We start from the raw sequence: 110,998 nt of genomic DNA on the forward strand, positions 1-110,998 counted from the left end.
CTAAGGACATCACACACATCCATGCCCGAGGCAGGATTCGAACCTACGACCGTAGCGGTCACGCAGTTCCAAACTGACGCAATTAGAACCGCACGGCCACACCGGCCGGCCCAGCTCCGAGGGTGGCAGCTTGTGTGCAGGTTATGAATGTGGGAGGAAGGGGTGGCAGGTATATGGGCTGACATGATTGTAGTGGCTGATGAGAAACGACACACACAGAAGACAATGTGGGAATATGAATTGGGAGGGGATAACAGAATTGAAGAAGGGGAAACTGGTGGGTGGAGGCAAAGTGCATAGAATTAAATAGAATGGTGTTTGAGCCACATGAGGTGTGTCAGGTTTCCCCCTCATTCTGGGTACCAACAAGTGAAATTTCAAGTCATCTGATTTGCTTCGAAAAATTGTTTTGTGTAGATGAAGCAAAGCTACAGCCATCAGTGTAGTTAGCTTCTTAGTAAAATTTTACTTTTTGCATAAAAAAATGAATACCACTGTTTTGAAATTCATATGTGTTCTCCACTATGCAATCTTTCTCATTCGATTTCGAGGAAACTACTACTTTTCTGCACCTTATAGCTATGTATTGCAGCTTAACGATGAGCTTTTGTATTTTTCATTATGGTCCATAGTTCTTGTGATACTTTGTGGTAAAGTAGAACATTGTGCTAATTTTGGAAAGATTTCAGTGAAAAATGTACTTGCTGGCCAGTTTATATTTGGTTCACTTTATGCCAACCGTTACTGCATACGAAATATACTTAACATATCGATATTATTTTTAACAGTAGAAGGAGAGTCCTATCTCTTTCCATACTCGAGAAAATTTGGGAGATGCACTGCACATTCTCCATGATGACTTTGGCAGCTGCATGCCATTCGCTTGGCTATTGCTGCCTGCTATGTCAAGTGCAGAGCTGCTTTATCTTCCTTGTCTTCATATACTGCCGGTACAAACCGAAGCTGGAAATGAAAGAAAAACCCAACGCATGAAGCTGTCTGTATGTTTTTTCAGTCTATGCTACCCTGTTTTCATAAACAATGTTACCTATATTACCGGTATTATTTTGCTCAGAATGTACATTATTTTATATTTTGGGTCATTAATGTCTGAATTGTGCACCTTACAATTGCCATTTTAGCTGAGCTCGCTGCAACTGTTGACGTGCTCCATTACTGGTTGTTTCAAATGATGCAAGAGCAGTATAACCATAACATGGCTCCAGAACTGTACTTGATATATGCGAAGCAAGTAAAACAAACGTACATTCTGTTAACACATGTCTACAGAAAAGCCATCTGAAATAGACAACAGGAAAATAAAGCTTTTTTGCGTTCGAACAATGCGATTGTGTGTATAGGAGATAACGATACGTTCACTTTTAATATGTTCTTCTACAGGAAAGCATAGGAATGAAAAAAAAAACGTTTGTTACATTTTTGATAACTGAAGGACATTGTAATACATTTACTATTGATACATTCTTCATGAGAGAAGTGTATGAAATTAAAAGAAACTATTGTTTTACGATCTAATAACTGGCACTGGGCTTCTGATCACAGTTGTTGGTTTCTTTGCACCTTTCTCGTTTTCTCTGATTGTTCTAAGAAAGTGTGCACACCTCGCTACAATTCCCTCTCTCTCAAACAGAAAAGACCTACTTTTACATTTTTAACATGAAGCTTACCTTTCTGTTTTTCTTCTCGAAAGAACTGAACTGAGTTATTTATCAACTCTTTTCCATCCAAGCATACTCTTCGATAACGTATATTTGCACAATGATTATCCATTTCGGCAGACGCTAAGAATACACAGAAGTAGTAGCACACTATGACTACAATGTGACAGTTAATTGTCAAGCCATGAGTGTCAATCATGCACTGTTGAATATTGTCTGATGCCTTTGGACCTATCTGTATGTTAATTGAGTTTAGTTCCGTTTGCTGATGTCGGATACTCTACAATAATAGGTTATCGTTAACTTGAAAACTAACAGCAGCGAGATTGCAGCTGTAGTAAAAGCAGTATACACTCAAGAGGTGGAGAGCATGGGCATACGCCATATGGTGCTTCGCCATGGAAAAGGCTCCTCTATTTACTTCTATGCTTTGTGGGTGGAGGGTGCAGATACAGTGGGTTACCTGAGATTGAGTCCAGGGCACTTACAGGAGCCTAGCCACCTTAGACAACGTATCTGGAGTGACAAGAACCCTCATTGCTTAGCATACTGAAGGTCTTGCAGAGCCCTTCACAAGCACTCATCCCAGTCCTACCACCACCCAAAAAAAACCAGCTACAAAGTGGCACCCAGTCGTCACGTAATATCACCCTGGACTAGAAAAACTGAATCGTATCCTTCGCCAGGGCTTTAATTATCTCTCATTCTGCTCTCAAATGAGGGTATTACATCGCCCACCCAACCTACAGAACTCCTAGCCCATCCCCATTCCCAACCAGTTGCCACAGGGATCATATCCCTGTGAAAACCAAGTTGCAAGACCTCCTCAATCCACCCACCTAGCACTTCCTACTCCAGTCCTGTCACAGGCTTATCCTACCTCATGAGGTCAGGCTACCTGTGAAAGTAGCCAAGTCATATAGCAGTTCTGTTAAATCATTGCACAGTTTTTTTTATATTGATATGACTACCAACCAGCTGTCCACCAAGATGAATGGCTACCAGAAAACTGTTGTCAAGAGTAAAATTGTCCACCTGATTGCACAACGTGCAGCTGAGCACAACACTCTCAATTTCAGTGGTTGCTTCAAAGGCTGAGCCATCTGGATCCTTCCCTGCACCACCAGCTCCTCTGAACTGTACTGATGGGAGTCGTCCTTGCAACAAATCTTCCACTCCTGTAATTGTCGTGGTCACAATCTCAGGTAACCTACTGCCATCGGATCCTCCACCCATCAGTTTACCCTTCCCGTTTCCTGTCAACACATCCCAATTCATGTCCCCATATCTACTTCAGCAAGTGCTGCTTCCCATTGGCTGCTACGTTTGTGCCAGCCTATATACCTGCCACCCCTTCCTCCTGCATTCATAACTTGCAAACTGGCCGCCTCCCTCCGAGCTGCTAGCCACCCACCTCCAATCCCTATCCCTGCCTCCCGCTCCCATTTCCCTCTACCTGCCCCGCCCGACACTACCCCCACAGCTCCCAGTCCACCTGCCGAAAAATAACTTTGGTGGTGTCGGTCGAAATGGGAGCATGCAGGGACAAAGGCGTGTGTATGTGTGTATTCAATTTTCTCCAGCTCGTCAAAGTATAACTCTGAAAGCTACCAAGTTTTGTTTCTTTTGTGTGTGCCTGTTGACAACTCAATGTTTCTGATTTTTGGTGAGTGGTGTCCTTTATTCTTGAAGCATTTACATATCATTGTTTCAAATCTTTCTAAAAATTTCTTAGTGAGCATCGGCAGACAACGCCTTTGTAGAACATTTCTGCTGGGTAGAAGCACCATTGGTTGGTATTTCTTTAAGTATAACACTTTAGTAATGTATAAACTACCTGACAGATTTTCCTAATGATTTCACTCATTATGATATTACGATGCATGAAAGAACGGATCAAATAACTGGAAAATATACTAATTATACGTAAAAATTGTTATCGTTGAAACTTATGAATGATTACGTTTATCTTTGGTAGTTGGTTGGTAGCTTTGTAACATCTGTGAATGTTGTGTTTTTAAGTTTTCTGCTAACCTGTAGTTGTCAAAACAAGAAAATGTGTGATTGCCATATGTGAATGGTGATTTTTCCATTGCGAGATTTTTATGACGTATCAACAACTTGAAATAGTAACTGATTTGAAGACTTATGGCCTTATATACATTAACGCTCGTCCTCACGTGACAAACACTTGCTGTGGCTAGCGATAGGGTGTCTGATATGTCTGCATTTGTGACAGCCAAGTAGTTTGATGTGTGAAGGTCTCGATGGCGCTGCAGTGTGCAGAGATACATAACTACCCTGTAATGACAACTGAAATTTGTATATTTACTATTTGGTAAGAACAATATTATGTAGTTTCCTGCTACTTAGTATTTAGCGTTTTCATATTCTCACATATCAGTCAGTACCGACACTGACAATACGTTAATTTTGGTAAAAGGTGATCGAAGGGCAACTAACGCTACCACTGTATTTATTTTTTGATCTGCTGAAAATACTTAAGTTCGCTGTTTACTGCACCCAATGTGAATACCGCAGTGGTTGCATGAGATACGGGAATATCAGAAAGTAACTACAGTGAAAGTAAACGATTATGATGATATAGTCGTTGCCCAGCAGTGAAAAGGAAGGACTCCATAATTTGTAGTGCCCGTCGGGCTTTATTCTATAAAATATCAGCCATTTGAGCGGTACGGTGCTGTGGCGGGTGGGGGGAGGGCAGGGGAGGAAAGGAAATCGTTATTACGATATTTTGTGCTGTACGTCCAAACTACTAACTCCCCAATTCCAACTTTCGTAATTGCTGCCCAGAACAGCTGAAATTTTACTAACGACTGCTTACTGTATTTGCATGAAAAAAATACCATTTTTCATAATTATTTACCCACCGTTGGTAGTTTATTTCATTTGTCTATTGCAGTTTAGATTTCTGAAAATGCAGTTTAGTTTATGAGGTAACAGGAAGTTATAATAGTCAAAAAGTTTTCGTCCACTTCATGTCACCATCAGTTAGCCTCATAACACCAACCACTGATTAAATTGATATCTGATATTTGCAACCAAATAGGTACCCAAAATAAACCTGCCATAAATCCAGATGCTGACCTTAACCATAACAGAACTCTAATGACTGTAACTGTAACTCAGTTTGAGATAGTATACTGTTCACGCCACCCAGTTGTTTATAGGATGATCTAAACAAATACATAACAAGATATGGTTTGGCAGAAAGTAATTTCCTATTTTGTGGATTTATTAGTGATGCTTGTGTGTATTTTGATTCATGAACTATTAACAACAATGCAATGTTTCTGAGAAGCTACATCCACACTCGGCAAACCGCTGCAAATTTAGTGCAGAATGGACTTCTCATTGTATTGGATTTTCTTCGTGTTCCACATACGTAAGGAGCATGGGGAGAATGACTGCTTAAATACTTCTGCTTGCACTGTAATTAGTCTAATTTTGTCTTTGCCATGTGTGTGGGGGACACTGCATAGGAAGCTGTTGTATATTCCTAAATTTCTTACTTTAATATGAGTTCTTGAAACTTTGCAAGCAGATTTTACCAGGACAGTGGGGCTCTACCTTCAAGCAACTGCCAGTTCAGGCTTTTCAGCATTTCTTTGACTTAAAAAACTTGTGACCATTAATGCTGCCCATCATTATATACAGGCAGAACCCCCTTTAGCTCTATTTGGTATGGCTCTTGCAATTTGACCAATATCCTAGGACGGGTTGCACAAGTGTTCGAGGAACCTCCTTTGTAGATTGACTGTGTTTTCCCAGTATTCTGCAAATTAACTAATGTCTGCCACTGGCTTCACCTATTACAGTGTCTCTGGGATTATTCCAGTTTGTATCCCCACAAATTGTTACATCCCAATATTTGCCTGAATCAGCTGATTCCAGTTATGACTCATTGATACTGCATTAATCAGGTACTCTGTTTTTATGAAGTGCACAGTTTTACATGTATGAATGTTTAAAGCAAGCCTCCAGTCTTTGCACCTCAGCTTCAGTTGGTGACTCTCCATCCAAGACAATATGTTGCAGACCCAGAACCACCAGTCCAGTCACAAATTTTGATACACTAAATGATCGCATTTTGTTAATAAAAGTTGATGCCATCAGATACTTTTCAGGAGTCAAGAAATACAGTAGGAACTGGTTTGCTTCTTCCATGGTTTTCAGGATGTCATTTGAGGAAAGCAAGTGTGAGTTTGGCATGACTGATGTGTTTGGAAGCTGTGCCATTTGTCACATAAGAGTTCATATTGTTAGAGGTACCTCACTGTGTTTGGACTCAGAATACTTTCTCAGATTCTACAGTGTGGTGATATTGAGCAGTTGTTTTGTGACTCACTTCTACCATTGTTGTAGATAGTTGTGTTCTGTGCTTTTTACCAACTTGTGGGCACAGTGTTTTTGTTTGATCTATGGTAGGCTATATTGTGCGTAAGAGGGTATAAACTTTCAGCAGTAAATGAACCAAGTTTTGATTCTTCTCCATGTGTTTGCAAGCAAATGGTTTGTAATATGTGAATATTACCGTTTACTTCCACATTACTTCACTTCTTCTTATCTCAGTATTTCTCAAATTAAGTACCCTAGGTACTGAAAGTCAAGATTCATTGGGTATTGTGGTAGATGACTCTTATTTGATCCCACAGCTACTATATTTGACCCGAGACTGTCTCTTGAAAGCCACAGTTGTAGTAGAGCATTGGGAAACAGAAAAAAAAGATACAAACCTGTAACATCAAAGTGTCTACTTATATGATGACTGTCAACTGGTGATCAAAAGGCTCATTGCCATCTATCGGCCAAAGTTTACTTATGGTGATGGCTGCTTTCGCATTGTGTGCAAACGTTAGCTATTAGTTGATGTTTGCTCATAGGCAACCTGGCGACAGTATACAATAGCTAATGAGAACTGCTGTATCTAATGATTTCTTTCGGCAAGTAGGAATTGATTACATTTGTTTTTGATATGTAGAATGCCAGAATAATTTTTACAGATCTGATTATTATGAATTTTAAGGTTGCTGGCTGATTTTTCTTATTTGTTTGGTTGTTGGTAAAACAAAGATGTGCTGACAGACTGACCACTAGCAAAACCTGAGCTTAGTTAGGTTGGAGTGTGACAGTTTGGTTGTGAGTTGGGAAAGCCAATGAATGTGTGTGTGTGTGTGTGTGTGTGTGTGTGTGTGTGTGTGTGTGCGTGTGCGTGTGCGTGTGTGTGATCTGTAGCATAGCCTGAAGTCTAAGTTAGGTTGGAATGTGATAATCTGCTTGTGAATTGGTGAAAGCAGTCTCACCCCAAAAATTAGACTGCTGTAGTAGACCAATGTGTAATGTAGCATTAAACTTAATTTTGTCATTGGAATAACAGACTTGTATGTGCTATTACCAATTTTGCCAAAAATATCAATCATTCGGCTAAACTCTAGCCTTATATAACAAAATACCAGCTAATTTTATTTACAAACCATAGGCAAATTATGAATGAGGATCTCATTGACTACGTACATCTCACCCACGATTCAGTGTGCCAACTTCTCAGAATTCTTCACACGAACTGTCACCCACAGCAGCACACAACGGAAAAGCAGAAGACAACATAACTGCATGTTTACCCATCTATTTCAGCTAACGATACTATTAAAATTGTTTTAGCACTTCTGATGTGTTTAGTTTTTGTCAAAGCTTTATGTGAGTTTTAAAAGTTCCGAAATTTGTTGTAGTTGTAATTCCCTGTTAAACTCTAGATAGTATAAAACTAGATGAATGAGCCATTTGGAGAAGAGGAGGCAAAATCTTCATGTAAGACCATGCATATGTTAACGGTTCAGTGTTATATGCCAACATTTGGACTGACATCTTTTTTAACTATCAAATTCTCTTCTTATTTATTCCTCCACTCATCTAGGACAAAATAATAATCCAGTTCATATGTGTCTCCTTACCAAATAGAGACCTTCCTTCCTTTTGTGATGAAAAGTAAGTTTTTAATGTTTTACTTTTAGATTTGTCATTTTACTTATTTTAATACAATGTAGGCCTATTCCAAATTTTATAGGTGTGATGCACAGTTGCGCAGTTAAGGGATGGGCTGAAAGATGCAGAAGCAGAATGAGGCGATGGCACATCAGCGCTCAGCTCCGCGATGGAAAGAATGGATACCTCTTGTCACTCAGCAGGTGTGTCAGATTCAAGTTTAATGTGACAATTTCTTGAGAAATCAATATTCAGGATCTTATGAACTTCTCATTATAAATCATATGTTGGGTATCTTGTGAACCAGAGTATCTGTACTAGTACTTGTTGGAAACACACATTACATCTGCGTGATCTGGAAGTAATGGCCACTGTTTATCTTTCCAGTAACACATTGCTATGTAAAATATCAAGTAGCTCATCCATCTGTTTGAATTTCTTCCACGCCTTCATCTTACATTTAAATATGAGTATATACTTGAGGGTATATGGGGGCGTAGGGGGACGGGGGTGCCCTCGACTGGGAACCAACATGCTCATTCCTAGAAAATGTACGCTTTGGGTCTGTGAGGTACAGAACTTTGTGAACACACAGTAATCTACCTTCATGAGTTTATTCCCTAATAACAGTTTACAGTGACACACACACACACACACACACACACACACACACACACACACACACACACTACATTGACCTGTCGTTGCTGTGTCTGTCACCCTAGCACCGGATAATTATGGACTTTTTGGGGTCTTGTGAGATGAAAAGACACCTACTCAACATCCAGGCCATGCTAGTTAACACAGCAGCCAGCAACTCACTGCGGAGGGACTGTGCAGCAGGTGTCCACTTGTACTGACACAAGTAGTTCATCAATATTCCAAGATAGTGGCAGCTTGTGTGCGTGTATGCAGATTCCACTATGTGCAAGCCTTGAACCCTTACTTTACCCCCCCCCCCCCCCCTTTCTCCAAGAAAAAGAGCTACAGAAGGGTGCTCACAGCGACCACCTTAGCGTTGTAAATTTGCTTCATCAGTTACGGCATTGCAACATTTATTTCATTTGCAGACACAGTAACAGTTCGTACCGATGAGCAGGCTTTTAAAATAACAACTTGGTATGTGACTTATGCTGTATATGCAAGACAAATTAATAAATGGAATAAGAACACAAAACTGACAATTAAATATGAAACTGAGCAATGGAAAATCCAGGTTGGAATATCAACAGTTATGAAAAGGATAGATGGCTACTCACTATAAAGATGACACATAAGTTGGAGACAGGTGCAACAAAAAGACAGTTACACACAAAGCTTTTGGCCTAAGCCTTCTTCATAAAGGAAAGGAATACACACACATAGCTGGAGGTCCGGCTAAAGCAGCTGGGGACAGCGGTCATGTGTGCATGAAATGTCTGCTTGTGTAAATGTGTTTTCCTTTCTTTTCTGAAGAAGGCTTTGGCTGAAAGCTTAGTGTGTAACAGTCTTTTCGTTGTGCCTGTCTACAACTTGTGATGACAGTTGCATTCCACAGTTCTTTATTTTCGCTGTTCACAAGCCCCCCCCCCCCCCCCCCCCCCTGTCCCCCGCCTTCCCCAAAATTAAACAGTTAATATGGCCAGTTCACTATTGGTTAACTTTTGATAAGCCTCACTAATAGTTTGCAGGCAAACATCAGCATACTGCTACAATAGCTTACCATTGAACATTTATGAGCAGTAAAAACCTAGCCACACAGTTCTTGCAGAATAATATGGTACATGTGACACTATTGAACAGCCTGTCATTATTTTAACACAGCCTATTTGTGTTACACTTATTTCACGGTTAAGTTGATGCATTGTTGTTGATCTAACCAACACAGGTTTCTCGTCTGAAAATCGGCCATGGACTGACTGTCTAGAGACCAAAATCAGGCCTTTATATATCCTCACTATAGTAGGTACTGAAACTATACGTTGTTCGATGTTTAATTTACAGAAATTACAATTAAACATAACTCATTCCATTAACTGAATATATAGAGAAATTCCTTCTTTTTTAATAGTTTCTTCTACTACAAGGGTTAGGCTGAATTATTTGTTTAAATGATGAAATTAAAAGATAGTGCTATACAAACAATACTTTTGACAAATCTGGTAATTATTTTGGAATTAATTAAGGGCTGGCTTTGCTAACATGTTTTGGAATAGAGCCAAATAAATACTTAAAGACTGCTAGTGGTTTGTCTTCCAAATATGTATAATCAGTGTAGAATTTATATTTGTTTATAAGTCAACAATAGAATCTAAGTCATGGAACAATTACTGATTTCACCCTGTAACAAAATATATTAACTAGGAATAATCAAAATAAATTAGGAAATTGATGACACACACAAAATTAGATCTGGTGGTATAGTCCTTAAGATTGAGGGCCAGCCTTTCTATTTTATGAAAATGCAGATTATACTCATAAGTGTTAATGGTAATTAGTCAAAAACTGAAAATAAAATGAATTTAAGGAGGCAGATGGCAAAACAAGAGAGGAAGTAAAAAGATCCCAGCTTGCTTTGTCACAAACTCAACGTGTCATCTTTATGATGAAAAGCACTCTATCCTTTTCATAGTTGTTGACAGTTAATCTGTATTTAACAGTACTGGAAGACATGGAAGACTTAATTTAGTTGCTGCTTGGAAGAAATTTTAACTTGTTGGTAGTAATTACATTTTTCCGTATAATCAGGATTAAATCATTATCCTCGGTTAAATTGAACAGGCAGCAATTTACATTTGTTAGTATGTGTCATTCATTATGAAACATCACATGATAGAGTTTTTTTTTACTATTTTTTTGAGTGTGAAAGATAGTTCAGCTGCACTAAAATTTTTACATGTAAATATGGCATTTAGAGTTGAATTGAAAGAGTAAATTATACCTTCAGAACATTGTTTAAGAAATGGCAGCTAAAGATGCATTAAAATTCTAGTGCAATCACCTCTCAGAGAATTAGTCATAAACAATTCTTTGTCACAACTGTACACCCTAAGAACACTGCTGCTTCTGGGCAAATTAACCAGTCCAACGAGGATCACAGAGGTACATATTCTCTTTTCTGCTCATCTCTAGGAATGTTGCAATCTCTTCTCACAAAGTAAGGAACCTCTTCAGAGATTATCCACAGCTTAACTATTGAACTTTGGAGTGGTATTGAACATTGACATATTTGGCTTCAAAATCATCCACGAATTCCTTAAATATACAATGTTTCAATCCAGAGAACTTACGTGAAGTTTGCAAAGTATGAGAGAGGTACTGGAAGATTTGGAAAGTATGAGAAAGGTACTGGAAGATTTGGAAAGTATGAGAAAGGTACTGAAAGAACTGACATTGTGAGTGCTGGTTGTGATTATTGTGGTCCAGCATACAGTTTGAATCTGTCAAAGTTTCAAATAAGGAGTGAGAAATGTATCTTAGAGAGAATGTGCAGAAGTAGAGTGATCCTTATGATAGAGGCTTAATATCTTGGTGACATTGAGTTCATTTGAAACTGAGTGCTAACTTAGGTACAGGAAATGTAGAACAAATCAGCCATAGCATGTTGAAATAGTCAACCCGACTTTCAGTTGAAGTGATGCAAGTCAACTATAGGAAATCAGTCAGAACATTATGACCACCAACCCACTGTTGATATAAACCTGTCCAGGTGATCCACGTTCAGATGGCGTGGGGCTGGGCAGCCACCCCCATTTACAGATGTCAGATGTCATTGGCTGGGCAGACTGGTAAAACAGGACCATTGGCAAACTGTGGTGAACTAACATCAGACCTTAATGTTAAGCAGAGAGCAAGTGTGTCTGAACACACAGTGGAGCAAACACTTTTAAAGATTGGCCTCCACAGCCAATGACCCATGTATGATGTAAACATCACAACATTGACAAATACAACTGAAATGGGCATATGGCCGTTGGCACTGCACGTTGGCGCGGTGGCAGAGCATTGCATGGTCTGATGAATCCTGATAGCTTCTTTGTCATGCTTATGGGAATGCGAAAATCTGTCTTCTTCCAGGGTAAGAGCTCCTTGATACAAATACTGCTGGACAGAGACAAGCTGGCAGTGGCTCCATTATGCTATGGGGAACATTCATGTGGGCATCTGTGGGTCCAGTGGAGCTTGTGCAAGGCACCATGATGGCCAAGGAGTATCATACACTGATTGCAGAACACGTACATCCCTTCATGATGATCATGTTTCTCGATGGCAGTTGCATTTTTCAACAAGATAATGCGCTATGTCACAAGACCAGGAGTGTGATGGAGGGGTTCAAGGAACACAGCGGCGAGTTCCAATAGATTTCCTGGCCCCTCAACTCACCAGATCTGAAACTGGCTGAACACATCTATGATGTGATTGAACTTGGTGTCAGAGCTCATCGTCCCCCACTGGAATTTACAGGAATTAGGTGACTTGTGTACGCTGATGTGGAGCAAACTTCTCCCAGTGACCTAACAAGGCCTCGTTGCTTCCATGGCACTATGTGTTGCTGCTGTGTCCATGCCAAAGGTGGCTATACCTACCACCTATTAGGTAGGTGGTCATAATGTGGTCAGTGTAAATCAGATGACTAGATGGAGTTAAGAAAATGCACCCATGGAATACAAATCCAGTGCCTCAACCACATCACTCCCTTCCAAATTAACACTGTGCCATGCTCTGTTCTTGCCATCTCAACTCAGGTTCAGACAGTTATTAAAATAATCTTCGGAAAGTACTTTCATGTTTTTCAAACACCACCATTGGAAATAGACCTCCAACTTACTATCAGCAGCTGATCAACTGGCACAGTAGTTAAGATACTGGAGCAGTGCCACCAACCATACCAGAATTTGTGTAAATGTACCTGGGGATGTATTGAAGAATATAATACAACCAATGTGCTTTGAACCTTTATGTTATTGGCCAGTATGGTGACTGTAATGTCATGCAAGCACATGTATTTTAACTAACAAAGTATAGGGACCACTGCAGAAATGGGGATTTTGGGCAAGCATGTTCTTGTTTTTCTGTGAAACATTTTAAAAAAGTTTAAAATATAGACCACAGTGAGGAAATAGTGGTTTTAATGAAGGGCGTAAATGTAACTATTGAATGTACAAGCAAAAGAGCAGTATTTTGGACTTCTTGCGCCTTGTATAAATGAAAAAAACTAATTACTTCTTCTAACTTGTTTCTGATGTGACCATTATAGAAAAGTTCCATAAATTAAGTACACTCATGGTGCCAACATATTACTTCATGCTCCCCATCCTTTTTTTGGGGAGGGGAATGATGCTGGTACAACATGTACAATCTTCTACTAGCTGTACAGTGGCTTGTGGAGTAAAGATATAGACAGGGATGTGGATGTACACTTGCCTAAATGCATTTTGTGGAGATTGTAACTGCTGAACAGTTGAATAATGTTGCTGTGTGAATGATGTTGGTGGTGGTTTCCTATGGCAGCCAGTGGCTCACAGTACATGGCTGGTGATGTTATCATAAACGGTAGTACATTCCTAATCTGTGTCGCCATCTGCATGAATGATATTTGTATTCATAATATTTTGAGTTATGAAAAGAATAGTTGCTACTCACCAAATAGCTGAGATGCTGAGTCACAGATAGGCACAACAAAAAGGCTGTCGGAAAGTGACCTTTTGACCAAAAAGGCCTTTGTTAAAATTAGATAACACACACACACACACACACACGGACAACCACAGTCTCTGGCAGCTGAAGCCAGACTGTGAGCAGCAGTGCAGGATTGGAGAGACAACTGGGTGGTGGGAGTAAGGTGGAGGCTAGGGTGGGGAGGGATAGCAGAGTAGGGGTAAGGGGTAGGAGCAGTAAGGTGCTGCTTGTGGGAGTGTACAGGGACGAGTTGGAGACAGAGTAGGGCAGCTAGGTGCAGTCAGGAGGTTAGACAGAAGGTAGGGGGAAGAGGGGGGTAGTGGAAAAGGAGAACATTAAAAAGACTGTGAGTGCATTGGTGGAATAGAGGGCTGTGTAGAGCTGGAATGGGAAAAGGAAAGGGACGAATGAGTAAGGGTGATGACTAAAAAAGTTTGAGGCCATGAGGGTTACTGGAACATAGGATATATTGCAGGGAGAGTTCTCACAGGTGCAGTTTAGAAAAGCTGGTGTTGGTGGGAAGGATCCAGTTGGCACAAGCTGTGAAGCAGTCATTAAAATGAAGAACGTCGTGCTGGGTGAGGGGTGCTCAGCAATGGGGTGATCCATCATTTCTTGGCCACAGTTCGTTGGTGGCCATTCATGCCAACAGACAGCTTGTTGATTGTCATGCCCATGTAGAAGGAAGCACAGTGCTTGCAGCTTAGCTTGTAGATCATATGACTAGTTTTGCAGGTGCCCCGCCTTTGACGGGATAGGTGATTTTAGTGACTGGACTACTTCATTGTACGTGGGCATGACAACCAACAAGCTGTCTGTGTGCTTGAGTGGCCACTGGTAAACTGTGGCCAAGAAACAGCTGGACAACCCCATTGCTGAGCACATCTCCCAACACTAAGTTCTTCATTTCAGTCACAATTTCAGAGCCTGTGCCACCTGTATCATTCCGACCAACACCAGCTTTTCAGAATTGCGCAGGTGGGAACTCTCCCTGCAATATATCCCACATTTCCATAATCCTCCTGACCTCAACCATCGTTAGTCATTGTCCTTACTCATCTAGCTCCTTCCCTGTTCCCATTCCAGCACTACACAGCCCTCTATTCCACCAACACATCCTTAGTCTTTTTACTTATCTCCTTTTCCACAAGCCCCCAAGGAGTCCACAGCTCTTTTGTGGGTATGTGTGTGGTACACATGGGGCCCTGAGGTATTGCAACCTCTCGTTTCTCCCAGGCTGCACTCCCTTTGCCATATCCACTCCTTCCCATACTAACTCCTTTGCCTCCTGTCCTGGCTCCTTGCTCTTTTCTAGTACCTGAGCTGTCACCGCCTTGTGTGTACCTAGTAGTAGTTTGCTCATCTTTTTGTGGCATTGGAACTCCCGCCACACCAGGCAGCCATTGCAACAGCTGCATCGTACCCATGGAGTGAGCACCTTATTGGAATGGGTGGACACTCTGCACATGAAATGTGCTAAGTTCTGCGTTCCTAGTGGCTCTTCTACGGCCATCTCTTCCGATAGGAACACTACTCTTTGTACTCCTGCTTTTGCTCTTCCGGCCTTCCCCTGCCTGAGCACTCCCCAGGAATAGGGCCTGGCCTGATGGCTTGGGGCGAAACCCTTTCCCTGTTACTTGGTTTGTTCCAGGACATGCAGGGAAACTTTCGCTGCTACCAGATCATTATTTTTTGTAGAACACATCAAAGATAAATTTGGTGAAGTTGACTCCCTTAGTGAGGTGTGATCAGATTCTGTAATGATTAAAACCTCTTCTGCCAGTCAGTTGGCATCCCTTTGTGTGTGTGAGCACTTAGGAGACGTCCCAGTGAGTGTTATTCCTCACTAATCCTTAAATATGACCCAGAGCATTATTTCCCACTGAGACCTGCTCCTTCAATCTGATGAGGAACTTGGGACTTATCTGGCACGATGCCAGTATACATTTCATTGAGTGAGTCTGGAGAGGTCACAAGAATAATCGCATTGATACCAGCACTTTCATCCTGGATTTTGAGGGGGTACCCTTCTGGAAAAGTGAAAGTTACGGTTTGCCATTGCAATGTGAAGCCCTGTGCCCCATCTCCCAAGCACTGTTTCTGGTGTCTCCATTTGGTCACACATCTTCACAATGTGAGGCAAGTCCTATTTGTGGTGACTGCAACTGCCCTCTCCATGTTGGGAGTCCTTGCACTCCACTGTCCAAGTGTATGAACTGTTCCAGACCACATTCTTATTGCTCACCAGACTGCCTGATCTACAAAAGGGAAAGGAAGATTCAGGAACAAAACTCTTGAACGTCTGTTACTCTGAGGCCTGACAGAAATTTGACTGTCTCCGCCTGGTATCTTTAAAATTTAACTTTTCTTCTGTTGTGTCCCTTCCTTCTCTTCCTTCCTTCATACCTCCATTCTGTCCCCTTCTCTTTCCTCCTCTGTGGCAGTTACCATTTCCTTCCCTCGACTTGCCCTCTTCCTGACCACACCTCCTCTTGCCCTCCGTCATTAATGATGATGGACACTGACTCGACACAATGATTGATTCTTGTACTACTCTCCTCCAATGGAACTGTAATGGTTACTACTGTCACCTTCCAGAATTGCAGTCTCTTCTTTGTCTCTACTCAGTAGCTCGTGTTGCATTGCAAGAATCTCGTTTCGTGGATAGTCATTTACCGACTCTTCATGGTTTCCAAACCATCTGTCGGAACGAGGCCAACCTTTTGGGAGCCTCTGGTAGTGTCTATAACTTGGTCTGCTTGGACATTTAGTCCCTGGCTGCCTCTTCAAACCACACTAGAAGCAGTGGCCATCGGAACCATTTAGACTCTGTGGTAATGATTTGCAATCTTTATCTTCACCTGACTGGCCTCCTATGCTTCCTGCTCTTTTTGACCTCCTTACACAGCTCCTTCCTTCGTTCCTTCCCCTTGGGGATTTTGAGGCCCATAACCCTCTGTGAGGTGGTACTGTGACCACTCACCACAGCAGGATTGTTGAAGACCTGCTGGCAGGGCTTGATTTCTGCCTCCTCAACACTGGGGCTCCCATACACTTTCATGCGGTACATGGCTCTATCTCAGCCATTGATCTACAGCCCTGGATTCCTCCCCTCCATTCTATGGGGCATTCACAACTATTTGTGCAACAGCTATCATTTTGTGGTTGTCTTATCTTCAGCGTCACTCACCTGGGCACGCTTCCATGTAGGCTTGTAGTAATGTGGATTGGGATGCCCTTTCCTTGGCTGCCATCCCAACCGCTTCATCACATGACAGCACTGATGAGTCTGTGCGGAGTTTGACCAATGCCATCCTTCCACTAGCTGTTTCAGTGATTCAGTCTTTGTTGGGGTCTCCTTGGCGGAAGACTGCCCCTTGGTGGGGCCTTGAAATTTCTGCAGATATTAAAGACCACAGCTGTGTCCTCCGATGCTACAAACAGCATCCATCTCCCAACCACCTCCTGGCCTTTGAACAGCTTTGTGCCACGGCCCTTTATCTTCTTAAACAGTAGAAACAGATTTGTTGGGGACGATATGTTGCCGCTATAGGGCTGCCCACTCCATCTTCACATGTGTCAGCATAGATCAGGCATATTTTTGGTCGCTGCACTCCTGAGGGTGTCCCAGGAATTTCCCTGGATGGTGTTGTCCTTACCAGCTCGGACTCTATCACTGAGCATTTTGCTCGGCATTTCATCCAGGCCTCAGAGTTCCAGCTTATCAAACACTGTGTGGAACCACTCCCTTTATCTTTCATTCCCCTTTGCCTGTAGCCTCCTTGTGCCCTGTTTAGTGAATGAGAATTCACAGCAACCTTGCTCTCTGCCCTGACATGGCTTGTGGACAGGATCAGGATCAGATGCACAACCAATGCTTCAACACATACTGGTGGCCAGCCAATGTTATGTACATGCCCTTTGTAACTATTTCTGAAGTGAGGGGGAATTCCCTTCCCAGTGGCAGGAAAGTGTCATTATTCCAGTTTTCAAATTGGGAAAACCACCCCTTCAGATGGACAGCTAGTATCCGATCAGTTTAACCCATAACCTCTGCAAGTTATTTGAACTTATGGTGAGTCAGAGGCTGTATTGGATCTTTGAATCTTGGGATCTTTTGGCTTTGATGCAGGGTGGTTTTCGACAAGGCCGTTCTGCTGCAGATAATTTAGTCCACCTGTATTCTGCTGTTTGAATGGCTTTTGCCCGCATCAACACCTTTTTGCAATCTTCTTCAATCTGTATAAAGTTTATGATACCACATTGTGCCACCACATCCTTGGTACCTTATATGAGTGGGGCCTCTGTAGCCCGTTTCCAGTTTTTATCCAGAACTTTCATGTAACGCTTTTCAGGTACAGGTTGGCACCTCCCATAGCACCTTCCATCTGTAGGAGAAAAAGGCTACACAGGATTTTGTTTTGCTTGTCCCTCTCCTTGTAATGGCTATCAATGGTCTGGTGGCGGCTGTGATTTTTGATCGTCCATGATGAGCGTTGCTGAATGCGGACCAGAGGGAGCAATACACTGACTGCAGTGCTGGGTTCTCACTCATGCCTTCCAAATCTGGCTGCCAAGACCTGCACTATGCATTTCTGTCATTTCTGTACAGTCCACCCCCATTTGGATCTATACCTTAATGGCCATTCCCTCAATTTGGTGGGCTCCCATCATTTTTTGGGACTGGTCTTTGATGCCCCATTGACATGACCTCCCCATCTTTGTCAACTGTGGCATATGTTGGTCGCACCTCAACGCTCTTTGATGCTTCAGCAGTACCAACTGAGATGTGGGCCTCTCTGGTCAACTACAACTTCACAAAGCATTGGTCCAGTTCCATCTGGATCACAGGAGTCTCGCATATGGCATGGCATGCTTGACCCGATGCACCATTGTGGGGTGTGGCTGGCAGGTGGTGCCTAGGGGACTATTCCTTGATCAGCCTCCCAGCCAAGGCAGGGGTTCCACTGTTTTGGGTTCTGCATCAACTGCAGTTTATTGCTTAAGTGTTATGCATCTGCAGCTCCTCAGAGCACCTGACCTACAATCTCCTCTTTCCAGATACAGAGATCCCCCTCCTACAACAGCAGCCCAGGTCCGGGGTTTCAATCACCATCCACATCTGGCCCATTTTTTCAGAATTACAGCTTTCCCCTTTACTACCTCTTCTCCGGGCCTTTTCATGTATTCCTCAGTGGTGCATTCCCTATCCACAACTCTGCCATGACCTATCACAAGGTCCAAAAGACTTGACTCCACCTGAGGCTCTCTGCTGCCAATTCTTCTCCATTCTCATCATGTTTCGAGGTTCAGTAGTAGTCTATACTGATGGCTTGATGGTTGCCAGTCGCACTGGCTTTGCTTACATGAATTCCATTCCTTGCCAAATGGCTACAGTGTTTTCACTGTGGACCTGGTAGCCATTCTCATGCTCTTGAGCATATCCTTTCCTACACTGGTGAGTCCTTCTTATTTGTAGCAGTTCTTTGACTGGTTTACAAGCTCTTAACCAGTTTTACCCTCATCATCCCTTGGTCCTGACTATCCAGGATTCCCTTTTTTGCCCTCAAACAATGTGGACACCGGACTCTGGGTCAGATTGGGATCCTGGGGAATGAACTTCCTGATAGTCAAATAGGCTATCAGCAAGCCACCTCTTGATATTGTTATTCCTAAACTGGTTCTTTTATCGTTATTATGCTGTTAAGTTCTAAGGATCTGGAATATGGAATGACACTCTGACTTCACCAAACTAACTATGGGTGATAAATGAGACTACGGATATGTGGAGGTCCTCTGTGCGGGCCTCTCGCAAGGTCTCCATTGTCCTTTTCCGGCTCTGCATCAGCCATACTTGGCTGACTCGTGGTTATCTCCTCCATCACGAGGGTCCACACCACAGTTGTTGTGGTGTACGTTTGGTGATGGTCCACATTTTGCTGGACTGTCCGAAATCTACCCTGTGCTGCACTCTTTAATATTCCTCAGTCTCTACCCGTGGTGTTAGTGGATGATGCCTCAGTGGCTGACGTGGTTTTACAGTTTATTCATGAAAGAGCTTTTATCACTCTTACAGTGCCTCAGCCTTGTTGTTCCATTGAGGAATTGTCAGGACGCCCTGTTGGCTTCTCTGCTGCAACAGGACAATGGCTGTGTGGGCTTGGCCTGCAGCAGCATTTGTCCTTCCCGTTCTTTTTCTCTTCTTCCCACTTATCGTGTGTTCTGTTTGATGTGGTGCTTTTCCTGTTTTTCTCCCGCTCTGTCCATGTTGCTAGTCTTTTTTGTGTATTATTGGGTGGGATGCCTGTGTTAAGTGGCTGTGGGTATGTCCCCCCAGTCGCACTTTCTACCTGTGAGGGCCTCCAGCTGCACCCAGGATGGGCCAACTCACCCCTCTTTCTTCCTTTACCCCTTTTCTTCTTCCAGGTTCCTGTCTGTAGGCTTTGTTGACCTGTGGGAGATCTTGTGGTTTTCTTTCCTTGGCTTTTGTACACTAGGACCTTCTTTGGTGTATAGTTTTGTTGACTTGCCTGCTCTAGGTAGAAGGGACTGATGACCACGTAGTTTGGTTCCTTCAGTCTTTAAACCAACCAACCAACCAGAATAAGTAAACACTCCTGCTGTCAGGTCAGCACAATGAGATATGCTTATATGGGCAATAGATACTGATCTGTACTGCTTGAATAGTTTTGGTATGTTTTACCTCAATTTTAACTTGTCGAGCTTTACACCAAGGAATTTTACACAGGATGTTCCATTTAATGTCTAACCATTAATGTGTACTTCTGGTGCTAACATGTCACTTTGGCTTGTGTATTGTGAGTAGTGAGATCAAGAATTAAGCTGTCAGCTGTGAACCACCTAAAAGTTTGTTCAGCAATCATAGAGTTTGGACTCGTGCTTACTGTGCCTGTCATTATCAAACAGAACCATTTTTAATTACCTTTAAAATCATTGGAAGATCATTTATGTAGATTAAGAACAAGTGGGCTCAGTATTAATACTTGGGGTACCCCATAACTTATGCTCCCCTATTCTGAGATTAGTTTTAAGTCTGTGACACCATTTGTCAATGAAGCACTCTGTTGTGAATGGAATGTAAATGCCATTAATGCCACAACACTCTAGTTTAGCATGGAGAATTTTGTTATCCACACATTCAGAAGGCTCTGACAGGTTCATAAATATACCATCTGGATAATTTTTATTGTTAAGCTTTGCTAGGACTTAATTTGTGAGGTACTGTGTTGCACCTTTGCGAAGAATCTAAACCGAAACTTAGGGGCCCTTATCTAGTTCAGCTCAGTTAAATGAATTGATAATCTATAATTGGCCACTTTCTCAAACGTTTATGGAAAGAGCGGAGAGAAATATGTGTGTAGTTAGGTGGTCGCCATACCTCCAGTTTATAGATCGGTGTTACTACAGCATATTTAAATCTGTCAAGAAATGTGACCTAAGTCATTGATTGATTACAAAGGCATCTTAAGGGTAATCTTATCAAGTTTGCACAAAATTTTAATATTCTGCTATATACTTTTTAATGATCTGATGGATTTCTTTTAATCTCCATAGGGGTAGTATTTTTGACACTAGGAATGCAATTTCCTTTTGGTCACCATTATTGTGTGTTTCTTGTTTGTTAATGTTCCAAATGGGCTATACTTTATTCTAGCAGTGTTTTATTTTTGAGCATAGTGCATGTTTCCATTACTTAATGACAGACTGAAGAATTTGCAATATTGGTGGTAATGGAATTTAAACTCTTTACTACAGCTTGCACTCTGAATTAGGCAAAGCTCTCTCTTCACAGCATAAGACACTTGTCCTTTTCTGTACCTATATCCTTATCTTTGGTTTTGTTTGAAGTTAATGTTGTTTGTTTTAGGGGAAAACAAGACTCATAGTGTTGTAGACATGTATTTGAAAAAGTGTTCAATTGTCCACCAGTGGTGTCTGCTTTAAAAATTTCTCCCCAGTGTTCTTCACATAATTTCTCTCTCAACACTGTGATAGTCATTTTTTATGATTCTACAAGATAGTACCTTTATTCCACGATCTGTACTTAACTGGTCAGTATATTTTGTTATTAACATTTGGCCATAATGCTCAGAAAAACCATTGGCAGTTGTTTTTGCATCTACATTTCTACAGGTTGCTTTGTCTAAAAAGAAACTGCCAGTGCCTGTTAAACAATGATTCTCCAGTTAAATCTGCAGAACTTTTAATAACTGTCTGTAGTGCAGTATGAATCTTAAGATACATCCTGCAGAACAAATTTGCTGACATTCCATCTATCCTTTCATTTTGTTGTATGGATATGAGAAGTTCACTCTATTTAGTAGACTTCTGATGTTCTGATGGGAGATATTAAATGCATTTTCTTTGACTTTGATGAATTTGTCCTACTGCTGTATGTTGTTTTGCTTGTAACTGTTTGAGCTGTTATCTACTATATTCTGAAGCTCTATCTTTTGGATTAATTTACCCTAAAAGGCTTAGGAAACATATAGGAAATTATTAGGATATGATAGATACTGCTTTCGTCAAACTGAGTGCTTCTGACAATTTGCCGTACAATTAGGTTCTCACAAAAAGCATTCAAGTGCTAACCACACCATACAGAAAGCGCATATTGAGGAACAACGAAACTATCACGCCCATATGTAAACGTCATCCCCCTTTCCTGAGCAATTTTTCCAAACTGTGCAGTGACATGATCATACATTGTTTATCATACTGTTCAAAGAGTGACACAGTCCTCACATTGTTTGATGTTCTCAGTTGTGTAATTAAAGTTGTGGTGCAAACTGTTCCCTGCACCTCCTACTGCTATGACACATCTTTTCCAAAATTCTCCTCCGCAGGATGTAAATCGTAGGTGACATTTCTGAAGTGTGTACTATGTTTAAAAATATTAGTTACCTGGTAATTACTTCATAAAGGTTTATATATCGGTTCTATATTCCCCTCCTGTGACTACTACCAGCAATAAGACTTTCTTGTTCATCTTAAAATGTTTCTTTCTAGGCTTAGCTTGCACCTTAGGCCTTGTTCTGCCATACTGCTTCTGAACTCCCTGGGTATTCTGAATGTGTTTGCCCAGTTATATAACATTGAACCTGTTAGAGACAGGTAACTGGAGCTATCAAACTCCCAGCATCACCTGGATGTTTTCACCAATTTGAAAGGCTTGTCTAATCTAGCCATAACAGTAGTAATACTGCAGACTGCAGTTCACAAACCTGCTAACTGTTCTTGCACTACGTCTGAATACCCTCAGTGTTTCAAGATTAGCTGCTCTTTCTGCTTTATTGTGTAGTGACAGTGACAATCACTGGATCTCCAGAAAGGACCAGCGTCTTTCCTCACATAGGCTGTATTACAAGATCTCACAAAGAAACAACACTGACGTTACTCTCACTGATTGCCATTCTTGACAGTTCTGCAGAATTTTGCAAACTTCTCCATTTTGACAGTCGATTTTTGCATAAGGTAATCAGTTAAAAAGCTTTATGCAATGAAATGCAACACTTAAGGGATTTATAAATTTAATTTTCGATAAAATATGGAAATGGGAGGTTGTTGATAGACTGTACTGTTTAGCGAGCAAAGGTAGCAATTCGTTGCATAGTTAAGGCACTGAGCCATCGACAGGCACATAAATAGAACATTATTAGCTTTTGGACAAATACTGTGTGTGTGTGTGTGTGTGTGTGTGTGTGTGTGTGTGTGTGTGTGTGTTCACTTCACTTCACTTTATAGCTCTGAGAATGGTTTTTCCCACAACATTATCAATTTTGTTTATGTACCTATAAAAAAGCTCAGGTATTTGAGTAGTTATCCTTACTCCTAAAATCATTTTTTTATTAAAATAATTTATAAATGAGAATTATTAAGTATAAACTGCATTGTATTTAAATGTACTTTATAAGTGTAAGTATTTTACATAATGAAATTTACTTGTGAGAGGAAATGAAAATTGTTCATCAAAGATAATTTTACTTATGAAGTAGAATTAATATCATTTAGAAAAGATAATTAAAATTATTGACAAAAGATCATTTATACAGTTTTTAAGAACAGTTTATTTTATTATATTCATTAGTGACATTTATCCAGTATACCGGATAGTTATAATTAAATTTTCCCTGTTATAACATGGAAACTAATTACCGTACAATTATCAAACTTGGTAGCATTAATGTCCAGAGTATTGGGTGCATGATTTCCATGTGTCACAGTGCCACCATCCAGTTCCAACTATGACCACCAGGTGCTGTGATCAGACATCGTGATTCATAGTCTCACACACTTGACCAGTCACAGCGCACTTGTTGATGTGTCAACATGAGCTTGGAAAAAAGGAGCAGGGCATTATTGGTGAAGCTCTATTATCAAAACAACAGTAGTGCTGCATCTGCACTTCAGAAATATCACTGGCTGAAAGGATTGAGGAAGGGTCTGTTTTCTCCACCTGCTGTGGGGAGCACGATGAAGAAATTTGAATCAATCGGAGAACTGGGCATCGCTTTGGGAAGAGGCCGATGACTGGTTGCATCTGAGGTGGTTGATAAAATTGCTATTGCTTTGGCAGACAACACTGCACACAATTCCCGATCATCAGGCAGTGGCATGCTGTGTCATGACAGTTGAACATCCCATGGTCCACTGTATGTAAGGTGCTTCAAACCATTCTCAAATGGTATCCGTGCAAGATCCAGATTGCACAGCAGCTTGCACCACAGGACATATGATGCTATGTTGACTTTGGTCTCCACTTTCCCACTAGAATTTAAGTTGATGAGGGCTGGCCCACGACCATCCTATGGACAGACAAAGCTCATTTTTCTCTGACTGGTAAAATGAACACACAGATTTTCCGAGTGTGGGGATCTTCACCTCCAGTCACTGTGCATAAAGTTCCCCTGTGAGGTGAATGTGTCACCATATGGTGTGCATTCACAGCTACATTCATCATTGGCATTTTTTTGTAAAAGAGGTTGGTGCTCAAGGACCAAGGATGTGCAGTCTGGCTGTCCAGCATTACTGTGATATGCTTTGCCACCATGTCATACCCGCCCTGCAGGAGAGAGACACATTGAACTCAACAGATTTCGTGCACCTATTACTTGTGAAGTTCACCTGCTTCTCAGAGACACATTTGGAAACGATCGAATTATCAGCCGATCATTTCCAAATGCTTGGTCAGCATGATCACCTGATCTACGTGGTATTTCTGGTTGTGCGGCTGCCTGAAGGACAGTGTTTTCCAGGGGAACATTCACACACATGCTGATCTGAAGTGCAGCATATCAAGAGATGTAGTCAGCATACCTACGGACATGCTTTGTTCTGCTGTGAAGAATGCAATCCTGTATGTTCAGGCTCTTCTGGACACTGATGGGCACCATAATGAGCCTCTTTTGTAGCAGTAATGATACCAGTATGTAAGGGTATGATGTATTGTAGCAGCACATTAAAAGTGTTTCAGTTGAATTAATTCTGTATTATTTCTCTTCCCCATGTCCTTGAGATAAATGCTACCAAGTTTGGTTCTCGTATGGTGATTAGTTTCTGTGTTATGACATGTTAAAATAGAGAAAGTTTAATTATACACACCTGGTATATGTGATGTTTTGAAGTTACTTGGTTTTCAGTTTTGATTGATATTCTAACGTTTCTTTCTGAGCCCATCAGATGTATTTTTGTAGTTAATGTGCTTTATACAAAGATTGTGAACTTATGTTCCAAATTACCTTTTTTTTTCAGTTACGTTTGCGAAATTTAATCCAAGTTATTGCCTACAATGTTGGTATTAATGGAGAAGATAGTCATGATGGGAAAATAGATTGGGCACACCAACAGAAACCAGCCAGGACGTGCTGTTCTCCAGATTACATTCTCCAGAAGCAGAAATCTGACAACAAAAAATTTTCTTTCTACTACACTTTACACTTGACAACAATGTCATCACCATTTTATACCAGTGAAAAGCTGGAGAGTGAAAATCCAAAGTGGGAAGAAATTGAAGTGAATGATTTTGTGGGCAATGTAAATACTGCAGTAAACGGTAAGAAATAGAGCAATATATGTTCGTATGTCTTTTATAGTATGTATGGATATGACTTGCATGTATCTAAGGGACGAAGGCCATGATAATTTATTGGAGAAATTTGCAGAATTGATCTCACTGAGGAGAAGTACTATTCCTTCATATAAAAAATAATTATGAGAATCAACTTTACCAGCAATTGCAGGTAATGGAACAAATGTTTTGGGCTGACAGTAATGCTCTTTGATGCTCCTGTTATAAGTATATAAAACTCACTACATTTTGGTTTCAATATCTGGTCAACATTTATGTAGAAATCATGTATAATTTGTGTTTGATAACAAATGTAATGTAACAACAAAAACAATGTATAATTTGTGTTTGATAACAAATGTAATGTAACAACAAAAACAATCAATTATTGACAAAATTATTTAATTAGATAGATAAAAAAATCTACTCAACAAGTGGCGCCAGAACATACACATAGAAGGCTGTTGCAATTGGCAAACTTTCAGAGCCAGTGGCTCCTTCTTCAGGCAGAAGGGTTGAAGGTGAAGGAAGAAGGGTGAAGGAAAAGGGCTGGAGAGGTCTTGGAAAAGGGGTACATTTTGGGAAAGTCACCCGGAACCGTGGTCAAGGGAGACTTGCCATACGGGATGAGAGGGCCAGACAGTATATGACCCATTATGACAGTCCTATGTATTACTTTAAGTGCAAAATTTATGATTTTTTGAAGCAACAGTTTATACACAACTATCTATACTGAAAAGAATGGGATTACCATGAATCAGGAGAATTCTGTTGCTATCTGTGCGGATCTGTGCGATCTCATTGCACCAAAAAGTGCAGCACAGAAACTTTCAAGTTATTGATAATTAGCCGTTATGTTTCTATAAGACTGCTTCAAGACTTGTTGCTCCATTGTTGTCCACAACTACTTGTTGATAGTGAACTATTTGTCTGCTCAAATCATTTGCCATTCCCCATGTCATAGAACCTGTCAGGTAATACCAACAATTCACCAAATTTATAAGCAAAAGACAACACTTTTTGTACATAAATTGCTTCCACATTTTCTCATATATATCAGGCTTCAGTATGTGCAGTAAGTGTGGTAAGCCTCCCCTGACCACACTTCTGGGTGACTTTCCTGAAATCTACCCCTTTTCCTAGACCTCTGCAGTCCTTTTCCTTCATCCTTCTTCCTTTGCCTTCAACCCTTCCGCCTGAAGAAGGAGCCACTGGGCCCGAAAGCTTGCAAATTACAACAGTCTTTTATGTGTGTGTGTGTTTTGCAGCCACTTTGTGAATAAAAGTAATGTGTATGTTTATGGCATTTAACCCATGTCATTCTAATTTTTTGTGAATTTCTGGCTTATCTGGATTTTCAATAATTTGCATGATTTAGGAGCACCTAGTCGATATAAACCAGATTCCATTGTGATTCAGAATATCTAACAAAATCTTCCACATTTGAGATCTCTTATGAATCTCTTTATTTCACAACAGCATCTTATGAACGTATTTAGTAAATTTGCAAACAATTTAACATGACAAGCTGCAAAGTACAGGCTGACCGAAAGAGTAGGGCAGGAAGACCGCATCAAATGAAGAAATTTGAGTACAGGAACGAGGGGTCATAGTTCTATATTTACAGCATTATGGCAGTGTGAAAATGATGGTCAGTTGGGATATTTGTTATGATATGCTTATGTTAACTAGTATTGGCAAGTCTGTGTACAAGAGCATACTAATTTTTCATGTACTTTTACCTTTTTATGACATGTTGAAACATGAAACCAGGATATGTGATTGTTTTCTTTTCTAAAGAAGTGCTGTATGGCACATCAGCTAAGTACAATACATATGTGTGTGAAGCTTTAAGTTTTTCTTGTTCTCATTGTGATGATTGATTAGTCCAAATGTTTTGTTTATGTATACATTTTCAGTGGATTACATGTAATTTTGAGTAAAGACTTCCATAGGTCAGATTCCAATTACATTCCTGTAGCCTTGAATACCTGCAACTGTGGCACCTAGTTCCTGTACTCAAATTTCTCTTTTTAATGCTGTCTTTCTACTTTACAATTTTTGTCAGTTGTTTTTCTGCACCCCGTGTATTAGCAAAACCCAATATATATCAGTCCTGTGTATTACTTTAAGTGCAAAATTTATGATTATTTTGAAGCAACAGTTTATGCACAACTATCCATACTAAAAATAATGGGATTACTGTGAATCAGGAGAATTCTGTTGCTATCTGTGTGGATCTGTGGGATCTCGTTGCACCAGAAAATGCAGAACAGAAACTTTCAAGTCACTGGCAATCAACTGTGATGTTTTTATAAGACTGCGTCAAGGCTTGTTGCTCCATTGTTGTCCACAACTACTTGTTGATAGTGAAGTATTTGTCTGCTCGAATTATTTGCCATTCTCCATGTCATGGAACTTGTCAGGTAATACCACTAGTTCAGCAAATTTATACCGAGCGAGGTGGCACAGTGGTTAGCACACTGGACTCGCATTCGGGAGGACGACGGTTCAATCCCATCTCCGGCCATCCTGATTTAGGTTTTCCGTGATTTCCCTAAATCGTTTCAGGCAAATGCCGGGATGGTTCCTCTGAAAGGGCACGGACAATTTCCTTCCACTTCCCTCCGTACCCCGAGCTTGCGCTCCGTCTCTAATGACCTCGTTGTCGATTGGGCCGTTAAACACTAATCTCCTCCTCCTCCTCCAGCAAATTTATAAGCAAAAGACAGCACGTTTTTGTACAAAAATTGTTTCCACATTTTCTCATATGTGTTCTCTTCAGTATGTGCAGTAGAATGAACACTGATTATCTAATTAATGCTACTGCTTCCCAGTTGGCAAATTAAAACTCATGTGCACACCATGTAGTAGTTCTGCTGGTACTGGGCTGGCCAATTCAGCAGTTTCTCCCTCCCTGTCAGTCTATTGTCACTGTTCAGTGTGACCACTGAATGTTTTCTTGAGACAGATCATACTGTTGTTATGCCATTCGTAATTGCAACTAAATGTGTCCATTGTTCTTAGTAGTTTTGATAAACTTAAAATAATAGTACAGTTGAAAAGAAATCTCTAGTTGATTAAGCTTAGTCTGGGTATGAAGTTACAAAAGCAACACAGTATCAGCCATGTAAAAGATCAGTGATGCCATTACAAAATATGTGAGTGTGTTTGACGATGATGATGGAAGCTTGTACCAGAAAATGATGAAAATGGCAGAAAACCAGGATTTAGACACTGCATTTTACACATTGTTCATGAAGTACATAGCCAAAGGTAAGTGATAAATGGTCTTTTGAATTGTGAAACTGCCCTCTAAATGGACAAGAAACATGGGTATTACACTGATTTTAAAGTAACTATTGGCTGGCTTGTATGTTTCAAATTGAGACATGCAAAATAGGGAATTAGACAGTCAGAGTGGAAAACTGTTAGCCAATACCGAAGCTGCTAAACTTCTTACGGTGTCTTTTAAAAACATTATTAATCAGTAAGGCTACAAAAAAGTCTACAGTGAGAAAAGTTGCTTATATTGGAAGAAAATGCCAAGTAAGTCCCATGGTTTTCAAGAAGAAAATATCAGTGCCTGGTTTTAAGGCAACTAAATCACACACAACAGCTGAGGTATGTGAAAACGTAGCTGGAGCACACACATGCAATTCTTGCTAATTGTTGGAAAGTCCTAAAATCTGTGGTACATTAAGGGAATACAAATGCAGCTAGAAATCTAAAAGTCCAACAGAATTCACAGATGGATGTAAACATTTTTGTAGAATGTTATAAAACTCTACTTATCCCTCAAGTCAAAAAGCATCAGCTTGCAACTGGAAATTCTAGAAATCTTTTGTTGCTGATTCATCCTTCAAACCTTTTACTTGTAAGAGAAAATGGAAAGTTTAAAGTTGTTGTTTTGTCTTCCAGCATTACTTTAGTCCTCCAATCTATGGAGCGGGGTATCATTATGAGCTTCAAGTCTTATTACAGAAAGGCATTACAGCATAAGGTATTGGATCAGGAAAAAGTAGGAAAAAAATTACTCTGTAAGTGTACAAATAAACTGACTTGAATGATGCCATGTATGCAGCAGCAAAAGCTTGTGTTGCTGTTAAAGACACTGTAATAGCAAGAGCTGGGATCAACTCCTTCCTTCAGGTATGTCCATCAGTACATTTGAAGAGCCATCAAACAGCTGATTTGTGTCCAGATTGGTTGGGCTGACTGAATGAAAAATCTTCAGGATTTGAAGAACGCTACCAGGAAAAAATATCAAAGTCAGATCAAATGAAAGTATATGAGCCCAGAGATGCTTTCAGGTCTCAGACATCATTGATATATACACTCCTGGAAATGGAAAAAAGAACACATTGACACCAGTGTGTCAGACCCACCATACTTGCTCCGGACACTGCGAGAGGGCTGTACAAGCAATGATCACACGCACGGCACAGCGGACACACCAGGAACCGCGGTGTTGGCCGTCGAATGGCGCTAGCTGCGCAGCATTTGTGCACCGCCGCCGTCAGTGTCAGCCAGTTTGCCGTGGCATACGGAGCTCCATCGCAGTCTTTAACACTGGTAGCATGCCGCGACAGCGTGGACGTGAACCGTATGTGCAGTTGACGGACTTTGAGCGAGGGCGTATAGTGGGCATGCGGGAGGCCGGGTGGACGTACCGCCGAATTGCTCAACACGTGGGGCGTGAGGTCTCTACAGTACATCGATGTTGTCGCCAGTGGTCGGCGGAAGGTGCACGTGCCCGTCGACCTGGGACCGGACCGCAGCGACGCACGGATGCACGCCAAGACCGTAGGATCCTACGCAGTGCCGTAGGGGACCGCACCGCCACTTCCCAGCAAATTAGGGACACTGTTGCTCCTGGGGTATTGGCGAGGACCATTCGCAACCGTCTCCATGAAGCTGGGCTACGGTCCCGCACACCGTTAGGCCGTCTTCCGCTCACGCCCCAACATCGTGCAGCCCGCCTCCAGTGGTGTCGCGACAGGCGTGAATGGAGGGACGAATGGAGACGTGTCGTCTTCAGCGATGAGAGTCGCTTCTGCCTTGGTGTCAATGATGGTCGTATGCGTGTTTGGCGCCGTGCAGGTGAGCGCCACAATCAGGACTGCATACGACCGAGGCACACAGGGCCAACACCCGGCATCATGGTGTGGGGAGCGATCTCCTACACTGGCCGTACACCACTGGTGATCGTCGAGGGGACACTGAATAGTGCACGGTACATCCAAACCGTCATCGAACCCATCGTTCTACCATTCCTAGACCGGCAAGGGAACTTGCTGTTCCAACAGGACAATGCACGTCCGCATGTATCCCGTGCCACCCAACGTGCTCTAGAAGGTGTAAGTCAACTACCCTGGCCAGCAAGATCTCCGGATCTGTCCCCCATTGAGCATGCTTGGGACTGGATGAAGCGTCGTCTCACGCGGTCTGCACGTCCAGCACGAACGCTGGTCCAACTGAGGCGCCAGGTGGAAATGGCATGGCAAGCCGTTCCACAGGACTACATCCAGCATCTCTACGATCGTCTCCATGGGAGAATTGCAGCCTGCATTGCTGCGAAAGGTGGATATACACTGTACTAGTGCCGACATTGTGCATGCTCTGTTGCCTGTGTCTATGTACCTGTGGTTCTGTCAGTGTGATCATGTGATGTATCTGACCCCAGGAATGTGTCAATAAAGTTTCCCCTTCCTGGGACAATGAATTCACGGTGTTCTTATTTCAATTTCCAGGAGTGTATATACAGACTGAAGCTATGAATGAAAATTTGTATGAAGACCAGGATCCAGACCCGGGCCTCCTGCTCACTAGGCAGATGCTCTAACCACAGTGCTACCCTGTCACAGTGACTTTGCACAATTGCATTCACATTAATGTAGTGATGGGACAACCAACTGTTTTTAACAACCTATTGGTTAGTCTCTGCGGCCTTGTCATCTGTATGAATGTGTTCACTCACTCACCTTGTTTAAATGGTTTCACTCAATGCAAGACAACTGACTGAAACACCTCTCCAATGGTTGTAGCAATTATATGAATGTTTTCAGTCTCTGGGTTTGAGTGATTTTATTTACTTACTTTTTCAGCCTTTTTGTTTATAAATGAACCATGACTAGAGTTGACATCTTTTTAGAGACAAATGAAATATCTTATTTCAAGGAAGTGGGAATAAAAAGAATCTTCCTAAAAAGTAAAATATTTTCAAAATGTATGTACTTATTTAAATATGAATGGTATTAAATATCAGTTCTTGGTTTGCTTTAAAAGTTTAATATCTGGTGCTGCACAGTAAATTTATATGTCTGTGTAATTGAACAATAACCTTTTAGAACATTTTTATTAGGTCAGTTTCTTGTAAGTTGTTCAGTGCAGATTATGCAGTTGATTTTAAACTAACTTTCTGATAAGCTAAACGCTTTGAACTTTCAGCTTAGCTCAGAAATGGATGGGAATGCAATATTGCGGTTCATGGTAGAGAGATTGCTTGCTGTATCACTTCTATTCTCTGTTTCCCTGTTCCCTCACAAATGTTTCACTGTTAAGAATGACTGCTGTTAAGCTTCTGTGTGAACTCTTTTCTCCCTAATTTTTACATTTGCAGCCTTTTCGTGAGATATATTTAGGAAGAAGCAATATATTGGTTGATTCAGTTGAAAAGAAGCCGAAATAAACCTGAATTTACCACATAACTTTTTTGTAATTTCATCAAAATGTGTGAAATCAATTGAAAAATTTCACACACACACACACACACACACACACACACACACACACACACACACACACACAATACAAGAAAGCAGAAAATAACCATTTAATTAAAATCTTTTTAATATAACACATTTTTAAAATGAACAAAAAAGTATTTAATTCTCTCTCCTAGCCCCATACAGATTCCTAATGCCATATAGATAATCCTGAAAATTAGCGCTTATGGATTTTTAATAGTTATGACAATACCTGTAAAACTGAAAACAGAAAACACGAGCGCAAGGCACAGATAATAGTAAGCAGTGTAGAGAGTAGCTATCATGGAGAAAAGTCACACAATAATTCATATTGTTTGAAGTGCAACAAAATTGTTTGTGACGTAGCATTTATGCATCTATTATCTATTGCATGCATCTCACATTTACTGAAGCTCTGTCTCTTTCTTCCTGTCAGTTAGCACCCATCACTGATAATTCTTTTTTGCTAAATGCTGAGGTAACATTAAAATGAACCACATATGAAACAATTTTTATTACTGGTGAGTTGATCAGTTGCATTTTAAAAATATATTCCCACTTGTGGAAAGTATTTTTTCATGAAAAAATGCATCGTCCATTAATTTCCTTTAAATTTTTGTAATTAATATAGTTTTTTCATCATCTTCTTCTTCTTTTTCTTCCTCTTCTTGCATTTCACCATCTTCTACTTGAGTCACCATACTGTCAACAACAACTCTGCCATTGCGTGTAGTTTGCCTAATCTCTGGTGTGAGCTCATTTATGATGTTTTCAGCTCTTTCAGCAACTCCAAAACCACACTTTTTTAGCTGTCACTTTGAAACACTTGCTAATGCTGTCTTCTTTGTAAGGCATCATCCTTTTCAAGAGGGATAGAAGAGGTTTTCTCAAAGCGGTGCCTACCTTAGTCTTTGGGGTTGCCTCTGTCACTGCTCTTAGGCATCCTTGAGCTAATGGCACTACAGAGGAGGCTGTTGTGAACTGTTCCGTAGACATTCCGTTAACTCAAAGGTTCCGGTAGAGGAAGGCAGCCTTGCTCGTCTGCCATGAAAACTTCAATTAACATGTGAAAATGTCTCTATGAGGGCATCTTTGACCGGCACTAGGTGCAACATCATATGAAACAAGAGTTCCACCTGTTGGGTGTCTCCTGTTTCAGCTTTAACTGTTTTTTGTTCAGCCAAACTTGGCAGTCTACTAGTTTTGTAGTGGCTATCATACCGCTATCAGAAAAACCCAGTGATTTTGTAACCTTTCTGTTTCAAGAAGCTTAGTGCTGTTGATTTAGTATGGTTGGAAACATCTGACACTGCTAAACTAAGTGTGTGAGCAGTGCTTGCCAAATGAACAACATTCATTATCCTTGCTACATCCATCATAACACTTGTGCTGTCAGTGACAATAGATAACACTTTGGCACCTATTCCCCAGTCAGATACAATTGTTTTAATGCTTTTGGCAATGTTTTCAGAAATTTGCCAATTAGCGATGTGCAAAGAGACCAGAACACCACACTGCATTGTGTTCTGCTCAATAAAGTGCACTGCCGATGTCAAAAATTCTTGTGTATTTATGTTGGTCTGCATGTCCATAGTTAGTGTGACATACTTTATTTCAGTCATTATATTGCCAATAACTTCCCTAATTTTGAGACAACGATCATTTAACAGGTTGTTTGTCAGGCTCTTCCTGGAAGGCCATGAATATTATGGTACTATTGTCTTAATTAGTTTCATAAATTTGGCATTATCCACCAAACAAAATGGAAGGTAACACTCAGCCACAATATCAATGAGGAGATTGTCAATCTCTTTAATTTTACTACTAGATAGTTCTTTTACCCCTCATGGTACCAAAAATTGTCCCCTACCTTGGTATTTTTCTCAACGCTTGTGATACTGCAGTACTTGGTCAATTAGATGGTTGGTTTATTATGTTTGTTTCAGTCTTAATACTTTTTGTGAAATCGGGTTGCATACTTGATGTATCTGCTACATCCGTGACCGTAGCAGTACTAAATGAGGACGAGGCAGTGCGTGTTGTGGAGCCAGAGACAGAAGAGGTTGGCATGGTATCATCAGTGGATGGGGCGAGCTGACTGCCTGTTGCATCTTCTAACAAATTATCACGAGACACAATGTTTAAAAACTGATGGTGTTTCCTTTTGAAGGTGTCCGTAACACTACTGGATGAACTGTGAAAATGTATTTTCTTTTTACAGATCATACAGACCACAATGTCTTTCATTTTGTGTCTAAAATTCCCACATAACTGAGCAGTTCGGAATTTTGATCCAGATGGTAAACACAAAGCTAATTCATTGTAATATGAATACACTATTAACCAACATGGATTAAAGACTGAACTAAAAGCTCCTGCAAAAGTCAAAATGAAAGTATTACTAACAACAGGATATCACAGAGTGCAATCAACAATAATTAACAGCAACAAAACGATCTATTGTTTCTGCTAAGAATTGAATGCACTGGTGGCCAGGGAGTCCAGTTGTCACTCCCAGGATGCTAGAGGGGTGCAAACTTGGTTACACATTTGCAGATTATTTACAATGCTGCCTTGAGATAGCCCTAACTCGAAAATTGAAGTACTATTGTCTGAAGGTGAGTAGTACTTCGTCATACCTGTGAAACACTGTACATGTTACTTTTCACAGACTGTGAAATATAAACAGCATTGTATGAATGGGTGTAATTTGTACATATGATATATTTTCAGTTCAAAATATTTACCTTCCACACAAACAAATGGCTGAATAAGTGTTTATGGACTAGATTCAAATTATTTTTAATTTTTGGACATCATCAAACTTTTTATAAAACCAAATGCAAACAGCTGCTAAAACAAGGCCTTTCTTCTTCATATATCTTTAAGGGAACCGTTACACTCACCTTTGCACTCCCAACTCAGGCTTCCGTATGTCTAGGTTTTTCCCCAGATTGGTCCTAGTTTTGAGGGCATCCAGAGGCTACTGGAGGGATTTTTATGCAACTGTCTGGGCTAAAACTGAACCTTTTTTCATATCTGCAGAAATTTGGTTGATTGGAAAATAAAGAGACTGTAATAATGTTTAGTTAAAATTCATGAGGACCGGGCCATAGATAGTTTCCTTGTTTTAGTCTATTAAAAACCCAGTGGCAAGCACACTCAGATACTTTACTGTACACATACAGAATGTTCCAAAATGATATTTACAACTTTGATCACATATATTTCAGAAGTGTGAATAGGTGAAAAGGAAGGTGCGATTTGCGGCATATTGTTCATGTACACCTGAAGCTTTTTTTTTCTTATTTTTCCTTGTTAGTTATACTTTTGAACATGGGTCAAGCCATACATTTTAGCACCACTGCAGGTTCGTCTACCCCCATAGACCTCTCCTTCTGCTGTCCTGCTCTTGGGCACACTGCTCAGTGGGCAGTGGACAATGACCTTCATGGTAGTGACCATTTCTGTATCAGGATCCATCTACCTAATGGAGCAGATCCTGAAACAAAGCCGCCAAGATGGTTGTTCAAAAAGGCTAACTGGATGCTTTACAGGCAGTTACCTGCTTTTGAGCAATGTGACGGCATACAGGACTGGATGGATCACATTATAGCTGTGATTCACCATGCCGCTGATGCATCCATCCCAAAGTCTGTGGAAACACGTAGGAAGTGACCTGTTCCGTGGTGGAACAATGAGTGTTGTTTTGCAGTCAGGCACACGAGGGCATCAATGCATAGATTCAGTCGATGCCCTACAGATGAGAATCTTACCAACTTTTGAATGGCACGTGCAAAGGTGAGGAGAATAATTTGGGAGAATAAGCAGCAGTCCCTAAACTCTCATCAATAGGTCCACACCCACATATAAAGTATGGGAAGCCATTAGGAGGATCTCAAGGCACAATTCTCGACCACCAATAGCAGCTGTATGAATCCCCCCTGCAGGTTCGGGGGTATGAATAGGGCCATGGTATTCCTGCCTGTCATAAGAGGCGACTAAAAGGAGTCTCAAACGTTTCGGCCCATATGTGGTGGTCCCCTCTTGGGTTTGGCCACCATATTTCAAAATTATTCTGAAGAGTGAGCCAATTGGGGAAGGGCGCCTTACTTGGTGCATTGTGTCCATCGTGCAATGAGACCTTCAGCAAAGCTTATTCATCGTTGCATTGGAGTCCCACTTGCTCTCCATCTCTTGGGCGAGGATACATTCTTGGGTGCGATTTCTGCCATGCACTCTGCAGTGTTGCTTTCTGTGTTGACGATGACCATGGACCACTTGCCACCTAATATCCAGCACGGTAGCCAGTCCGTTGTGATGGGGCTGCCATGTACCCAGTTGGTTGTAGCTCCCTGACAACACAGGGATCACTCTACTGATGCCTGCGCCGTTAACTCCCCATGTATGCCACGGAGTAGATGCCTATCTCCCTGGAGCATCGGGACTCCCGGCAATGGCCATCCTGCCAGGTGGCCCTTGCTGTGGCTGGGTGGCGCCCATGGGGAGGGCCCTTGGTCGCAGTAGATGGCATCAGGATGGATGACATGCAATGAAGTGTGGCACATGTTCTCTTGCTGGTGGCCAACCACCACCAGTATCTAAGCATTCAAGGGCTCACTTTAATGCAAACATGTATGACTCCAAATCGTTCCACTCCCTGGCCACACCATGAGAGGAACGAAAAGCTATGAATGACAGCGAGATGTATTCGCCGCGGTATCTAGTCTGTAAGAGAGCTGATGGGGAATCTTTTGTGTCCATGAAGCCTCAGTTATTTGTAGAGCATTTAGAGGACAAGTTCAGGGAGATGGGGGCTTGTCAAAAATGCAGTCCGGGTCAGTCTTGATAAAAACAGCATCCTCTGCCCAGTCACGGGCATTACTCACTTGTAAGAAACTGGGGGATGTTTCTGTTACTATGTTACTATCATGCCCCATAAAAGCTTAAATATGATCCAGGGCATTATCTTCCGCAGGGACCTTCTTTTTCAGCCCGATGACGAGCTGTACGCCAACTTAGAGTGACGAGGTGTCCATTTCATCCGGCGCATCCACTGGGGTGCGAGGGATAATCAGGTTGCCACTGGTGCCTTCATCTTGGCCTTCGAGGGTGACACATTACCCGAGAAGGTGATGGTCTACCGCTGTGATGTCAAGCCATATATCCCTCCCCCTATGTGGTGCTTCAAGTGTTGGAAGTTTGGCCATATGTCTTCCCGCTGTGCTTCCAGCCTCATATGTCGCGATTGTGGTCATCCATCCCTTCCTGATACTCCATGTGCCCCACCTCCTGTCTATGTCAACTGCAGAGAGCACCATCCCCCTTGCTCGCCAGACTGTAAGATTCTACAGAAGGAACGTAAAATAATGGAATACAAGACCCTGGACTGACTGACCTACACTGAGGCTAAACGGAAATTTGAACAGCTTCATCTCATGTGCGTGACGTCATCTTATGCCGCCACTGTCACTCCTGTTTCTGCTCCTTCCATTGCATCACATACAGTCAGCTCTCGGAGCCAAAGGACCACACCTGCCCCCTTGATGGTGGGAGGCACTTCCCTCCCTGTTGCTCCCGCACCCCCTACCTCAGGAGCAGCAGCACCCCCCCCCCCCCCCAACCATCAGGGACACCAGTCGCCACTTCTAAGCCGGACAAGCATAAGTCTTCTTCGTCTTCTCTTGCTAGGAAGGGATGCCTTGGGTCACTCCTTTCCCAGGTTCCTACCAGTGGCAAACCAGACACCCGACAGGGGCTGAAGAAGCCCCAGGTAGCTGTTCATAGGGCTTCGTAGTCCTCTTCAGTCCCGGAGACTGAATCAAAGAAGCCTTCCCAGCAAGGGCAACCAAAGGAACAGCATGAGAAAATGAAATCGAAGACCCCCAAGACCAAGGAAATTGCAGTGGCACCCACTCCACCACTACCTACAAGCTCTGCGTCTGAGGATGCGGTGGAGATTCTGGCATACACTGAGGACCTAGATCTCACCAGTCCCTCAGACATGATGGTTGTTGCTCCCATCAGTACTCAATCAGTGGCAGCAAGTGACCCAGCGGCATAATCTGCCTCCTCAGTCTCTTCACGCCTTTCTCGGCCATGGACAATGCCATCCTCCAGTGGAATTGCAGTGGTTTTTTCCACCATCTTGCTGAGCTCCGAAAACTTCTAAGCCGTCACCCTTTCCTTTGCATTGCTCTTCAGGAAACTTGGTTTCCGGTGATGCGAACCCCCGCCCTCTGCGGCTATCGGGGTTATTATAAGAACTGGTCAGCTTATGTGAGGGTATGTGGTGGCATCTGCATCTACGTCCTTCTCTCTCTTTACAGCGAGTCTGTCTCTCTATGAACACCTTTAGAGGCTGTTGCTGTTTGAGTGTGAATGCTTTAGGCCGTTAGTGTCTGCAGTCTCTATCTTACAACAAATGGTGATGTCCTGCAGCATGTCCTGGCTGTGCTGATAGCCCAATTGCCGCCACCTTTCCTGTTACAGGGCGACTTCAATGCCCATAACCCTCTGTGTGGTGGATCAGCGGCAACAGGCCGAGGCAGCATCGTTGAGCAAGTATTGGCGCAGCTCAACCTTTCTCTTTTAAATACTGGTGCCATCACACATTTTAGTGTGGCGCATGGCATGTACTCAGCCATCGACCTTTCGGTCTGCAGACCTAGCCTATTACCATCTGTCCAGTGGAGTGTGCATGGCGACTTGTGCGGTAGTGACCACTTTCAGATCTTCCTGTCACTGCCACAGCGTCACTCTTCTGGGTGCCCCTGCAGATGGGCTATGAATAAGGCTGACTGGGACTTGTTCACCTCCAATACCACTATTGAACCTCTTTCCAATGACGCCATTGATGCGGTGGTTCACTCAGTCATCATCACCACCAGCATCATTACTGCCGCAGAATCTGCCATTCCCTGTTTTTCTGGGTCCCCTCGGTGGAGGACTGTGCGTTGGTGGTCGCCCGAGATCGCTGAGGCAATTAAAGATCACCGGTGAGCACTCCAGCATCACAAGGGGCATCCCTCATTGGAACACTCCATCGCCTTTAAACGGCTCTGTGTGCGAGCCCGCCGCCTCATTCGCCAATGCAAGCAGGAGTGCTGGGAAAGGTATGTCTCCACCATTGACTTCCATACCTCTCCATCGCAGGTTTGGGCCAAGATTAGATGACTCTATGGTTATCGGACCCGCGTCACCGTACCTGCGCTTTCACTGAATGGAGTAGTCTGTACTGACTCTGACACAATTGCAAACCGCTTAATTCAGCATTTTGTTCAGAGTTCCACTTCTGCGAATTACCCACTGGCCTTCCAGTCCCTGAAAGAGCGGTTGGAATGTCGGAGCCTTTCATTTCACATGCACCAACCTGAATTGTACAATGCTCCATTAGTGAGTGGGCATTCCAATGTGCCCTAGCCGCTTGCCCTGATACAGCTCCCGGGCCAGATCGCATCCACTGTCAGATGCTCAAACACCTCTCGGTGGACTGCCAGCGACACCTTGTAGGCCTTTTCAACCGTATCTGGGTTGAGGGTGAGTTCCTGTCGCAATGGCGGGAAAGCATTGTAATCCCCATGTTGAAACATGGCAAGAACCCACTGGAGGTGGACAGCTACTGCCCCATTAGCCTCACCAACATTCTTTGCAAGTTGCTCGAACCCATGGTGAGCCGGAGGTTGAGTTGGCTACTTGAGTCTCGGGGCCTTCTGGCTCCGTCTCAGGGCGGGATCCATAAGGGCTGCTCTGCCACCGATAATCTGGTGTGCCTGGAGTCTGCCATCCATATGGCCTTTGCCCGCCAATAGCATCTTGTCGCCGTCTGTTTTGACATGCGGAAGGCATGTGATACGACAGGCAACATCACATCCTCTCTACGCTTCATGGTTGGGGTCTTCAGGGTCCGCTCCTGATTTTCATACAAAGTTTCCTGTTGCTTCGTTCCTTCCACATGCAAGTTGTGGCCTGCCATAGTTCCTCCCGAGTTCAGGAGAATGGGGTGCCGCAATGATCTGCCTTAAGTGTCTGCCTCTTTTTAATTGCAATTAATGGGATCGCTGCGGCGGTGGGGACGTCTGTCTCGGCTTCCTTGTATGCTGACTTCTGCCTATACTTCAGCTCCACTGGCATTGCGACTGCTGAATGGCAGCTGCAGGGCACTATCCACAAGGTGCAGTCTTGGGCTGTAGTGCATGGCTTCCAGTTTTGGGCTGCCAAGACCTGCATTATGCATTTCTGCCGGCGACGCACTGTTCACCCTGAGCCACGGCTTTATCTTGATGGTGAACCTCTTGCTGTGGTGGAGATGCATCGGTTTTTGGGATTGGTTTTTGATACCCGGTTGACTTGGCTCCCTCATATTCAGCAGCTTAAACAGACGTGCTGGTGTCATCTTGACACTCTTCGTTGCTTGAGTCACACCAGGTGGGATGCCAATCGGTCTACCCTTCTATGGCTGTACCAGGTGTTAATTCAGTCCCGTCTAGATTATGGGAGCCTGGCTTACAGTTCGGCATCCCCTTCCACTTTGCGGTTGCTGGACCCCATCCTTCACAGTGGGATACGACTCTCCACTGGAGCTTTCCGGACAAGCCCTGTCAACAGCATACTTGTGGAGGCAGGTGTCCCTCCATTGCAGTTCCAGCGCCAATGATTACTGGCCGCTTATGCTTGACACATTTGTAGCTTGCCTGGGCATCCCAATTTTATCGTCTCCTGTTCCTTCAGTCGGTCGTCCATCTTCCGGAATGGCGGCCCTGGTAAGAGTGTACAATCGTGGTTCGCATCAGAGCTCTTCTCTCTGTGCTTGAGGTTTTCCCTCTTCCACCTATTTTCCGGGCCCCTCTGTGTATACCCCCATGGTGTGTGCCCCGCCCATGCCTTTGGCTCGATTTAGCACAGGGCCCGAAGGACTCAGTCCCTCCTGAGGCTCTCCGCTGCTGCTTTCTTTCAATCCTTGCCGCGTTTCAAGGCTGTGACGTTGTCTGTACTGACGGTTTGATGGTTGCTGGTCATGTCGGTTATGCTCTTACTCTAGGGGATCATTATGAACAACACTCATTGCCAGCTGGCTGCAGTGTTTTCACTGCCGATCTGGTTGCCATCTGTCGCGCCCTTGAGTATATCCGCTCCTGCTCAGGTGAGTCCTTCGTTATCTGTAGTGACTCCCTGAGCAGCTTACGAGCAATCGACCAGTATTTCCCTTGCTCTTGTTTGGTGATGGCTATCCAGGAGTCCCTCCATACTCTTGCCTGTTGGGGCCGCTCTGAGGTCTTTGTGTGGACCCCGGGTCATGTCGGCATCCGGAGAAATTAACGTGTTCACACACTGGCTATCAGTGCACCAGCCTTGGAGATTCTCCTTTCAGAGAGTGACCTCAGGTCAGTTTTGTGGCAGAAGGTACTTCGCACCTGGGGTGAAGAATGGCGCACCCTTCCTTCACCCAACAATCTTCGGGCCATCAAAGAGGCTACTGTTTCGTGGCACTCCTCCTTGCAGGTCTCTCGCAAGGACTCTGTTGTCCTCTGCTGGCTGTGCATTGGCCACACCTTGATGAGACACAGCTATTTATTGCGCCGCGAGGACCCACCTCTAGGTCGCTGCGGGTCAGCTTTGACAGTGGTCCACATCTTGTTGGACTGCCCGCTTTTAACTCCGCTCAGGCAGACGTTTGTGCTGCATGATACGCTTCCTGCACTTTTATCAGATGACGTTGCGATGGCAGATTTAGTTTTGAGTTTTATTCTGTGCTGGGGGTTTTTATCGCTTGATCTAAGTTTTTGTCCTTTTTTTGTGTTGAGTCTGGCCTTTGGCCTATGGTTTTAGAGTGGGGTTTTTAGTGCGTTTCTTAGTGGTTGGCTTTTCCTTTTTTGTTTCTGTGATCAGCCAACCACTGTCACACTCGATGTGATCTTAATTCCTTTTTTCTGGTCTCTGTATGTGTCTTTCTTGTCCTGTGTTGTCTCTTGTCATTTCCATTGTTTGTTTTTATTCTTTGTGGGTGTTTCAAGTTCATGGAAAAAGGGATTGATGGCCTTAGTAGTCTGGTCCCTTCAATCCCACAAACCAACCGACCAAGCTGTATGAATGCAGGGGTCTCTTGTAACATCGACAAGGAATATAGCTCAGACAATGGCTGAATCATACAAATCCATTATGGCTGATTCCAGACAGGATCCCACCTTCCATCAATATTGGGAGGCACAGGAGAAGGCTGATCTTCATTTCCGTTCCACCAATGTGGAAGAATACAACCAGCCTCTCTGTCTGAGGGAGCTGGATTCTGTGTTGTCATTTGCTTATGATATGACATCTGGAAATGACCTGATGACCTACAGTATATTGCAACAGTTGGACCGATGGTCGAACGAAGTCCTCCTCCAGCTCTCCAATAAAATTTAGATAACTGGCGACTTTCCCAATTCATGAAAGGAATCTATTTTAATCCCAATTTTAAAACCAGGAAAGGATCGGACAGATCCTGGCAGTTATCATAATATTAGCCTGACAAGCTCCGTAGGAAAGACACTGGAGCATATTGTCAATTGGTGCCTAGTGTGGGTTCTGGAAACCAGGTCCCTACTCAGTCGCTCCCAGTGTGGGTTCAGGAGGTATCACTCCACTCTCGATAACCTGACCCTGGTCGAAGCTGCAATTCAACAAGCTTTCCATTGTAAGAAACACCTTATCGATGTTTTCTTCGATTTGGAAAAGCCCTACGACACTTCCGGGAGGCATAATATTTTGTCACAGCTCTATCAGTGGGGATTCCATGGATGTCTACCGACCTTCATACGGTCCTTTCTCTCAGACAGATATTTTAGATACAGGGTTGGGAATGTCTTATCTGACCATTTTAAGCAGAAGAATGGTGTCCCTCAAGGGAGTGTTTTAACTGTAATGGCTTTTGCCATCGCAATCAATAGTATTACAACCGCAGTGCGATGTCCAGTACTATGGTCCAGGTTTGTGGACGACTTATCCATCTTCTGTGCATCCTCCAGCCTTGCCACGGCTACTCGGCAATTGCAACTGATGATCAGGTGGTTGGAAGAATCATCTTGCACCACAGATTTTAAATTATCATTAGAGAAAACAGTTCGTGTTGATTTTAATTGTTCCCACTGTCTGTTTAATTTGCCAGTTTTAAAACTGGGGGGACACAATTCTCACTTTTAAGGAAAAGGTGATGTATCTGGGTCGTATCTTTGATGAGAAGTTAACATGGTTGCCACACCTTGAAGAACTGAAACTGAGATGTCTCAAGGCCTTAAACATCCTTAAATGTGTCAGTCACAGGTCTTGGGTAGCTGACAGAGCGCATCTGCTCCAACTTTATATAGTCCACAGCTTGTGATCTCGCAGTCGCATTCTCACTTCCCGAGCACGGGGTCCTGGGCTCAATTCCCGGCGGGGTCAGGGATTTTCACCTGCCTCGAGATGACTGGGTGTTCTTTTTGTCCTTATCATTTCATCATTCAAGAAAGTGATGAGATTGGACTGAGCAAAGATTGGGAATTTGTACGGGCACTGATAACTGTGCAGTTGAGTGCCCCACAAACCAATAATCATCATCATCATCATCATCATCATCATCATCCAACATTATAAGGCCTTTTTGTGACCCCGGATTGAATACGGATGCTAGATTTATGGGTCAGCAAGGCCTTCGTACCTTAAAATGCTGGATGCAGTTCACCACAATGGTATTAGGCTGTCAACAGGGGCCTGTCACACGAGCCTCCGTTGTCTATTCGACGTCTTCTCCTCGTGGTATGCCAAGCATATAGAGCATTGCCCATTCCTACATTGTCAGCATCCAGTTACGTTGTTCAGCCGCCACTGGAATTGCTGTTCAATCATCGACCACAAGCAACTCGGCCATTTGGGAGAGCCTTGAATTATTACAGGTCGGGGGCATTAAGGTCCAAAGCCAGGAGTGAAGTAGGGCATCCCCTTGGCTACTACCAAGGCCCAGATTGGTTTTAGAACTGGCAGCTTACAAGAAGCATTGTACCCCAGATCATGTTTTTAAAATTAAATTTAATGAAATTTTACATAACCATCCAGATTTTATTACCGTCTACATGGATGGTTCTAAGCAGGGAGATGTTTTCGGTTGTACTTTCATGTTTCCCAACATTGTCCTCGGGATGTGGCTCCCAGAGCAGTTTTCAGTTTATTACGCGGAACTGTTTGCTATCCTGAGGGCAATGAAGCAGATGAGACAACGCCATGACAAAAAATTTATCATCTGCTCTGATTCTCAAAGTGCCCTTCTCGCTGTTGGACAGATGTACCCAGCAGATCGGATGGTGCAACAAGTGCGGGACACTCTCCTTCTCCTGCGAAGGATGTCATTGTTTGCTGGGTTCCAGGGCACATAGGCATCCAGGGAAACTAACTCGCTGATGATGCTGCTAAGGAGGCTTGCTCCCTTCCTCCTCCTGCCTACTGTTCAGTCCCTCTGCGGGCTGCCACTTCATTTGTGACTAGGATGGTCATATGTTGGTGGGAGTCCCAGTGGCTGGAAGTGAGTAACAATAAACTACGTTCCATCAAGACTTCAGTGCGACCATGGATCACCTCCTTCCGCTCGCTACGATGTGAAGAAGTAGCCCGTACTCGGCTTAGAGTGGGACATTGTCCGTTGATACATGGCTTCCTCTTATGTTGGGAGGAGCCCCCAGTATGTCAGATATACAGGACACAGCTTTCAGTACAACATCTTTTAATTGAGTGTGTTTTATATGTCGACCTGAGGCTTGAACTGGGTCTTCCACAGGATCTTCCTTCTATTTTAACTGATAATGAGGCGAGTGTTATTTGTGTCTTAAAATTTTGTGTGATGTCTGGAATTCTTCCCAAAATACTTGGTGTGTGATACTAAAAATGGGTCACAGAGTGATTTGATTTGATTTTTTTATTGGTCCAGTTTTATCATACAGCACAAATTGTACAATTGTTATTGGACAGGTCAAAGATAAGTTACAATAATACATAGTATTAGCAAAATAGTAGGCAAATTAAGAAAGTTACCCATTACAATTAATTTTGGTACATATTCATAAATTCTCTGACACGATAGAAACAGTGCTTTATTAGAAATGCCTTTAGTTTAGCTTTAAATATTGGATGACAAGCGTTTTTTATTTCCTCTGGTATCTTATTGTGTAGTATTACACCAATGTTAATTATGCTCCTCTGATAGGTGATTGTTCTGTGATATTTTTTATGTTTATTTGATTTCCCTCTGGTACTATAGTTGTGTACATTTTTGTTCCATAGCAGTTTGCCTGTTTTCAGGAGGTAGTGCCTAGTGAACAAGATAGTTTCATAAATGAATAAACTTGGAACATTTAGAACACCAAGCTCAGTAAAATGGGATTTACAGGACTCCATCTTTCGAAGGCCACAAATTATTCTTAGAACTCTTTTTTGCATTCTAAAAACCTTTACACTGTGAGTTGAGTATCCCCAGAAAAAGATCCCATATTGGACTATTGAGTGGAAATGTGCATAGTATGCCTGCAGTACTGTTGTTTTGCTTGTTGTAGCCTTGAAATTTCTTAGCCCATAGCACACAGATTATAGTTTTCTAGACAAGTTATTTATATGTGTGTCCCACTTTTAAGTCTTGCTGAACCCAGAGATCCAAAAATTTTGTGACACATTTTCTAGGGGATCATTTTTTAATTGTGCTTGAATAGACATTTGATTAGTTGGAGGAATTAAATGAAAATCAACACACACAGTTTTTTCAATATTTATAATGAGTCTGTTTTTTGTAAACCACTCAGAAAGTCTTTTCATAGAATTTTCTGCTGTGGACTGCAGAGACTGGTTCCAGTGAGCAGTATACTGGTGTCATCGGCAAACACGATAGTTTTTGTGGGGCTCATATATTCAACTAAGTCGTCCACATAAATCAAGAAGAGTAATAGAACTAAGATTGAGCCCTGTGGTTCACCATATTTTATTGGTAATTCACTAGAAAGAAAGGAGTTGTTTCTTGTTTTATTCATTTTGTTGAATTCATATTGAAGTGACACTTTCTGCCTGCGGTTTTTTAGGTATGAACACAACCAGCTATGTGCTACACCTCTTACTCATTGTCTTTCTAATTTTTTGAGCAGAATGTTATGGTCCAGGATGTCAAAGGCTTTTGATAGATCTAGAAAAATACCTGCAGCTAATTTATGTAATTTATGTTGATCAAGGGATTTTTAAAATGCAGTCTAAGAATTCGAAAATTGTTATCTGTGTAGATTTAGACTTTCTAAAACCATGTTGTTGTACTGTAAGAGGTGCATATTTATTTATGAAACTTAAAAGCCTGTCGTAGAAGAGTTTTTCTAGAATTTTTGAGAAGGAACTTAACTGTGACGTGGGTCGGTAGTTTGATATTTTTTCAGAAGAACCTTTTTTTGGCAGTGGTGAAACTTTTGCTATTTTAAAAAATCTGGAAATGCACCAGTTTTAAAGAGAGGTTGAAAATTTTTGCCAAGGGGTTTGGTATGTGGTGAGCACATGTTTTTAATATAAAATCAGGTACTTCATCAAGACCACTTGACATTTTATTGCTTAATGATTTAATTTTACTTATAACTTCATTGGGGTTTGTTTCATAGACATACATAGAAGCAGTCGAGATCACTGACTTGCTGGAGAAACTTGGGACTGGTCCTTGAATGAGGTCTTCAGCTAGTGAAGTGAAGTGAGGTGAAGTGTTCATTGCATTTTTCCACAAATGAATTTGGGTCTGTGGCTTTTGAGCCTTCTAGTGTTATTGATACATTCTTTTTCTTTGGCGCTGAACTAAAAGTTTCCTTCTTTATAACTTCCACGTGGATCTCATTTTGTTAGATGAGTTTCTTATCAAATTGTCATTCCTTCATAATTTTTGCCTCTTTGACTACTGTACCATAGATTCTGTTGTAGGCTTTTGAATAATCTGCGAATTCTTGGGTTACTCTATATTTCTTACAACAGTACTGCAGAAATCTGTTTCTCTCACTGGAAATTTTTATGCCTTTAGTTTCCCATTGCTTATTATTGTTAGGTTTTACTGTTTTTACTACTTTTGGAAATGCTACATTAAAATAGTGAAGAAAGATGCTCTGAAAACTCACGTACATGCTATCAACATTGTTCTGAGTGGCGATGCTTTCCAAGTTTTTCTTCGCCAGCAAGAGATTAAAAATTCTAATGTTATCTTCAGAAAAGTTTCTTTTTTCAACTACTTTTTCGGAACTGCTACTCCTTGTTGGCATTTCTATACACAGCATCTGCGCCTCATGATCACTATAACCCATGCTCAGTACTCTGCTTGTGAATCTGTAATTTGTTTCTGAGATGAATATTTGGTCAATAATGGAATTAGTGCATTCTGTTAATCTTGTTGGGCAGTGTATTGTGGGGATCATATTGAATGAGTTGGTTATATTTATCAAAGTATCTCTGGTGCTGCTGTCTTTTGAAAAATCAATATTGAAATCCCCACAAAGCACTAACTTCATATTTAGTGTATTGATACTGTTCAGCAGAACCTCTAGTTTATTCATGAAGACTGGCAGGTTTCCACTTGGTGCTCTATATATGTTAATAACTATGAAATTAAGCTCTGGCAGTTTAGTAATGGAAAGTTCAAAGTCTTTTTCAATTGAGTCAATATAACTTTTACTGACATCACAGAACTTTATTTGTCGTTTCACAAAGATAGCAGAGCCACCATGTTTGGAAAACTCTTGGCTAAAATGACTTGCTAATCTATATCCTGAGATTGAGATTAATTTTACTTCATCATTTCATACTCAATGTTCAGTAATGCGAATTATGTCTACATTTAGTGCATACTGGAGTAGTGCTCCCAACATGGAAATTTTATTTGTGAGTTACTGAACATTATGGTGTAGTATAGCGAAATCTGGGAATTTAGTAACTTTAGTTGAATTGGTTTCTGATTCTTTATCTAATGGAATTTCTAATACAGTACTTACCCTAAAAATTTTTTGGTATCTTTCTTGTGTGTGGCTTCCGTTTGCTGGTCACAATCAGCAGGTGAGTTAACTTCTGGAGCTTGTATAAATTTTGCTTCATCCACATCTGTCTTCTTCGGTTTAAACCATTTCATAATTTTCGTTTGGCTGATGACTTGATTGTTTATTTCTCACCTAATCAGTTTAAACCCCTTGGTAATTTGTGTTTGGCTGATGGCACAGCTTGTAACTCGTCTAAAGCACTTCTTAATCTCCGTTTGTTTGTCACTTATACTTTTTTCTTCACTCTTCTTCGAAATGTGAGTACATATTTTTTCAGCTAGTAATTTCTTTCCTGGCATATTTAAATGAAGTCCATGGACTGTATGGAACCTTCACTCCAATTTGTTTATATCTACAGTTTCAACATTCTTAAAGTTAGTGCATATTTCAGTAATAACCTCGTTTTCAACATAAATTTCGCAGTTCACACACCATCAGGGTAGTAAATCATGACAATGTGGGATGTTCACAATGAGTACATTTGTGTGGGTTAAATTGTTTAAACATTTCCTCATTTCTGCAATACCCTTGTATGTCTCATTCTGTAGATATTGTTTGATCCTCCTATTAACATGGCAGGGTCACATATTATTTCTAAGTCTTCATCCAGTCACAGTTATTTGTCCCTTTTTTTTTGACAGCATCTTTTTAGGTATTTTCTCCATGATTTTATTTAGTTATCCCACTGTGTCTCACTGGGCTTTTATTACGGGCTTTTCTGAACTTCGCCTTTTTGGGGTTGCTTTATGTTTCCTGTGGTGCGATCAAACATAGTTTTCCAGTTTATTGATCTCCTTCCATAGATCATGAAAATGTTCTTCAGTATAACATTAATGCAAGGGTGCTGATGACCTAGTTGTTTAGTGCCCTCCGCCATAAATCATCATCATCTGTCCCCCAACCCCCCCTTGCTTCGTGACAGTCACAATTTATCTAGCTCTGTCCAGAATTTTTTCTAAACCAGTTTGGGACATCTATTTGCCCAGATTTAACAGTTATGCAACCATTTATCTCAAATTAGGTGTTCATTTCACCAGTATTAGTATGCTGCTACTGAAAAGTATTTTGCCAAATGATTAAGGTATTGAGCAGTAACAAAACAAGGTTTGTCGTAGAAACTATGAAAGCAATGTTAGTGACTAGAGTGAATTATGATGAAACCTGAGTTGGATGTTTTCATATGCTGTTGAAAAATACAGGTATGCTGGTGAAAATTTACATCACTGACAAATACTGTATGCCCTCTGGCATTCCTTCATCTTAGGAGGTACTAATAAAATATAAATTAATGTACTTTTTGTAATGAATTAAAGTGGTACAGGAGTTTGCATTTATTACATTTAATTAAGACTTTTATTTGCAATATCAAAATTTTTTATTTGTACTGAATTAGGATCTAGAAAATACGGTTACCTTAACACACTAAACTAGGTTTCTATGAACATTACACTGCAAACCATATGTTTCTACCTCTCTCCATTTGTAAAATATGTGATTAAAGTTGTAAAGATAATTTTAGAACGCCCTGTATTTTCATACTTCTTTATTGGGATAACGGGAAACTGCCAACAATTGGTGATCACACACACCGTGATGCCACCCAACCTGCCAGACAGCTCAATATTTTAAATGTCATTTGTTTTCTACTCAATATTTTAAATGTCATTTGCTTTCTACTCATTGAACTGCATTAAAACTTACTTCATTTACTTTCATATTCCTTATTGTAAACGAGTTCTTTGCTTGAACATGAACATCTCTGTAATGTGCTTTCATGAATCCTTGTTACTCACATGTGTAATTTACGTCTGATGATTGATAGGAGGTGCATGCCCACTGGCGTTGTCAGCACTGACACGCAAGCAAGGAAGAAACATTCTCTTTCTCATGTCCCCACTCCCCATGGTATGGGGGTGGTCCCATAAGTACCTGGCCTAACCAAGAGATGGCAGTTGTTGTTGAAAAATATCTCTGGATTCGAAAGTATACGATCCATGAAGCACATGTTTAAAGTTTGAAGATGCCACATTGCGTAGTATTTGTTTGGCAGCTATCAATAGTGAACATTGTGAGTGAACTTGTGAAAATGGAGAAAATTGGTCATCGTCATGTGATACAATTTTTGAAATGCCTCAGTGCAACCAATATTAAAGCTGAGCTAGATTCTACATTGGAAGAGTGTGCTTCTTCATTGAAAACAGTAAAATGTTGGTTAGCTGAGTTTAAACGAGGCCGTATGAGCTGCCAAGACGAGCATCGCAGTGTCGACCAATTCAGGTGACGACTCCAGAAATGGTGAAGAAAATCCACAAAGCGGTACTGTATGATTGTCGACTGAAAGTGCACGAGTTAGAAGACATAGTAGACATTTCAAAAAGACATGAGAAAACTGTGTGCCAGATTTGTGTCACGTTTGCTCACACTCGAGCAAAAACAGTGTCGTGAAGATGTTTCAATTGACTGGTTAGCGAAGTTGCAGCAACCAAGCTGATTTTTTTGTGCTGTTTCATAATCATGGGTGAAACACGAGTCCATCACTTCACTCCTGAGACAAAAGAACTATCAAAACAATAGACACAAATTTGAGAACCAACTCCAAAGAAGACGAAGACCGTTTCATCTGCAGTCAAGGTCATAGCGGGGTTTTTTGGGATGCATGTGGGATAATTTTCACTGACTATCTTGAAAAAGAAAAAACTATCAATGGCGAGTATTATGCGAACTTATTGCAACGTTTGAATGAAGAAATCAAGCAAAAACAGCTGCATTTGGACAAGAAAGTGTTGTTTCTTCAGGGCAGCTCACAAGTCCATTATTGCAATGGCCAAAATTAATGAATTAAAGTTTGAATTGCTACCTCATGCACACTATTCACCAGATTCAGCCCCCTCTGATTATTTTCTGTTCCCCAGCTCGAAAAAATGGGTTGGTGGTTGACGATTTTCAACAAATGAAGATGTGATGTTGGCAGTTGATGGCTATTTTGAGGAGTTAATTCTCATTATAAGAAAGGTATCGAAGTGGGAAAAGTGTATAGAGCTGAAAGGAGATTATGTTGAAAAATAAATACATTTTTTCAAATTTTTTGTGTTTTCTTTGTTGGGTCAGGTACTTGTGGGACCACCCTTGTAAATCATGGCCATTGTCCAACTTACCATCTACAAACTGTGTGTGTCTGGGAAATTAATCTGATTTGATCCAGATGTCCAGGATTTTCAAAGTTCTTTTTCTGGAATCAGCAATTTAAGTGATACATCAACTTAAGTAATTAAGTATTAATAACACCTGGAACAACTTAATCCACAGCAATGTATAAATGAAAATAAAAATTAGTCCATTCAGTACATAATTAAATGAACATGTATAATGCTTATTTTAACTTTGATATACCCTCTGAGGTATGTCTTCACTTATCCGTGAGGGTAAGGCTACCCTCTGGTGGTGTAAGGTAGCACTGCTTTAATTCAACTAATGAAAACACTGTAGGCTGGTATCACGCACAAGAATGAGTGGATAGCTTAGTTAAAACACTATAGTGTGGTGTTAGTTGAAAGAGTGACTAGATGGTTCAACCAACAGAAAAACTGCTGACAGTTTTCAATTGAAAAGAAAGAAGGAAGAATTGAGTCATTATGCGAAGCTGCAACAATCTCGAATGTTTTCATTTGGTTGCTCCTACAGACTATTTTCACATAAAAGAATGAGTTAGTAGTCCAACCAACTGAATCAATTACATTCAAGCCCCCCTATGCCTGGGTTTCAGTTGAAATCCCCCATTTGGTTTGATGCTGAGGTGCTACCCCAATTCAATTGTAGAGCTTCTGGAATGCTGCTAAAGTTAGGGGGAATACTAGGTAGGCCGGGAATGTGGACTGAAGGGGGAGGCGTGCTGGGGTAGTTGATGCAGTTGTGGAAAGCCACTGTGTCAAGGTCGTGTAATGGTTTGTGCATCTGCCTAGTGACCCAGGAGATGTGGGTTTGAATTCCAGCCTTGGTACAAGTTTTCATATGTCAGTTCAGTGTTCACATACAGGATGAGGCAGCTAAGTCATAACCCCTTGTATCTCCCCAACCATTTGGATACAAAGATGCCGTTTGGACAGTGAATTGCAGGGACAGGGGCTACTTGAATACCGTATTTACTTGAATCTAAGCCGCACTTTTTTTCTGGTTTTTGTGATCCAAAAAACCGCCTGCGGCGTAGAATCGAGTGTAAAGTAAGCGGAAGTTCTGAAAAATGTTGGTAGGTGCCGCCACAAATAACTTCTGCCGTCGAATATATGTAGCGCTACAAAGGCAAGCTTTGCAGGCACAAAGATAAATACTGGCGCCAAAACCTCTGCGTCAGTAAATAAATTAAAAAAAAGGTGGAAAAAGAGCTCCCCCCCCCCCCCCCCCCCCCCCCCTCTGAGTTTCGACCACTGCATTTTCGTACATTATCCAACGAAGTAAATGCAAATTCCGTATTGTTCATCTTCGAATGTAACAGCATTTCAATGTACTACGAAAATCCGACTGGCAAGACTGTTTGGGATGCTTGTCAGTATGGCCAACTCTACGTTCTGAATTCTTTCCTGCCTGTGAGAAGAGATGGTTGCTAATAGGAACTTTTATGAATTGTGAATCACATGCAGTATTCTCTTCACCATAAGAATAATATGAATATAAACATTTTACCATGTATTCTTTCGTCTTTGCTGCCTAATAAACTACGAAACTAGAGTGAGGCAACAGCAAACACAGAAGAATATACATATCATGTCATGTTTAAATTCGTATTATTCTTATGCCTAATAGTGATACAGTCAGAAGTGAAGCACGGCAATTGACTAGATTTTCAGATCTATGATGACTCTAATTTCAGTGCAGAATGTAATGTACTAAAGAGGTGTCTGCAAAGATTTTCAAACGGAGAAAAATTTTCGCTAAACTCTCGTTCAGAACATCTTCTATCATGTGCAGTCTATTATTTGGTTCTTGTTGATCATTATCAAGGAAAGCAGCAGTGTAAGTAACAACAAATAGCAGTCTCTTGCCATTGTTTCGCTAGTGACACGATCCCCCCCTCCTCTCTCTCTCTCTCTCTCTCTCTCTCTCTCTCTCTCTCTCTCTCTCTCTCTCTCTCTCTCTCTCTCCCTCCCTCCTTTTTTTTTTTAATTGTAAGCGGCAGTAGTGTGCACAAAAGCAAGCCATGCCTCTAGCGGCGACAGACCGTAAACACTCATTATCAGAATGCGACAAACAATGCATGACACAGTACAGCACTGCATTTTCAGCTTAGAGTGACGTAAACACCTATAACAAAGAGAACGGCACTTACCAGATCAAAGAAAAATAAGCAATCAAGCACGTGAAAGCACGTGAAAAAGGAAGGGTACCTGTATAAATACGGATGGAGCGCCTGACGCATAGCAATGGCTACCTGGTAAAGCTTACCTGCCAAGCTTACGATTCGAAACAAACTACTGTAACTGTATTGTCATTTATTCGACCTAATTGTGTCTCATATTACAATGGACCAACTTTGTTTCGATTTGGAGGTGCGGCCTAAAACTTTTCTTTCCCCTTGAGTTTTGAGTCTCAAATTTCAGGTGCGGCTTAGATTCGGGAAATTTTTTTTCCTTGATTTCAAGTCTCATTTTTCAGGTGCAGCTTAGATTCGAGTGCGGCTAAGATTCGAGTAAATACAGGTACATCACATTTCATGTTTGTGCTATTTTTTATTACAGAGGTATGAGGCCATCTTTGGTTTTTTAAATGGAACACTATGTTAAACTTTAGCATAACATGATGGGCTAAAAAAGGCTGTTTCAAATATGTGTATATCATAATATTTAGGCAAATAGATTTTGAGACACAGATATGTTCTCATATCATGTTCATCTTTCGATGTGGCATTGTCCAATGCGACCTTTCCTGTTGTCCACTGAGGAACTTAACAGGGAAGGCATTGTTTTCCTGCTTCTCGATAACTCACAAGGTGACACACGAGGTAGCTGGAGAGAAGGGTATAAATGTGCTGCTGGGGTATTGAGACATCGCATTTCTGTCACAGATTCTTGGAGCAGACATGTACACCAATGAAGAAAAGTTAGATATGCTTCTAGTGTGTGGCGAAAGCAGAAGAAATACTGTTAAAGCAATATGGAAAGCTGTATCCTGATTGTGAGCATACTACGCGCCAGCTTCTTGCACATATTTGCAAGAAACTACTTGAATCGGGATCATGGAATGCCATACAGAGGACAAGGCAGAAAACTGCAACTGGAAAGGTATATGAAGAGGGTGTTCTGGCGTCGGCGCATAACGACCCTACTGTTTCATCGTGACATATCGCCTTGGAATGTGGTATAAGTCAGAGAAGTGTTCTGCGCACATTGCACCGGCATAGATTTCACCCATTTCACCTTTTATTACATCAAGCACTCTCCGGTGTAGATTTCGAACAGCGCCAGGAATTTTGCTGGTTTGCTCTGCAGCACCTACAAGATGATACAGCCTTTTTTCGTTTTCAAATAACTGAATAATATTTGCACAGCATCATCAGTTAATTTTTGCGCAAAATATCGCAGTATGTATTACTATTGTCGGGTAAATGGGTGTGTTTGTGTAAGGACAGACTTGTCATGTTTACCATGTACTCTACACAACAGGAAAGGTTGCATTGGACAGCGCTGCTTCAAAGGATGAACACGATATTAAGACGTATCTGTGTCTCAAAAACTATTTGCCTAAATATTATGATATACACATATTTGAAGACGTCTTTTTAAGCCCATTATGTTACGCTAAAATTTAACATAGGGTTCCATTTAAAAATACAAAAAACAAACATAGCCTCATATCTCTGTAATAAAAAATAGCACAAACATAATATGTGATGTATTCAAGTAGCCCCTTTCCATGCAATTCACTGTCCAAGAGGCATCTTTGTATCTATTACGGTTGGGGAGATACAAGGGGTGTTATGAATTAGCTGCCTCATCCTGTATAAATTAAAGACTGACTTGAATGTGGCATTGATGACTCTGGCTGTCACATATTGCTTGACAATGTAAGTCTTACCCTGGTCATCAATGACCGAGAGCCTTGCGGGGGTGGAGAATAGCCTAGCGACAACAGTCATGCTGAAAAAGGACCATCCACTGAGAAAGCTTTTCACTGTCTTGAGATGACTATGAACTGGTTACAACCAGAAGAAGAACATAATGCATTCCGAGTGCTGTCTTTAAAACATTTGCAACATTTGGTGGCAAGAAATGAGTCTTAGCTCTGAAACAAAAACAAATTTTGGTCTTCTTTTCTTAAAATGTGGGCCTGATTTAATAGTCATTTGAACTTCCTAGTCAATTGTCTATGTTAATTGTAAGATGTGTAATACATATGTACAGTTTTGCATTTAATTCACTGTTTCTTTGTTTTACTTTTCTATGAGCATTGGTGCAATATGTTTTTATAAATTATCAAATGATTGGTTAATCAAAAAATCAGTTACTCAACCCCCACCCCCTCCACCCAATCAATGCTCTACTGTTAGGTCATGACTGCTTTTTGTTCATTTGCATGTGACAGTTGCTTAAAAAAAAAACAAAAATAACCACGAACCTGAAGCTATCCTGGTCAAACTATTAAACATGTAAGGTATACAAGCTACTCTTTTTTTTATCACTGTAGTTTGTACTTCACCTAACAGATGATTTCAATTTACAGGTATTGTCATCCGTCTCTGGTTACACCGGAAACAAGAGAAGGATGTAGTTTTGACTGTTTGGGGTGTTTACTTCAATGGTTTAATTTACTTGGGACCCAAGCTCTGCTCAGATCCATCTTCATTTTGTATTAACACTATCGTGTTTCATATGCACGGTGGCTATTTTACTGCTCCTGAATGTTTTAAGGAGCAGCCCCAAAAGATTAGAAATTCTAGGATTTTACTCAATCAAAGTGATGTACGCCCCAGCTATACTGTCAGTCTTTTGCTAAGGTAAGTATAAAGTTAAGATGTTGTTGGTTCTTAACTTAATTGACACTGATTTGCTAGAAATGTACCTTTCCTCTTACTGTTTTTTCTTTTTTTGGTTGTTTCTTTTTCTATTTTATTTACTCTTATTTTCTTATGTGTACAACGGAGCTCTCACCAATTAATAAGTGTAACACTCAATTGTGTCTTCACAAGGTGTTGAGGCAAGACTTTCCAATGATCTTCCATATAGAATCTGTTATAAGTTACTAGCGATAGCAAAGATGTCTTCGACCTGAAATTTGATTTCAACATCACAGTGCTTTACTAGGCATGGATGTGTTATGCAAGTGATATGCTCTTGCCATCCTCAAATCTTTAAACAGACTTACCCAGCATGTTACACTGGGAGCTATGATTTAATGCAGTCTTTGAACTATGGTGAATATTTTTCAGTTTAACAAATCATTTCCTTAGGGAAAGAAGCAAAAAATGCTGGGAAAAAGGCTGTGGCTGAATGAGGTTTGAAACCCAAACATTTGTATTTATAGTCTGACATTTAATGACTGCTACCAAATAAAAAATGACAATTCCGTGGAGGACTACCATTGATTTATGACCTACAATATTACATATGTATTTTAATTAGTTCATGAAGGATGTTGCAGAACCTGTCCTGACATTACCTCTTTGTATATGTTGCACAATTTCAGTTGTATACAATAAAGATCGGCAACGAGTCTGAGTGTTCTATCCTAACTTTTTTCTCCGTGACAGTGACAAGCTGAGCTTCTGTGGATTGACAGTGACCAACAGCAGTCTCACCTGATGGCAACATGGTTCCACCATACTTTTATTTATTTATTTGTCTCTTTACATTCATTTTTCCATGTAGTAATCACACAATGACTTTTGCAAATGTTGTATTGTTTACAAAGGTGTAGTAGATACTCTTATCGTATTTGCTTACAAAGGTTAAATATATTTAATCTACAAAGGTTAGTACATAATAGATACAATTTAGATTTCTTTAATGAATACAGATATTTATAAGAAAAGATTTTAACATTATTTTAAATGGGTCCCCAGTGTTTGTTCTTCTGGCAGTTTGTAATACCAGATTGAGCCGCTGAAATATGGATCGTCATCTGTTAATTAGTTTTGTTCTTTGTCTGTGATAATTGTGCTTATTCCTTGTGTTTTGGTTATGTACACCTTAACATTTGAGTGTGTCACTCTGATGGCTTACAATAATCTGATAAGTCTATACAAAGGGTGTCCCAGGTGGAGTGGTCAGTATTCAGGGATATGACAGGAGCCAACCTTTGAGGCACAAACCTTCATATAGACATGTGCCCCATTATCAATGGTTTCAGAGATAGAACCCATAAAATGTACATTGTTATTTATTTTCTGTGTTATTCTATACATTCCGAGGTTTACACATTTACAAGAGCTATTACACATTACAACATGTATTTTACAAAATATCAGTTGAGAAATATGTACTGTGGTGTCTTCCAAAGTGTGAAGTCCCAGGTTAAAGTATACAGGGTGGTCCATTGATTGTGACCAGACCAAATATCTCACGAAATAAGCATCAAACGAAAAAACTACAAACAACGAAACTTGTCTAGCTTGAAGGGGGGGAACCAGATGGCGCTATGGTTGGCCCGGTAGATGGCGCTGCCATAGGTCAAACGGATGTCAACTGCATTTTTTAAATAGGAACCCCCATTTTTTTATTACATATTCGTGTAGTACGTAAAGAAATATGAATGTTTTAGTTGCACCACTTTTTTTGCTTTGTGTTAGATGGTGCTGTAATAGTCACAAACATATGGCTCACAATTTTAGACGAAAAGTAGGTAACAGGTAGGTTTTTTAAAATTAAAATATAGAACATAGGTACATTTGAACATTTTATTTCGGTTGTTCCAATGTGATACATGTACCTTTGTGAACTTATCATTTCAGAGAACGCATGCTGTTACAGGGTGATTGCCTGTAAATACTACATTAATGCAATAAATGCTCAAAATGATGCCCGTCAACCTCAATGCATTTGGCAATACATGTAACGACATTCCTCTCAACAGCGAGTAGTTCACCCTCTGTCATGTTCGCACATGTATTGACAATGCGCTGACGCATGTTGTCAGGCATTGTCGGTGGATCACGAAAGCAAATATCCTTCAACTTTCCCCACAGAAAGAAATCTGGGGATGTCAGATGCGGTGAACTTGTGGGCCATGGTATGGTGCTTTGACGACCAATCCACCTGTCATGAAATATGCTATTCAATACTGCTTCAACCGCACATGAGCTATGTGCCGGACATCTATCTTGTTGGAAGTACATCGCCATTCTGTCATGCAGTGAAATATTTTGTAGTAACATCGGTAGACCATTACGTAGGAAATCAGCATACATTGCACCATTTAGATTGTCATCGATAAAATGGGGGGCCAATTATCCTTCCCCCCCATAATGCCGCATCATACATTAACCCGGCAAGGTCGCTGATGTTCCACTTCTCACAACCATTGTGGATTTTCCGTTGCCCAATGGTGCATATTATGCTGGTTTACATTACCGCTGTTGGTGAATGATGCTTCATCGCTAAATAGAATGCGTGCAAAATATCTGTCATTGTCTCATAATTTCTCTTGTGCCCAGTGGCAGAACTGTATGGGTGCAATCGATGTTGATGTAGCATTCTCAACACCGACATTTTTGAGATTCCCAATTCTCATGCAATTTGTCGGCTACTGATGTGTGGATTAGCCATGACAGCAGCTAAAACACCTACTTGGGCATCATCATTTGTTGCAGGTCTTGGTTGATGTTTCACATGTGGCTGGACACTTCCTGTTTCCTTAAATAACGTAACTATCCGGCGAACAGTCCGGACACTTGGATGATGTCGTTCAGGATACTGAACAGCATACATAGCACACGCCCGTTGGGCATTTTGATCACAATAGCCATACATCAACATGATATCGACCTTTTCCGCAATTGTTAAATGGTCCATTTTAACACGGGTAATGTATCACGAAGCAAATACAGTACGCACTGGCGGAATGTTGCATGATACCACATACTTATACATTTGTGACTACTACAGCACCATTTATCACAAAGCAAAAAAAAGTGGTCCAACTAAAACATTCATATTTCTTTATGTACTACACAAAATATAATAAAAATGGGGGTTTCTATTTTAAAATATGCAGTTGATATCCGTTTGACCTATAGCAGTGCCATCTAGCGGGCCAACCATAGCACCATCTGGTTTCCCCCTTCAAGCTAGACGAGTTTTGTTCTTTGTAGTTTTTTCGTTTGATGCTTATTTCGTGAGATATCTGGCCCAGTCACTATCAATGGACCACCCTGTATACCCCATGACAGCAACTCAAGCTAAGGGCAGTCGCTGTCAGATGAAGCCATGAATGAGAGTCGTTGGAGAAGGCATGCCCTCAAGAGGTTCCTAACACCGAAGTCTACTTATGTCAGAGTGCAGCACCATACAACCCAGTCTGTGACAGCAGTCTATGATAACAGCTTCATCATAGCTCAGACCCAGGCATTGAGCTAGTATCATTAGTCAAAACTGTGTACAAGAGTTATAATTAATGGAATATGAATTTGATTATAATGCAATATTGTTGAAGTGATAAACAGCTACCGTGTACTGTGACAGTACCATAAATATATGTTATACAGTTGGATAGACAAAAAATCCACTCACCAAGTGATGGCAGGACAAATTGCATAAAAATTAATGAAATGTGCAAGCTGTCTGAGCCAGTGGCTCCTTCTCCTGGCAGAAGGGTTGAAGGGGAAGGAAAAGTGGTGATGGAAAATGGTTGGTGATGTTTAGGAAATGGGAATAATTACAGAAAAGTCACCCAGAACCATGGGTCAGGGGAAACTTAATGCTCTGTGTCACTTGCCTGAGTGTCCACATAGATGGGCTCTGTTGTTTCCAAAGCTGACTGGGATGCTTTCACCATTGCCTCACCCTTCACACCCTGCCACATGGAGGTATCGATGCAGTTGTCAAGAGCACAACTGCAGCCATTCTATTGGCAGCTGACCCAGTGATCCCCTCTTCTTTTGGGATCCCCTCATTGGAAAACAGTACCTTGTTGGACCCTTGAAATTACCATGGCCATTAGAGATTGCAGGCGCACTCTCCAATGCCATAAACAACTTCCGTTGATGCAGCATCTCGCTACCTTTAAACAGCTATATGTCCAGATCTACCACCTCATAAATTGACAGAAAGAAGAAAGCTGAGTGAGGTACATTGCTACTATTGGATCACATGCCCCTCCTTTGCAGGTTTGCGTGAAGTTTAGACACCTCTACGGACATCAGTACCCCACAGATGTATGTGTTTTCTCTGTGAATGGTGACGTTTGCACTGTTCCAGACACTATTGCGAGTCTTCTACTTTTCATTATGCTCAAGCCTCTGTGTCTGAGAATTATCAGCTTGCATTTCATGCCCTCAAACAGTGGTTAGAGTGACTTCCTTTACCATTTACTACACATCACCTGGAACCTCATAATGTTCCGTTCAGTACAGGGGAATTCCTCAGTGCCGTAGCCCTTTGTCCTGACACAATGCCAGAACCAGACTACATCTACAGCCAAATGCTCATCCACTTATCAGTGGATTGCTAACATCACATCCTTGCCATTTTCAATCACATCTGGAGTTAGGGTGAGTTCCCGTCTCAGCGATTAGAAATCATGATTGTCCCAGTATTGAAACTGGGTAAACACCCCCTTGAGATGGACAGCTGGGTCTTTTGGCTCCATCTCTAGGAGGTTTTGGGCAAGGCAGCTCTACTGCTGACAATTTGGCCTGCCTGCAGTCCACTATTTGGCCAGCTGTTTCCTGGCGTCAACATCCTGTCACAGTCAAAAAAACTCTTTGACTTCGACAGGGCATATAACCCCAATGGTATCACCACATCCTAGCTACCTTCCATGAGTGGAGTCTTCAGGGTCAATGCCCAGTTTTTATCCTGAACTTCTTTTCTCTCCATACTTTCCAGGTTCAAGTTGCTGTTTTCTACGTTACATCTCATATACAAGAGGATGGGGTCCCACAGGGCTCTGTATTGAGTGTGCCCCTTTTTCTAGTGGCTGTCAATGGCCTAGCTGCAGCTGTGGGATCTACAGTATCAGCCTTCCTGTATGCTGATGAGTTTTGTGTCTTTTATTGCTCCTCAACTATTGGTGTTGCTGAATTCCAACTGCAGGGTGCCATGTAAAAGGGACAGTCCTGTACTCTCACTCATGGTTTCTGGTTTGCCACCACCAAGACATTTGTCATGCAATTCTGCCACCATTGTACTGTCCATCCCCAACCAGAACTCTAACTCGAGGACCAAATGCACAATGTAGTGGAGTCTTATCATTTTTTTGAATTGGTCTTTGATGCCCAGTTGATGTGACTGTACCATCTTCACCAGCCTAAGCAGATCAGCTGGTCACATCTTAATACTCTTCATTGTCGTAGTTACACCAGATGGGGTGCAGACCGCTCTGCATTTTTGCGGCTATACAAAGCTCTGATCCTGTCATGTCTTGATTATGTGGGTCAGCAGCACCTTCACCTTTGTGGATGCTGGATCCGATACTCAATTGTGGGGTCAGACTTGTGACAGTGCATTTCAGACCAGCTCTGTGAACAGCCTATTCATCAAGGCTAGTGTCCCTCCCCTACAGATCAGGCACCAACAATTGCTACTCAGCTGTGCAGTACACATTCACTGCTTCCCTGGGCATCTGAACTACTATGTCCTTTTTCCTAGTAGAGTGATCTACCGCCCACAAAAGAGACCAAGGTCTGGAGTCAGGATTGCAGTTCACATACAGTGTGTCTACTCTAAACTCCATCCTTCCCCAATGTTGCCTCTTGTCAGTGAGAAATTGCATGTGCCCCCACGAGGGTACCCTGTCCTCGGATCTCCCTCAACCTCTCCTTTGAATCGAATGAATCAATAGACCCTATGATTTTTCACCGCCTGTTTCTGTTCATCCTTGAAGCATTTACAGGCTCAGACAAAGTCACACTGACGCTCTACAGTCAACATATAAATCAGTTTTGCCTACACTCTTGCAAGATGCTGAGCTATGTTTCCTGCTGAATCGATGCAGTGTATTCTCTGAAGAACTGGTGACCATTGCTCGAGCCCTCAGCCACCTTCGTTCTTGCGCTGTCAAGTAGTTCTTAATCGGCAGTGATTCCTTGAGTGTAATCTGCAGGCTGTTGACCAGTGCTGTCCTTGACACCCATAGGTTGTAACTATCCAGGATCTACTGTATGAACTCCAACATGATGAACAGTTGGCTGTCTTAGTATGGATCCCTGATAACATTGGGATCCCAGAGAATGAACGTGCTAACCAGTTGGGCAGTTTGGCTACCAGGTTGCCGACTTTGGAGACAGGGGTACTGGAACTGGACATTCTGTTGACTCTATGTGAACAATTGTTGGAGGCTTGGAATGCAGATTGGTGTGCAGTGATTTCTATGAATAAACTGTGAAACATAGAGGAGACCATGGCCATGTGGCAGTCTCCCTTTCATGCTTCTCACAGGGAATCTACTGTCCTCTGTCAGCTTTACATTGGCCACACTTGGCTGACATATGATCACATCCTCCAACTTGAGGATCCACCCGACTGTCAATGTGGTGCCCATCTCACAATGGCCCACAAGCTGCTGGACTGTCCTATTTTGGCCACCTTATGCTGAAACTTATTTGCTGACATGCTACTTCTGGTGCTAGCAGATAATGCAAAAGCAGTAAATTTGGTTTTATGTTTTACCCGTGAAAGAGGTTTTTACTCTTCTCTGTGATGTAGGACACATTAGCCTCATCAGCTGATTGAGAGATTGGAAGGGTGCCCTGTCACCTGCTCCGACCTGAGGGGCCCATGGCTGCCCTTGCTTGGTGGTCTGGCCTGGCTCCTGACCTTCCCATCTATTAAATTATTTTTATTCCTTTACATCTTTAATTGTTTGACAGACTCATCATCATTGTCCTCTTTCCTGAGATTTTATTTCTTGTTCATGTAGCTAGTTTGCTTGTGGTTATGGAGCATGTGGAAGCACTGGTTGGATCCAGTGTGTGTCTCTCCAGACACGTAACAGGCCCTGGTGCCTTCAGCTGCTTTCTGAGCAGGGCAACACTCCTATTTTCACCCTTTTATGCCTCCCTCACTTCTACCTCTTGGTTTTCTTGAGTCACGGATACAACTGAATCCATTAGGATTTGTCTTTGGTGTACTTCCTCTCTGAGGACTATTCCTGGAAGGGATCAAGGGACTAATGATCTCATAATTGGGTCCCTTTGACCCCAGCAATCAGTCACGTCAGTCACGTCAGTCACGTCAGTCACGTCAGTCACGTCAGTCACGTCAGTCACGTCAGTCACGTCAGTCACGTCAGTCACGTCAGTCACGTCAGTCACGTCAGTCACGTCAGTCACGTCAGTCACGTCAGTCACGTCAGTCACGTCAGTCACGTCAGTCACGTCAGTCACGTCAGTCACGTCAGTCACGTCAGTCACGTCAGTCACGTCAGTCACGTCAGTCACGTCAGTCACGTCAGTCACGTCAGTCACGTCAGTCACGTCAGTCACGTCAGTCACGTCAGTCACGTCAGTCACGTCAGTCACGTCAGTCACGTCAGTCACGTCAGTCACGTCAGTCACGTCAGTCACGTCAGTCACGTCAGTCACGTCAGTCACGTCAGTCACGTCAGTCACGTCAGTCACGTCAGTCACGTCAGTCACGTCAGTCACGTCAGTCACGTCAGTCACGTCAGTCACGTCAGTCACGTCAGTCACGTCAGTCACGTCAGTCACGTCAGTCACGTCAGTCACGTCAGTCACGTCAGTCACGTCAGTCACGTCAGTCACGTCAGTCACGTCAGTCACGTCAGTCAGTCCGTCCGTCCATCCATCCATCCATCCATCCATCCATCAATCTTTTGTCGCATCAGTATTCGGTTAAAGTGAATATAAATTGCATGTCCCCATAGCTCTATCCCATAACTTACAAATGGACAAACATCCCATAGTTTACTGTTTTCTGCATTAAGCTACAAACAATTTAGGGTGTTGGCTGAGCAAGACCATTGCACTTCTGATTTTCCTGTATACAAGGTTAACGTGGTTTCCCCATTGAAGACTGCTATCCAAGTGCAGACCGAGGAATTTAGTTTTCATTGTATATGCATAAAATTCCACAAATATTTCTTAAACATCTGTGGTATGCATTGCCTGCTTTGAACTCCAGTACCTGTGATCTTGTGGTACTGACATTTAGGCTCTGATTACTAAAATATTTAGTCACCTCTGATGTCTCGTGTTGAAAAATGTTATTTCTTCTTCATTGTCACTATGAAACAGCAGAGAGATGTCATCAGTGTAAGTAATTATATGGGAATTATAAGGCTGTGCAGTGTCATTTGCTTATACAAGAAAAAGAAATGCCATGCTTATATTTAGAAATGTTGGGGAAATAACAACAATAATGCTGCACAGTTGTGTACTGAATACCTTCTCATGTTGCATTTTAAAGTGCAGTATTCAGCTCACTTCACTGAATTGTAACTTCCTTGTTGCTTAATGTGGATGCACTCCTATGAATAAAATGATGCCTTGTTCCTATTATTTGTATATCTCAACAAAAGCGCAGTAAACTGAATGATTGACATTTAGTTGCCCTATTCAGTACAAAACGGCACTGAAATGGAGCTAAATCATTCACGTGAACACAATAACTAACTACATTAAAATAATATAAACTGCTTAAGTACTTATCAATTCCTGTAGTACGCCATACTTATGGAGAGGCATATTCCTTACTAACGGGATGAGATTTATTGTGGCAATGCAGTAGACACCGTTCACTCAAAAATATGAAACACAAACACAAAAAGACACAAGGTATGGGAAAGGGTAGATGCCATTTAGTTCAGTCACTTTCTTTCTCTGGACTGTTGTGCATCTTTGGAAAAGTCACTGTATTTGCCCAAGGATATAATTATATTTTCTGTATTAGTTCCTACACACACTTATTTTTTCCATGCTTCTTTGTCAACCGTTTCTGTGCGGGGTAGAACATTACTCAACTTCTCTGGCATTATCTGTACCATTCCTTCTTCAAACAGTTCATGAATCTCTGTCACAGTAAAGCTTTTGTTATTTGTTGTCAAATAGTGTTTGATCTGCAGTCATATCATTTTGATGGAATTGATGTGGCAGTGGTACAGGGGACACTTGAGAACTTTGTGACCATGTTCTTCAGCCACTTCGTCAACATACTGTTGAAACTGTGGATTTTTTACTAGTTACAGGTGCTCTTCCTACTTAAATCAACCTGAACTGCACATTGTGGCATTTGAACCATTCAACAACGTTGGCTGTTTGAACCATTCAACAACATTGGCTGTTTTTCGTTGCCATCGTTGGAGCTTTATCTTTAAAAACTGAATGGTATGGGCCTTATCGATTATAATGACATATAGCTGATTTATGTTTTTTGATAGTTGCCCTTTGAAGCACTTCAAAAGTCTATTATGATTGATCTCCTGATGGTAATCGCTTATTTTCCTTGATTTGTAAACAGGGAGACAGTTCGGTACGCAACCATATGAAGGTCCATCCTGCAAGACAATAACTCTTGCCCCTTTCCCTTGGGAACAGCTGAACTTCCACATATACTATCATCTGTCCAGTATTCTTGATGAAATGACTGGCATTTATCTACATTTCATTGAGTCACACAATGTTTTCAAACATCATGTTAATAATGTTTCTAAAAAGTTGACAATGCCATGAAACAATGTTGCCACTCTCCATTATAATTTTGGGTCTAACAACTGTTAACATAGAAGTCTTGGTGCCTCTGATTAATTCTGCCTCACAAAGAGTAACACAGTTTTTTTTTATAGTTGCATTATTCACTCTTAATATTGTTTCTTACTCTTTGTTCTGGCTGCCTCTTTTTATCAGGTGTTCATAGCTGAGATGAACCAGCCCCTTCATATTCTGATGTTCTGCATAGTGTTTTTCTTTTCAAACTTTGGCAACAGTGTTTGTATATATCTTCAGAGTTTCTGCAGTTCTTTCGGCTACCTTCATTAGGGGCAGTAACGTTTCACCTCCTTCTCAAACTGTTGCCATGCTGGGCACACAGTCTCACATATCTAATCGTGCAAAATATGACCAGATCACTGAACTTTCCATTATCAACCACGTTTCTCTGCACACTTCTGCTCCAGGCTTCAGACATTCTATAGCACAAAATAAACAAGCTACACGGAGAGGATTAAAAGCACTCAACAGAATGGGTCACAACTGTTAGGTTACCAACCACAATCATCATTTACAGCTGGTTATAGTAGCAAACAGGTTCTATGGTTGGCTGCTCTGTGTGTGTGTGTGTGTGTGTGTGTGTGTGTGTGTGTGTGTGTGTGTGCGCCACACTGCCACACTGCAAACAGTAAGGCAGCTCAAATAAGCAGCTCATACTTGAAGTAACAGGCACCCATGTTAACATATGTTCTTCTATATACACTTTGTGAAGCTGTATCAGTGAATTTTTGAAGATTTTATTTTCTAATTGCTGCTTGGAATAATGGTTTCCTCCAGAATGTAGGTCAGAATATTTTTCTTTGTTTGAATAAATTGATAGTTGTTGTTGTTGTTGTTGTTGTCTTCAGTCCAAAGACTGGTTTGATGCAGCTCTCCATGCTACTCTATCCTGTGCAAGCCTCTACATCTCCAATTAACTGCTGCAACCTACATCCTTCTGAGTCTGCTTAGTGTATTCATCTCTTGGTGTCCCTCTACGACTTTTACCCTCCATGCTTCCTCTAGTACTAAATTGATGATCCCTTGATGCCACGATCCCTTCTTCTAGTCAAGTTGTGCCACAAGTTCCTCTTCTCCCCAATTCTATTCAGTACCTCCTCACTAGTTACGTGATCTACCCATCTAATCTTCAGCATTCTTCTGTAGCACCACATTTCAAAAGCTGCTATTCTCTTCTTCTATAAACTGTTTATCACCCAAGTTTCACATTCATACGTGGCTACACTCCATACAAATACTTTCAGAAAAGTCTTCCTGACACTTAAATCTATACTCAATGTTAACAAATTTCTCTTCTTCAGGAATGCTTTCCTTGCCATCACCAGTCTACATTTTATATCCTCTCTACTTTGACCATCCTCAGTGTTTTGCTGCCCTTAGCAAAATTCATCTACTGCTTTAAGTATCTCATTTCCTAATCTAATTCCCTCAGTTTCACCTGACTTAATTTGACTACATTCCATTATCTCATTTTGCTTTTGTTGATTTTCATCTTATATCTTCCTTTCAAGAAACTGTCCATTCTGTTCAACAGTTCTTTCAAGTCCTTGCTGTTTCTGACAGAATTACAATGTCATCAGCAAACTTCAAGGTTTTTATTTCTTCACTCTGGATTTTAATTCTGCTCCAATTTTTTTTCCCCGTTTCCTTTACTGCTTGTTCAGTGTACAGATTGAATAACATCGGGGATGGGCTACAACCCTGTCTCACTCCCTTCTCAACCACTGCTCCCCTTTTGTGCCTCTCGACTGTTATAACTGCCTTCTGTTTTCTATACAAATTGTAAATAGCCTTTCACTCCCTGTATTTTATCCCTGTCCCTTTCAGAATTTGAATGAGAGTATTCCAGTGAACATTGTCAAAAGCTTTCTCTAAGTCTACAAATTCTATAAATGTAGGTTTGTCTTTCCTTAACCTTGCTTCTAAAATAAGTCATAGGGTCAGTATTGCCTCTCGTGTTCCTCCATTTCTACGGAATCCAAACTGATCTTCCTCCAAGGTTGGCTTCTACCACTTTTTCCATTCGTCTCCAAAGAATTCGTTTTAGTATTTTGTAGCCATGACTTATTAAACTGATAGTTTGGTAAATCTCACACCTGTCAGCACTTGCTTTCTTTGGGCTTGGAATTACTATATTATTTCTTGAAGTCTAAGGGTATTTCTTCTGTCTCTTACATCTTGCCCACCAGATGGAAGAGCTACATACTCCTTCTAGCTTTCGCCTTTCCCTTCTTTGCTTAGGACTGGTTTACCATTCCGAGCTCTTGATATTCATACATGTGGTTCTCTTTTCTCCAAAGGTTTCTTTAATTTTTCTGTAGGCAACAGATGTCTTATCCCTAGTGATTCATGCTTCTACATCCTTGTATTTGTTCTCTAGCCATTCCCACTTAGCTGTTTTGCACTTCCTGCCGATCTCATTTTTGGGACTTTTGTATTCGTTTTCGCCAACTTCATTTACTGCGTTTTTATATTTTCTCCTTACATCAATTAGATCCAATACCTCGTGTTACCAAAGGGTTTCTACTAGCCATCGTCTTTTTACCTACTGGATCCTCTACTGCCTTCACTATTTCATCTCTCAAAGCTATCCATTCTTCTTCTACTGTATTCCTTTCCTGTGTTGTCAATTGTTCCCTAATGCTCCCTCTGAAACTCTCAACAGCCTCCTGTTCTTTCAGTTTATCCAGATCCCATCACCTTAAATTCCTATCTTTCTGCAGTTTCTTCAGTTTTAACCTACAGTTGATAATCAATGAATTGTGGTCAGAGTCCACATCTGCCCTGGAAATGTCTTACAATTTAAAACCTGGTTCCTAAAACTCTGTCCTACTATTATATAATCATTCTGAAACCTTCCGGTGTGTGCAGGTCTCTTCCATGTACACAACCTTCTTTCATGATTCTTAAACCAAGTGTCAGCAATGATTAAGTTATGCTCTGTGCAAAACTCTACCAGGCAGCTTCCTCTTTCATTCCTTACACCCAGTCCGTATTTACCTCCCACTTTTCATTCTCTTCCTTCTCCTATTGTCGAATTCCAGGCCCCCATCACTATTAAATTTTTGTAACCCGTAACTATTTGAATAATTTCTTTTATTTCATCTTACATTTCGTCAGTTTCTTCGTCAGCTAGTTGGCATATAAACTTGTACTACTGTGGTAGGCGTGGGCTTTGTGTCTATCTTGGCTGTAATAATGCGTCCACTATGCTGTTCGTAGTAGCTTATTCGCAATCCTGTTTCTTTAAATTCATTATTAAACCTATTCCTGCATTACCCCTATTTGATTTTGTATTTAGAATCCTATATTCACCTGAGCAGAAGTCCTGTTCCTCCTGCCACCAAACTTCACTAATTCCTACTATATCTACCTTTTAATCTATCCCTGTCCCATTTTAAATTTTCTAACCTAACTGCCTGATTAAGGGATCTGTGACATTCCATGCTCCAATCTGTAGAACACCAGTTTCGTTTCTCCTTATAATGATGTTGTCCTGAGTAGTCCCCACCCGGAGATCCGAATGGGGGACTGTTTTATATCTGGAATATTTTACCCAAGAAGATGCCATCATCATTTAACCATATTAATTGGTAGTATGTTAAGTATTTAGGAAATTTGTTGTGGTCATAAGAAGAATAAAGATGGTTCATTTATCAGTCATGAATCTAGAATTAAGATTCCCTTTTGCTCTTTGATAATTTTTTTTTTTTTCCCCCCAGTTGTGCAGGGATTTTCTCCTACCCTTTTACATGTCCATTCTGATAATTTGCCTTTCAGTAAATTTTAATATTAGCCTTTCGCTCTTTAATACTACATACATGAATTACCCAAATAGAAATTTAATTTCTCAATAAATATTTTAAAATCTTTCACAATTAAATAATGTCAATATGACATCATTTAATAACTTTGTCATACAGAGATACAGCTTGCATGTAACAAATCAGAAGTCTGTTCTTGAATAAGGCAGGAAATGAAGTGAACAATTTCAGCATGATACATATTAGTCATTCAACAAATATAATCAAAATGGATAGATAAAAAATCTACTCACCAAGCAGTGGCAGGGGAACGCACACAAAAGGGGTTAACTTTTACAAGCTTTCAGAGCCAGTGGCTCTTTCTTGTGGCAGAAGAGTTGAAGGGGAAGAAAGAGGGGTGAAGGAAAGGGGCTGGAGAGGTTTGGGGAAAGGGGCACATTTCAGAAAAGTCACCAAAAACCCCTGGGTCATGGGAGACTTGCTGGATGGGATGAGAAGGAAGTCCCCAACAATCTATCTTTCCTTCTCATCCTATCCAGTAAATCTCCCCTGGCTGGGGGTTCCTGGTGACTTTCTTAAACTGTAACCCTTTCGCTAAACATCCCCATTCCTTTACCTTCACTCCTCCTCCTTCCTCATCGACTCATCTACCGGAAGAAGGAGTCACTGGCTCCGAAAGCTTGTAAAAGTTAAAGCCTTCTGTTTGTGTGTTCTGCTGTCACCACTTTATGAGTAGATTTTTTGTCTATTCATTTATGTTATATTATCAATAGCTGATTATTTTTGTTGTTATATTAACAAATATAATCAGCGTTTGAAAATACAAGAAACAGTATAGATAAAAAATCTGCTTACCAAGCAGCGGCAGGAAAAGCACACGAAAAGATGTGGCAACATACAAGCATACAGAGTAGCTCCCGGCAGAAGGCTCAATGAGAGAGGAGGAAGGAAAAGAAATGGTGAGTTTTAGGAATTGTATAGAGTTATAAAAAGGTTGTCCAAAACCATGCATCAGGGAGAACTTACTGGATGATTTTTAAGATCAGGCAACTGTCCATCCAGTGCAGATGATGATAACTGTGGGACACAGCTCAGAACATATTCTGAGTGTAAGGAGGTATATTAAACAGAATGACTACCTCCATGCCAACTAGAACGGATTTCAAAAGCAGATTATGTGAAACCCAACTTGCACTTTTCTCACATGAAGCAGTGTAAGATCCAAAGAAATCCCTCCTGCAGATGAGAGTATCCGAATTTAGTGGTTAAATACTAAAACTTTTGCTACATAGTGCCAGAGTTCAAGGTGCTCCTGAAAATGCTGAAGTTCACATAATTTTAGACCCATTAACTGAAGTTTTAGTAGTGAGATCTTTGGAGAAAATTTACATGAAATCTGGAAGTATAGTGACTTGGGAAATGGAAGTGATGTATTTGTTGCAGTAGACAAGAAACTCAAATCCATCAAGGTGGTTAGATGGAAGTTGAAACTGCATGCAAAATTGTTTGGGCAAGACTCAGTATCAAGTGTAGGCAAAAAATTACAATACTGTCCTTTTACTGACCACCTGATTCTCCTCATGATGTAATTGAATACTTTAGAGGAACCCTCAGCTCACTTGTAAATAAGTACCCTAATGATACTGTAATCATTGGAGGAGACTTTAATCTTCTAAAAATCAGTTGGGATAATTACAGTTTTGGTAGTGGTGGTCATGATGAGACATCCTATGAAACATTGCTTCATGTCTTCTCTGAAAACTACCTAGAATGGATAGTTCAGAACTCCACACAATATAAACATTTTAGGTCTAATGGCAACAAACAGACCTGACCTCTTTGAGGAAGTCCACATCAAATCAGTGACCATGAGCCAGTTACAGCAACAATGAATACCAAAACACGAAGGGCAATTAAAACAAGCAGAAAGATTTGTATGTTCAGTAAGCTAGACAGAGAACCAATAGTGCCACACCATAATGAGGAACTTGAAATGTTTAGCTCAGGGCAGGAGCACATAGAGGAAGTGACTCAAGTTCAAAAGAATAGTTGATCATGCTGTGAGCCTAGTAGGACAGTTTGTAATTGTAGAAATCCTCCTTGGTACACAGTCACTGTAAAGAAACTTTTAAATAAACAGACTACTGCATAACAGGAATAAAACAAAGCACAGAGTTATAGATAGGGAGATGCTGAATGAACCACATTTCACAGTCAAGAGAGCGATGTGTGAAGCTTTCAGTGACTACTGTAGCATAATATTGTCAAATGAACTTCCACAAAACCCAAAGAAATGCTGGTTATATGTAAAGACTGTTAGTGGCACCAAAGTTAGTGTCCGGTTCCTAGAAGAAGGAGACTGGAATTGAAATTGAGGGTAGCAAAGCAAAAGCTGAAATGCTGAACTCCATTTTCAAATGTTCCTTTACAGAGGAAAATGCAGCAGAATTACCCCAACTTATTTCTTGTACCACTGAAAAGGTGAGTGGAATAGATATTAGTGTCAGTGCCACTGAGAAACAGCTGAAATCATTAAAATTAAATGAAGCCCCAGTGCCTGATGGAATCATTATCAGTTTCTTTACCCAATTAGCAGCTGAATTATCCCCTCTGTAAACTATAAACTCTTGTAGAGCCCTCAAGCAAAAAACTGTGCCCAATAGGTGGAAGAAAGCACAGGTCACACTTGTCTACAAGAAGGGTAACAGAAGTGATCCACAAAACTACTGTCCAATAACCTTGACATAGATTTGTTTTAGAATCATAGAACATATTCTGAGTTCAAATATAAAGAAGGATATTAAACAGAATGACTACCTCCATGCCAACTAGCATGTATTTTGAAAACATAGATTATGTGAAACCCAACTTGCACTTTTCTCACATGACATCCTGAAAGGCATGGCTCAAGAGTCAGGTAGATGCAGTATTTCCAGATTTCCAAAAAGCATTTGACTCAGTACCACACCTATACTTATCAAAAGTATGATCATATGGCGTATCAGACAAAATATGTGACGGCATTGAGGATTTCTTGGTAGGGAGGATGAAGCATGTTATCTTAGATGTAGAGTCGTCATCAGATGTAGAAGTAACTTTGGATGTACTCCAGGGAAGTGTGTTGGATCCCTTGCTGCTCAAATTGTATACTAATGATCTTGCAGACAATATTAATAGTAACTCAAGACTTTTTGCAAAAGATGCTATTATCTACAATGAAGTACAGTCTGCACAAAGGTGAACAAATATTCAGTGAGACCTTGATAAGGTTTCAAAGTTTTGTGATGATTGGCAACTTGCATTAACTATTCAGATATGTAGAATTTTGTCCTTCACAAAAAGAAGAAAATGTAGTATCATATGAATATAATATCAGTGAGTCACAGTTGTGATGTGTAAACTTTTACATATACTCTAATGTGAAACTTAGCAGGGACATGAAGTGGGGTGATCACATAGGCTCTATCGTGGGTAAAGCAGGTAGCAGACTTTAGTTTATTGTCGAATACTAGAGAAATGCAGACAGTCTACAAAGGAGGTTGCTTACAAATCATCTGTGTGACCCATCCTTGAATATTGCTCAAGTATGTGTAACCCATACCAGACAGAACGGTCTTTTTTTGAGTCATCTGTCTTCTGACTGATTTGATGTGACCCACCACAAATTCCTCTCCTGTACCAAGCTCTTCATGTCAGATGTTTGCTGGATGTATTCCAATCTCTGTCTTCCTCTACAGTTTCTGCACTCTAGTAGCATGGAAGTCATTCCCTGTTGCCTTAGGAGATGTCCTATCATCCTTTCCCTTCTTCTTGTCAGTGTTATCCACATATTCCTTTCCTCTCTGATTCTGCGCAGGACCTCCTCATTCCTTACTTTATCAATCCACCTCATTTTCAACATTCGTCTGTTGCACCACATCTCAAATGCTTTGATTCCCTTCTGTCCGGTTTTCCCACAGTCCATGTTTCACTACCATACAATACTGTACTCTAAACGTACATTCTCAGAAATTTCTTCCTCAAGTTACTGCCAATTTTTGATACTAGTAAATGTCTCTTGGCCAGGAATGCCCTTTTTGCAAGTGCTTGTCTGCTTTTGATGTCCTCCTTGCTCTGTCCATCATTGGTTATTTTGCTGCCTAGGTAGCAGAATTCCTTAACTTCATCTACTTGGTGACCATCAATCCTAATGTTAAGTTTCGTGCTATTCTAATTTCTGCTACTTCTCATTACTTTCAGCTTTCGTCTATTTACTCTCAATCTACATTCTGTACACATTAGGCTGTTCATTCCATTTCACAGATCATGTAATTCTTCTTCACTTTCACTCAAAATAGCAATGTCATCAGCGAATCGTATCATTGATATCCTTTCACCTTGAATTTTAGTTCCACTCTTGAACCTTTCTTTTATTTCCATCGTTGCTTCTTCAATACATAGATTGAACAGTAGGTGTGAAAGACTACATACCTGTCTTACATTTTTCTTAATCTGAGCACTTCATTCTTGTTCGTCCACTCTTATTATTCTCTCTTGGCTCTTGTACATATTATATATCACCTGTCTCTCCCTATAGCTTACCCCTATTTTTCTCAGGATTTTGATCATATTGCACCATTTTACATTGTTGAATATGTTTTCCAGGTCGACAAAGCTTATGAATGTGTCTTGATTTTTCTTTAGTCTTGTGGTCATTATCAACTGCAAAGTCAGAATTGACTCTCTGGTGCCTTTACTTTTCCTGAAGCCAAACTAATCAACATCTAACTCATCCTCTATTTACTTTTCCATACTTCTGTTTATCATTCATGTCATCAACTTGGATGTGTGAGCTGTTAAACTGATTGTGCAATAATTCTCGCACTTGTCAGCTCTTGCAGTCTTCGGAATTGTGTGGATGATATTTTTACGAAAGTCAGATGGTATGTCGCCAGACTCATACATTCTACACACCAATGTGAATAGTCATTTTGTCGCCACTTCCCCCAATGATTTTAGAAATTCTGATGGAATGTTATCGATCCCTTCTACCTTATTTGACCTTAAGTCCTCCAAAGCTCTCTTTAATTCTGATTCTTATAGTGGATCCCTTATCTCTTCTAAATCAACCTCTATTTCTTCTTCTATCACATCAGACAAATCTTCCCCCTCACAGAGGCCTTCAATGTACTCTTTCCACCTATCCACTCTCTCCTCTGAATTTGACAGTGGAATTCCCGTTGCATTCTTAATGTTACCACCCTTGCTTTTAATTTCACCAAAGATTGTTTTGACCATCCTATACACTGAGTCGGTCCTTCTGACAATCATTTCTTTTTTGATTTTTCCTGCTGCCATTTCATCTTAGCTTCCCTGCATTTCCTATTTAATTCATTCCTCAGCGACATGTATTTTATATTCATAAATTTCCCTGAACATTTTTGCACTTCCTTCTTTCATTGATCAACTGAATTATTTCTTCTGTTACCCGTGGTTACTTCGCAGTTACCTTCTTCGTAACTATGTTTTTCTTTCCAGCTTCTGTGATGCTCTTTTTAGAGACGTCCATTCCTGTTCAATCGTGCTGTATCTATGGCCTTAGAGAACTTCAAGCATATCTCGTCATTCCTTAGTGCTTCCGTATCCCACCTCTTTGCATATTGATTCTTCCTGAATAATTTCTTAAACACCAACCTACTCTTAATCACTACTAAATTTTGATCTGAGTTTATATGTGCTCCTGGGTAAGCCTTGAAATCCAGTATCTGATTCGGAATCTCTGCCTGACCACGATGTACTCTAAGTGAAATCTTCCCGTATCACCCAGCCTTCTCCAAGTATATCACCTCCTCTTGTGATTCTTGAACAGAGTATTCGCTATTACTAGCTGAAATTTATTGCAGAACTCAATTAATCTTTCTGCTCTCTCATTCCTTGTCCCAAGCCCATATTCTCCTGTAGGCTTTCCTTCTACTCCTTCTCCTACAACTGCATTCCAATCCCTCATGGTCATTAAATTTTCATGTCCTTTTATGTAGTGCATTACCTTTTCAGCATCCTCATATACTTTCTCTTCTCTTCATCTTCAGACTGCAACATTGGCGTGTATACCTATAATATTGTCAGTATTGGCTTGCTATCGGTCCTGATCAGAACAGTGCTATCACTGAATTGTTCACAGTAACTTAATCTCTGCCCTACCTTCCTATTCATAATGAATCCTACTTCCATTACCATTATGTCATTTGCTTCTGCTGTTGAAAGTATCCTATACTCATCCGACCAGAATTATTTGTCATTTCACTTCACTGATCCCTACTACATCTAGACTGAGCTTTTGCATTACCCTATTCAGATTTTCTAGCTTCCCCACCACGTTCAAGCTTCTGACATTCCATGCCCCAGCTCATAGAACGTTATCCGTTTGTTGATTATTCAATCTTTTTCTCATGATCATTTCCCCCTTGGCTGTTCCCTCCCAGAGATTTGAATGTGGGACTATTCCGGAATCTTTTGCCAATGAAGAAATCATCATGACACTTTTTCAATTACAGGCCACATGTCCTGTGGATACATGTTGTATGTCTTTAATGCAGTGGTCTCCATTGCCTTCTGCATCATCATGCCATTGATCATTGCCAATTCTTCTGCCTTTAGGGGCAGTTTCCCACCCCAAGGACAAGAGTGTGCTGTGAACCTCTGTCTGCTCCTCCATCCTCTTTGACAAGGCTGTTGGCAGAATGAGGGTGACTCCTTATGCCGGAAGTCTTCGGCCACCAATGCTGATTATTAATCAATATTTAAGCAGTGGTGGGTTTCAAACCCAGAACCGATTATGTTTTGATCTAATCAAAGACACTACTTCTAGACCATGGGTAGCAGGGGATATTGAATGTATAAAGAGAAGGGCAGCACAAAGGGTGACAAGTTTGTTTGAGTTGTGGGAGAATGTGACAGTGATGCTGAAGAAACAGAACTGACAGATTCTTGAAAATAGGCACTACTATCCGGAGAAGTGTGCTAACAAAGTTTCAAGAACCAGCTTAGTTTATTCATTCAAAGGCATCAATTACAAGAGAGTAACAAAAAACTTAACAGCTGTGTATGTGTGCATAAACAATTGACGTTAACACATTTAAACATGGAAATAGACATGAAGAACGAGCTGTATATGATGAATCTATGAATACATAACTACTCCCCTACGTATTGCTCCCATACGGATTGAAGGATAAGGTTAGATTAATTACAGCATGCACAGAGGCATTTAAACAGTCATTTTTCCTGTGTTCCATACACGAATGTGATGGGGAAAAATGCTAATAACCAGTACAGTGGGATATATCCTGTGCCATGTACTCCACATTGGTTTGTAGATATAGATGTTTATGGAATCGGAAGAAAAGAATGAGATTTGAAAAACAGAATTTAAAAGTGGAAGGAGTATTAAGCAAAACAGACAACTGGAAAAGAGAGAGAGAGAGAGAGAGAGAGAGAGAGAGAGAGAGAGAGAGAGAGAGAGAGAGATAGAGTTAGAGTGGAAACTTAATTGCATTCGATAGTAGACAGGTGAAGAGCCAGGAAAATAGACAGGTCAGAAAATAAAAAAAAGTAAAAGGAAATGAGGAAAAGGAATAGCTATTGAAAAGTAATGCTGGGTCCAATAAAATTAAGGTAAATTTATGTCATGTGGTTGGCATAAACCGAGCACATGTTGGAAAGCCAGCTCCCGACTGCGGAGTTGTGGGGAAACTGGTGTCAGGAGGGAGAATCCAGATGACACGTAGGGTGAAACAGACACTGAGTTCATCACTGTCATGTTGAAGTTTGTGCTTTGCAACAGGATACTGTGTGTAGCCAGTATACACCCTGTGTCTATTCCCATTCATTTGAACTTATAACTTGGTAGATGGCAGACTGTTTACTTAACAGTTGGTATGTGACATGTTGTTTCACACCGTTAAACATCATCCAATCTTCTACATTAATACGCCTACCTCCAAGTCATTGGTTAGTATAAATAGGCATAGACAAAGGGCGTATACTGAAAACATAAAATATCCTGTTGCAAAACACACTATACATGACAGTCCTGACCTTGGTGCCTGTTTCATCACATATGACATCTGGATTCTCTGGACTGACATCAGTTTCTCAGAACTCTACTGTGGGAACTGGCCTTGCAACATGTGCTTCATTCTCGCCACCCACCGGACTTAAATTTACATTGATTTTAGTGGTCTCAGCATTTCTTTTCAATAAATATTCCCCTTCTTCACTCCATTTTCCTTTTCTTTTCAGACCCCTCTATTTCCTCCCTCCCTCCCACCTGTCTACCATAGAATGCTTTCTGCTCTTATTAGTTTCTTCACATTGGTATTAAGTTATTTTATTTATTTATTTATTTATTTATTTTTTAGCTGACTTATAATTAACACAGTGGAGTAAAATATCTATGACACTGAATGGCAGGATCTTGTGGCAGTTGCCCACTGTGGCATAATTTATGGTGGTGGCTAACTCAGCATATGTTGTTTCTGCAGTGAAGATACTGCTCGAGGAATGTTGCATCATTCAGGGTCTCAAATTCAAACAAAAATAAAAATTTATGAAGAATATATTACACTTGCTACTGTAACACTTAAACAAAACTTTTTGAATATATGTTAGTTGACTTTAATACATGTTATATTGCTATCAAGGCTTCTCAACTGTAATCACTTAGGCAGAAAGTACAGTAGTCTGGAAGATCTACACTACTGGCCATTAAAATTGCTACATCAAGAAGAAATGCAGATGATAAATGGGTATTCATTGGACAGATATACTAGAACTGACATGTGATTACATTATCACACAATTTGGGTACATAGATTCTGAGAAATCAGTACCCAGAACAACAACCTCTGGCCTTAATAACAGCCTTGATACGCCTGGGCATTGAGTCAAACAGAGCTTGGATGGTGTGTACAGGTACAGCTGCCCGTGCAGCTTCAACACGATACCACAGTTCATCAAGAGTAGTGACTGGCGTATTGTGACGAGCCAGTTGCTCGACCACCATTGACCAGACATTTTTAATTGGTGAGAGATCTGGAGAATGTGCTGCCCAGGGCAGCAGTCGAACATTTTCTGTACCCAGAAAGGCCCGTACAGGACCTGCAACATGCGGTTGTGCATTATCCTGCTGAAATGTGAAATGTAGGGTTTCGCAGGGATCGAATGAAGGGTAGAGCCACGGGTCGTAACACATCTGAAATGTAACATCCACTGTTCAAAGTGCCATCAATGCGAACAAGAGGTGACCGAGACGTGTAACCAATGGCATCCCATACCATCATGCCGGGTGATATGCCAGTATGGCGATGACGAATACACGCTTCCAATGTGTGTTCACTGCGATGTCGCCAAACACAGATGCGTCCTTCATGATGCTGTAAACAGAACCTGGATTCATCCAAAAAAATGACATTTTGCCATTCGTGCACCCAGGTTCGTCGTTGAGTGCACCATCGCAGGCACTCCTGTCTGTGATGCAGCATCAAGGGTAACCGCAGCCATGGTCTCCGAGCTGGTAGTCCATGCTGCTGCAAACGTCGTTAAACTGTTCGTGCAGATGGTTGTTGTCTTGCAAACGTTCCCATCTGTTGACTCCGGTATCGACACATGGCTGCACGATCTGTTACAGTCATGCGGATAAGATGCCTGTCATCTCGACTGCTAGTGATACAAGGCCAGTAGGATCCAGCACGGTGTTCCATATTACCCTCCTGAACCCACCGATTCCATATTCTGCTAACAGTCATTGGATCTCAACCAACACGAGCAGCAATGTCGCGATACGATAAACCGCAATTGGGATAGGCTACAATCCGACCTTTATCAAAGTCGGAAACGTGATGGTACGCATTTCTCCTCCTTACACGGGGCATCACAACAATGTTTCACCAGGCAACGCTGGTCATCTGCTGTTTGTGTATGAGAAATCAGTTGGAAACTTTCCTCATGTCAGCATGTTGTAGATGTTGCCACCGGCGCCAACCTTGTGTGAATGCTCTGAAAAGCTAATCATTTGCATTTCATAGCGTCTTCTTCCTGTCAGTTAAATTTCACGTCTGTAGCACGTCATCTTTGTGGTGTAACAATTTTAATGGCCAGTAGTGTAATATCTTGAGGACTACAACTCTCAGATAAATCCAGGATAGTCCTTGTCAGAAGTATATGAATAAGACAAATACCAAAAAGCTAGGCTTGTGCTGTGATGCTTCATTATAAGATGAGCATCTTGAAGATATGTAGTGTCATAGCAGCCCCTTATTAGTTAGGGGGCTTGCACGACTGACACGCTAGATGGGCTGCCGACCTCCTTTCAGGAGCATGGAGAGAGATGTTGCCAGAGGATATAAACAATAACAGGCTGTCGAAATAAACACGGAACTACTTCACCAGACAACATGTGACAGTGTTCCACCAATTGGAACTCACATGACTCATGTAACACTCGGCCTACCCAGCTTCATAAGCATGCCCGGACAGTCAGACCAGCTGTGAGTACCTACTGCTAGGAAAAGCTCTGGCCAGTACTTACACTGGCCCTAGCATTGTATACACTTGCCGTAACATTGTAGTGGTTTGTTGTGTTTTGTGATTGGTAGAGTAGATTTTGGTCAGTATTTTCTTCCATTGTCTTATTTCCTTAACGGTCTGCCACCACAAGAGTTTAGGTTTTTTTTTTGTTCTTGCATTTAAAACTTAGTGTATGCCAAGGAAGTGTTTTTCTTTAATTAAAATAAAATGTGTTAAAATTGACTGTTAGTTCTCTCCTGTCGACTGCAGAACATTACAGTTATTGGCAACGAGGATAAAACTTTAATTTTCGAACGAAATGGCCTCTTCTGAGGAACTTCTTCAGTCTTTGGTGGATTCAGGCAGTGCTCACGCATTCAGAACTTTGCCCCCATTCACCAATGTTGAAAGAAGTAGCTCATAGAGGTTATTCAATTGCAAGTAAATTGAACACTTTGCACGTGGCTCCACCGACGTTTCCGGTGTTCGATACGTCTGTCGAACCATGGTCAAATTGTGTCAAACAGTTTGAACAACATTTACTGGCACCACATCTTGATACGGCTGTTTTCGCAGCTCGCTAGTTGCCTAGTGCCAAAGGGCAGTCTCGTTGATTTGTTGGTTCATCCCGTGACAGGAAGTGTTTCACCCGGCTTCCATCCTGTCCAGACTGTTTCCAGACTCACCAATGGTTGGAGTGCCTCCACTGGCAAGCAAGATGCACTGCTTACAGCCAAGCGGGCTATATCACTGTGGTGTGTCAGGCTTTGCAGAGACATAGCATAGATGCCACGCTTCCTGTGGACGCACATTCTTATCACAAATCGTCACCTCGGGACCTGGAAGCCTCGCATTCCATTGACGGCCCAAGTATTCTTCATCATTCTCCAGTCGGGTGCCTGTTTTGTCCTTACCTTGCAGGTCATGCTTATTCCGGTGGCCTTCCAAATTGACACGGCATCATCCGTTTCTATTGTGGATGGTGCCACATACCAACACTTGGGCTTGCCGGCTTTATCCCCATACACATGCACCTTGCACAGTTTCAGTAATCACTCTAAATCATTTGACGGTGTTTTTTCCACACAAATTTCTTACAATGTTCATTCCTTCACTGCTCAGATTTTGGTGGTCGGATCCCCCAGCACTACTAACCTTCTGGATGTGGACATTTTAGGTTGTCTGGGTTTATCAGTGCAGGACACAGTACAGGCAGTGCCAATTCCCTCTTTGGATACCTTCCTCGCCCTGTTGCTCAGCGAATATGAAACGTTTTTCTCGTCCTCCACACCAGGGGTGAAGGGTTTACCACGGATGTTCAGCTACTTCCCTGAGCTGTTCCTCGTTTTTTTTTAAGGCCCGCTCGGTCCCCTTTGCTCTCCGAGACAGGCTCCAGGTAGAACTTCACCGCTTACAAGACGAAGGCATAATTTCTCCGATCGAGCGCAGTCGCTGGGCAATGCCTTTCATGATAGTTGAGAAGCCAAATGGTGCTTTACCCATCTGTGGCAATTTTAAGGTTACGGTCAGTTCTCAGTCCGTCTCCGATGTATATCCTGTCCCATCAGTGGATGACATACTCACACGTCTTGCGGGCTCAACCATTTTCGTCAAAATTGATTTGCCCAGTGCTTATTTGCAGCTGCCGTTGGATGAGGAATCACTGCAGATCCTAGTCATCAAATACCCTGTGTGGCCTTTTCCAGTACAACTGTCTTCTGTTTGGCATTGCCAGCACCCCCCCCCCCCCCCCCCCCCCATTTTCCAATGTTATTTGGAATGCATCACAAGCCAGGCACCCAGTGTGGCCAATTATCTGGATGATGTCATTGTCGGTTGCTCATCCCCGGTGGACCTCGCGGACAAGCTGGATCAGCTGTTTCAGGTTTTTTTCTGAGGCTAACCTGCATTGCCGGAAGGAAAAGTGTAACTTTTTTGCACGAAAGGTCAGTTATCTCGGGTTCACGGTTGATGCCCGCGGCCTACATGCCTCTAAGGAGTATGTCGGAGCAATTCCAAACTTGCCTGCTCCCACCAATGTGAAGCAGCTGCAATCTGTCCTCAGTCAAATCAACTGCTATCAGTGTTCTATACCCCACGCCACCGAGATTTTGGTGCCCCTGACCAGGTTATTGTGCAAGGGGGGCATTGAGTTTGAGACACGGCATATGAGGAGACTTTCACCACAGCATATGAGCAGGCTTTCACACGTCTCCAAGTCAGCTCTCTACCACCCTCTGTGTCTGGCCACTTACAATCCTTGACGCCTCCCCCTTGGTTTGTTTCAATGTGGAACTGGACGTGGACGCAGATCTGTTCGCACTTCTGTTGGATGCCGATGTGGTCTGGCAGGCCGCCGCTCAGGATCAGACACTGCAAGCTCTCCATCACCAAATCACTGCAGGTTGGCCGACAAGCTGTCGTAGCATCTGTGATGCAGAGGCCCAGCAGTTTTGGGATCTTCTGCACAGTCTCTCTTTCCGCAGTGGCGTCATCCTTTTTCATAGTGATTCCGATGTTCCGTGGGTGGTCATACCACATGCGTTGTGCTGCCCTGTCCTGAACATCCTCCATGCTGGCCATTTGGGCGTTGTCCTCACTAAACAGCTGACCCACTGACACCTTTATTGGCACAGTTTGGATAAAGACATTGCCTCCCTCGTGTCAGCGTGCACCACATGCCAAACATGTCCAGCAGCACCCCTTGCCAGTATTTTTCACAGCTGGATGCAGCTGCTCTGTGGGAACGTCTCCATTTGGATTTCGCAGGGCCATTTCATGGTTCCCAGAGGTTCATACTGATAGCCTCAGGGTCGGGATACCCTTGTGTCTCCCACATGACTTTTGCTGAGACTATCAAAATTCTCCGGTGCCTCTTTGCTGTTGAGGGACTCCTCAAAACTATTGTTATGGATAATGGTCCGCAGTTTATGTCAACTGAGTTTAAGTAATTATGTGCTGCTCCTTTTCACCTTGTGTCAAACAACCAGGCAGAACATTTTGAGTAGATGTTCAAGACCCAGCCCAATAAGCTGCTCAGCCATCACCCACTGGAGGAGGCCGTGCTGCTTTTCTTGGCTACATACCATGCCAACCCCCATGCTGGTAAAAGTCCAGTGAAGATATTTCACAGTTGACCATTTCCCTCTTGGTTATCTGTCCTGGTTCTTGAGGCTTCTCCCCCCCCGCCCACATGCCGGCGCACTCCTTTCATGTCAGGCAGGTGGTCTGGGCATGGATATTCTCTCATCCACGGGCATACTGGGTGCCTGCGGTCATCACCAAGCTCTGCGGCCGGGCGATGGCATCTCTCTGGTGGGCTGATGGTTCCACCCCCCCCCCCCCCCCCCCAAGCACCTCAACCAGCTCTGCCCCCATCTGGTGGACTAAGATGCCCCGGGGGAGCTGCCAGTGCCTGTCGCTGGCCAACCTGTGGCGGAACCTCCACCTCAGCCTCTGTCTCCGCCACCAGCTGTCCATGCTGCGTCACTACGTCCTGCCCCTGCCGGCTATGAATCCATGGATGTCAACCAGGATGCCCCTACTCCTATGGGCATTTGTGGTGCTGGGGAATTTTTTTCCCAGGGGGGTGTCGTAGTGACTCCTTATTAGTTAGAGGGCCTGCACGACCGACATGCAAGATGGGCTTCTGACCTCCTTTCAGGAACCGGAGAGAAACATCGCCAGCGGATATAAACAATAACAGCCTTTCCAAATAAACGCGGAACTACTTCACCAGACAACATATGACAGTGTTCCATGAATAGGAACTCGTATGACTCATGTAGCACTCTGCCAACTTGGCTTTATAAGCATGCCTGGACAGTCAGACCGGCAGTGTTTACCTATTGTTAGGAACAGCTCCGGCCAGTACCTTTGCCGGCCCAAGCATTGTATGCACTTGCCACAGCATTGTAGTACCACGTTGTGTTTTGTAATTGGTAGAGTAGATTTTGGTCGGTATTTTCTGCCATTTCTTGTTTGCTTATCTGGTATACCACCATAAGAGGTGTGAGGTTTTCTTGTTCTAGTGTATGCCAAGAAGGTGTTTTTCTTTAATTATAATAAAGTGTGTTGAAATTGACTGTTAGTTCTCTCCTGCCAACCTCAGGACACTACATGTACATGTTACCTCAATTTCCAGGAAAATGTTCTTAATGGGTATATGTATACATATCCCCTGTTGATGAATGGTTAATGATCTTTAATCTTCACAGGTAGCTGTATCCTGTCTCTTTTTTCTTCTCCTTTCTTCTTCTTCTTCTTCTTCTTCTTCGTAACAATATAGTTTTAGCCTAAATGATTAATCAGGCTTCAAATCACTGTTTATTGAGAAGTAAATGACATACAAAGATGGGTGGCACATGAAAAGATAGATACACTCACCAAGTTTACGAAGCTTGCCTTGTTGATCATGTGCATGCTATATCAGATGCCTGTGGCCACAATTGACAAGGTGGCAGCAGTGGAGGAGTAGAGCTTTTGTTTGTCAGAATGTGTGAAGTGTGCATCCGTTATGAGCTTTCAGCATGTATTCATACACAAGTATGGAAATGCTGCACCTGATCACCAGTGCATTTTGCATTTGTTTTGCCAGTTTCACAACACTGGTTGTCTTTGTGGAGGGAAAAGAAAGGGGGCGACCAGGTGTCTCAGAGGAAATTGCAGAGTGTGTGAAACAGAGCTTTGTGTGCAGCCCACAAAAATCAACAATTTGCTCAAGCAGTGAACTGGGCATTTCACAGAAAACAAAGTGGAATGTTTTTGCATTTCACACCTTACCATTTGCAGCTGTTACAATACCTAACCCCCGATGATTATGCACTCCGATTGGAGTTTTGTACCTGAATGCAGCAAGCTATGGAAGATGGTGATGGTGGTGGTGGTGGTGGTGGTGGTGACAACTTTGCAAGGACAGTGACAAGCCGACTGTCCATCTGTCAGGAAACAGGATTAGTCAAGTGTGAGAGCGGAGTGCTGAATCGCTGCAACATTTCTCCAGCTGAAATCTGGATTTACCAAATAAAACCTGCAAAAAAGGATGACTGATTGCTGCACTTTATATCAGATCACCCACATTCGTAATGGAAGGTAACATGATGAGTATTTCAGATGTATTTTTGTGTGTGTCACATATGTTCTGACTATGAACTGTGATTTTCAGACATCAGTTACATTAACAGAAGATGTTTATGGTAGCTCCTATATTCTCTTCAATTGATAGGCACATAAACACAGAAATCTGCAGTACAGGTGTGTGTAGGCATTGCTGTGACTGTATATATTAATAATTTAGTAGGTCATTATTGTAGTGTACATATCATCATCTGGCCTACAATGCAGCGATTGCATCTATAATAAGGTCCAATGCCAGTGAGATTTCCTTGTGCTGCCATTTCCAGAAAAGTGAGCCTTTCTACACACAACATCCATAGTTGTGGTTCTGTAGTTGAAGTCCACTCATGTACATATTTCCTGTGTGGTCTAGGGTATATGAAAGTATGGACATGGCTTGCTTGTTGAAGTGATAATTGTTCAGAAATGTAATTTTGTGACCTCTTTGCAAATATTGGATGGGAAACATCATTGTCTTCTTGTTTCCTTCCTGGTATTTACTGCTTACAATAATTTATTTGTACTAGCTTAATAATAAAAAGGAATAACGTAGTGTTTTTATTCCAGGCTACATACTGTTCAACAAGCAATAAAGAAACAAATGCTCTCAGCACAAAGTTTGAGAGAAAAAATTACTCTTGGTGGTCTGGTACCTCTCAGATCAAATGAAGGCGAGTCACTCTTTAGGCTACTGAATGTTAGCCAGTCCAAAAACCGTCGACAGGAGATTTTAAAACTTAAGCAGGAAATAGAAAAATTGAAGTTTAAAGTCTCATTACTCAGCCAAGAGAAAAGGAGAAAGCAGGAACAAGTTGTACAAATTGAAAAAACGAGTATTGCCGTAACTGAAGAAAATCAAGATCGGGGTAAAAACTGTTTTATTTCCTTTTTTAACTTAAAATAATGGTTTAAAGTAGTTGTGTTCCTTGTATTATAAAGATATTGTTATTATCACAAATGAAAGAGTGTATAGAATGTTACAAAAAGAGAACTGAAATTATGCATGCCTTTGAGCTGCTTAGTATGTGCGTGTGTGATAAGACTTTGTCCAAAAGATTAACAACATTTCCATTTTTATACACCTGTGTGTTGCTCACTCCCTGTTCTGTTTGGTGCGGAGTGGTCTGCCCTCGTGAATTTATTCCATTCTTGTTTTTTCATAACTTTACCATTGATTTTAAATCTGTTACAATGAGTGATATTCATTAATCACCACTTGAATGCCCTCCTTTCAATTCAGATTTATTACCCTTAATTTTTTCTAAGATTGACTGGGAACATAGTGAACTAAAGCGTATTCAGCATTAGAAATTATGTACAACTAGCTTTGAATATAACACATTTTTTCCCTTCATTCTTAAGCAGAGACAAGGCCAGAGTGATGGACAAAAATATCTCTGATAATAGAAGAGTATGCAAAAAATAATGACATTGCACTATTTCAGTTGATACAGTAACACTAAAAAGTCATCAATAGACTCACATTCATGAAAGTAGTGTTCAGATTCCTGTCTGGCCATCCAGACTAACTGTCAGTGGTTTCTCTATATTGTTTAAGGCAAATGATGGTATGTCTCCTTTAAAAAACACATCGCTGATTTCCTTTCCATCCTTCTCCATTTCAAGCTTCTACTCCGTCTTCACCTTTGTTCCTTCTTATCTAAGAAAGCTGTTTTATGTTTGCTTTATCATAGAAACATAATCAAAGGCTTAAAACTGTAATACATTCTAAGGAATTGTCATATATAAATGTGAAGAAAACAGAGGAACTTATGACAATGTATTTCAGAATGGCCTAAAGATTATAGTATACTATTGTAACATCTTAATTCTATTATAAACATAGGAGGAAAACTGACTGGAGATGTTTGCAAGAAGTTGTTGCAGTCCACATCAGAACAAATAACAGTTATACTACAATATAATGCCATTTTCTGTCGTTATTGTTAAAAGAGTGATGTTAACTGAAAAATGCCTAGAATGATGAGGTCAGTACAGATGTGATACAACCAGCAGTAAATAGGATTTACAGTGCTATGTAGTTTTCATTTGAGTGAATTAAAGGGTAGCCAATAACTACAGATGAGCAGTGATATCACTATGCCATTTTACAGAAAAGGCTTATCTTCTTAAATATTCCTGTTGTTATTCTAGAATGTTCATTTTTTGCCCATAGAAATATACCTGTAAGAAAAATAGTTTTTCTTATTGTCTACCATTTTGTGCCTGTAGTAATGATATCAGCTGAATTACTATGTGGTATTACAGTATCAAAAGATACAGTTCACAGAGTTCCAGGGAACTACGTTGTTGGCAATCAATAACTGATTCACAGCTTATTTATTAATTTTCAGAATATTTTCAAAATTTTCTTGTTTGTGTCACCACTGATGAATTATTTTTAAATTCCTGATCAGTTTTATTCTGTTTTCAAGTGTTTATAAATGATGTTTGCTGTTGCACTTTCAAGGAATTAACTTAATGGCCAAATATGAACACCTGTACAAAGAAACAGAGCAGTTAAAAGAATGGAGAAAGAGCTATTTAGATGCTCGGGAATCTTTTGTGCATATAAATGCCCAGCTTAATTTTCGCAGAAGGCAACTGATTTCGGAGTTAAGTTTCATATACCCAATCGTACAGGTATGTTATCGTGTTAATGTTGCTTATTGCTAGAGACTTTTAGTATTATTGGATGGTTCCGTGTTGTTTCATATAGTGCATTACTGTTAAATTGTGAACAACGCTGAACATAATAAATATAGTGTAGAATATAGATGCCACGACCAATTTGTAGTACTTTGATGCAGGGATAAACATTTAGTTCTTGTCTTACAAGAGGTCACACCTGCCCCCCCCCCCCCCCCCCAAGAATAAATCATGCTAATACTGTGTGAGACGATCTCTAACCTCTATAATGGCCTCATTTCAGCAAGGAAGAAAATACACAAGTTTCCTCACATATGCCATATTCAGCTGAAGCCCTTCATTGATGACTGGAGCTACCAAATTTTTGGGATACTGATCAGTATGTTTCATGCGGTGTTCGAGATAGTTCTCAGTTTCGAATGTTGAAATTTACATAGTATATTCATCAGCAAGATGTTGAAGAAAGTGTAAACTTTGTCACCAGGAATGTTGAAATAAACAATGTGGTCCACGATTGTGGTAACCTGAATGAGTGGGCTCAAGTCATAGTGTGAAAAATAAACCAGAACATAACAGTAACTCCTCTGGCATGAACCACACACTCCATACAAACTGTGGATTAAAGGCCTCACTGGGTATTAAGTGAAACTGACATCTTGCAGTTTTTTAAAACAGGCAAAATTGCAACTTTTCGGACAAAAATACATGCTTTGAGTCGACTACAGTCCAGTTTCTGTGTTGTTTGGCTTACGGAAGACATGCAGCTTTATGTGCCACACTAGCCCAAAAGTGCATAAAGAAGGCTGGTGACTCCATGTAGAAAGAACAGAATGTAGCTGAAAACTTGAAGTATTCAACATTGTTATTGTCCTTTCTGTATCTATTATATTGTCTATGAAAATAAATAGAAGGCATTATTTTCAGAATGACCCTAGCAGAACCCATCTTAAACTTTCAGGTGTTTCCAGGATTCTTGCACGTACATAACCATCATTTGTGATTATTACCAGCGACTAAATTATACTCAACACATAATTTTACCTAGTGACCTTCCATTTCATTCCTTTTCTCTGCTCCATGTTACCCTACTACATTTCTCCTTTTCTTATTATCCCACTATCAAATGCCAGTCCCCCAATACAATTACATTATCACCTCCCTTATGAACTGAATAATTTCCTGTATCTCATCACACATTCTTTCAATCCAGTCTTTCAGCTGTGGGAGATAGTACGAATATGAATTTGTACTATTATGAAGAGTGTTGGCTTTGTATTTATCTTGGCTATGATACGGCATTCTTGTGCTGTTCATAGTAGCTCACCTGTCTTCGTCACCTGTCTAACTTTATCTATCCATTTTTATTTTCATATTTTCTAGCATATACAGTGTTATAGAGATGTAATATTCCATATGCTTACCTGTAATGTAGCAGATACATTTTTTTCCCAATGGCAGCATCCTCGTGAGTAGTCTCGATGTGGAGACTAAAAGGGCGAACTATTTTACCTCTGGTACATTTTATCCAACAAGATGTCATTGTCATTAAACAGTAGAGTAGAGCAGAGCTGCATGTCCTCAGAAAATATTGTGGCTGAAGTTTCCCCTTGTTTTCAGCTCTTCGCAGTATGAAAATGACATGACCATATTACAAGGCCAAATCAGTCAAATTGTCTAGACTGTTGCCTCTGCAACTTCTGAAAAAGCTGCTGCTTCTTGTCAGGGACCATACATTAAGCTAGCCTCTCTGTAGATAGCCATCTGATGTGGCTATCTGTATGGTTGAAGCATTTGAGCTACTCCACTGCACAGTTCGTGTGGGACTTGTTATTATGTGTTTCACGAACTGTATGCCAATCTCACTAGACTGAAACCTTATTGAAGTTTTTATTTCATAGTTACAAATCTTACTTATCAATGGTAAGCTATGAAAACCTTGTAACTCCATCTGTCTGAAAAACTTGTAATTCCAGTAAGCAGTAACTCCATTATCAAAGACAGATTTGAAAGAGCATGGATTTCTTTAATCCAGCAATAACTAGACTTCTACTATGTAGCTAGACATATAGAAACATTTTCTGTGTCACTTTATATATTTTTGAAGAAACTGCTTTTGCTCCTCCTATAAAATTTAACAAGATGGAGTTATGAGGTTTTCATTGCGTACCTTCGTTAAGATTTCATGAATGTTGTTAGACACCAAGTTTTAAATACACAGATCACTTTTGTTGGTAACAAACCTCTATTGAAAGCCATTACAGGTTGAAATTTATAGACAGCTAGCATGTGGAACATTAATAATATATTTTAAAAAATCATGGACCATAATGAAATCCTACAATATCATTAATTACTGATCATGTGTATGCAACAGCTTTCAGTATCAGTGTTCAAAATTTTGTCTTCAAATTAGCTGGTCCAGGTTAATAAAATTTTTGTTTGTCTTCTTAATGTACTTAGAGACTTAAGCCTGCTCTTCACCCATTTGACTCATCTTGGTCTCTTGTACCTTTGACAGGAAAAAAAGAAAAAAATTGGGGGGGGGGATGACAACACAGCTCTTTGTAGCTACTCCCATTGTTAACTCCACAGTTACACTTATTTTTACATATTTGCGTGGATTTTTGTATAGAGAAATGTCAATTAGAGATACTCCATTTAATAACTTATTGTCTATAAAGGTAACTGTATAAAATAGACTTGTATGTTGACACTGTAGCTGGTTGACTGACTTATAATTTGTGATTGTCATGCTTACCTCACAGACGTTACTCTTAAAGAACGAAGGTTTCCATTTTGGGATTACATTTTTGTTTTATTTGTGACAGTACTTTTTTCAGTTAAATTTCTTCGTGTATTGACAAAGAATACTCACCTCAAAGCTTCAAAAATCCATAGCAATAAAGTAAATCTTCATTTTTCTTTCAGGCCATTTTGTTTCGTGATGATTTTGTGGAATAATCACTTCTTTGGCTGAGGGCTTTACCTGATATTTAATAAACACAATTCTACACTATTTTAATAAATGGATATCAGTAAAACTGATTTTTAAACATTTTAAATGTACACATTTTCGAAATTAAAATGTGGGTAAATACAAGTTCATGACTACCTCAATTGGAAATTGTTTCTCTTCTAATTCTCTGTTAATGGAGCATGAGATGACCATCATATCACCTCAATGGGACACTGCTTCAAGACCCATTTTTTCCGCTTTTAATGGAATGGAGGTAATGAGTAATTACATAGTGATTGAGTATTTAATTGCTCATACATCACAGAATATTGTTGCTTCCATTTTTCTAAACAGAGAGACATTTGTTTGATTTATACACTCCTGGAAATTGAAATAAGAACACCGTGAATTCATTGTCCCAGGAAGGGGAAACTTTATTGACACATTCCTGGGGTCAGATACATCACATGATCACACTGATAGAACCACAGGCACATAGACACAGGCAACAGAGCATGCACAATGTCGGCACTAGTACAGTGTATATCCACCTTTCGCAGCAATGCAGGCTGCTATTCTCCCATGGAGACGATCGTAGAGATGCTGGATGTAGTCCTGTGGAACGGCTTGCCATGCCATTTCCACCTGGCGCCTCAGTTGGACCAGCGTTCGTGCTGGACGTGCAGACCGCGTGAGACGACGCTTCATCCAGTCCCAAACATGTTCAATGGGTGACAGATCCGGAGATCTTGCTGGCCAGGGTAGTTGACTTACACCTTCTAGAGCACGTTGGGTGGCACGGGATACATGCGGATGTGCATTGTCCTGTTGGAACAGCAAGTTCCCTTGCCGGTCTAGGAATGGTAGAACGATGGGTTCGATGACGGTTTGGATGTACCGTGCACTATTCAGTGTCCCCTCGACGATCACCAGTGGTGTACGGCCAGTGTAGGAGATCACTCCCCACACCATGATGCCGGGTGTTGGCCCTGTGTGCCTTGGTCGTATGCAGTCCTGATTGTGGCGCTCACCTGCACGGCGCCAAACACGCATACGACCATCATTGGCACCAAAGGCAGAAGCGACTCTCATCGCTGAAGACGACACGTCTCCATTCGTCCCTCCATTCACGCCTGTCGCGACACCACTGGAGGCGGGCTGCATGATGTTGGGGCGTGAGCGGAAGACGGCTAACGGTGTGCGGGACCGTAGCCCAGCTTCATGGAGATGGTTGCGAATGGTCCTCGCCGATACCCCAGGAGCAACAGTGTCCCTAATTTGCTGGGAAGTGGTGGTGCGGTCCCCTATGGCACTGCGTAGGATCCTACAGTCTTGGTGTGCATCCGTGCGTCGCTGCGGTCCGGTCCCAGGTCGACGGGCACGTGCACCTTCCACCGACCACTGGCGACAACATCGATGTACTGTGGAGACCTCACGCCCCACGTGTTGAGCAATTCGGCGGTACGTCCACCCGGCCTCCCGCATGGCCTCTATACGCCCTCGCTCAAAGTCCGTCAACTGCACATCTGGTTCACGTCCACGCTGTCGCGGCATGCTACCAGTGTTAAAGACTGCGATGGAGCTCCGTATGCCACGGCAAACTAGCTGACACTGACGGCGGCGGTGCACAAATGCTGCGCAGCTAGCGCCATTCGACGGCCAACACCGCGGTTCCTGGTGTGTCCGCTGTGCCGTGCGTGTGATCATTGCTTGTACAACCCTCTCGCAGTGTCCGGAGCAAGTATGGTGGGTCTGACACACCGGTGTCAATGTGTTCTTTTTTCCATTTCCAGGAGTGTATATATGAATTTTGGCTCAAGAAAATTACTACAAATAAGTGCCTGTGTAGAATTAGTGCTCTGCTTTTAATCACTGATGAATAATTAATGTTGTGTAATAAGTACACAAATGATTAGGCAATGAACTTCTGGTTTTTGTGATGTGTTCATCTACTAACAAGCAAAAATATGAAATCTTGCTCTATGAAGCAACCACATTATGGCAGATCCAGTACACTTTAAGACTGTACTGTTCATCTGCATCAGCCATTGTTGAGTAAATACTGATAAATGGCCCTGTCACACAGAGAAATGTATGCCCTTAATTACATACTGTGTTAAGCAGGTCTGTTTCTTTTTTTTACCAGCATGTAATAGTGTCAGTTCTTTCATTCTTTTTCTTTGCTGGCTTTTGTGGAAGATACACAACGAAATCTTTCAGCAACAAATCTTGTTAAATGAAATTGCATTAACAATTGACAAAGCAGTATGTAAACTTTTAACAAAGGGAGAATGTTGCTATTGGCTTGGTTGCAGTTTTCATTGCTTGTGGATATAGGCTTGTCTGTCTTCCTTCATGTAGATGCCATTCGTTATAAAAGGCAATTGTTATTGCTGTAATTCTAAAAGTAAATGAGTTCAAATCAAGTACTATTAACACTCTGAAAAATGCAAATTTGTGTCCTTCCTTTTATAGGTATTACACGATAAAAAATTTTCACATGAATTTATATTTTATATAGTGAAATTGATGGGTCATTATCAGGTTTTTAGCATATACTTGTAAACTTCACTTGGTCTACTTGCCTGTGTTTCCGAAATGTGTCTATGAAGATCTCAGAAATCTAGTATTAAATGTTACTTTTATGCAAATCAACACAAAAGAGCTCAAAAAAATGTTATTGTTTATTCTTTTGTGACTGATTTGGTACTTCTAAATACTTCATGGTCATTTTAAAGAAAAACTTAATTCCATTTTATCCTAACAGGAATCAACAGACAAGTTCACAATTGCTGGTGTCCATTTGCCTAATTCTGAGGACTTCGCAGGGCATGAAGAAAACACCATTTCTGTTGCTCTGGGATATGTTGCCCATGTTGTGCAGATGATTTCAGTATTTCTGCAAGTTCCGTTACGATACCCCATTATACATTTTGGATCAAGAAGCAAAATTGTGGATCATATATCAGATAAAATACCAGATAAAGACAGAGAGTGAGTAACTTATACCCCACCCCCTTCCTTACAAGGGAACCTCCCCATCGCACCCCCCTCAGATTTAGTTATAAATTGACGCAGTGGATAGGCCTTGAAAAACTGAACACAGATCAATCGAGAAAACAGGAAGAAGTTGTGTGAAACTATGAAAACATAAGCAAAATATACAAAATGAGTAGTCCATGTGTAAGATAGGCAACATCAAGGACAATCTCAGCTCAGGAGCGCCGTGGTCTCGTGGTTAGAGTAAGCAGTTGCGGAGCGAGAGGTCCTTGGTTTGAATCCACCCTCGGGTGAAAATTTTACTTTCTTTATTTTCGCAAAGTTACGATCTGTCCGTTCATTCATTGACGTCTCTGTTCACTGTAATAAGTTAAGTGTCTGTGTTTTGCGACCGCACCGCAAAACCGTGCGATTAGTAGACGGAAGGACGTGCCTCTCCAATAGGAACCGAAAACATTTGATCGCACGGTCATAGGTCAACCGATTCCTCCACAGGAAAACATGTCTGATATATTCTATACGACACTGGTGACGGCATGTGCGTCACATGACAGGAATATATTGTCGACCCTCCTAACTTGCACACTTGTCGAATGGGTAAAAAGATTCTTCTACCTTGCCCGATTTAGGTTTTCTTGTGGATGTGATAATCACTCCCAAAAAAGTGATGAAAACATAAGAGTTTGTCACATAAACTGCAACAAATGAATGCAATAGTTTCACAGTCGCACAGTTTTCCCTGTGCTCTGTCAAAACATATGTTTTTTACGTTTTCAAATGTTTCTGTGTGTAGACCGTCAAATCCTGCATATGTCCAAGCAAATCTAAACATGTCCTGGAATTTTGGAGAGCGAAGTTGATTATGTGTGAGTGCCTGAACTTTAATAATTGTCTGAAAATAAAAAATTAAACTTTTCACTCGTGAGAAGATTTGAACCAAAGACCTCTCGTTCCGCAGTTGCTCACGCTAACCACAGGACCATGTCGCTCGCAAGCTGATACTCTCCTAGATGTTGCATACCTTGCGCATGGCCTACTCAGTTTGTATATTTTGCTTATTTTTTTCATAGTTCCACACAACTTCTTCCTGTTTTCTCGATTGATCTGTGTTCAGTTTTTCAAGGCCTATCCCCGTGCCAACTTATAACTAAATCTGAGGGGGGTGCGATGGGGAGGTTCCCTTGTTAGAAACAAGTTACAGCAGGGGTAGTCAACCTTTTCCCCTGCCGTCCACTCAGTTTCTAGTAAAATTTTCTAACCACTCATTAGTTCCGCAGTAATGGCGATTTATAAAATAGAGAAGTATCTTTACATTATAAAATTTATAAAGCAGAGTTGCAACAAGTTAAAGTATATAATAGTAATTACATACCAAATAATTCACGTGAAAATTGTATGAAAACTTGAAAACCCACGAGTGGGTGGTATGGACCAGGTTGACTACCCTGAGTTAAAGTGTTAGTAGGGACATCACTTACCATAGTGAAACGTGCTTCAGATTAATACAGCAGCATGTGTGTGCATGCTCAAATTTTTTGGTGCACATAGTTTAGTGTAGTCCCTTGGCATGCTGGGAGCAGCTGTGTTTGACTTGCTTCATGCTTGTATGACTCGACAATCAACTCTGGGGAAGAGGGGAAAAATTCTCCGATATTCACTCTGTAAAAGCACTTGAAGGTATGTAAAACTAAGCCACTTCATTTTATGAACTTATTCCTTCATCAAAAGCTTTAATTGCTTTGTGAAAATAGAAAACTGCTAAATTTTATTTCACATGCCTTTTAGTACGGTAATTTTTCACAATCTATTTTGAAGAATGTAAATAGTTAAATTTTTTGCACATGCTAGTGTGAAATCTTAGCTTCTTAACAAACCATTTACCTTTGTAGTCTTTGTGAAATAATGCTATTTATGTAGCATATAAACCTGATTTACAAATTTGTGTTGAAAAAGTGTGATAAAGTGCAGCTTACCAATTGCTATGTTCCAGGCCACACATTCTGGCAAGTGAAATATAGATAAAAGTACAAAGAAGTTTTTGAAATGGTAGTGACACTGATTTATCATCTTTCAGAAGTAGACGTGAGTTATTAAGCTGCGCCAATGCAGCAATCACAAACTGACTGAGTTCACATAAGTTTAGTGTAATGTCAAACCCTGCAAGAGAGGAAAACAAATTACTAGCATTCATTGCAGGCTTAGTATTGGACCCTCATATGATTTTAATCATCCATGTTCAGAAAACTTCAAATACATTCAAATTTTTCCCTCAACAATGGCTGATTACACTGGAGGATTCTCTACTAGTCATATAATAGCCCAAACATTATATCATAGAAGCAATTGATTCTTGTCCATTTCTTATAATGTTGCAAAAACAGATCGACCCAAGCCCTTCCTGCCTCTCTTTGTTAATGGACCTTGTAGACTACTACTTGTCGCCAACTGGTAAGCCAATCAATGTAGGGCATCACATGTGAAGACATAAAATTTCTCTTCTATGTGAAGTTGGAAAGACACTTGTTCCTTTCCCAGTTCTGCACTGGATACAAGTTTTCTCTCAATTTTCTGTGAAATTTTTTCCTAAATGCTTGCAACACCGACTGTGGCATGTTAAATATTTTAGCAGACTTCAGTGTATGTATATAGTTCTATTTCTGATGGCATGAATTGCCTTGGTCATATTTATTTTGTTCCATTTCCTCCTTTTTTCCTGAATGGTATATTTTGGTTTTGTTTTTGGCAGTCTAGAATAGAATCGGTACAGGTTAATCATGTTGACAATGTGGTACAAAATCTGACAGTGGCCTAAGAGCATTCATACTTGGAACCAGCCTTGCCCAAACATACGTGTGTGTGTGTGTGTGTGTGTGTGTGTGTGTGTGTGTGTGTGTGTAGGTGCGCGCGCGCGTTTTACTCTTCATAGATAATTTCTGGAGTATAATTTTGTTGTTGACATCGTATCTGAGTAATTTTGAGGAACTTTATAATATCTTACCCTTAATTGTAAAAGAACTGCAGCTATGATGTTTTTAAGAGATGTAGATAGTAAGTTATGCAGTATTTGTAGCCTACCTCAAGCAGTAACAGTAAAATTTCTCCATGTCATAGGTTCCCATTATTTTCAAGAGGAAAGGACAAACTTCAGTTCAATTATGGTGTTTATTTATTAAATAAGAACATTGCTCAACTTAGATGGTATTTTGGCTTACCAACACAGGATCTTAGAGCCACACTACCAAACATGGCAGCACTTCTTCAGCTTGGTCCAGGAGCTAACAAGTAATTGTTTATAATTGTTTTACTATTTAATTTAGATTTTCTTCTTTTTGTATGAAACTTAGCTTCACTTACCAAATAGTATAACGTAGATCTGTACTGTTTTGTGAACAGAGACCAACTCTGGATATCCAAGAAATTAAATGACAGTCAGGGAAATAACTTGCTGTAAGATCTCTCTCTCTCTCTCTCTCTCTCTCTCTCTCTCTCTCTCTGTCTCTCTCTCTGTGTGTGTGTGTGTGTGTGTGTGTGTGTGTGTGTGTGTGTGTTTTCTATCATATGTCACATTTATGAAATGTGCCGTGCATCAGCTGATAGTTTTAAATTCCTGCTGTTAGTCTTAGCTTAGGTTTCAAGAATAGTAATAATTAATGTGCTTAAGTCTTTTATGCAAAATTCAGACTTTTTACATTTCTCAGTAGACAGCGGATATGAAACTGAAGTGTCCAGTTATTATTATCTTCACTTTGTATATTTGTCAAAAAATTATATATGTAAAACAGTTGATTTATCACAATGGTCTGCATTTTCACCATCACTGACTTTACAGTGCATATGCTTATAGTGAAAAAGAGCATATTATTTTGAATAAACCTTGTCAACACATGGCTGTCAAGGTATGGTGACATTTTGTGACTTTAAGATACTTGGAAGTTTTAATTGAGCTGTGATTGTGTATAATTTTGAAGTATTAACATTGCAGCATCATGTATTCTGATCCGAAATGTATAAAGACTGTCCTGAAACTCTTTAAAAAGCAGGCCCAATGTAAATTTTGCTGCAAATTACACGTAAATGTCAGATAAATGTACAAAATGCTTATGGCCATTATTGACTGTCCAGACATACACTGAAATGTATTTATGTGGCTGAAATGGAACATACACCATAAATTATCTCATGGAACATGATTGTAAAATACAATCACAGAACTGTACATGATTTATAACTGTGGAACTCTATGAGCTGCAATCAGCCCATAAACATCATAACATGGAAGTTAATAATATCGTTATATGTCCCTGGTGAATCTCCCTCACCTCACTGAATTTTGTATGCTCATCTGCAAAGCATCATCATTTTTCATATCTTGGACAAATGTCACATGAAGAAATACACATGGTGCCTCACGAAAGACGCCAGGAAGGGGTCCACAGGTCACGCGGCATGGCCTCTGGCTGCCGCCATGCCCGACTCTCATACACTAATCTGCCAGTAGGCGGCTGCCTGTGTGCTTCCCCTGAGTTAAACTTAAACAATGTTGCTGTCTAATTAACTTAAGGTTACCTTTATTTACAGTAGGTGCTCAAATGATGATCCTCTTTGGTAAGAACATCCTGACATCTCCTAAACATAGTAACAAACACTTCTCAAATTTCAGCTGCCAAAATCATGGAAATGGCTAGCCGAACCTTGTCTTCCAACTCTTCAAGTGTGTGGGGGTTGGTTGCATACACCTTGCATTTTAACATTCCCCAAAGGTAAAAACCGCACAGATTTAGATGTTGAGAATGAAGAGGCCAGTCAACTATCCTGTCATCAAAAATACTTTGTAGCGCTGGCATAAAAACATTGGCAACATGTGGTCTTACATTGTCCTGCATGAAACAACCATACATCTATTTGTAAGGTGTTAGTTCTTGGAAAAAAGGCTGCAGTATATTGCTCACATACCTGTCAGAATGTATTTTTTTATGAAAAGAGATTGCTCCAATAATTTGTCTTGCACTAATTGTTCACCACAATCCTGTTTTCACCTCGTGCAGAAGTTGTTGATGTAATTCATGAGGATTTTCGGAGCTCCATTGTCAATTGTTCTAAGAATTTATGTACCCTGACAAATGCAGCTGTCCTCCATAAAAAATAAAAAAGAGGCATCTCAGGATCAGCTTTCTCCTCGTGCATAGACTGTAACAGCCAGCTGCTGTAATAATGTCAAGCAATAGTGTCTGAGTTCCTCAGTTGATGCACTACTGTAATTTTGTATGGTTTCAGTTTCAGTTTGTGCACAGGTATGTGAGTAGATGCTCTTGACACACCAATCTGAAGTGCCAAATGGTGTAGGGATTTTCACTAGCCTCTTTCCAAGGCTTCCCCTATCTCGTGTAATTTATTTTCAATTAAAACACTACATTTTCTATGCCTTCATTTGTGTAACACAGATCCAGTCTCTTGAAATTTCTTCACTAATATGCGTATCATCAGATCATTGGAAACATTCACACCAGGAAATTTTCATATGAATTCATGCCAACATACCACATACAATTCAGTTTTTGTGTAGTTCAACACAAGAAATATTCATTGATCCTTTGTGTATACGATACCAAATGGAAACATGATAACAAACTCAAAACAAAACACCCGAACACTCCGTCGCACAGTGTAGAAGACATTTGCACAGTGTTTTTGTGTGAGGCTGGGCCCAGCGATGTCCAGCAAGAATATTTGAAGGGATTAAACTTCACAAAAGAGAGAGAGAGAGAGAGAGAGAGAGAGAGAGAGAGAGAGAGAGAAAACGCCAGTACACTCAGTCGCACAGTGCAGGGGCCATGCGCAAGGTACTGGTGTCTGATAACTATGCATACTGCCTACCAGCAGACGCAGCAGCAACAGCCGGCAAACACATAGCGTGACCCATAGACCCCTCCCAGGCATCTTTCATGGTACACCCTGTATAACCAGCCACTTTTTATACAGGGTGTTACAAAAAGGTATGGCCAAACTTTCAGGAAACATTCCTCACACACAAATAAAGAGAAGAAGTTATGTGGAAATGTGTCTGGAAATGCTTAATTTCCATGTTAGAGCTCATTTTAGTTTCGTCAGTATGTACTGTACTTCCTCGATTCACCGCCAGTTGGCCCAATTGAAGGAAGGTAATGTTGATTTCGGTGCTTGTGTTGACATGCAACAGATTTTCTGTGAACGTTTGGGCAGGCATTGTTAGTGATGTCTTGATTGGGCCCCATGTTCTTCCACCTATGCTCAGTGGAGCACATTATCATGGTTTCGTACAGGATACTCTACCTGTGCTGCTAGAACATGTGGCTTTACAAGTACAACACAACATGTGGTTCATGCACGATGGAGCTCCTGCACATTTCAGTCGAAGTGTTCGTGTGCTTCTCAACAACAGATTCGGTGACTGATGGATTGGTAGAGGCGGACCAATTCCATGACCTCCACGCTCTCCTGACCTCAACCCTCTTGACTTTCATTTATGGGGGCATTTGAAAGCTCTTGTCTACGCAACCCCGGTACCAAATGTAGAGACTCTTCGTGCTTGTATTGTGGACGGCTGTGATACAGTACGCCATTCTCCTAGGGCTGCATCAGCGCATCAGGGATTCCATGCAATGGAGCGTGGATGCATGTATCCTTGCAAACGGAGGACATTTTGAACATTTCCTGTAACAAACTGTTTGAAGTCACACTGGTACATTCTGTTGCTGTGTGTTTCCATTCCATGATTAATGTGATTTGAAGAGAAGTAATAATATGAGCTCTAACATGGAAAGTATCATTTCCGGACACATGTCCACATAACATCTTTTCTTTCTTTGTGTGTGAGGAATGTTTCCTGAAAGTTTGGCTGTATCTTTTTGTAACACCCTGTATAACTTTATTTATGCCAACATGTGTTTTTGGTTTTCACCTACCTTCATTCAGTAGGCATAATACATTTACATCTTCAACAAAGTATTATGCAAACTGCAGTTGGACAAAAACCCGAAATGCCTCTTTGCATAAATAAAGTTATATAAAAAGTGGCTGATTGCTATATTTCTTAAAGAAATATAATCCATAGCAATGAATCACAACCACCATTAATGGATTCATTAGTATATCAGACTTTGAATGGGGAATGTGTCAGGATATGTGCAGACTAAGGAAGCAGTGGTACACCTGACCTTCTCGGAATAAGATGTTGCATGTTGCTCACTTTTGTGACTGAACATTGTTGTGCTGAAATATGACTTTTATCTGGAAGAGCGACAGTATTGTAGGATCTAAAATTTCCTGATGTATTAGGTAATGCCAGATTATTCACTTGCAGCAAAATAGGGAATGCACCCAATGTTGCAATTTTCTCCCTGCATGACATGTTCTGGGAATTCATAAATATAGGATAAAAAAATACAATTGGGCCAATACTCCCCTTGGGACTCCTATTTTAGCATCTGAAGAATGTTTCTTTTCGCATTCAAGTTTTCTATAAGTCTGTGATATTTCTATATCTCTGTGTTTCATGAGAAAGAACTGGGATCGCTCGTTTACTACCCCTCATATTCCTAGTTCCTCTAATTCATGAATAAGTATTTTGTAGTCTATCATGTTGATCCCCTTGATCAAATCTGCCACCTCTATCCAGTGTCTCTATTATGTTTTTAGAAATTTCCGCTATTGCTGATTGTGTACTACTTACTGCCTTGTCTGAATCCAAGTTGTGATTTCGTTACTAATTTATACACTGAAATGCCAAAGAAACCGTTATAGGCATGCGTATTCAAATACGAAGATATGTAAACAGTCAGAATATGGTGCTGCAGTTGGCAACACTTATATAAGACGACAAGCATCTGCCGCAGTTGTTAGATCAGTTACTGCTGCTACAATGGCAGGTTATCAAGATTTAAGTGAGTGTTATAGTTGGCACACAAGTGATGGGACACACCATCTCCAAGGTAATGATGAAGTGGGGATTTCCCATATGTCCATTTCAAGAGTGTACCGTGAATATCAGCAATTCAGTAAAACATCAAATCTCAGACATCGCTGTGGCCGGATAAAGATCCTGCAAGAATGGGACTAACGATGACTGAAGAGAATCGTTCAACATGACAGAAGTGCAACCCTTCCACAAATTGCTGCAGTATCAATGCTGGGCCATCAGCAGGTGTCATTGTGCGAACCATTTATTGAAACATCATCAGTGTGGGATTTCAGAAGCCCACTTGTGTACCCTTGATGACTGCACAACACAAAGCTTTACGCCTCACCGGGGCCCATCAAGACTGGCATTGGACTGTTAATGACTGGAAACACGTTGCGTGGTCAGACGAGTCTCGTTTCAAATTGTATTGAGCGGATGTACATGTACAGGTATGGAGACGATGTACATGTACAGGTATGGAGACAACCTCATGCATCCATGGAGCCTGCTTGTCAGCAGGGGACTGTTCGAGCTGGTGGAGGCCCTGTAATGGTGTGGGGTTGTGTAGTTGGAGTGATGTGAGACCGTTGATGAGTCTAGATATGACTCTCATAGGTGACACATACGTAAGCATCCTGTCTGATCACCTGCATTCGCTCATGTGCATTGTGCATTACAACGGATTTGGGAAATTCCAGCAGGACAATGTGACACCCTACATGTCCAGAATTGCTACAGAGTGGCTCCACAAATGCCCTTCTGAGTTTAAACACTTCCGCTGGCCACCAGATTTGCCAGATATGAACATTACTGACAATATCTGTGATGCCTTGCAACATGCTGCTTAGAAGCGATCTCCAGCCCCTTGTACTCTTACGGATTTATGGACAGCCCTGCAAGTTTTCTGGTGTCAGTTCCTTCCAGCACTACTTCAGACGTTAGTTGAGTCCATGCCATGTCATGCTGCAGCACTTCTGCATGCTTGCAGAGTCCTACACGATATTAGACAGGCGTACCAGTTTCTTTGGCTCTTCATTGTATTTATTATGTTGGCCCATAAGTCTATCGTTACTTTCTCTGTTACATTTGAAAATGTGATAATGAAAGTGGTCATAGTTTCCTGTTTTGATATGACCTTTCTTGTGTAATGACAGAACCCTGGCTTGCGTAAAGTACTCAGCTGAATGATTCATTTGTAATGTATGTTAAGGCTCTTTTTATGCTGTCTATGCATGCTTGAGTGCACACAATGGAACTTCACCTAAGCCTGGAGATTTTTTATTTTTTTAACTTGTGCACTACATTTCTTACTTCCTGCTCTGTAGCAGGTAACACTACCAATGAGTTCAATGAATAGCTTCTGGAATGCAATGTGTAAGATTCTGGAAAGTTCTGTTGAAATGATAGTGAAGTAACTGTTTATGAAAGTGGCCAGTTTGCTCAGTTTAAAGATAACAACATGAAAAGGATTGTTTATGACGTGCATTACTTCCATATGGTTGGCATGAAGATATAACAAAAACTGTAAAAGAAAATAAAAGCAGGAAAGTTGTTTGTTGATATGCTTATCGAGTTAGTAGAGACTGAAGCAGATGTACTCTTATGAATTTCTAATAAGTCTTTGACAGTAAACAGTGACATTCCAGAAAATTGGAATAAATTATTTACTACGAGGAAGGTTGTGATAACTGTACGTAGTAGAACTTGTTAGTTGTGCCAGTAACTCTATAGTGAAGTTGGATCACAGGGTAATAAAAAAGAGGATTGGAAAGAAAAATAAGATACTGAAGAATAAAGTGATTTATGAGCCAGCAGGTCATGCCTACATAATATGTTTGTCTTGAGGCGGCAAGTTGAGAAACAATTAGAAATGAATGTGGATTCCCATTTAAAGGAAAAGTAGCTAACAACATTGTACCACCGTATAATTGCCAAAAGTTTTGGATGAATCTGAAGTTAAAAAATATATGTGAAAGAACTATACAAGCTATACAAAATAAAAATTTCATTAGTCATCCCTCTTGATTCAAATTTATGTTCAAGAAACTCTTGAAAGAAAACTGAAAAAGGGGCTATGTAAATAAGCAAAATTATCCATATATTCTCTCATTTGCAGACATATGAATTCAGTCACCTCAAATGAAACAGGTATAAACAGAATAATGAATAAACTATTGAAGGAATATTCAAGTTAGGGTCTAGTTGCAAATATTAAAAAAAAGGAACATTTGAAAGTTGATCCTTCAAATTTCAGGAGTGCAGCTCCATTTCTTCTTCTTCTTCTTCTTCTTTTTATAATACTTTAGCTGCATGCCTTTCAGCTATCTTCAAAGTGAGCTGACAGACTGAAGCTACAGTATATGTTCCATCAATTGAAACCACTGATACATGAATGCCACAGATGACAATCAGCGGCAAATAGTACGCATATATTGTATCTGTGACTGTGCAGTCAATCGTTGCTTGGATAAGGATGTAATCATCATTAGCTGCAGTGTAGTAGCACGAAAACATGAAGATGCATATTTGGAAGTTGATGGAAACCTTGTAAACCTATCTCCAGAACACACTAATTTTAAAGGACTTAAGCAATATGGGTGTCTTGGAAACAGGACATTGAAAGTAAAGGCAGTAATAGTGGGACATTTAATGGGAATGGAGCAGTTTGTCATGGCCTGTGCCTTATATCAAAATATACATACCTTCCAAGTTTTTAACATCTTGTCTTTTTTGTTTAACTTACTATACTGCCAACATGAGTAACTTAGAAGTGGATATCCTTGGAGTAGTGAAGCAACTTAAATAAAGCAAGTCTTTCAGTCCAGACTGCATACCAGTTAAATTCCTTTCAGACTATGCTAATGGAATACCCCCATACTTAGTTATCATATACAACCACTCACTTGGTGAAAGATCTGTACACACAGAGTGGAAAGTTGCACAGGCCACACCAACAGTCCAGAAAAGTAGTAGGAGTAATCCATTAAATCACAGACCCATATCATTAATGTCGATATGCAGCAGTCTTTTGGAACATATATTGTGTTCAAACATTATGAATTACCTCGAAGAGAACATGAAGATGCATATTTGGAAGTCGATACGGGTTTATAAAACACAGTTCTTGTGAAACACAACTAGCTCTTTAGTCACACAAAGTGTTGAGTGCTATTGACAAGGGATTTCAGATTGATTCCATATTTTTAGATTTCCTGAGGGCTTTCGACACTGTACCACACAAGTGGCTTGTAGTGAAACTGCAAGCTTATGGAATATCATCTCAGTTATGTGACTGGATTCATGATTTCCTGTCTGAGAGGTCACAGTTTATAGTAACTGACAGAAAGTCATCAAGTGAAACAAGTGATTTCTGGCATTCCCCAAGGTATTGTGAGAACACTCTGTTTTTCCTAATCTATATAAATGGTTTAGGAAATAATCTGAGCAGCCATCTTAGGTTGTTTGTAGATGATGCAGCCATTTATTGTCCAGTCAAGTCATCAGAATATTAAAACAAATTTCAAAACAATTTTGAAAAGATATCTGTGTGGTGCAAAAATTGGCAATTGATCCTAAATAATGAAAAGTGTGAGGTCATCCACATGAATGCTAAAAGGAATCTGTTAAACTTCAGTTACACGACAAATCAGTCAAATCTAAAGGCTGTAAATTAAACTAAATACCTAGGAATTACAGTTACAAACAACTTAAACTGGAAGGAACCCACAGGAAATGTTGTGGGGAAGGCTAACCAAAGACTGTGTTTTATTGGCAGGACATTTAGAAAATGTAACAGAACTGCTGAAGAGACTTCCTACACTATGCTTGTCCGTCCTCTTTTAGAATACTGTTGCACGGTGTGGGATCCTTACCAGATAGGACTGACAGAGTACATTGAAAAAGTTCAAAGAAGGGCAGTACATTTTGTATTATCGCAAAATAGAGGAGAGAGTGTCACTGACATGATACAGGATTTGGGGTGGACATCAATAAAACAAAGGCGTTTTTTGTTGCAGCAGAATATTCTCATGAAATTTCAATAGCCAACTTTCTCCTCTGAATGTGAAAATACTTTGTTGATGCTAACCTGCATATGGGGCAACAATCATAATAATAAAATACGGGAAACCACAGCTTGCACAGAAAGATATAGGTGTTCGTTTTTTCTGTGTGCAGTTCGCAATTGGAATAATAGAGAATGATTGTAAAGGTGGTTCGATGAACCCTCTGCTAGCCACTTAAGTGTGATTTGCAGCGTATCCATGTAGATGTAGGTGGAGATAAATTCCAATTTGGTAATGAATGAGAGATGACAGAGTACTTGGTTGTAGAAGACAGCCATGTAATCTTGGTGGAACCTGATTTAATTTATTATAAATGGTTCTGAAACTTAAAATCAACTAAATAAAGCAGACTCTCACACATTGACAACATGGCATAACAAACACAAAAAATGCACTTGAGAATGGGAATCATTTCCCGAAACGCGTCGTGCGAAAAATAAAAATAAAGAAAATCGTGACTGGTAGCAGATGAGTTATTTATAAACAAACCTATTACTTGATGGAACCTTCCTGTTCACTTTGTCCTCTATACATTAGTCATTTCGAATATATTTAATCTGCATCTTGTAGTACCACATAGGTGCCCGACAGGTGTTTTGTACTGTGAACCATTTTCTGTAATGCACTGGGGGAAGCAGCCTCAAGTAGGAAACTTGTCCTGACCATCTCAACTGTTGACCATGCACTGGTATTATCCCTTTCTAGGACCTGGATGTTGGTGGTTGGTCGTCTTTCTTGATTTTTCATGAGTAGTCTGAAGTTTGAGCTGATGAAAGTGCTCAGGCTTTTTGATGTCTTGGTAGTGATGCCTTCAGCCATGGACTGAGGACACAAAAATATCTTTTTTTATGGTGGACACTTTGTTAGTTATATTGTGGGAGAAGTGATTCAAATCTGTAGCCTAGGTACTTTTCCAGAAAACAGTTGCTAATATTGCTCTTTTGAAAACTTTAAAATGTATATGCCCTTACATTACAAGTTGTTACAAAGACTCCGATATTTGATAGATTCAAATATTGACCACTAGATCCTGAAATAGGTTAGATTTAAATTTAATTTTTGAGTACCATTAGATTAAACTATATGAACCTGCTAAAATTTTTAGGATGTTATATTATAACAAATAGGTCAGTAAGCTAATGTTTATTGTTAATTGGATTTTGAAACAGAGTAACTGTATTTTAGTGTGCTGATACCTTTTTGTTTGTGTAAAATGTGCTAACTGGTTTTCATTTTATATTTAAATAAATATAATAAATGAGATGTCGGCATTTCAGGTTTCTTAAAATATGTTTCGTTTCTTTTCAGCTTTGACATAACCCATCATGCAGTGTCAAGTTCCTCATTGGATCTTCGTAGCTCCTCCCAAAATATAAGTTCACCTGGAAGTGTCCAAACAGTTTTTCGAAAAGGGCATAGGGTATCAAAATCAATGGGCAGCACAGAACTTCATTTTCAGGTTCCTGCGCAGTCAAAAGTAATTTGTTCCGTCCACCAGAATGGCACTACTGCCAGAAGTGATAACCATGTTGGTGGATCGTCAACTACACCCAGTACTCTCAGTTATTCCTTAGATAAAGGCTTAGATGAATACCATGAGATGAAGAAGTCAGAGGATGGCAGGAAAACAGTTTCAGATTTCCGTGAGGAAAGAGTCTGTGGAAACTTAGGCCATGTTGGCTCTGAACCCATCCTTTCTAATAAGAATAAATATCAGAATGCTATGGTGCAAGAGCCTGAAGCAACCAGTTCAGCTGATGAAGGCCAGAAGAAATTCTTACAGAATTGGCAAGCTCGTGGTCCTGCTCCTATCTGTTCTGATGATGATGCTGATGTTCTACAAGCAATTCAGTTACCATCAGAGCTGAGTACTGGAAACTTAGCAGGTGAAGTAATGAGAGAAAGGCACAGCACACAACACAATGAAGATTTAAAAGAAGAAACTGTGAATGGTGATGTTGTTAGTAGTATCCTTGTATCACCAGTGTTGAAATCTATCTGTGTAGACAGTTTGTGTAACAGTTTAACAGCCAATGAAGGCAGCAACCATGTTGAAGTGGATATGACTGAAAAATATGATGTCTCTTGTCCAAATACTGTATTAACTTTGGAACAGAACAGAACACCTGGAGTCCCTGGTCCAGGGATGTGCGAGAATAGTATGTATTCACACAGTGCATCTCTGTCAGATGATGTAAGTATCTTGTCCACAACAGTGTGTCCCCTTGCTGACATTAAAGCTGTTTCTGTTATTAATGAAAGACTAGATTCTGAAAGGTCAGAAAATGGCATTTCATTGAGTGAAGCTTGTCCTGTGGTTGGAGAAACTGCACTTGTTGACAACATGTTTGAAAATGTTACTGTTCGGACAGAAGCATTAGCTAGTCGCTCTGGAAGTTTCAATTTGGTACGATCAAGGCATAGCAGTATGATTGATGACTGATATTTGCCATTTAACTGTAGAATTATTTGAAGCATTTTTTTTTTCAAATAATGTGTCTGAACTGTAAATAGCATTTGCAATTGTAAAATATTTATTTTGTAATTATGTATCAATGTGGAGTCCAATTTATTATAGGTTGCAAAGAGAAAAGTGTGTGGTGTTCCTAAGAATGGCTGCTAGATTTATTTGAAGAGGGTTACACACTGCAACTGTAAATGTCAGTGTTTTGTTTTTCTTATGTTATAACATTTATTTGTAACTATTCAGTACTGACCAACTGAATAGTTCCTAAAGCAAAATCTATTATGACATAATGATTATTATTGTTAATAGCTACTAATGTTCCAATAAAAAGTAAGAACATTTTTAACAGAACTTGAGAGAAAAGACTGTACTAGGCTTCTTGAAAAATAAATTTAAAAAAGTTCTTTTTTCTTCATAAATTCATGCTGTGTAAATGTTTTATGGTATTTTATTAATAAAGAGAAGTCAGACAGACAAGTGATATATTCATATTAAGAAATATGAATGGAAAATACTTATTAGAAGGCATAGACAATGCAGCACTGAAGGCACTTTATTAATTAAATAGTAACAAAGTAAATACTAAATAACTCCTGAAGCAAGGCCTGAATTTTAAAACCACAAGTTCTATCTGACAAAGAGTAAGGAAAGAATGGATTGCTACATAGGTAAAGATGAGATGTTTAGTGGCAGACATGCACAATGAAGTTACTGCTATACTTTTAGCTCTCAGCCAGTGCTTTCTTTAGAAAAGAAAACGTGCACACCTTCACACATGCAAGCCCACCTCAAGCACACATGACCACAATCTCAGGCGGCTCTTAGCCATGTTGGACTTGTCAAATACCTACTCTGTTTCTCCTGATCCTTGCAATGGAAACACTTATTTTACCACCAGTCTCTCCAACCAAAACCGACCTAATCCCAACATGGAACATTGCCTCTCTCAGTTCATACCATCATCCAACCATGATCCTCTCCCCATCCCACCTAAGCACCCCTGATCACCTTCCAGGAATTCCTTACCTCCAGCGTGGCCTTATCATCCTTCCGCACACCCATTCCTAAGCACACCATCCTTTCAGCAGGAGAAAGGACAGCCACACACAGCCTCAAAACAATCCTGAACTAAGCATCCTACCTGCAGACACAGGTTCCACGACCATCTGGCAGAAGGCCTCTGCCAAGTGTCTGACTCCTTCACCTATAAATTGTGCCAATGATCTTACCCTAGTAGACCAACATAACCTCTAGTCCCTGCTTAATGCCTCAAACCCTTCGTAGAACCTGTGCACTGAATACATTTCCCTCCTCACCCCTATGGCACCACATACACCCACCTTCTACATGCTCCCAAAAATCTACAAACTCAACAATTGTGGACACCCCAATGCAGCTGGTTATTGTGCCCTCACTGAAAGCATTTCAGCCCTCATTGGCTAACTCCTCCAATCTACTGCCCAAAATTTAGCCTCCCATATTGAACATACCAACTACTTCCTTCACTTCCTGGACACTTGCTCGTCACTTTTGATGCCACTTCCCTAACACCAACATCCCTCATGCCCATTGTCTTGTCACCATGGAACACTGGCTCTCCTACCATCCTGAAGACTCCAAAACCACTACCTCATTCTTCCTACACCTTACTAATGTCAGCATAAATCACAACTACTTCTTTGAAGGGAGGGTATACAAACAAATCCCTGACACAGCCATGGACACCCAAATGACACCCTTGTATGCCGAACTGTTAATGGGCCATATAGAGCAAACCTTCCTAGTCTCTCAAAATCTCAAACCCATGGTCTGTTTCACACTCATTAATGATATTTTTATGATCTGAACTCAGGGCAAAGACACCCTACCCTCATTCCTTCACAACCTCAACACCTTCTCTCCCATCCACTTCACCTCGCCCTCCTCAACCCAGTGTGCATAGCACGCTGGACTCGCATTTGGGAGGACAACAGTTCAAACTCGCATCCGACCAACCTGATTTAGGTTTTCTGTGATTTCCTTAAATTGCTTCAGGCAAATGCTGGGATGGTCCCCTTGAAAGGCCACAGCTGATATCCGTCCCCATCCTACCTTAATCCGATGGGACCAATGACCTTGCTGTTTGGTCTCCTCTCCCTGTTAATCCAACAACCAACCAATCCAGCGTGCAACCTTTCTGGACATTGACCACTTCCTCTCCGATGGCTGCATCCACATCTCTGTCCATATTAAACCCACCAACTGCCAACAGTACCTGCATTTTGACAACTGTCATCCCTTCCACACCAAAAAATTACTCCTGTACAGCCTGGTCACCTGGGGCCTGGTATATCTGCGGTGAGAACAACTCCCTTGCCCACAGACAAGCACTATCCCCGAGACCTAGTCCACAAACAGATTTCCCATGCCATAT

The 110,998-nt window shown here is 41.0% G+C and overlaps 1 protein-coding gene across 1 annotated transcript; it reads left to right on the plus strand.

The window, feature by feature from the left end:
• Window positions 1–3,677: 3,677 nt before the first annotated feature.
• Window positions 3,678–109,004, plus strand: LOC124593669 (UV radiation resistance-associated gene protein). Its single transcript, XM_047131955.1, has 9 exons — window positions 3,678–4,017; window positions 7,765–7,885; window positions 25,113–25,413; window positions 55,931–56,204; window positions 86,081–86,379; window positions 87,984–88,156; window positions 93,886–94,112; window positions 97,230–97,400; window positions 107,427–109,004. The coding sequence occupies exons 2-9, from the start codon at window positions 7,805–7,807 to the stop codon at window positions 108,559–108,561; spliced, it is 2,661 nt and encodes an 886-aa protein (XP_046987911.1). The 5' UTR covers window positions 3,678–4,017; window positions 7,765–7,804; the 3' UTR covers window positions 108,562–109,004.
• The last annotated feature ends 1,994 nt before the right edge of the window (window positions 109,005–110,998 follow it).

The sequence above is a fragment of the Schistocerca americana genome, chromosome 2 (genome assembly GCF_021461395.2).
Source record: "Schistocerca americana isolate TAMUIC-IGC-003095 chromosome 2, iqSchAmer2.1, whole genome shotgun sequence".
Taxonomy (NCBI): domain Eukaryota; kingdom Metazoa; phylum Arthropoda; class Insecta; order Orthoptera; family Acrididae; genus Schistocerca; species Schistocerca americana.

Excerpts from the sequence above, each read along its gene's own strand:
- LOC124593669 (XM_047131955.1), top strand. The coding sequence starts at position 7,805 with ATGCAGAAGCAGAATGAGGCGATGGCACATCAGCGCTCAGCTCCGCGA. Across the intron at positions 7,886-25,112 it reads TACCTCTTGTCACTCAGCAG|TTACGTTTGCGAAATTTAAT; the intron begins GTGTGTCAGATT and ends TTTTTTTTTCAG. Across the intron at positions 25,414-55,930 it reads TGTAAATACTGCAGTAAACG|GTATTGTCATCCGTCTCTGG; the intron begins GTAAGAAATAGA and ends TTCAATTTACAG.